We start from the raw sequence: 144,179 nt of genomic DNA, 5'->3' as shown, positions 1-144,179 counted from the left end.
TTTCATTCCATAGTTACTGCATGTATTTAGTCCACTGTTCTCCACCATGTCTTTGTGTGTAATTGTTTATTGTTATGTGGATTTTGTCAGGCGCTATACTTTTTGCAATGTTCTGTGTTTTTGGCACGTTATTGTTCTTATGTGCTGTCATTTTTGGACCAGAATAAAAGTGTGCCTGCTTATTACACTCTGCTCTCCTGTACCTGATTTCGCCTCCCGTACACCCCTGACAGACATATTTATTATTTCAAATCAAATCAAATTTTATTTGTCACATACACGTGGTTAGCAGATGTTAATGCGAGTGTAGAGAAATGCTTGTGCTTCTAGTTCCGACAATGCAGTAATAACCAACGCATAATCTAACCTAACAATTTCACAACAACTACCTTATACACATAAGTGTAAAGGGATGAGGAATATGTACATACACATATGTGAATGAGTGATGGTACAAAACGGCATAGGCAAGATGCAGTAGATGGTATCGATTACAGTATATACATATGAGATGAGTAATGTAGGGTATGTAAACATATAGAAGTGGCATTGTTTAAAGTGGCAAGTGATACATGTATTACATAAAGATGGCAAGATACAGTAGATGGTATAGAGTAGAGTATATACATATGAGATGATATATATAGGGTATGTAAATATTATATTAAGTGGCATTGTCTTAAGGTATAGGGGGCAGCATTTTCACTTTTGGATAAATAGCGTGCCCAATTTCAATTTCCTGCTCTCCATGCCAGGAATATAAGATATGCATATTTTTAGTAGATGTGGGTAGAAAACACTCTGAAGTTTCTACAACTGTTTGAATCATGTCTGTGAGTATAACAGAACTTATGTAGCAGGCAAAACCCAGAGGACTAACTGTTCAGAATATTATAATTTTTTTTGCCTCTGACTGCTCCCTCAGGTGTCTTTGCCAAGGGATATTTGACAGGAACCATTTTTCAGTTCCTACCACTTCCACTGGATGTCACCAGTCTTTGGAATTTTGTTGAGGTTATTCATTTGTGCAACAAAGAAGAAGCACATCCTGGAACAACGTTACACTACTGAGAGTTGCGCAAGATGTAAAAAGGAGCATGGCTTGTTTACTTGCTCTATTGAATACAGATTGCCCCGTCTACAATTTGATCGATTATTAACATTTAAAAATGCCTAAAGTTGTATTACAAAAGTAGTTTGAAATATTTTGGCAAAGTTTATAGGCAACTTTTGAAATGTTTTGTAGATAGTGTTTTTGCAAGCTGTTTTTTTTCTTGATCAAATGCGCTTTATCACTGGATATTTTGGGTCTATATGGACGGAATTAATCGGAAAAAAAGGACCAATTGTGATGTTTATGGGACATATTGGAGTGCCAACAAAATACGTTTTGTTTAGTTTTGTGTAGCGCCTGCAGGTTTGAAATATGCTACCCTATTTATTGACATTGTGCTATCATCAGATAATAGCTTCTTAATGCTTTCGCCAAAAAGCTTTTTAAAATCGGACAACTTGGCTGGATTCACAACGAGTGTAGCTTTAATTGAGTATCTTACATGTGTGATTTAATGAATGCTTGAATTTATATCATTATTTGAATTTGCCGCACTGCATTTTCCCATTTTTTTTTCGAAGTGGGAAGCAAACGTCCCCTATACCATAAGAAGTTAAAGTGGCTAGGGATACATTTTTTACATCAATTTTTCCATTATTAAAGTGTCTGGAGTTGAGTCAGTATGTTGGCAGCAGCCACTCAATGTTAGTGGTGGCTGTTTAACAGTCTGGTGGCCTTGAGATAGAAGCTGTTTATCAATCTCTTGGTCCCCGCTTTGATGCACCTGTACTGACCTCGCCTTCTGGATGATAGCGGTGTGAACAGGCAGTGGCTCGGGTGGTTGTTGTCCTTGATGATCTTTATGGCCATCCTGTAACATTGGGGGTGTAGGTGTCCTGGAGGGCAGGTGTTTGTCCCTGGTGATGCGTTGTGCAGACCTCACTACCCTCTGGAGAGCCTTACGGTTGTGGGCGGGGCAGTTGCAGTACCAGGCGGTGATACAGCCCGACAGGATGCTCTCGATTGTGCAACTGTAAAAGTTTGTGAGTGCTTTTGGTGGCAAGCGAAATTTCTTCAGCCTCCTGAGGTTGAAGAGGCGCTGCTGCGCCTTCTTCACCACACTGTCTGTGTGGGTGGACCAATTCAGTTTGTCCGTGTACACCGAGGAACTTAAAACGTACTACCCTTTCCACTACTGTCCCGTCGATGTGGATTGGGGGGTGCTCCCTCTGTTGTTTCCTGAAGTCCACGATCATCTCCTTTGTTTTGTTGACGTTGAGTGTGAGGTTATTTTCCTGACACCACACTCTGAGGGTCCTCACCTCCTCCCTGTCTGCTGTCTCGTCGTTGTTGGTAATCAAGCCTACCACTGTAGTGTCGTCTGCAAACTTGATGATTGAGTTGGAGGCGTGGATTGCCACTCAGTCGTGGGTGAACAGGGAGTACAGGAGAGGGCTCAGAACGCAGCCTTGTGGGGCCCCAGTGTTGAGGATCAGCGGGGTGATTTTGTTACCTACCCTCACCACCTGGGGGCGGCCCGTCAGGAAGTCCAGTACCCAGTTATACAGGGCGGGGTCGAGACCCAGGGTCTCGAGCCTGATGACGAGTTTGGAGGGTACAGTGGTAAATAGAAAGCTACGAAAGAAATTGATGAAAACTGTCTTGGTAAATAGTATGGTCTACAATTTACTATGAGGTATTAGCCTCGAAAGGAGATCGTCCAGTTTGTTCTCCAGTGATTGCAGATTCACCAATAAAACGGAGGGCAGAGGCTGTTTATCCACTCTCCGACATAGTCTGTTCAGTTATCCCACACACTGGCGTCCTCCTTCTCCTAGTATTGGGGATTTGGGTCTGGTCTGGGATAATCAGTATGTCTTTTGCCTCCAACTCATTAAAGTAGAAGTGATTCTGGTATCCAGAAAATCTTTTTGGTCAAAGGAAACAAAGGTTGAAACGTTATGTACTAATAAAGTTGCGTTTGGTGAGAAAACACAAACAGCACAATTGTTCAGGACGGAGCCTGTCATAAGGCTGCTATCCCCTCCAGCACTACTCTTTTCCATCATCCTCAGGGGAAAACATTGACCTTATTTTATAACAAACTGAAGTTGTTGCTGTGAATGTTGCAACACTATATTAGCACAGCGCCCGTGAAAACGTGTAAGGAGTGTAGCATTAGTGGTATGGTGTGCCAGTGTTCATGTTTCTGTGTATAAAGTGTACCTGTGAGTATCTCTAAGGATTTCGGGTGTGAAATTGAGTTAGCGTCTGCTGTTGTGCATCACTAGGGTGGCAAAGAAATAAGGACTTGCCAAACCTACCTAGCCTGTCACTTTTCATGGAAGTCAGATTTGGGAAAATGGAGGAGAGTGAAACAGAGGGTATTACGGTGCCACTCTCAGCTTCTTCTGACAACTGCTGTGGACTTCCCTGTGTGAGGATTGAAAACAGGAGTAGCCACTAGGAGTGAAGTCAATTACAACAGCGTCAGTATGAGGTTGTTGCTAGTTGCTGGCCTCTAGACTCTAACTATATTTATCAGTACTCTATATCTCTCCAGTTCAGTGAATGGAAATGTGGTTAAGATATTGGCAGCATTACAGCCATGTCATTCAGTAGGTCCAAGATTGCATCTCAAATGGATTGTTCACATCCAAAGTAAGGGCTTGCATTGGCCTCTCATTGCTCTTATTTCCCATGGTGTTGACTCCTAGAGGTAAGATGTTACCTTGTTTCTCTACTTTCAATCTGCATCTTCCACTTATTTTGTACTCACAGCAAAAGTACAATGAAGCTGTTATGATAGGAGGATTCTCATGTTTTTAGATCTCCCCCCTCCTTCCTTCACTGTCAGACCTCCCTCTCTGGTCATCACTTCATCTCCACAAACATCCTCTGACAGCACCTCAGCATGGGTTCTCTCTCTCTCTCTCTCTCTCTCTCTCTCTCTCTCTCTCTCTCTCTCTCTCAATTCAATGTAAGGGCTTTATTGGCATGGGAAACACATGTTTACATTGTCAAAGCAAGTGAAGTAGATAATAAATAAACCATTTACAGTAAACATTACACTTACAAAAGTTCCAAAATAATAAAAACTTTTCAAATGTTATATTATGTGGAAATAGTTAAAGAACAAAAGGGAAAATTTAAAAACACAAATATGGGTTGTATTTATATTGGTGTTTATTCTTCACTGGTTGCCCCTTTCTTGTGGCAACAGGTCACAAATCTTGCTGCTGTGATGGCACACTGTGGAATTTCACCAAGTAGGGAGTTAATCAAAATTGGGTGTGTTTTCTAATTCTTTGTGGATCTGTGTAATCTGGGGAAATGTGTGTCTCTAATATATATAATACATTTGGCAGGAGGTTAGGAAGTGAAGATCAGTTTCCACCTCATTTTGTGGGCAGTGTGCACATAGTCTTCTCTTGAGAGCCAGGACTGCCTACGATGGCCTTTCTCAATAGCAAGGCTATGCTCACTGAGTCTTTACATAGTCAAAGCTCTCCTTAAGATTGGGTCAGTCACAGTGGTCAGGTATTCTGCTACTGTGTACTCTCTGTTTAGGGCCAAATAGCATTGTAGTTTGCTCAGTTTTTTTGTAAATTCTTTCCAATGTGTTAAGGAATTATCTTTGTATTTTCACATGATTTGGTCTCTCTCTCTCTCTGCTGCTCTCTCTTGTCAAATCAAATTGTATTGGTCACTTACACGTGTTTAACAGATGTTATTGTGGGTGTAGCGAAACGCTTGTATACAGTGGGGTCTAGGGTCATTCCATGCAATTTCAGCTATTGATTTTCTACCCAACGTTGCTAGGGAAACGTTGTGATCCATTTAATAAGCACGATACCAGCTAAGCACATAAAGGGATTGGTGGCAATTGCAGGACCAGTGGCATCTAGTGGGCAAAATGTAGGACTTTCATGCTAATGTATGGTAAATAATGAAAGTAATGCAACAAGTAATGCAACTACAATTACTAATTTCTCATAACAGAAATAAAACTAAAACATCACCAGATTCCCAGGGAATATATTACAAAGGATGAAGTAACAATACTCCAAGCAGCAGCTCCATACGTCTTGTCAAACATAGAGGACTGATTATGTATACTGGTTTTTGGGTTGGGATTGGAGTGGGGTGGGGTGTTGGGGAGGTGTGGGTGGCTATTGATCATTTTATTTGATTCCTCATGTCTTACTCATTGTTAGGAAGATATACGGTCCAAGTCAGATGTTAGGTACTATATTGATTGAATATTGAATGAAATCCATACATTATAACAGCCAATTTGTGTTCAATCAATTAGCTTAATTTAACAGAGATCAAATTATATTTCAGCAAAATAATGTTCCAGGAATGCATACATGATCTGTTTTCAACTACAGAAATTATTTCTGTACAATCTGAGATGTTGGGTGTGGAAATCCTCTTTATTGTGTTTTTTTGAGGTGGAATGACTCTCTCTGTTTCCCTCACTCTACTCTCTCCTCATCTCTAACAGCTTCTCTCCTGAGGAGCGCTGGGGGAGTCAGAGAAAACAAAGCTTTGGTTCGGCGGATCCGATCTTGATTTTCTGCAGATTGGATTGGAAGACTAGGAGGTTTTATTCAAACGCCACACAGACGCTTCCTCTGCAACATGCCAGCCATGACACCATAACACAGAGGTTTTCACAGTTGGCTGACTATGCCATCTGGGATGTTGAGTCTACCCTGCATTGTCCCTTAGGGGACTTACTGTTGGTTGTAGTTGAAGTGGTAAGGGCAGCAGTAGTAATAGTAGTAGCAGTAGTAGTAGCAGTGGTAGTTGTAGTACTAGTAGTAGCAGCAGCAGCAACAACAGCAGTAGCAGCAACATCAGTGTTAGTAGTGGTGGTAATGGTAATAGTAGTAGTGGGGGTAGTATAAGTAGTAGCAGCAGCAGTAGTACTGGTAATGGTGGTAGTAGTAGTAGTGGTGGTGGTAGTGGTAGTGGTAGTAGTAGTAGAAGTAGTAGTTGTGGCAGAGGTAATGTTACTGATAGTGGTAGTAGTAGTAGTAGTAGCAGTGAAGGTAGTAGTATTAGTGGAAGTAGTAGTAGTGGTAGTGGTAGTAGTAGTAGTAGTGGTAGTAGTAGTAGTAGTAGTAGTAGTGGTAGTAGTAGTAGTAGTAGTAGTAGTATTAGTGGCAGTACTAGAAGAAGTAGAAGTGGTAGTAGCAGTGAAAGTAGTAGTAGTAGTAGTGGTATTAGCAGAGATAGTGGTAGTAGTAGTAATAGTAGTTGCAGTAGCAGTAGTAGTAGCAGTAGTTGTAGAAGCAGTAGTAGTAGTAGTAGTAGTAGTAGTAGTAGTAGCAGTAGTAGTAGTAGCAGCAGCAACAGCAGTATCTGCAACAGCAGCAGTAGGAGTGGTGGTAATGGTAGTAGTAGTGGTGGTGATGGTTGTAGTAGTGGTGGTAATGGTAGTCGTAGTAGTAGTAGTAGTAGCAGTAGTGGTGGTGGTAGCATTAGTGGTGGTGGTGGTGGTAGTGGTAGTGGTAGTAGTAGTAGTAGTAGTAGTAGTAGTAGCAGAGGTAGTGGTACTGGTAGTGGTATTAGTAGTAGTAGTAGTAATAGCAGTACTACTAGTAGTAATAGCAGTAGAAGTATTAGCAGAGGTACTGGTGGTAGTAGTAGTGGAAGTAATGGTAGTCGTAGTAGTAGTAGTAGTAGTAGTAGTGGTGGTGGTAGCATTAGTGGTGGTGGTGGTGGTAGTGGTAGTAGTAGTAGTAGTAGTAGTAGTAGCAGTAGTAGCAGAGGTAGTGGTACTGGTAGTGGTATTAGTAGTAGTAGTACTAGTAGCATTACTAGTAGTAGTAATAGCAGTAGAAGTATTAGCAGAGGTAGTGGTGGTAGTAGTAGTGGAAGTAGTAGTAGTAGCAGTACTAGTAGTAGAAATATTAGTAGTAGTAATAGTAGTAGGAGTAGTAGTAGCAGTAGTAGTAGTAGAAGTAGTAGTAGTAGTTGTAGTAGTAGTAATAGTAGCAGTACTAGTAGAAGAAGAAGTAGTAGTAGCAGTATTTGCAGAGGTAGTGGTAGTGGTAGTAGCAGTAGTGGTGGTAGTAGTAGTGGTAGTACTAGTAGTAGCGGTGGAAGTGGTAGTAGTAGTGGAAGTATTATTAGTGGTAGTGGTAGTGAAGTTGTAGTAGTGATAGTAGCAGTAAAAGTAGTGGTCGTAGTGGTAGTAGTAGTAGTGGTAGTAGTAGTAGTGCTAGTAATAGTGCTAGTAGTAGTAGTAGTAGTAGTGCTGGAAGTAGAAGTAGTGGCAGTACTAGTAGTAGTAGAATAAGCGGTAGTAGGAGTGAAAGTTGTAGAAGTAGTGGTAGTGTTAGTAGTGGTAGTAGTAGTAGTAATGGTTGTAGTAGTAGTAGTGGTAGTATTAGTAGTACTACTAGCTGTAGCAGCAGCAGCAGTAGTGGTAGTAGTGGTAGTTGTAGTAGTAGTAGTAGTAGTAGTATTACCAGTAGTAGTGGTAGTAGTAGTGAAATTGGTAGTAGTAGTATTAGTAGGAGTAGTAGTTGTAGTAGTTGTAGTGTTAGTAGTGGTAGTAGTGGTAGTAGTATAGGTAGTGAATGTAGTAGTAGTAAAATGAGTAGTAGTAGTAGTAGTTTTAGCATTAGCGGTAGTTAGTAGCAGTGAAAGTAGTAGTAGTAGTGGTAGCGGTGAAAGTGGTAGTAGTAGTTGTAGTAGTAGTAGTAGTGAAATTAGACGTAGTGGTAGCAGTGGTAGCAGTGGTAGTGGTAGTAGTAGTAGTACTAGTAGTAGTAGTAGTATTAGTAGTAGTAGTGGTAGTAGTAGTAGCACTGGTAGTAGTAGTTGTAGTAGTAGTGAAAGTGGTAGTAGTAGTGGTAGCAGTAGTAGTAGTGATGGTAGTGGTAGTAGCACTATTAGTGGCTGTTGTAGTAGTGGTAGTAGTAGCGAAAGTGGTAGTAGTGGTAGTGGTAGTGGTGGTAGTGGTAGTGGTAGTAGTGGTAGTGGTAGTGGTGGTAGTGGTAGTGGTAGTAGTGGTAGTGGTAGTGGTGGTAGTGGTAGTGGTAGTAGTGGTAGTGGTAGTGGTAGTAGTGGTAGTGGTAGTGGTAGTGGTGGTAGTGGTAGTGGTAGTAGTGGTAGTGGTAGTGGTGGTAGTGGTAGTGGTAGTAGTAGTAGTAGTTGTAGTGAAAGTAGTATTAGTGAAAGTTGTGGTAGTAGCAGTAGTAGTGGTAGAAGTAGTGAGAATAACAGTATTAGTAGTAGTAGCGGTAGTAGCAGTAGTAGTAGCCGTAGTAGTAGTAGTAGTAGTAGTAGTAGCGGTAGTAGTCGTAGTAGTAGTAGTAGTGGTAGTAGCAGTAGCAGTAGCCGTAGCAGTAGCCGTAGTAGTAGTAGTAGTAGTAGTAGTAGTAGCGGTAGTAGCAGTGGTTGTCCATCTGTCAGATTTCAACTATCTGGCGGTTTTGGTGGTTGTAGTGGTCGTCTTTGAGAACTTTCATTGGAGAATATCCTTTGAACATTCTTCTTGTTTCAATACTTCATCTGTTTCTGTGAAACCTGTCCGAGTTTTTAGGGTTTGAACGACAGGGTATATTGAGTTTTTAGGGTTTGATCGACAGGGTATATTGAGTTTTTAGGGTTTGATCGACAGGGTATATGTTTTTAGGGTTTGATCGACAGGGTATATGTTTTTAGGGTTTGAACAACAGGGTATATTGAGTTTTTAGGGTTTGATCGACAGGGTATATGTTTTTAGGGTTTGAACAACAGGGTATATTGAGTTTTTAGGGTTTGAACGACAGGGTATATTGAATTAGATGGAGAAAATGGCAAGTAGAAGCACCACAAATGTTCTTTGTTTTTTTAATGTTTGAAATGTTGATGTGTTCTTGGTATTGGGGATGGTGTTTTAGATGTAGGGGAGGTCAGGTGATTGTGACACAGTGTGCATGATCATTATTTGTTAAGTAGATTATGCTTTTTGTGAAAAAGTATTTGTTCATAACTGACATGCCTAGTTAAAGGTAAAACTTTTTTTTTTTAAAGCAATGCCAAGGGGAGGCTGAGCAGGCCATCGTTGGGAAAACCATGAGACAGAAATAAACACATTTCTCTGAAAAACCTTCAACGTTGGGTTCACTTATGGTTTACCTCGTTGTTAGTTCTATACTAGAAGGCGTATGATGCACCGGTGTTAGTTCTATACTAGAAGGCATATGATGCACCGGTGTTAGTTCTATACTAGAAGGCATATGATGCACCGGTGTTAGTTCTATACTAGAAGGCATATGATGCACCGGTGTTAGTTCTATACTAGAAGGCATATGATGCACCGGTGTTAGTTCTATACTAGAAGGCATATGATGCACCGGTGTTAGTTCTATACTAGAAGGCATATGATGCACCGGTGTTAGTTCTAAGTTAGAAGACGCAGCTGGTTTGAAAATCACTCAGAAACTGATTGTTCAGTAGTTGTCTGCTGTGTGAGAACACCACTTCTACAGAGAGATTGACCGTAGGAAGACGAACTGAAGAAAAGTGGTGGCTTTACAATCCAGTCTGCTCCTCTGTGAAGGTTTCAACTCCCTGCTGTATCACAAGGGTCTATGATGCGTATCTCTTAAATTAGATGCCAAGGTTGCTGCACCTCTTCCCGCCAAGACGCAGCACCTCTCTCTGGCATGGAAAGAAGGATTGTTGGGGGTCACAGCGGGTGCAAAACTGCCAACCCGGCAGGGTGGTGAGGGTCCTCAAAGAGGGCAGTTTCAATTAGGCGCTCTGTGACGCCGGCCAATGTGGCGTCCATTGATCATCTCCCAGCACCGGGCCTTGTTAACGCTCCACACTCTGCGGAGGAATGTAAAGAAGCTTTACTTTAATACTTTAAAATCTGGCAAAAATCACAGCGTGACAATGTTTCTGTCTTTTCAGGAAGAAAAAAAATGTTGAAACGAAAAGAAAGAAGAAGCCAGGCAGAGTTGTCAGGCAGGCGGGGATTTCAGCCCTTTTCCCTTTCATCTTGCTGGTTCTTTCCTGCTTTGATTATAGAAGAACACCCTACTCACATTCTCAAGGGCTGAAGAGTCCTTTCTTTGCCATGGTGGTCGATGTTAGAGCTGTGAAATCGGGAGTCTTGTTTATTAAGACACAAATAATAACTCCCCGCTCGTCTACAAAACAAGCATTTATTTGCCCAAGAGAGGAACTCTTAAGTCGTGAGTATGAAAAGTCGTTTTTGACATGAGGGGATTGAACTAGTGACCATCTGAACTGAGGCCAAAGGGGAGCTGTTACAGACATTTCAAATATACTTTATACTTTTTCTGTGCCAGAGAGCAGAGTTACAGTATGTGGGTTGTTCGACTGATGAATGTCATCTGGAACTTCAATCAATAACCTTTAGTCTCCATATGCTTAGACTTTTATAGGCAAGTCAAGTATATCACGCACTTAACTGTTAATCGTATTTCTTTAAACAGTTGATGATGTAAAACATGGTTCTGTAGGTTTAGGTTCTAAATGTTTGACACTGTACATTCTGGCTTCAACTTGGTTACTAAAGGGATTGCTTGTAGTTTGCTAAGAGGCCACGGATTGATTCACTATGAGAGCTTTTAAGTTTCTAAAGCCGCTGAGTGTAGTGTATTAAATGGGAACCCACCAATGGTGTGGCAAATACAGAATGTGCCATAATCTTAATGGTTTGTTACAGGAAATGGACAAACTGCCACAGATCTAGACGAGGATATTTAGAAGGGGGAAACATCCAGATAGTCAGGAAACACAGATGGAATTAAAATCCAATGGACATTGTGCTTACTGGAACATTATTTTCCCCTGCTTGGTGTGGACTGTCTGACATATCTGCAAGTTGGTTGGTTGTACTTTTTACATCTCGGCTTGGGGTTTTACAATTTTATTTCATTCACTGCCTGGGACTCCAGACTTCACAGCCGCCACTTCGGTATGCACATCAAATATTAAATCCAACCCGTACTTCTAATGTACTTGAATCCACTACGATGTGACCTTCACAATACAATACAATTGACTTTGGAAATCAAATTACATATATGCCTCTGACATAAATATAAATTCACATCAGCGCCTGGTTGAAGGGATGGAATCCTGCGCATTTACATTCCCGCTACTGATTTCAATGAGGTGTGCTCTGGCAGAATATCAACTTGCGCCTCTCCTAGGCAACCCTCTTTCCACTGCTTAGCAAACTCAGGGAGAGGAGGAGGCCGTTTTCTTTTTCACATGTTCTTTCATTCTACTTTGAAATCAGCAGGAATGTGAAAAGGGGATATTCTATGGTTTGGGAGTAAATAATTGATCCCCCCCCCTGTAGGTCATCCCCCTCTGCCTCTCTACATTGGAGTAATTGCGTCTCGAAGCTAATAGGCGCTTAGATTAGCAAGCTAATGCATAAATCATGGAACTTTTTGGAATTCATTGTACACACTTTCGTAAACTCTGACTAGCAACATATGCCTCCAATTGCAACTGTCTCTGATTAACAGATGGCTCGGGCCAGGAACGGCTAAAACTTATGCTACCTGTCAACATATAAATAATCAATAGCAAATTAATAAATTGAATTTATCGCAGAGCCGCTGAACCATATACACCTCAGATAACCCTGTGAAGCAACAAGCCTAGCAACACACTTCATAAAGCCTTTAGAACAAAATAAAATAAAATAGAAAATATATTTTTTCTTGCCCAGCTGGGTTTGCATGGGTGGCATATGTACTGTAGCAGGGAACAGGTTTACCCTGTTCTTAGACACCATCTCACCTGTTATGACCCAAAAGGACTTCTTGAAACATAAAAATGCATCAATAACGTAAACATGTACACGCAACCACAAAATAGACGACATGTCACACCCTGATCTGTTTCACCTGTCTTTGTGATTGTCTCCACCCACCTCCAGGTGTCACCCGTTTTCCCCATTAGTCCCTGGGTATTTATTGCAGTGTTCCCTGTTTGTCTCTTTCCAATTTGTCTTGTCATGTCAAGTCAACAGTGTGTTTTTCTGTGCTCCTACTTTTTCTTATCTCTTTTGCTAGTCCTCCCATTTTGACCCTTGCCTGCCTTGACTCTGAACCTGCCTGCCTTACCATACTGCCTGCCCTGACCTCAAGCCTGCCTGCCACTCTGTACCTCCTGGGCTCTGACCTTGTTTATGAACGTTTGCTTATCCACGACCATTCTCTTGCCTGCACCTTGGATTATAATAAATATCAGAGACTCGAACCATCTGCCTCCCATGTCTGCACCTGGGTCTCGCCCTGTGCCATTATACTGCATGAGGAATGAAAGCTTAGGAAGACAAAGTTAGAAACAAATGCACGTTTTAAATGTAAGAAATAATAAGATCAACGACATCTAAAAACTAAAACGATGCATACACAACATCATTATACACACCTGTGAATCTGATGTTCCAACTCCAAACTCCAGTAAGCCAATCTATCCGGGCTGAGTAACTTCCTTTTCCCCTGCCAATACGCAGCACAGTACAGTGTGTCCTGTCGGCCTGACCTCTGGCTTCCTCTGGACTTGGCACGGACACGAAAACCATTGCTAATCATAAAGCACCATTCTCTGCCCCTGCAGACTCTGGCTCGGCCATCCCGCCTCCCCGTTTCACTCTATGTCTCCCCTCAGAGGCCCAGCAGCTAAACATCAACACATGCTTCCGTCAATAGGGTTTAATGCCAATTACATGGTCTTTACTAGCAATTAATCATGTCATTGACTGGAGCTTTTCCTACCACGTCCGCCCGTGACAGAGATGTACTCTGCAGTTTCTTTGCAATGAACATACACTGTAAGAATACCTTGTGGTGGGAAAAGTACTTGATTTTCATACCTGAGTAAAAGTACAGATACCTTAATAGAAAATGACTCAAGTGAAAGTGAAAGTCACCCAGTAACTTAATAGAGTAAAAGTCTAAAATTAACTGGTTTTAAATATACTTAAGTATCAAAAGTAAATGTAGTTGCAAAAATATACTTAAGAATCAAAAGTAATAATATTTTTTTTTAAGTATTATGCAAACCAGACGGCACAATTGTCTTGTTTCTTTTATTTACGGATAACCAGGGTCACACTCAACACTCAGACATCATTTAAAAACAATGCATTTGTGTTTAGCGAGTCCTCCAGAGCAGAAGCATTAGGGATGACCAGGGATGTTCTCCTGATTAGTGTGCGAATTGGACCCTTTTCTGTCCTGGTAAGCATTCAAGATGTAATGAATACTTTTAAGTGTCAGGGAAAATGTGTGAAGTAAAAGTAGAAGTAGTCAATAATATAAAATAGTAAAGTGAAGATACCCCCAAAAAACTACTTTAGTAGTACTTTAAAGTACTTGAACACTGTACACAAAATGCACATATACTTGGGTAACTATGGCAACTGCTCAGCGAGGCCTACTGTTGCAAAACTACTACTGCCTTAGTAGTGGATTTACTGCTATCAACTACAACAGGAAATAGTCATTACAACAAGTATGTTCTATTGGACAAATTATGAAAATGTCAAGAATGGTAAAAATGACTGTCGATATAGTCCATGTAAAGTGTCAGGAGGCTCTACTACATTTCTCCATCCTGCCCTCTACTGTCGACTCAAGGCTATGTGAAGCTCTTGGTTTTCTCCTCAACAAAGCAATCATCGGGAGATTGATCTGATTCCGGTGTAACTGCTGGCAATGCAACTGTATGACAGCTCATTTCCCCTCATCTTCCACCACAGGGTCCACAGGTCTGAAGCAGCATCCTCTGATAGGAGCTAGAGGTAATTGGCTGATTAGTCGATTTGATAGAATTCACAAATGTACATTCACGTTGATCGAGAAAAAAATCAATAGATATAAATATTTAACCAGGCAAGTCAGTTAAGAAAAAAATAGTATTTACAATGACGGCCTACACCGGCCAAACTCAGATGACGCTGGGCCAGTTGTGCGCCAACCTATGGGAATCCTATGGGACAATAACAGCCGGTTGTGATACAGCCTGGATTCAAAGCAGATTGTCTGTAGTGACACCTCTAGCTGAGATGCAGTGCCTTAGACCACTGCACCACTTGGGAGCCCAACCTTGTAGGAAGTGGAAAAGAGTGGACACAGTCAATGTTCCTTGAGGGTAAAATTTGGTTATTCTGACCCCTTGACTTTTCCACATTTTGTTAAGTTACGGCCTTATTCTAAAATGTATTGTTTTGAAATCCCTCATCAATCTACCCCATAATACACCATATTAAAGATTTACATAAGTATTCAGACTTTTTACTCAGTACTTTATTAAAGCGCCTTTGGCAGTGATTACAGCCTTGACTCTTCTTGGGTATGACACTACAAGTTTGGCACACCTGTATTTGGGGAGTTTCTCCCATTTTTGTTGTTGCAGATCCTCTCAAGCTCTGTCAGGTTGGATTGGGACTGCACAGCTATTTTCATGTCTCTTCAGAGATGTTCGATCAGGTTCACGTCCGGGCTCCAAGAGGGCCACTCAAGGACATTCAGAGACATGTCCCGAAGCCACTCCTGCGTTGTCTTAGCTGTGTGCTTAGGGTCGTTGTCCTATTGGAAGGTCAGGTGATGCCAGGCTTCCTCCAGATGTGAACCTTGGCATTCAGGCCAAAGAGTTAAATCTTGGTTTCATAGAACCAGAGAATCTTGTTTCTCATGGTCTGTGTCCTTTAGGTGCCTTTTTGCAAGCTCCAAGCGGGCTGTCATGTGTCTTTTACTGAGGAGTGGCTTTCGTCTGGCCACTCTAACATAGAGGCCTGATTGGTGGAGTGCTGCGTAGATGGTTGTCCTTCTGGAATGTTCCTAGCCACTGTGCTTCTACACCTGCATTGCTTGCTGTTTGGGGTTTTAGGCTGGGTTTCTGTATAGCACTTTGATATATCAGCTGATTTAAGAAGGGCTATATAAATACATTTGATTTGATTCTCCCGTCGCCACAGAGGAACTCTGGGGCTCTGTTAGAGTGACCATCGGGTTCTTGGTCACCTCCCTGACCAAGTCCCTTCCCCCCCGATTGCTCAGTTTGGCCATGCGGACAGCTCTTGGAGTCTTGGTGGTTCCAAACTTCTTCCATTTAAGAATTATGGAGGCCACTGTGTTCTTGCAGACCTTCAGTAATGCAGAAATGTTTTGGTACCCTTCCCCAGATCTGTCCCTCGACACAATCCTGTCTCGGAGCTCTACGGACAATTCCTTTGACCTCATGGCTTGGTTTCAACTCTGGGACCTTATATAGACAAGTGTGTGCCTTTCCAAATCATGCCCAATCAATTGAATGAACCATAGGTGGACACCAATCAAGTTGTAGATCAATGGAAAGATCATGTATATCAATGCACATGAGCTCAATTTCGTCTCATAACAAAGGGTCTGACATTTTCCTAAACCTGTCAATAGGGGATATTGTGTGTAGATTCATGAGGAATAAAGCTGTAATGTAACAAAATGTGAAATAGTCAAGAGGTCTGTATACTTCCCGAAGTCACTGTTCCATCACTAAGATATATATATATATATATTCATATTATTTGCAGACTTTCTTCTCCAGAGCAATTAGGGTTAAGTGCCTTGTTCAAGGGCACATCGACAGATGTTTTCACCTAGTCGGCTCAGGGATTCAAACCAGTGACCTTTCGGATACTGGCCCAACTCTCTTAACCGCTAGGCTACCTGCCACCCTGGTTTTATCTTCTTGTCAGGCCATATAGATATCTCACTTTGCATCAATGCAAACATGCAGTATCTGCTCATGGCTGAACGTTTAGTTTAAGTTACTGAGTAGCTTTAGGAATATCATAGCCTTTTTTTACAGTAAAAGCTGTTTGCTGTGGAGTTGTGCCAAATGTGATGGCCCAATTCCGTGGTTCTAAGCACTCCTAACGCCACAGATTAGTCATGACACAGTGATCGTGTCTGCAGCAGTGGACTTCTTTAGTGGCACACCCAGTCACCCCCAGTGACTCTCAGCGACCCCCAGTGACCCCCAGCCAATCAGAGCCCAGCATGACCAGAGCTCAAAGTCAAACTAGGGATGGAGGAGAAAATGTAACAAAATCACTTTTCTGAAAGCTGCTTTGCCTCTACACATCCTGGGTTATTTTGGATCCCACATTGCTCTGCGGCAGAGGGTCATGTAGGGGGGACCTTCCGCTGCGTTCTCTCAAATGGTACATCAATATGACGTTCCCAACGTTCCGCTGGGCTGAAGGTACACTACCAGGGTACCTGGGTGTCAGGCCTGTAGTATATGTTATTAGGAACCCAATCTTCAGATATCTAGTGATCCCATTGCCTTCATAAAGATGGCCCATGTGGGCTTCAGTGTGTCATTTCTAGAATAGACATTGTATTATTCTGTACTGTACAATATATACCACCGGTCAGAATCTTGGGGTCACTTAGAAATGTCCTTGTTTTTGAAAGAAAAGCATATTTTTGTCCATTAAAATAACATCAAATTGATCAGAAATACAATGTAGTCATTGTTAATGTTCTAAATGACTATTGCAGCTGGAAACGGATGATTTTTATGGAATATCTACATAGGTGTACAGAGGCCCATTATCAGCAACCATCACTCCTGTGTTCCAATGGCACGTTGTGTTAGCTAATCTAAGTTTATAATTTTAAAAGGCTAATTGATCATTAGTAAACTCTTTCGCAATTATGTTAGCAAAGCTGAAAACTGTTGTCCTGATTAAAGAAGCAATGAAACTGGCCTTCATTAGATTAGTTGAGTATCTGGAGCATCAGCATTTGTGGGTTCGATTACAGGCTCAAAATGGCCAGAAACAAAGCACTTTCTTCTGAAACACATGTCAGTCTATTCTTGTTCTGAGAAATGAAGGCTATTCCATGTGAGAAATTGCCAAGAAACTGAATATCTCATATAACGCTGTGTACGACTCCCTTCACAGAACAGAGCAAACTGTCTCTAACCAGAATAGAAAGAGGAGTGGGAGGCCCCGGTGCACAACTGAGCAAGAGTACAAGCACATTAGAGTGCCTAGTTTGAGAAACAGACGTCTCACAAGTCCTCAACTGGCAGCTTCATTAAATAATACCAGCAAAACACCAGTCTCAACGTCAACAGTGAAGAGGTGACTCCAGGATGCTGGCCTTCTAGGCAGAGTTCCTCTGTCCAGTCTCAACGTCAACAGTGAAGAGGCGACTCCAGGATGCTGGCCTTCTAGGCAGAGTTCCTCTGTCCAGTCTCAACGTCAACAGTGAAGAGGAGACTCCAGGATGCTGGCCTTCTAGGCAGAGTTCCTCTGTCCAGTCTCAACGTCAACAGTGAAGAGGCGACTCCAGGATGCTGGCCTTCTAGGCAGAGTTCCTCTGTCCAGTCTCAACGTCAACAGTGAAGAGGCGACTCCAGGATGCTGGCCTTCTAGGCAGAGTTCCTCTGTCCAGTCTCAACGTCAACAGTGAAGAGGTGACTCCGGGATGCTGGCCTTCTAGGCAGAGTTCCTCTGTCCAGTCTCAACGTCAACAGTGAAGAGGTGACTCCGGGATGCTGGCCTTCTAGGCAGAGTTCCTCTGTCCAGTCTCAACATCAACAGTGAAGAGGTGACTCCGGGATGCTGGCCTTCTAGGCAGAGTTCCTCTGTCCAGTCTCAACGTCAACAGTGAAGAGGCGATTCCAGGATGCTGGCCTTCTAGGCAGAGTTCCTCTGTCCAGTGTCTGTGTTCTTTTTCCCATTTTAATATTTTATTTTTATTGGCCAGCCTGAGATATGGCGTTTTGTTTGCAACTCTGCCTGGATTGTATTTATACACTGTATTTCTGATCAATTTGATGTTATTTTAATGAACAAAAAAATTGTGCTTTTCTTTCAAAAACAAGGACATTTCTAGGTGACCCCAAACTTTTGATTGGTAGTGTATGTTATGTGTAATACATTCTCTGTTTTCAGCTTGATAGCCTCCTCCATCAAATCACTGTCATCAGACGTATTTGCACATGTATGGCGCGAGTCACCTCGGTGCACAGAACCCACTTGGCAGGTTATAAACAGGGCCATCCAGTCAGTTCCTTTGAGTGTGTTACAGTCAAGGTGAGAAATATGGGGATAAATCAGCGTCCCCTATTAAGGACTGAATACATGAATTCTAAAAGTGTTGCGGCACCAAATAAAAACATCCCACAACACAGAGGACCACATGGTAACATCATTCAAATTCCCTCCAACTCTAAATTGCAAATTTTACAGCTTCCGAGCTCTCGTTGACATACACCTCAGCGCTCCCGACATTCCAGAGACAACAATGAAGGGGGGGGGAACAAGATAGGGACAAGGAGTTACGAACGTGAATCCAGGATTGTGCTTTTTCCACTCGGTGAGGGTAAATTATGGAGAATCAGCTTAAGGTAATCCGGTGACTCGCTCCTTGAGGAGGGATCATCCTTGGTGACTTGACACCATTGTTGCACTTTTTTTTTTAAAGTATGTGCTTGTTAGTTAGGAGTCAGAAAACAAGCGTGTCCCTGAGTCTGTGGCTAATAGTGTTTCGCCGGGCCCATGTCTTTCCCTTTTGTGACTCATTGCATGTCTTTGTTGTGTAGGAGGTCTGACCTATTATAAATAACGTTACTTAGCATGAGTTACTGTAGGCTTCATAGCATGATAATGATGGTATCACACCACTTGTATGTATAATACGGAGAAGTATTATCTCTTTATATAATGATTTATCTTTTTACACAGCTACCAAATTTTGATGCTACCGGTTTCAATGCCTCTGTTGACACATACCAGTTCAATAGACTAATAACGAGGCCTCGTTGGATATGGAAAGGATGACTGTGTGTTATTATGACTATCTGTGGTTATTGTAACAGCAAAGTAATAAAACGTGATGATTAATCATTTGTTTTTAATCAAGGTGTGCGTTTGCCTACCGAGTTAACAAAATAATATATAATCTGTGAATAATATGGCAGTGGAATTATTCATCATTTCCGGTGTTTAACATTTAATGCCGACATTAAATTGTAATTATCTTAATTACACTTTGATCAATGTAAGTATGTCGGCATGCCAACGGTGTAGCCGTCCCTGCAGATCCACCAACCATTTACTCTCACGTTGGCTTCTGTGACGTTACTGTGTTTTATTTGAGTGATTTCATCTGTCAATTTTTTTTTAATACTTTGTGGGTTGTGCCAATTATGGTCTAATTTGCTAATTGCATCACTGCTTTCTCCCTCCTCGTCTTTGTTGACATGTACATGACCCTTTGACCTCACACCTGCCTCACATTGCCCCTAAGGAACCTCTCTGAAAGGCTACATTCTGGTATCTGGGTGGCAGGTAGCCTAGTGTTTAGAGCGTTGGACTAGTAACCAAAAGGTTGCAAGATCAAATCCCTGAGCTGACAAGGTAAAAAAAATTGGTTCTTCTGCCCCAGAACAAGGCAGTTAACCCACTGTTCCTAGGCCGTCGTTGAAATTAATAACTTTATCTAAACTGACATGCCTAGTTAAATAACGTTTAAAAAAATAATTATAACATTAAGCATACAGCTTAGAATGTATCCCCAGTGCAATGCTATGTTCTAAAGAGGTGGTATGCTAGTATGCTAATTTGAAAATAGTCTGGATTCAGTGTAGCATATTTCACAAACTTGACACCAGCCATTTGCCACAGAGCTTCTATTAACTTCTGCTAGGCTGCAGCCAGAGATATTATATATGTATTATTTTATAGTTCTTTTTTTTGTTTTTTTTATGTTAACTCATAAATACATTCTGTCATTTTTCCTCCTCAAAGGTATCCGTCGATTCATCAAAACATGAAGGAAAAGGGGGATAACTCTCAAAAGCAAATCAGTGAACAATTGTTCCCTCTTTCTCCCAGATAAAGAGAACGGTTTTCCATCCTCTATCCTCTCCTTTCCCCTCCAAGAATGAGTTCAATCAAGAAAAAGCCTTCTAGTAATTATGCCGATAAACAACAACATAACAACAGCCGGTCTCAATGAATGGCCCATAATTAATAATGTCTACTCTACCCTGAAAGGTGGGAGGGACATTTGTCCAATCACAAAAGAGGAATGGTCCCAGAACCCATCTTAGCATGCCAATGCAGAATGCACTTAAAGTGAAAAGATAGAAGAACAAAGTAACACTGTGGCATTTTCAGCCTTTCTCTCCCTTCCCTTCCCCTCCTCCTCCTTCAAGAAAGAAACTCTCCAAATGTTAATTAAATGCAATTATTAACAAAGGGAGGGGAACAAATTAATAAAAAATAAACAAATGTCCTAAAATAGTGACAAATGAGCAAAAACAACAAGTCACAGTAACAATTCCCTATGTGGCTAAAATGGCATGTAGCTCTCCAACATCGCCATGGGCAACATAGAGTGTAGCTCTCCAACATCGCTGTGGCTAACATGGCGTGTAGCTCTCCAACATCGCCATGGGCAACATAGAGTGTAGCTCTCCAACATCGCTGTGGCTAACATGGCGTGTAGCTCTCCAACATCGCTGTGGCTAACATGGCGTGTAGCTCTCCAACATCGCCGTGGGCAACATGGCGTGTAGCTCTCCAACATCACTGTGGGCAACATGGCGTGTAGCTCTCCAACATCTCCGTGGGCAACATGGCGTGTAGCTCTCCAACATCGCCGTGGGCAACATGGTGTGTAGCTCTCCAACATCGCCAATGGAGTACGGCTAATAACATCAGGCTCAGCTGGGTGAGGAGAAGATTGGGGAGATGAGTGTTGGGCTTTGCAGGTTGATAATAATTTGTTCGTGTTAATGAATTCGACAGGGTTTACACAAGGGGTTGGAACCGGTTCAGGGAACAGAATCGAAAAGCAGAATATAACAATATTTTTGGAGGAAAATAATCAGAACCGGGAACGAAAGTGATCTATACTGTTCCTGGACAGAACCGTTATTTTAAAAGCATTGGAACCAATTAATAACTTTATTTTAAAAGCATTGGAACCAATTAATAACGTTAATTTAAAAGAATTGGAACCAATTAATAACGTTAAAAAACGCAACAAAAGAGCCTATGCAGAGCTCTCACTCTGTCACTCAGAAAACGTTATTCCAGTGTCTGCCTGCCTGCCGAAAATACTTTTGCCAGTGTGTGTGTATGCATAAACTACCTGCCCATCCCTCTCCGAAGTATGGTAGCCTACTGATGTCACAAGCGTGATTTAGAGAAGAATGGATTAACCTTTTCAACAATCACTACATCTTACACATTGGATTCATTATATTGATTTATTATAGGTTTACATTGCCACTCTGCACACAAATCAAATCAAATCAAATGTATTTATATAGCCCACACAAGCTTGTTAGGGGACACCTAGTCAGGTGCACAACTGAATGCAATCAACCAAAGTGTGTCGTCAGCATTTAACCCAACTCCTCTTAATCAGACAGGTGTGGGTGGCTGTCGTAATCGATGTTGTCTTTTGGTGTTAGCTGCCTAGCTCAAGGGAAGCACGGTAGATAATTCCAACTTGCAGGCTCGGGGAACCGAACCAGTGCCTTTTCAGTTACTGGCCCAATGTGCTTAACCGCTAAGTTACCTGCCACCTATAGCTAGCTAGCTGGTCCAACGTTAAGCCAACTCTCTAAAGATCAAAGACATTCAAAGTTCTTTCATAGAAGACAATCCTCCTTAAGTATAATTCTTTGGGCCTAATTCAGATAATGCATGTTGTATAATTCTCTGGGCCTAATTCAGATAATGCATGTTGTATAATTCTCTGGGCCTAATTCAGATAATGCATGTCATAACAACAAGATGTCAAGCCTCCTCCGCTACCCTCTCTCGCTTTCTCCACACCCGTAAAATTTCAGCTACCTCTCGTCTGTCCAATGCATGTAAATAACTTGCCCGCTCCATATCAAGCTGCTCTATCCGCACTGATTGATGAAGTCATTTCATGTCCAGGTAAATATTTTGTCCTGCTCGATTTCTGAGTTTTAAAAAGGAACAAAAAGGAACGGTATTGACCGTTTATATTTTTGGGGGGTTAGAACCGGTCCAGAACTTTATTTTGCTGGTCGGAACAGCGGAATGGAACAAAAAAAAATGGTTTTGATTGGAAAAAATAACCCATGGTTTACACCAATAAACCTCCCCATATCCCCGCAGGTGTTACGGAACGAGAGCAAACCCACCAGGGATGTTTGGTGGCAGCTTAATGAAAAGTACGTACCAGAATGCATCACTTTTTTCTATGTTAAACTAATTAAAAGACAAGTGGGGAAAAAGTCAGCTTCCCTGAGTCTTTCTCTGGGATCGTAGAGCAGAGAGGTCCCTGCCTTGGTAGGAATTCAACATTATGGTGTCAGAGAGGGTTTCTAGTGATTTCTAGTGTGTTCTGCAGTCTGTGAGGCCCTGGAGTCTGGGTTGGCATTGTGGTGGCAACCTTGGTATCTATGACGAAGCAGAGCAGTCTGTCTCTTCCTCCTACCTCCACCTCGTTACCACAATCGGTTAGGCTAACTTGGCTAAAAAGTTTGTGAATGCTGCACACACACACACACACACACACACACAAACACACACTCATGGTCCATTCCATTACACATCCCAATAATTCCCCCTCTCCAGCTCTGGCAGCTGTTCTATCCCTGTTTGGTGATGGACTCAGTCCAGAACATCTTTCAGTGAAAAGAGAAGCAACCATGCTGAGGTTTCATCCACATCCGTAATCCCCCCTCCATTCTCCACCCTCTCAGCTCTACAGTGATGGGCCTGTGTCCAGAAACTACCATCCAGCACAGTGCGGGCCGGGGGGACAGACATACAGGAAACAGGCAGAGCGAACCAGGGTCTGAAGGATTGCCTCTCAGTGGCTGGGAAGACCTGAAACGCCTAGAGGTGCAGAAGGATTAGGCGCCTACGTCTGTCAGCTGACTGTGCTGAGATCTTCCCAGCCAACTCCAGCTGTATCCATCACTCCCCACAAGGGGCTGCCATGGGAACTAGGCAGGGGAGGGGGGTTAACAATGAATTAGAGAGAGGGGGAGAGAGGGGGAGAGTCAGAGAAGGGAGAGGGAGGGAGGGAGGGAGAGAGAGAGAGAGAGAGAAAGAGAGAGAGAGAGAGAAAGAGAGAGGGAAGAGAGAGGGAGAGAGGGAGGGGAGAGAGAGAGAGAGAGAGAGAGAGAGAGAGAGAGGAGAAAGAGAGAGAGAGAGAGAGAGAGAGAGAGAGAGAGAGAGAGAGAGGGAGGGGGAGGGAGAGAGAGGGAGAGAGGGAGAGAGAGAGAGAGAGAGAGAGAGAGAGAGAGAGAGAGAAAGAGAGGGAGAGAGAGACAAAGAGAGAGAGAGAGAGAGAGAGAGAGAGAGAGAGAGAGAGAGAGAGAGAGGGAGAGGGAGAGGGAGAGGGAGAGAGTGTGTGTGTGTTAAAAATCACTAAGCCTCTGAGTACTTGGATTTACGGAGGTAATTAAACTAGAAAGAGTCGAGGGCCAAGCGAGCGTACTCCTGGTACTTACATTTTTTGATTTTATGGATGTTGTTGTTTTTCTTAGTGTGAGGGGGGTAAGAAGGCTGTAATCTCCTCCTAGGGACCCTTATAGCACTTTCACATTAGGTGAAAGTATTGTTTCTTATTAAAAACGTTGTGTGTGTTTACCTCTGGACCTCCAACATCTAATTTCGAGTGCTACAGAAACTCGTTTAGCCATGAAAATGTACTTTTTACGACTTAAACTGCAACCTAGGAAAACTAATGTAAGTAGAATAGTGAAATGAAATGATGCACTTCAGTAGTACTACTTCTACTTGCAAGAGGGAGATGTTTTGGGGTTGGGGTGATATCAACGGGGTTGGGTGGGAGGGTGGTGGAGGGGGGGGGGGGGGGGGGGGGGGTGCAGGGGAGTGTTTTTTCCATTCTGTTGACGATTATTTTTACTCCGCTAGTACAGGAATAACAAAGGTGCACTACTCATGTTTTGATATATCAGGCAGGGGGTGCACCCACACTTCCTGCCGCTATGGAGACACCTGAAGGTCAAAAACAATGTTTTTAAGTTAAGTCCCATTTTGTCTCATTTCTCCCAGTAGAATGTAAGCACCTTTTCAGATATGCTATTTTAATTTGCCCATATGTCAATTTTCCATCTACTCTGAAACATGGAGCGTTTTGCCACAGACCTGACAGATGTATACAAGTTACTCAAAGCATATATATGGTATATTCATAGTCTATCCTCTTAAAGCAGGTATATTCATTCAGTCTATCCGATACGTGACCCAATTCAGGAAACTAGGTGTTTGTCGCAAATCACGACTTCATAGGAGAGCTGCTTGAACGTAAAAAAAAAGTAGTTTTTTATAAAAATGTGTTTTGGGGCAGAAATGCCTTCTCGAACAAGTGAACTTTCATGTGCCTTAATATCAAACTTGTATGCCGTCTGTAAATATTAATAAAAGTGTTAAATTACGAGCCTAGTTGGTTTAGCCACAGAAAAAGGGAGCAAACTTCCCTCTAACAATTGAATTACGCTTTGTTGCCAACGTTTACTGACACTGAACATATTCAACAGGTGTTGAGCGTTCAAAAACACTTGGCTGAGATAATGAGTGGGCTGGACATGCTGAGAGATGAGTTTGGATTGGTCTATCATATAGACACCATCTGTCTATTGGAGCTGGTCAGTACGTTTAGGTAATCATGTCGAATGCTGCTATATACATGTTTTATTGCATAGTAAAACTGCATAAACCTAATATCAAGATAAAGTGTACTGTTAGCTAGCTAACTATATGTGTATGCTCTCCACTTTCTGGAGGACCGAGTTTTGAAATCAGTGGAATGGAGAAAAAAAAACAGTCTGGATTACATTGTCAAACTAAGGCAACCATGCATGGCATCAGACAGGATACTTGTATACTGGTAAGATTTTCAGATATCACATATTTTAAATTTTGACAGAAAGTGGTTACATTTCAAATGTACTGTTAGCTAGCTAACATTAGCTGGCTGGGTCGCTAGCTAACGTTATGTGTATGATCTTATTCTTCGTATCTCAGACACATTTGCTTGACTAGTTATAGTCATATAACCTGGTTGGTTAGCTACCTGCAAATTCATGCAGGGTAGTAACGTCATGAGTTGTGATTATGGTTAGCTACATGTCTTAACAAAAGACTCCACTCTAATTTTGACAAAGTATTTTCCTTTCAAGTTAAAGTGTACTGTTAGCTGGCTGGCTCGCTAACTAACTTTATGTCATGCGTTGGGATTCATTGTTTATCTAGCTAGCTATCTAGCTACATTTCTTAACAAAAGACTCTCGTCTTAGTACGCCAGGGCACAGAATAACTGATGTGTTTTTGAACGCTTAACACCTGTTGAATATGTTCAGTGTCAGTAAACATTGGCAACAAAGTGTAATTCAATTGTTGCCAGCAGCAAAGTTACAGTCACCAACGCTCTGGATAACATGAAAAAAAGCCCAACCAGCTTTGCTAGGGCAAGTAGAATGGTCAGAGTGGGGTGTTCTTTCATTATGTGTCTGGAAGTAGATAACCAATGTTAGCCAGTTAGCTTGGGTGCTTGACTGTATTTGCGAGGTCAGAGCTTTCGGAACAACCCATCTTATTAGCCAGAGCATCCAGTGTGCGCTCTGAACGCGAAACCACAGATAGGGCGAGTAATGTTCAGTTAGCGGGTTCTCTCTCTCTCTTAGATGTCTGGAAGTAGCTGGCAAGTTAGTACATAACGGTTGGCTCAACCCTTAATTAAAGAGATGGGTGGGGGCTAAGGCTTAAGAGGGTGTGAACTATGCTGAATGGGTATAGACAAAGAAGGGCTCTCAAATAGTAGTACACATTGAAAGACGGTTTTCTCAGAAGTGAGTTTACAAGTTGATCATATTTCAAGCAGAATCACTTTCCCATTGTTTCCTCAAATGCAGTGTATGATATACCATTTTGTTGCTCCGAGTCTCTACTTTCATCCAATGTAAAAAACAGAAATTCAAATGTGGCTACATAACACCGAATCCAGGTGGTGAGTCACGTACAATCTATCCTCTTAATTTAAGGATCAACACTAAATTGAAATACCCAAATCTAACTTGTTGAAATACCCACATTGAAATACCCAAATCTAACTTGTCTGTAGCTCAGGACCTGAAGCAAGGATATGCATATTCTCTATACCATTTGAAAGGAAACACTTTGAAGTTTGTGGAAATGTGAAATGATTGTAGGAGAATATAACACAATAGATCTGGTAAAAGTCAATACAGAGAAGAAAAAATGTTTTTTTTTTAAATGCAAGAGAAAGGCCATAATGTATTATTCCAGCCAAGGCACAATTTAGATGTTGGCCACTAGATGGCAACAGTATATGTGCAACATTTCAGACTGTTCCAATGAACCATTACATATACTGTATGTTCAAAATATTGTATCAAGATGTCCCACATGTGCCTATTTGGTTAACTAATACATTTTAAAGTTCATAATTGTGCACTCTCCTCAAACAATAGCATGGTATTATTTCACTGTAATAGCTACTAAATTGGACAGTGAAATGTTCTTGTTACTTACAACCTCATGCTAATCGCATTAGTCTACATTAGCTTAACTATCCCTTGGGGGAGGGGGGGGTTGATCCTATAGAGGTTTTAAAGCAGGTATACTCATACAGTCTATCTTCTTAAAGCAGGTATACTTATACAGTCTATCCTCTAGAAAACATTGTTTGCACAGTTACTGTAGGCATGACATTCTGTTGAACTTGTTGATGGATTTGGTGTTTTTAAAAACCACTCCAGCTATTTATATCTAGCATTTTAAACTACTAACGTTCCCTCACAGCAAGTAGAACTCCACAGCATCCAACGGTAAATGGAGTGGGTGAATAAAACAAACAGAGACTAAAACCCTACAGGATAAATGCTTGCTTTTAGTTTTTATTTTCAGAGTACTCGACCCTACTCCCCACATCTCTGTGGCAGTTGAAGTATCCCCTCTCTCTAGGCTGCTGATCTTAAGATCCAGTGACAGCCAAAGTTCCTTAGCTCTCAGATGAAAGCCTGGCTTAGAGAATGGCCCTTGCTTCCTCTACCTGACGCTGCAAGGCACTAACACAGGTGAGCTAAAGCCTTTGTGACTGTGGCAAATAAAAAATATGGAGGGAACGAAAAAAAAAGGTTAGTTGACAGAAAAGCAGAGAGTCGCAGAGAACCTTCCGTCCAGGGCTCATGCAGCCTGACAGAGATTTAGGTTGCAATATCAAAGAGAAAAATAAAGGAGAAACACTCCCACATTAGAATACAAGAAAGGATAGGAAAGGACAAGTAAAACTCCATAGCCTTATGTCAATGACAGTGTGTGACTCCGGGCTTAGCCAGAGCTCAGGGACTGTCTAGCAACCACATACAGGCAACTAGAGTTACTGCATACAGGCAACTAGAGTTACTGCATACAGGCAACTAGAGTTACTGCATACAGGCAACTAGAGTTACTGCATACAGGCAACTAGAGTTACTGCATACAGACAACTAGAGTTACTGAAAACAGGCAACTAGAGTTACTGCATACAGGCAACTAGAGTTACTGCATACAGGCAACTAGAGGTACTGAAAACAGGCAACTAGAGTTACTGAAAACAGGCAGTAGATGACTTTACTTGCAATAGCCTCATCAGTGTCATCAATGAGCAGGGATCCCTACTGCAGCTGAATGTAAAATGTATGTGTTTTTCCTTGATTGGGCGTGTTTGTTGAGGTGATATTATTTTCAGGAGTTATTGTGACGATGCACAAATCCTTCAAACTGCTGTTGCTGCACCCTTGTATTCTGGAGCCCTCGGGTGAGTTTAACACTTTTCTATGTCCTCTTCTGACCCACGTTGGACATTTTTCACTATAGTCTTGTCCACCCAGGGCCCAGGCCCAACCTTATAACAGCCTCTACAGCTCTAACCTCATCGCTGTACAAAAAGCCCTGACAAACGAATGATCATCACTCCACAATGGTAAGGCAATCATGTCTGCACAAGACAGATTGTGCTGTTAAGGTGCTCCATAATTTAATATCCCATTCTTTCTTCATTTCTCTTCTCTCTCTCCCTCTTTCTCTTTCTCTCGCTCCCCTCACTCACTCACTCTCACCCTCCCTACTCCTCTCCTCCTACTCTCCTCCCCCGCCCTCGGGCCGACGAAGTCAAACCAATTTTTTTTTTTTATCTATTAAATGACGTCATAAAACTAATTCTCCCTGGGGAACATGAATCAAATGACAGATCCTTCCCTCGGCCTACCTTTGACACGTGTATGCACATCTCAGGATGATAGATTTAAATTAGCCTCTGTGTGCCTTAAATTATTGACCCTGTCTCGGTTTTTCAGCTCCTTCCTGCAATCCGTTTAGCCGTGGAGTAGAGGGGTGGACCAAAGACGAAAAGAGGAGGGATGCTTTTTTTTTTTCTTCGGGAGCTGTCTAACTCACCGACTCTTCTATGAAACTTGAGTTAAGAGAGAAGGAGGGAGAAGGAGAGTGAAAAAGGGAGAAGGGGAGAGAGAGAGAGGGTTTCTCTATTCTAGAAGGCTAAATGCATGAAATAGCTTGTTGGTGCTCTCTTAATAATGAAATAATAACAGTAGCTTGTTGGTGCTATCTTAATAATGTACCATACATTTAAAAAAATATGATTAGCATTTTTAATAACTACATGTATTGTTATGCTAATGTAGGCTAATTCAGCGGAATATTTCACATTCAAATCGTATTAAAAATATAGGGTATTATGGATGTGTTTGTCTTTATCCAGCATATACTGAAAAATGTATGTTTATCCACGATAAACCCATTCAGGGAGATGCATACTTTAATTCAATTTAACACAATTAAAAAGATGAGTATGCATAACAATTCAGCTATGCCAAATGTGTGTAATTGCTCAACTGAAGTTGCCACTTCTTTCAGTTGTCTTGAATTGTGTTTGTTACTGTCACCCTGTACCTTTCTGCGGTCACATGACCTAACGCCCGGTGTATCCCACATATCAGGTCTGTTTCAGCAGGAGTTGTCACTGTGTCTCAGTGTCTCTAATGAACTCGTGGTTAAGACTGACAGGTGGGTTATGGACCGCTGTGTGTAAAGAGTATACAAAACCGAGACTGTATGTGTGTGTGTGTGTGTGTGTGTGTGTGTGTGTGTGTGACTGATTGGAGACAGGCTTAATGAAGAGTGCACACACATCACCGGGAGATTAACCGATCTGTTTCACGGTGAAAGGATCAGGTCTGGGATTCAGTAGAAGAGTGTGTATGTGTGGTACGGAGTGTGTGTGTGTGTGTATGTGTGGTACGGAGTGTGTGTGTGTGTGTGTGTGTGTGTGTTTGAGTGCCGCCCCTGTCCAGTAGTCTACCAGCATACGTTGTACCACAGAGCTCAGATGTTTGTACAACAGACCACATCATCTGTGAGATTGTTTCACCACGGAATCCAACCCCCAGGTAACATAACGTACGTTCAGGAACGAAACGTCGATGTCGGCCGTGGAGTCAGGGTAATCAAAAACAATTCAACCGACGACGTCCTGTCCCTTTTACAATGGTTCAGTGTTTTTCTTAATGACGCATAACTCAACCTGTTTTGTTGTCTTTGTCAGTGTCATGTTTCTTTACAGTGACGTTCTATTTCTACCATGACAGTCCCGTATCATTATTTCACGCGTTAGGGATTTCCGCAGTCGGTTTTCATCCCAACTGCTGTGACACGTTTAGGAGGGGGGAAAAAAGGAAATGATGTAGCAGTGATCCTTTTCAGTCTTGTCCCTCACACTAATTAGTGATTGTTGGCGTAAGTTCCACATGACACATCCATGTTGTAAACACTGTTTGACAATGACAAGGGGACAACTCATGCCTTTTTATTGTCGAATGAGTGACGTTGTGATACTGTGTATCAGTTTCCTAATTTGCCATCTGCTTTAGGCTTGTTTATGCTCTCTATCTCCAAAATGGCCACCATCCGCTTTAGGCTTGTTCATGCTTTTAATCCCCAAAACGGCCGCCATCTACTTTGGTCTTGTTTATGCTCTCTATCAATGATCTCTATCCTCAAAATGGCCACCATCCGCTTTAGGCTTGTTTTTGCTCTCTATCCCCAAAATGGCCACCATCCGCTTTAGGCTTGTTTTTGCTCTCTATCCCCAAAATGGCCACCATCCGCTTTAGGCTTGTTTATTCACTCAATCCCAAAAATGTCCGCCAGCTGCTCTAGTCGCCACAGTGCGTTGTTGCAAGAGTATTTATTCCTTGTGCCACTATTTATATTTGTATTAAATATTTTTTGTATCTTTATCTTAACTCTTCATTGTTGGAAAATGAACCATAAGTAAGCCTTTCACTGTTAGTCTACACCTGTTGTTTACGAAGCATGTGACAAATACAATTTGATTTGATTTGATGTACAGGCCTATTGAGAGGAAGCCAGGCCTTTTTTTGACAGAGACACAGTGTTCAACACTGCTCCAGCTTTGTGAACAGTCAGCTTCCAATTTGATATAATCCTGTTCATTGCAGGGATGTGAGAGCTAAAATAGAGGCAGAGATGGGTAGGCTTATCGCTGTGTGTGTGTGTGTGTGTGTGAGTGTGCATGCGCTGGCTCTGTTTGCAATATCAGCAACGGAGATCCTGTGCTCTGGCAGCCTGATTTAACATATTTTGTCGACAGAGATGGGGTCCTGTCACACTGAACACATCACCTCAGCTGCTGGCCTGTTAAGATGCTGCCGCCTCTGCATCACATCCCTCCATTCTTCCATCTTCCTCTTCTCTTCTCCACATCTAATCAGGATTTTTAGAAGTCTGGTAGGGGAACAATTGAGTGAATAGATATTGCGTACATTCTTATATCTGTTTGCGAATCCATTTCTGGGAATGTCTGTGTGTATGTGTACTGATCACAACTGCACAAAACATCAGTCTGTATTAAAAAAAAAGAGAGATAGAGATCTAACAAAACAGAAACATTACCCTAGCCATGCTCAAGATGATGGTCTCTCGAATTAAAAAGGTAATATGTGTTGTCATGGTAACCGCTTCCCGCAGGCAAAGGGAGAGGGATTAGGTGTAAGTAGTGTCTGTAGAAGAAGTGGGGGTCTGTAGAGGAAGTGAGGGTATGTAGAGGAAGTGGGGGTATGTAGAGGAAGTGGGGGTATGTAGAGGAAGCGGGGGTCTGTAGAGGAAGTGGGGGTCTGTAGAGGAAGTGAGGGTATGTAGAGGAAGTGGGGGTATGTAGAGGAAGCGGGGGTCTGTAGAGGAAGTGGGGGTCTGTAGAGGAAGTGGGGGTCTGTAGAAGAAGTGGGGGTGTGTAGAGGACGTGAGGGTATGTAAAGGAAGTAGGGGTATGTAGAGGAAGTGAGGGCCTGTAGAGGAAGTGAGGGCCTGTAGAGGAAGTGAGGGTCTGTAGAGGAAGTGAGGGCCTGTAGAGGAAGTGGGGGTCTGTAAAGGAAGTGGGGGTCTGTAGAGGAAGTGGGGGTAAGTAGAGGAAGCGGTGGTCTGTAGAGGAAGCGGTGGTATGTAGAGGGAGTGGGGGTAAGTAGAGGAAGCGTGGGTCTGTAGAGGAAGTGGGGGTCTGTAGAGGAAGTGGGGGTAAGTAGAGGAAGCGGGGGTCTGTAGAGGAAGTGGGGGTCTGTAGAGGAAGTGGGGGTCTGTAGAGGAAGTGGGGGTCTGTAGAGGAAGTGAGGGTCTGTAGAGAAAGTGGGGGTCTGTAGAAGAAGTGGGGGTCTGTAGAGGAAGTGAGGGTATGTAGAGGAAGTGGGTGTATGTAGAGGAAGTGAGGGTATGTAGAGGAAGTGGGGGTATGTAGAGGAAGTGAGGGCCTGTAGAGGAAGTGAGGGTCTGTAGAGGAAGTGGGGGTAAGTAGAGGAAGAGGTGGTCTGTAGAGGAAGTGGGGGTATGTAGAGGAAGTGGGGCTCTGTAGAGGAAGTGAGGGTCTGTAGAGGAAGTGGGGGTATGTAGAGGAAGTGAGGGTTTGTAGAGGAAGTGAGGGTCTGTAGAGGAAGTGGGGGTATGTAGAGGAAGTGAGGGTCTGTAGAGGAAGTGAGGGTCTGTAGAGGAAGTGAGGGTCTGTATAGGAAGTGGGGTTATGTAGAGGAAGCGGGGGTCTGTAGAGGAAGTGGGGGTCTGTAGATGAAGCGGGACGCCGCAGAGGACCCAAATAGACCTGAAACATGGCGAGTAGAAAAGGATGACATTATGTGAGAAGATATGTTTCTCCGTCAGGATCACTTGAAACCAGGACAATTCAATAGGAATTAATGCATGATATTACACCTAATGGTAATCGCAGTTCAGGCATGGCCTTTAGCAAGCATATGATATTTAAAGTCATACCACCCACAATTACTGCACCGGCTTATGACACAAATTAATGAGGGTGTTTTGCAAACGTTTTGATAATAATGATTCCCGTTGCCTTGTTTGTGATCAAACAGACTGGAGTGCAGGAGGTCAGAGAGGGGATTGGTTCAAACGGGTTCCAAAAGGCACAGACTCTTCATCCACTCAGGCAGGGAATCAAAGATGATGAGCTCAAGACTGAAGTGCATCTGTATGTCTTATGCAAATACAGAAGACAATCACACACACACACACACACACACACACACACACACACACACACACACACACACACACACACACACAGCCGAATGAAGTGTTGAGGCTCATTTCGCTTCAGACTTTTATCTCTTTGACAAATTCCCTCACCCGGATATATCTAATTTAAAACAAAGCACCTCAGAATCCCTGGTTGTTTTCAGTAAAGTCTGACTCTCTCATTCTCACTACCTGTCGCATGGAAGAAATGTCTGACAAACACACACACACACACATTCTCTCTCACACACACACACGCACACAGCCACACTAACACACACACACATTGTGTATCGGACGTGTCACAACAGATTCCCCTCATCACTGACATATTGTAGGAAGGTAAGTATAATAATATTATGTCATGTAATATTCAAGGTCAAGTAGAAGTAACATTATTGCATAGATTTGAATAGAAGACATCACTAATTACTCATATTTTAAGAAGATATGCAAATGGTTAAAACAGGGATCTTGACACAGCCTTCACATTTAATTAAAAAGTAGATCCTCTCCCTCTACCCTCTCATTCTACCCTCTCCATCTATCGTCTCCTTCTATCGTCTCCTTCTACCCTCTCCATCTATTCTCTCCATCTATCCTCTCCTTCTACCCTCTCCTTCTACGTCTCGTTCTACTCTCTTCTTCTATCCTCTCCTTCTATCCACTCCTTCTATCCTCTCCTTCTACCCTCTCCTTCTACCCTCTCATTTTACCCTCTCCTTCTCCCCTCTCCTTCTACTCTCTTCTTCTACCCTCTCCTTCTATCCACTCCTTCTACCCTCTCCTTCTACCCTCTCCTTCTATCCTCTCCTTCTACCCTCTCATTTTACCCTCTCCCTCTACCCTCTCATTCTACCCTCTCCATCTATCGTCTCCTTCTACCCTCTCCATCTATCGTCTCCTTCTATCGTCTCCTTCTACCCTCTCCATCTATTCTCTCCATCTATCCTCTCCTTCTACCCTCTCCTTCTACGTCTCGTTCTACTCTCTTCTTCTATCCTCTCCTTCTACCCTCTCCTTCTGTGTCTCGTTCTACTCTCTTCTTCTACCCTCTCCTTCTATCCACTCCTTCTACCCTCTCCTTCTACCCTCTCCTTCTATCCTCTCCTTCTACCCTCTCCTTTTACCCTCTCCTTCTACCCTCTCTTTCTACCCTCTCCTTCTACTCTCTCCTTCTACCCTCTCCTTCTATCCTCTCCTTCTATCCTCTCCTTCTATCCTCTCCTTCTACCCTCTCCTTCTATCCTCTCTTTCTATCCTCTCCTTCTATCCTCTCCTTCTACCCTCTCCTTCTACCCTCTCCTCCTACCCTCTCCTTCTACCCTCTCTTTCTATCCTCTCCTTCTAACCTCTCATTTTACCCTCTCCTTCTATCCTCTCCTTCTATCCTCTCCTTCTATCGTCTCCTTCTATCCTCTCCTGCTCTCATCCCCCTCTCATGGTCATGGATGGTGGCCATCCCTCTCTCTTTTCCTCTCCTCCTCCTCTCCTCCCCCTCTCATGGTCATGGATGGTGGCCATCCCTCTCTCTTAACCTCTCCTCCTCCTCTCATCCCCCTCTCTCTCTTGATCAGGGGGGATGATAGGGGGAGGGGGTCTCTAGGCATTTACCAGCAGGGAGGTATGCATTGGCCTCCAGTGTCCCAGCATGCTCCACTGTATCCAAAGATTACATTCACAACCGTCCCAGTCGGCCCCTCTTCCTCTATGTTAGGTGGTGACAGTGACAAATCTCCCTCACGCTGCTAAAGAGCTCTTCTCTCTCTTCTCTCTCTTCTCTCTCTTTCTCCAGGCACTCCTTTTCCTGCCTCCCTCAGCGGGGTGCATATTTCATCCTTTCGACTTCTTAACTTATCTGGGTCAGTAACATGCATGCAGGAAGGTGCCTGATGAACTGTCTGTGTGTGGGTGTGTGTGTGCGTGTTTTTTTATGTGTGTGTGTGTGTGATGAACTGGGTGCGTCTGAGCCACTTATGCAGAAAACATATCACCTGCAATTACCATACACACAGAGCTAGTCTCTTGTGTTCCGTGGCAGCCGTTGTGGCTAGTTCAACCAAACACGTTAGAGTGCATCCAATACGGTTTCTTACTCCGTTACTATGTAATGAGATACAAGGGAATCTATTGTAGGAATAAGAGTGAATAATTATTCAAGCATCCAGTCATGTTCAATGGCCATGCTAATGACATGTCTTCGGCTCGAGGAATGAGTTGGTCGAAATCCAGACACCGCCGTCTTCTAGTTTGTTACGACATCTATTGTTCCGTTTGCTCCCACCCAAAGCTCTGCTCACCTTTCAAAAACACGAGCAACTGTTTGTGTCTTTGTGAAAACAGAAGAGAGAGATTTCTTGAAGTCGTGAGGGGTTTACATCTGACAAGTCAAACCCCATCTTAACCGTTGAATGTTTCATGAATTGGTACTGGCAGATGGCAAACATCACAACCTCTGTTTATCCTCTTGTCGACTTTGAGTTGAGAGGGAAATAGAACCTCCAGGTTCACCTTTGAACTGTCGTGAAGACGTTTGATACCTGAAGCCTTTACGCATTTGTCTCCCTGTAAATATTAGAACTTAGGTGAGAAAGTGATCTGATTTGGGTGAGCCTGCGAGGAACAGAGCCGAAGGGGAAACATGCTAACCTTGATGATCTCGTCTTAGGGCCTGTGGTCGTTTTGTGGAAATACATTTGTTCTGCTACTACTTTCTACTGTCGGTGGCTGTGGCGGGATGACTAAGGTGATTTCTGTGTTTTTGTTTTTTCTGCACATCTTCACGGTTGTGATTGGTGAAGATGAGGGTAAGCTTGCGAAACAGTGAATATTCTGTACTATAAAACCCCTTGGAGTTCATTTGAGTTGAAAATGTAGTGTGTGTGTGTGTGTGTGTGTGCGTGTGTGTGTGTGTGTGTGTGTGTGTACTATTGTATACTATTTACTCTGTTCTTATGGTCAATAGCCCTCCAAAATAATGGAGATCAGCCATTTTTCTGTGCGTGAGATGGAGATGCTTTCTAGTATAACAACAGAAGGCGTAAGGAGCAGACCTATCAGCGGCCACGTCACAACAAGGCTTATGATACGGGACTGTGGGAAGAAGAGCAGCTCTGGAATAATTTCCCTCTTTACATGTATCTCTTTAATGGAACACTTAACACTGCGTTTGATCCTTAAAGATCAAATGCTGCCTATATCGCTGCTGACCAGTCTCACTATACAAGAGGGAGAGAGACAGGTTGAAAGAGAGAGAGAGAGAGAGAGAGAGAGAGAGAGAGAGAGAGAGAGACAGAGACAGAGACAGAGACAGAGAGAGAGAGAGAGAGAGAGAAAGAAGAAGGGTGAGAGAAAGGTGGGGAAAATATACCCTAGTGTGATAGAGGGGGCTTGGCTCCTATTGGCTGTTACAAATGAGAGTGTTTGTGTGTAGTCGGGACGCTCAAGACATGCAGCACACAATCATGAAACACACCATACTGCCTCAGTGCATGTTCCTGGCATTACTAGTCCCGAAGATATCAAAGAGCCTGGCATATCCACATATGTTCTCTCTCCATACAGCCAACAAGCAGCCAAGATAAACTGGCGCACAGGCAGAAAGAGACAGGAATCAAGAAATCAATGTAATAACATGCGATAGTATTTGGAGAACGTATGGTTCCCATTATCTGATGTCAGTTCCTCTTCGGGAGGGTTTGCATCCACAGTTGTGACTAGTAAAACACAACTTGTAAATCCTTGTGTTTGTGGAGGTTGATGTTTGTTGTCCATTTTAATTGTTCACAAAATGTCATCTGAAAACGATTAACAGTAATGTTATATTACTAAAAACATAATTTAAGTAGTGCCCCCCCCCAACAAACATAGAATTTAAGTAGACACAAAGACACACACTCACACACACAGAGACACAGACACACACACACACACACACACACACACAGACACAAAGAGACACAGACAAACACACACCCAGAGACACACACAAAGAGACACACAAACCCAGAGACACACACACACACACAAACACACACACAGACACACACACACACACAGAGACACACACACACACAGTGACAGACACACACACAGACACACACGCACGCACACACACACAAAAACACAAACACAAAAAAAACACACACACAAACACACACTCACACAGAGACACAAACACACACAAAGACACACAAACACACAAACACACACACAGAGACACACACTCACTCATACACACAAAGACACATCCACACACACACAGAGACACACACATGTACATAACACAGAGACACAGAGAAACACACACACACACAAAGACACCCATACAGAGACACACTCACTCCCAAACCGACAAAGCCAGACTTCACGGCAACTAGGTTCTTAGAGCCCTGTCACTAGCCACTTAACGTGACTCTATCACAGTGTCACACCGACACAGAGAGAAGGTGTTTTTGTAATCGGCATTGTCAAAATCTGAAATAAATGTCATGGCTAGATGTTAATGGAAAATGAGACCTCTGGCCAAAATGTTTATTTTCTATTGCTGTGTTACGTATTCCATTTGAAAGCCATGCCAGTGGTTTGTGATTCAAACAAAGAGGCACAAAGCTTGTGGGTTTATAGGTGTGAAAGGAAAACAAGCTATTATGTTAACATAAATAATACAGTGCCACTCATCCTCTCACACACACACACACACACACACACACACACACACACACACACACACACACACACACACACACACACACACACACACACACACACACACACACTCTCTCTAATACACACACACACAAAGTTGTAGACACTCACACACTCTCTCTCCCTCTAATACACATACACACACAAAGTTGTACACACACATACACACTCACACACTCTCTCTCTAATACACACACACACTCTCTCTCTAATACACACACACACACACACACACACACACACACACACACACAAAGTTGTACACACACACACACACAAAGTTGTACCCTCACACACTCGCTCTCTCTCTAGCACATACACACACACTCTCTCTAACACACACACACACACAAAGTTGTACACACACACACACACACACAAAGTTGAAGCCTCATACACTCTCTATAACACATACACACACACTCTCTCTAGTACACTCCCACAACTCCCACACACAGAAAGTTGTACACATACACACACACAAATGTGTACACGCACACAGTTGTACACATACACACACACAAAGTTGTACACACACACACACATACACACACACACACACACACACACACACACTCTCTAACACATACGGACACACACACACACACGTACTGGCTACACACACACACATCACATATAACATGTACACCCAACTCATAAAAAGTGAGAAAAACACAGCGCTAGTAATTAGGGTCTGGTCTCAAACAATGGTCCCTCATTTGGAGTTTCTGTTCCATTATGAAAAATGGATTCACAATTGAAATCCACAGACTCTCTTCACCACGGGAGACATAATACCTGTGGCTGTTAATTATGAGTTAATGAAATATAAACTCGCCCTGGGTGATATTTCACTGGCAGCCAGTCGTACAAGAGAGGAAAGTCCTCTTCCATGTATATATGGCTCACACTGCAATGAATGACACTCTAAATGCCAATTGACCAGTGACTCAATAGTCAGGATAGGCTGTCTGTCCACAACGTCGCCATTAAATGTCCCTGAACGTTTTATTTTTATTTTTTTACCTCCGTGATTCATTTCTTTAAAGGGCCAACCTTTTAAAAAAAAGAATGAGGCTTGCAAATCAAGTGCTGTGCTTTTTAAAAGGGGTAAAGTGCTGGTCTTTGAGTTTTCTGAAAAGGGCTTCTGAGAGGAAGTGAGTGCGAGCAAAGGTGGGGGGGGGTGCTTCTGTTTGAGTCGCCGCCGCTGAAAGTAGAAATCAGTCAAGGCGTTGGGCTCAGACCGCCATTTCACACACGCTGGTCCGGTCACCTTTTAGTGATGAGCTCCAAGTCACCTTTTAGTGATGAGCTCCGAGTCACCTTTTAGTCATGAGCTCCGAGTCACCGGGTAGATTTGTTCGTCGGGGGCATTTATATTTACATTGGCTGAATTTAGCCCATAATGTTTATGATTTATACATTGGTCCACTCTGTTCTGACCCGTTCCTGTTCCCTCTATTACTGTGGTGAAGGGATAATGTGTGTCATCTCTATAGAAGGAAGAGTAGGTCTGAGATCAGTTAGAGAGGGTTTCCCAAACTCGGTCCTCGGGACCCCCAGGGGGTGCAAGTTTTGGTTTTTGACCCTAACAATGGAGGAACAAATGTTCTTATTTTTCAATTTCCTCATTATTCCAGGCCTAGAACCCCAGTCAGCCTCCTCATATCACGTCTACAAACCTTAGTAATCAGAGATTCTGTGGAGACAGAGGCAACAAAAGGTCCTGCCATAGAGAGAGAGAAACCAGACAGACGCTCTCTACACTACAGTTGTTTACCTAAAGCAGAAAAACTTTTTAAAAAGTACCAGTCTTACACGTACAGTAATTAACAGAGATGCAGACGAGTGACTCATAATATACCAATACGTTTTTCCAGCAATGGGCGAGGGGAGTCAGTCTGCTTAATAAGTTTAATTGTCCCCCCCCCCCCCTTCTTCTCCCTCCCTCACATAGAGTCATTAATGTCGACATAAAAAATGTTTCTCTCATTTAAATTGATAAATAATGGAAGTGATGTGACAGTTGGGGGGGGGGGGGGGGGGGGGGTTAGGCGAGTCACAACTTTAATGCTCCTGGAAGGGTGAAAGTAACAGGATCTGACAAGCCGAGGGTACACACACAAACACACACACACCTATACAAAATAACAAATACACACACCGAAACACACAGACACGCAAATACACACCCTACACACACTAATTGCTACTATGTCACCCTCGCTTTAGCTCACGGTGGAGAAAAAACAAAAAGTTTTTTTCTTGAGTTAAGACATGGATGGTTTAACACAAGGTGTGAGCTTTAACAACTCAAGCCCCGTAAAAAAAAAAAATGGCCCCACTGTTGGTGTCTATACTTAGCTAGTTTGTCAAGTTCTGAGTTTTAATGCTTTTGGGGAGCGCGTTTGTCTACTTTCTGCCCATAAAAATCAATGTCCACCCTGGTGGTCGAATTGTTCAGAGTTTGCAAATGAGGGGTCTAATTGTTTGGAAGCCCCCCCCCCCCCCCCCCAACCCCCCCCAACTGAAACACTGATAATTAATCAAAGTGAATAATGCAGCTCAAAAGATTCCTCCACCCAGGACATCCATCAACATTGAGGAATATACATCGTCAGTCACAGGCTTCATTAGGAAATGTGTTGATGACATTGTACCCACAATAACAATCTGAACATGCACCAACCAAAAACCTTGGAAACATTCAGAAAGTATTCAGACCTTTTCTGATTTGTTACGTTACATCCTTATTCTAAAATGTATTAAATATTTGTTTTTAATTCTCAGGAATCTACACAAAATATATCATAATGACAAAGTGAAAACAGGTTTTTAGAACCTTTCGCAAAATTGAAATACCTTATTTACATAAGTATTCAGACAATTTGCCATGAGACTCGAAATTGAGCTTATGTGCATCCTGTTTCCATTGATCATCCTTGAGATGTTTCTACAACTTGATTAGAGTCGACCCGTGGTAAATTCATTTGATTGGACATGATTTGGAAAGGCACACAACTGTCAATATAAGGTCCCATAGTTGACAGTGTATTTCAGAGCAAAAACCAAGCCATGAGTTCAAAGGAAGACAGGATTGTGTCGAGGCACAGATCTGGGGAAAGGTACCAACAGACAATACCGGTCAAAAGTTTGGGGTCACTTAGAAATGTCCTAACATCAACTTGATCAGAAATACAGTGTAGACATTGTTAATGTTGTAAATGACTGTTGTAGCTGGAAACGTCAGATTTTTCTACATAGCCGTAAAGAGGCCCATTATCAGCAACCATCACTCCTGTGTTCCAATGGCACGTTGTGTTAGCTAACCCAAGTTTATCATTTTAAAAGTGTAATTGATCATATAAAAAAACCCTTTTGCAATTATGTTAGCACAGCTGAAAACTGTTGTTCTGATTAAAGACGCAATAAAAGTGGCCTTCTTTAGACTAGTTGAGTATATGGAGTATCAGCATTTGGGGGTTCAAAATGGCCAGAAACAAATAACTTTCTTCAGAAACTCGTCAGTCTCTCCTTGTTCTGGGAAATGAAGGCTATTCCACGTGAGAAATTGCCAAGAAACTGAAGATATCGTACAACACTGTGTACTACTGCCTTCACAGAACAGCGCAAACTGTCTCTAACCAGAATAGAAAGAGGAGTGGGAGGCCCCGGTGCACAACTGAGCAAGAGTACAAGTACATTAGAGTGTCTAGTTTGAGAAACAGACCCCTCACAAGTTCTCAACTGGCAGCTTCATTAAATAGTACCCGCAAAACACCAGTCTCAAAGTCAAAATTGAAGAGGTGACTCCGGGATGCTGGCCTTCTAGGCAGAGTTGCAAAGAAAAAGCCCAACTGGCAAATAAAAAAAAAAGATTAAGATGGGCAAAAGAACATATGCAAAAAAAAGGAACTCTGCCTAGAAGGCCAGCATCCCGGAGTCCCCGGAGTCGCCTCTTCACTGTTGACGTTGAGAGAACTCAGGATCGCAGACTTGGCCGAAGGTTCACCTTGCAACAGGACAACGACCCTAATCACACAGCCAAGGATTGGCTTCGGGACAAGTCTCTGCATGTCCTTGAGAGCCGGACTTGAACCCAATCTAACAGTTCTGGAGAGACCTGAAAATAGCTGTTCACCAACGCTCCCCATCCAACCTGACAGAGTTTGAGAGGATTCGCGGAGAAGAATGGGAGTAACTCCACAAACACAGGTGTGCCAAGATTGCAGCGTCATACTCAAGAAGACTCAAGGCTGTAATCACTGCCAAACGTGCTTCAACAAAGTACTGGGTGAAGGGTCTGAATATTTATGTAAATGTGTTTTCATATATATAAATGAGCAAAAAATATGTTTTTGCTTTGTTATTATGGGGTATTGTGTGTAGACTGATGAGGGGAAAGAACAAACGTCATCATTTTTAGAATAAGGCTGTGTCGTGTCTTTGGCTATGCCAGATTAAGTGACATGATATGCTATTCTATAAAATAATTTCTCCATAATTAATATTACCTGATTGAGCGAATCATGTAAATGTAATTAACTAGAGAGTCGAGCACCACAAAATAATATTTATACAGCTGTTATCTTCCGAATAAACTCTTAAAGACCTAGTCATATTTTACATCAATAGCAGTCAATATTAATCGTCATCTTAATTCAGTCTCATCTGAAAGTTGTAAATTCTTGGTTATCTGCACGAACCCTGGCTAACAATTTGAATCAGCAATACAAAATTGGGTTTAATAATGTATTTACTAAATACCTAACTAATCACACAGAATTACACATACACATAATTAAATCATACCTTTACTACAAATGACGTCATAAAGGAAAACGTCCCTAGCGGGCGGAACAGATATGACAGCTGGTTACACAAAAGAAAAGGGGCTGTGTTTGAGTGAAAGATTGAGAAGACTGAGGAATAAAGGGAAGAAGCTGTGCTATCGTAAATGCAGTATCTTATGCATTCTAAATTACCGCCCATTTGGAAAAGGAAAATGCAATAAATATTTACTCTGAGCTGCGCTTCGGTAGGTTGGTGGTAGATGGAAGGCCGTGTTATCCAACCGAGTCCTTTGAAGAATGTCTCTGGTGGTCAATTGGCTACGTTGTAGTAACATTGTTGTGTGATAGACGGGATACTCTGTCTGTTCCTTCCTAACCCTCGTTTGCAGCTGCTGTTGCTAACTCAACGGATAGGAGCTATCACTTCTGTAGTGAATAAGAGTTCAAAGTTCATACCATTCACAACCAAAGCTCACGCTGATATTGGCTTCGTTCTGTAGTTATTATCTGAACCATTCTGACATCGAACCGTCGTCCTACATCCTCGGAACAGGAGGTTATATTGTCATCAAGGGCTTATATAGGAAGGGAGAGGAGGGCGTGTTTGAAAAGTTTTATAGCCCATGTCCCTTCACAGGGGCGGGCCACTGATTGAGCAGAGTCATATCTTATGAAAACCCAAATCTCACATTTTAGAAGCTAAAATCACATTTCATCCCATCACGAATAATTTCATTTTCAAACATTTAAATTTAACAATTGAATCCGATAACTCTGATGTGTAGACTTTCCACTGTAGTGTTTGTCATCTTATCATTGATGAGAATGTCTCAGATGACAACCGAACTGACATCATATTCATGAAGTACCACCGCGTATGTTCAATTGATAGGATTACCAGAATATAGTTAATTTCCCCCCACCTACAGATGTTCCCAGAATCTCTATGTTAACCAAGGGTTTTGCAAATGTAACCTCAGTAGGATAGAGAGAGGAAAAGGGGGGGAAGAGATATTTATGACTGTCATAAACCTCCCCCACAGGCCAACGTCATGACAGCTGTAACCCAACTAAATGTGGAAAAAGTCAAGGGGTCTGAATATTTTCCGAAGGCGCTGTATATAGACAGTTGTGTGCCTTTCCAAATCATGTCCAATCAATTGAATTTATCACAGGTGGACTACAAACATCATTGAGATGTTTCTACAACTTGATCAATGGAAACAGGATGCACGTGAGCTCAATTTCGAGGCTCATAGCAAAAGGTCTGAATAATTATGTAAGTAAGATATTTCTGTTTTTCTTTTTTAATACATTTGCAAACATTTCAAAAAAAACGTTTTCGTTTCGTCATTACGGCGTATTGTGTGTAGATTCCTGAGAATTGTTTTTCCTGAATCCATTTTAGAATAAGGCTGTAACAAAATGTGGACAACTAAAGTGGTCTGAATACTTTCCGAAGGCACTGTACATGCTATCAGACTGCTGAACACTTGAACTGGACTGACCACCTGCTTTGATTATCCGCTTAGTACACATACAGTTGAAGTCAGAAGTTTACATACACTTATGTTGGAGTTATTAAAATTTGTTTTTCACTCCACAAATTTCTTGTAAACAAACTATAGTTTTGGCAAGTCGGACATCTTTTTGTGCATTTGTGCATGACAAGTCATTTTTCTAACATTTTTTTTCAGACAGATTATTTAACTTTAAATTCACTTTTTCACAATTCCAGTGGGTCAGAAGTTCACATACATTAATTTGACTGTGCTTTTAAACAACTTGGAAAATTCCAGAAAATTATGTAATGGCTTTAGAAGCTTCTGATAGGCTAATGTACATCATTTGAGTCAATTGGAGGTGTACCTGTGGATGTATTTCAAGGCCTACCTTCAAACTCGGTGCCTCTCTGCTTGACATCATGGGAAAATCTAAAGAAATCAGCCAAGACCTCAGAAAGCAATGGTCGACCTCCACAAGTCTGGTTCATCCCTGGGAGCAATTTCCAAACGCCTGAAGATACCACATTCATATGTACAAACAATAGTACGCAAGTATAAACACCATGGGATCTGGCAGCCGTCATACCGCTCAGGAAGGAGATGCGTTTTGTCTCCTAGAGATGAACGCACTTTGGTGTGAAAAGTGCAAATCAATCCCAGAACAACAGCAAAGGACCTGAAGATGCTGGAGGAAACAGGTATAAAAGTATCCATATCCACAGTTAAAGGTGTCCTATATCGACATAACCTGAAAAGCCGCTCAGCAAGAAAGAAGACACTTCTCCAAAATCGCCATAAAAAATGCCAGACTAAGGTTTGCAACTGCACATGGGGACAAAGATTGTACTTTTTGGAGAAATGTCCTCTTGTCTGATGAAACAGAAATAAAACTGTTTGGTCATAATGACCATCGTTATGTTTGGAGGAAGAAGGGGGATGCTTGCACGCTGTAGGACACCATCCCAACCATAAAGCACGGGGGTGGCAGCATCATGTTGTGGGGTTGCTTTGCTGCAGGAGGGTCTGGTGCACTTCACAAAATAGATGGCATCACAATTATGTGGTTATATCGGAGCAACATCTCAAGACATCAGTCAGGAAGTTAAAGCTTGGTCGCAAATGGGTCTTCCAAATGGACAATGACTCCAAGCATATTTTCAAAGTTGTGGCAAACTGGCTTAAGGACAACAAAGTCAAGGTATTAGAGTGGTCATCATAAAGCCCTGACCTCAATCCCATAGAAAATGTGTGGGCAGAACTGAAAATGTGTGTGCGAGCAAGGAGGCCTACAAACCTGACTCAATTACACCAGCTCTGTCAGGAGGAATGGCCAAAATTCACTCAACTTTTTGTGGGAAGCTTGTGTAAGGCTCCCCGAAACATTTTACCCTCGTTAAACAATTTAAAGGCAATGCTACCAAATACTAATTGAGTGTATGTAAACTTCAGACCCACTGGGAATTTGACAAAAGAAATAAAGCTGAAATAAATTATTCTCTCTACTTTTATTCTGACATTTCACATTCTTAAAATAAAGTTTTGATCCTAACTGACCTAAGACAGGGAATTTTATTAGGATTAACTGTCAGGAATTGTGAAAAACTGAGTTCAAATGTATTTGGCTCAGGTGTACTGTATGTAAACTTCCAACTTCAACTGTACGCTCACTCATGCACACACCCACACAGAAACATATGTATAGCATACAGTCTTACTTAACACGCACATCACAACTGCTACTACCAGACTCGTATTATACTGCTTAGTTTATACACTGTCCCCCATCCTCTTTCCCCTATACACATTTAAATATTTGCCGATAAGTTGTGCCTTCCTGTATTATACTTACGGTGGTGTAAAATGTTTTTCTATTCTACTATGCCAAATACTTTGTTTGTGCTGTTCTCTTTTCTCGCTGTTGCATTGTCTAGAAGGAACCTGCAAGTTAGCATTTTGTTGGTTGATGTGTATCCTGTACATACGACTGGGAAAAAAAATTGAAACTCAGATAGATTAACCATTGGAGAGTTGAATAAACAATTCATTACAAAAACAAAATAAACAACTTATCTGAATTAATACTGAGTGTCTGAACCAGACAGATTTGAAAAGTTTTTACTTTCCTCCTCAACATCCATCAGAAGAAACCCAATGTTATTTATAACGAGCATCTGCCCTCGATTTTCTTCCAAACCTTCATTACGATAAGGCTGATTACTTTTGTTGATTACAAAAAGTACTTTCTCACACCAAGTTATTAATAGAAGTGAAAATGTGTGCTATTGCTTGTATAGCTAGATTCAAAGCCAATCTTATTTAGTTTAGTTTTTCTTCCCAAACACACTGAATAAAAATAATTTTGCCGTCATTGACCTCATTCTAGCCTCATTTTGTGATTGGCTGGTGTGCAGATAAGACTTTGTTTTGGTCAGCAATATCCAACCTAAATTAACTTTGGTTTATCTTAATATTGTCCCTTATTATTCAATCAATTTTGTAAAGTTATAAACTAAGTCATTAAAAACAACTGAAAAGCGATGTCACCAAAATATTTAATCACACTCCCTATTATGCCCTGTAATTGGAAGTGGTGGCTGCTTCTAGCATTAAATTATTGACGTAATAGAATTGGTACTCCACAACACCAGACATGTGAACTTGGCTAGCGTTAACCACAATGCAACACGTCACCCTTATTTTTATCCAGGTGTAACATTAAATTCACCAAAAAAAATACATTCACCAAAAATAATTATGTTTGTAGTAAAAGACCTGTGAGAACTTTGGAGGAACTTTAAAGAGGACACACTTACACACTGTATTTCAGTAATGTTAAATCAGAATTCACTTTGACTTCCAGGGGAGTTTCAAGGGAGTTTTCGGGGGGAGGGAGGGTGTCTATCAGGATGAGTTTGATCCGTCTAGTGTAGGAGAGAAGGCAGAAGGAAGAGGAAAATGGAGGAAAAGAGGTGAGATGACCGTGACAGTCATTTTTGATGAATTAGTAATAACTTTCTTTCAGAGAGACGTTCTTTCTCAAAATATCAAAAACTTAAAACAACTGGGAAGGGCGAGCGCATATCGTAATCGAAGTATTACGTCTCTAATTAATCCGTTACATTTAATCTTGATCAGGATGGAATCTAATTCAGTAGCTCGTGGTAGTTATTAGATTCATCGGTTTCGGGAAGCAAAAAAAAAGGAGTGACATTTTAACATTATAATAGAATCATAACTGTATGAAGAATCTTGACTGAGAGAGGAATAATATTAGTATAATTAATGAAGTTAGCATTTTGAAATCACCGAAAGCATCTCTGTGCTGTAAAAGCCAATTTGGCAGAAAGCCATTGCATTGACGGTCCATTAACGGTATGCGTAGGAGGAAAAAGACTAAACACAACAACATATTTGTGTTAGTTCGGTGTACAGAATTGTTTTCTGTCTTAACACAGGATGTTTATGCTACGGCAAACCGTATGGTAAATTAAACATAACTCACAGATATGATCTTAAGGAAAAGCTTGTTCTATGCATAATTACCAGGAAGAACTCTGATCCAGCTGCTCTGATCCCTTATTGATGAATGTGGAGACTCCTAATTGGATTCTAATTGGAACTGAGAATATGTCCCCAACAGCAGTCGTACTTATTAAAGTATATCCGATGTTTTCATATGTTTGCCGCACATTATATTTCTCAGTATAATTGGTTAATAAAGCAAACTATTATGATGTACGAGACTTTATTTAACCTTAGAGTTATGCTTGGCTTATCAAGCATAGCAACTGCTAGACTAGTGCAGAGATCCTTCAGAGAGAGAGAGAGAGAGAGAGAGAGAGAGAGAGAGAGAGAGAGAGAGAGAGAGAGAGAGAGAGAGAGAGAGAGAGACAGAGAGAGAGAGAGAGACAGACAGACAGACAGACAGACAGACAGACAGACAGACAGACAGACAGACAGACAGACAGGCAGACAGAGAGAGAGAGAGAGAGAGAGGTGGCTGGTAGAGGGAAGGAACTGAAAAGAGACTGAGGGGGGAGATAAAAATGGAAAAGTAGATAGACCCTGATTGGAAAATGGATCGGTGACAAAACGGCACAGCTTGGAGCTAAGATTAGGTATCCATCCGTCTTCAATGAAATATTCAAATACACACTCACTGCCGAGTGGTGCATATTACTAAATGGATGGATGTGTGTGAAATATAACAATGACGGGTACTTTGGATCCAGAAATGTGCTTCCCAGTCCCCACTGAAGGCCCAGCTATACATGACTGTGGATTACTGTAAGAAGTGCATATAGCCCACAGGCTGACAGACTGGAGTGTGTACTAAAACACTACTCATGTGTATAGATGCTGCTGTAAGCACATGTCTTTATACTGTTATGTTATTGGAAAAGTATGCAGCATCAAGGAAGCGTGTAACATGTATGGATGTAATCAATATCAAAGATTTACCTGGCTAAGTAAAAGTTGGATGGAGTAGATTCTTAGTACTTCTCAATACTTTTTAAACCCTAAGCGTTTCACTTTTTTAAAGTCAAAGTACACTCTTTTCTGCTACACCTTCAGGGAATGACTCATTGTCAAGAAGACAACGTACTTTTGCTGCTCTAAGACAGTCTGAGTTCCCTGCTGAGAAAGAAAGCCCTTGCTTATCTTTGGAAGTCTACTTCGCTCTTTCTACTCAGGCAACGTTAAGGCAAGACATAGTACTTTGCATGCTTTAAAGTAATTCAATACTGACCTTCAAAGTAAAGGCAAAGTGTGCCAAACAAATAAGAAGACGGGAATGTCAAGATGATAATGTGAAATGGACCCTCGGCGGCACACGTACCATGGCATATCCACTATAATTAAAAAAGGGGGATCTTTTTGAATGAATCACGCGCTTCATTATTGGCAAATCAGCAGAGATGCGTCTTTTGCAATTTCTGAAGAAGCCGCTGCATGGAAAAACTTCCGCTTAAGAATTTGTTTTTAATTATCGGTAAAAAAAAAAAAAAAAGAAGATTTGAATGTCAGCGAGTTGTTTTTCTTAAATATGCTTTTTAAAAGGGCTGTCCGTGAACTCAGGAGATGAGGTTTGCTGGACGCAGCCTGGTCTCATACACTAGACGTAAAATAGTAAATGTAAATCTGGAACACTTAAATGAGTACGATATGTAAGTTTGTTACGGTTACATGAGACAAAAGGTTACTTAAGGCAATAACAAAAGGATAGTGGTTGGTCAGGGTGGATGGGTGTGTGTCAGAGGAGGCTGGTGGAAGGAGTTATAGTAGGACAGGCTCATTGTAATGGCTGGAATGGAATAAATGTAATGGTTTCAAACACATTAAAGGATCGGACCCTTTATTTAAATTTCGCCTAAAATTACACACCCAAATCTAACTGCCTGTAGCTCAGGACCTGAAGCAGGGACATGCCTATTCTTGATACCATTTGAAAGGAAACATGTTGAACTTTGTGTAAATGTGACATTAATGTAGATGTCGAGAGCAAATTAAATCTGCTAAAAGTTCATACAAAGTAAAAAACATGATTATTTTTGTGTTCATCATCTTTGAAATGCATGATAAAGGCCACAATGTATTATTCCATTTTAGGCGCAATTTAAATGTTGGCCACTAGATGGCAGCATTGGATTTGCATAGTGTTAGGCTGATCCAATGAACCATTGCATTTCTGTTCAAAATGTTGTATCAAGTCTGCCCAAATGTGCCTTATTGGTTTATTAATACATTTTCAAGTTCATAACTGTGCACTTTCCTCAAACAGTTGCATGCATACTGTAATACCTACTGTAAATTGGACAGTGCAGTTAAATTAACAAGAATTTAAGCTTTCTGCCCATATCAGATATGTTTCTTACTTACAACCTCATTCTAATCTAATTAGCGCACGTTAGCTCAACCGTGCCACGGAGGGGACATCAATCCCGTAGAGGTTTTAAACATATCGTAACCATATGGCAATTATTATGATGAGCCTGTCCTCCTATAGTTCCTCCCCCCAGCCTCCACTGGTGGGCGTATAATGCCTATCAATCCAAAGGTTGTATGTTCGAGTATCCTCACAGACCACTTTAGCATTATAGCTAATTAGAAACTTTGCAACAACTTACTACTTTTTAGCTACTTTGCATGTTAGCTAAGGCTTACCCTAACTCTAAGCTTAACCCTTTAACCTTACTCCTAACCTTAAATTTAGCCCTAGCCTTAACCTTCACCCTAACCTTAACCACTAGCCTAGCTAATGTTCACCACCTAGCTAATGTTAATGTTAGCCACCTAGCTAACATTAGCTACAACAAATTGGAATTTGTAAAATATGATATGAATTGTAATTCGTAACATTTCATACGCAATGGATTACGTACATACCATACAAATTGTAACACATCATACTAAATAGAGGGAGATAGAGTCCCTGAGTCCAGGCTGGACGAATTCCTCCAAGGTAGAATGTCAAACTCAAGACATGAATTGGTAGCCATTGTCAGTTTGTCAGCATATATGAGTAGTGGAATTTCAGATATGAACATCAGGACGGGAGGGGGAAGCACAATAAGGAAAGCCCATTGGGGACATTATCTACAGTTACCCATTGGCAATAAACACCTTTCAAGTAGCTTTTGGGAACCTTGGAATAACAAGGTGAACATGTAGCAAAGATGTTCTTTTCTATTACATGAGTAATGTACAATTTTGGTGTGGATGTCTCCCCCTGCTGGTGGTTTTGTAGAAGCAATTTCTTCATTTTATGACCTTGACCTTACCTGTCATGTGACCTTGACCTTACGTGTAATGTGATCTCAGTAAATAGGACTTTGTCTGCATTCCAAACACGTAAAAAAACACACCCTCTCCCCTCATCCACACTTCTGATGACGTATGATGAGTTGACACTTTCAGGGCAAATCAAATCAAATGCTATTTGTCACATACAAATGGTTAGCAGATGTTATTGTGAGTGTAGCGAAATGCTTGTAGCGAGGGAAGAATTCATTAATTTTAAATTGACTGCCCTTCCCCAGAAATGTGTCACTTGTTTGTCCCACAGTTGTGTTTTCAGTCATCGTGGAACCACAGGTAGCTGTTGTGTGTGCTTTGTATGCGTTACAGTAAAATATGAATGCATTTCATATCTTGTAAACTCACAAACTCGAGTTGTAAACTCACAATCTCGATCACAAATGAGGGCTGAGACGCTTACGTTGACAAATTCCCTTGCTTGGCTAATTGTTTGGACCGATGGCTAAGATAGCCACGGGGATTCTCCCAAGGGCATAAGGCGAAGGTAAGGGTGTGTCTTTTTACGTGTTTGAAAAGCAACCTTAGTTTCTCTAATGGTGAAATACCTTGGTGAGATTTTTAATTGGGAAAAGTCTGTCCTCTCCTCAACTCCTCCGTCCTCTCTTGTGACCCTGAAACCATTAAGTGCTTGACAGTTTTAGGAGAGTGTAAATTTGTTAGTCGGTGTACAGTGGTTCGTCCTTTAAAAGTAGCAGCCTACTGCGGTGCCGCAGAATTCTATGGTTCGTTATGAACCACTGGTACCATTAATGCTAGTTAATGCTAGTTAATGCTAGTTTTGCCACAAGAGGACATCTATGAGAAGCATTTGATAGCCTTCAATAGAGTCTATATACATTGTGTGGAAAAGGCATGAGGAGGTAGGCGAATAATTACAATTTAGCAGATTAACACTGGAGTGATAAATGATTCAGATGGCCATGTGCAGGTAGAGATACTGGTGTGCAAAAGAGCAGAAAAGTAAATAAATCAAAACAGTATGGGGACGAGGTAGGTAAATTGGGTGGTCTATTTACCGATGGACTATGTACAGCTGCAGCGATCGGTTAGCTGCTCAGATAGCAGATGTTTAAAGTTGGTGAAGGAGTTAAAAGTCTCCAACTTCAGCGATTTTTGCAATTCGTTCCAGTCACAGGCAGCAGAGAACTGGAAGGAAAGGCGGCCAAATGAGGTGTTGGCTTTAGGGAAGATCAGTGAGATACACCTTCTGGAGTGCGTGCTACAGGTGGGTGTTGCCAGCGTGACCAGTGAACTGAGATAAGGCGGAGCATAACCTAGCATGGACTTGTAGATGACCTGGAGCCAGTGGGTCTGGCGAGGAACATGTAGCGAGGGCCAGCCGACTAGAGCATACAGGTCGCAGTGGTGGGTGGTATAAGCTGCTTTAGTAACAAAACGGATGGCACTGTGATAAACTGCATCCAGTTTGCTGAGTAGAGTGTTGGAAGTTATTTTGTAGATGACATCGCCGAAGTCGAGGATCGGTAGGATAGTCAGTTTTACTAGGGTAAGTTTGGTGGCATTAGTGAAGGAGGCTTTGTTGCGAAATAGAAAGCCGATTCTAGATTTGATTTTAGATTGGAGATGTTTGATATGAGTCTGGAAGGAGAGCTTACAGTCTAGCCAGACACCTAGGTACTTATAGATGTCCACATATTCTAGGTCGGAACCATCCAGGTTGGTGATGCTAGTTGGGCGTGCGGGTGCAGCCAGCGAACGGTTGAAAAGCATGCATTTGGTTTTACTAGTATTTAAGAGCAGTTGGAGGCCACGGAAGGAGTGCTGTATGGCATTGAAGCTCGTTTGGAGCTTAGATAGCACAGTGTCCAAGGAAGGGCCAGAAGTATACAGAATGGTGTCGTCTGCGTAGAGGTGGATCAGGGAATCATCCGCAGCAAGAGCAACATCATTGATATATACAGAGAAAAGATTCGGCCCGAGAATTGAACCCTATGGCACCCCCATAGAGACTTCCAGAGGACCGGACAACATGCCCTCCGATTTGACACACTGAATTCTGTCTGCAAAGTAGTTGGTGAACCAGGCAAAGCAGTCAATCGAAAAACCGAGGCTACTGAGTCTGAGTTAGAGACACAGTCAGACCCTAAAACATAATCAGTGTTCTAACGCCCCCTTTCGCTGGTCTGGAGCAATGAAGTGGTGACGCAGGGTAGCGTACTAAACCACACAAGTCCTGCAGCATAATCGCAAAACTTTTAGTGGATCATCCACTGGACAGAGGAATATCTTCCTCGATTACCTACTACAGCAGAGGACGCACAAGAGTATCCTCCCGACGGCTAGTGCGTAAGTTATTTAAAATCCGCCACATCCCCATTGAATCCACTGTTGTTTTTTCAAAGTAAAAATGCATATTGCACATTTAAAAAATGAAATGCTATTTATCCTTTTATCTATATATTTTTTACAAAAGGGAAACGCACACATTTGAAAAATAATAGATAAAAGAATAAATAACATTGTTTTTCCTTCAAAAAAAAAATATTAAAGGATACAAGATAGATACAGAAGATAGCCCTGTTTTGTAAAAGACCAAGTCCATATTATGGGAAGAACAGTTCAAATAAGCAAAGAGAAACAAAAGTCCATCATTACTGCACCTCAGATTGCAGCCCAAATAAATGCTTTACAGAGTTCAAGCAACAGACACATGTCAACATCAACTGTTCAGAGGAGACTGTGTGAATCAGGCCTTCATGGTTGAAATGCTGCAAGGAAACCACTACTAAAATACACCAATAATAAGAAGAGACTTGTTTGGGCCAAGAAACATGAGCAATGGACAATAGACCGGTGGAAATCTGTTATTTCGTCCAAATTTGAGATTTTTGGTTCCAAGGGCTGTCTTTGTGAGAAGCAGAGTAGGTGAACAGATGATCTCTGAATGTGTAGTTCCCACTGTGAAGCATGGAGGAGGAGGTTTGATGGTGTGGGCGTGCAACTAGCTACATTGTTTTCATCAAATTTATTTAATATTTCCACCCCTGTAAACATTATTGCCTGAGGACGTGCTAGTGGAGAAGGCGAGACTAATTTCATACAAGCACATTTGTTTCTGCGTTTCCTCTCCTCACTACCGCTTAATTACCTCTGAAGCGAGGATAATCATGTTAAGGGTATAACACAACTCAGGACAAGACCCAGATGCAGACACAGGAGGCAGAAAGTTTGATATTTATTACAAAACAGGGGGCAAATGGCAGGTCCAGGGCAGGCAGAGGTCAGTAATCCAAGGCAGCGTCAATAAGGGACAGAAAACAGGCAGGCTCAGGGTCAGTGCAGGCTGAATGGTCAGAACCCGGGAGGACTAGAAAACAGAAACTAGAGATACTGGAAAACAGAAAAACACACTGGTAAGACTTGACAAGACAAGATGAATTGGCAACAGACCAACAGAAAACGCAGGTTGAAGTATACAGGGGATAATGGGAGAAAATTGGAGATTGTGGAGACAAGCACAAGACAGGTGAAAAGACCAGGGTGTGACATGGTATGCTTGTCACTGGCAGGGACTGGGGAGTTTGTCCAAATCAAATAAATATGAAAGGAGCAAAGTCAAAGAAACATTTAGAGGAAATTGCCTCAGTTTTGTAAATACCTAACCCTGGGGGAGAGTTTTATTTTTCAGTAGGACAATTACACACATTTTAATGCCAAAGACACATCAGAATTGCTTGCCAATACATGTTGAGTGTTCAAGAATGGTCCAGTCTTAGTCCTGACTTAAATCTGCTTGAAAAATCAAAGAGACGTTTTGAATTTTGCTATCCATCAATGACACCCAATTAAATTTAACTTGAGACATTTTGATAAAATCAATGGATATATGGGACCGACCGGCTCAAACTGGTCTTATGTAGCAAAATGTTAAATTGTGTTTATTAGATTGGATAAAAGTAGAGTCTCATAGCTACAAAATGGTATATAGTGAACTGTATTTTTGAGGAACAATGGGAAAGTAAATATGTTTTGAAAGTTGATGAACTTGTAATCTCACTTTTGAGAAAATGTCCTTTGAATGTTTTGGTACATAGTGAAGAGCTGCCCTGGGGCATTGGGATATTTCTGTAGACTTTTCCTCTGGTCTAAAAAAAGAAATATCCCAATGCCCCAGGGCAGCTCTTCACTATGTACCAAAACATTCAAAGGCCTCCTACTGGCCCTCTTCCAGCAGCATCTGGTCTCCCATCCAGGTACTGACCAGGACCAACCCTGCTTAGCTTCAGAAGCAAACCAGCAGTGGTATGCAGGGTGGTATGCTGCTGGCTGCTACCCCGTGAAGTAGTGACCCGAGACATATGTCTAGTTTCCTGAAACGGGTCACATATGTTGACCTAATAGTTGATAGAATCAAAATATTTCACAACTATAATGGCTGCCAAAAATGCCTCCACCAAGTATGGGTAGGAATAAAATCAAATGTCATGTTATATTAATTTAATTTTTAAGGCAGAAAAATGGAAAGACTGTAGACTTTCACTAGGTACCGTATCTAGCTGCTATTCTGTTACATGTTTATATCACACTGTTTGATGTTACTCAGAACAAGCATATGTATAGTTTTAAGGCAATTTGAATGATTGTGTTTTGTTCTTAGTTTCACCCATTCACAGTCAAGAAACCTGAGGACAAACGAATATCCTGTCTCCAGATCAATGATGAGGGACAGGTGTTTAGCTGCCTTAGGAATTATACTCAGCAATGTATATGAAGGAAATAACAGGTTCCTTCTAAGGTTATATTCACATAATACTTGACAATACACTCTGATAATGAGTGTAATGATGACTCATAATCAGAAGCTAGTCATCCCCTGACACAGGGCAAAGCTAATCTTCAATTGGATGGCTCATCTATTGAAGGCAACAAAATCCATCACTGGAAACCCAAACTTTTCCTTTCCCCAATCACTTTCTGGTTGTAAAAGGTTCTTTGGTTTGATTTGTTTTTGTAGAGAGGTTAGATCTTTTCTCTTCCTCTCCCAGTTAATGCAATTAGTTGAATTTGCAGTAATGGATCAGAGATAGTTGAGTTATGTCAAGGTGAACAATTATCATTTTGAGATGAATAATTAGTGGAATGTAATTAACAGTCTGTATTGAATAGGCGAAGGCACCAACTCTGGCATTTTCAAAGGTGGAGATTTAATCACGGGTGTGTGGTTTTGAGAGACTGTGTATCTCATTGGTTGTGACAACTGTGGGTACTGGGTACTAGGAGTTGGGACGGGCTTGGGAGGGAGTGAAAGGGAGCGATGGAGGTTTGGGTGCTGAGTTACAAAGCACTTCCTGTTACCTGGCAGAGCCTGAAATAGCCCAGACGGCAATCACTCATGAATGTCCTGACCAAGGTGAGATAACGGCAGGCCCCCGCCAGGTCTCAGGGTTTCAGTAGAATTGGAGGACAGGGAATGGAGGAACTTCCATTACGACATGCATCACCCGGAGATAGAGGCTTCCGATGGGGAAACTACACTTCTTTGTTCATTGTTTTGGTTTCCTCTGAACTTTCATAGTGGCATGTGGAAAATAGCTACCGACCATGTTTCCCTCTCTCGCTCACTATTCTATAAGCCTCAAATTTGTAATCCTTAGGAGTCTATTGACGCACCCATGAGTGTCAGTTTAAGCTAGAAATATCTGTTTTTTTGCCTGGTCTGAGTCTCAATCCACTGCAAGCACCTATGTCGGCCTTCTGCATTTGCGGTGGAAGGTGGCCGAGCTACAACAGCGTTTGTCAGACCACGAGACATCCCGAAAATCGGTCTTCTCGTGAAAACGTTTGTAGCGTCCATTAATATGACCACTCTATGGAACGATGAGACTCTCACAGATACGATGGTGTTCTCTGTATGGGACTCGGTCTGAAGGGAACCCATAGAAATGAATGGAAGTATGGAGGTAGTTTTGTGCCAATAAAAATAAAGGGTTAAGTATGTGTCAACAAAAAAAAAAACGACAATATTTTGTGATCTTTCTTATTATCTTAAAGATATAGAACAGACACTTCAAAACCTTATTCCCAATTAGTTATTTTACTGATCTATTTTGGCGTTTTGAATGTATTGTTAGTCAATGAGTTTCTATGGGTTATAGCTGTAAAGGCCGGATTCAATATTTTATCAAATCATTTTAAAATATATATTTTTTTTGATACCTAAAGGTGTCCTTAAATTCTTAATGAAATAGATAAATGATCCATGGTATGACCATCTTAAAACAATTCCATATGTTAGCTTAGTATAACCCCCCCCCCCCCCCCCCACCCCAACGGCTTTGACCTTTAGAGATTTTAACAGTGGATAGAGATCTTAAAGAAGGAAACAGTACAGTATGCATTTGTTTTACAGCAGCTGTTATGTCATCGTTGAGAGAATTTTCAACATGATGAAATGTGGAAGAAGTTCTCTCTCTGGGAGTTTTGTCCTTGGAATAACACATCGGCAAAAGTGTCGGAATAAGTACAGAACACAGAGGAGGAAAGGGCTCCTAAACGTCCTCTCTGGTCTACAGGGCCCTATTGAGCACTTCCAGCAGCTCATATTCATAAATCCAGATCCATCACCATATGAAGTAGCACTGTGAGTCTACAGCTTAGAGCAGAATTCTCTCATCCTTCTCCCGTCACGCTTTGTCTGTTCTCCCTTTTTCTACCCCCCCTGTACCCCCCCCCCCCCCCCCCCCCCCCCCCCCCCCCCCCCCCCCCCCCCCCCTTTGAAAAGCAAAAATGTGTCCTACATATCTGAGATGGAGATATGGGAAGGGGGAAGGAGCGATTCACAGCCAACTCAAAAGGATGTTGATCACTTGAGTCTTATCGCGGTCTGAGCCAGACCACCCCTTGTGAATTAAAGGAGAAATAGCATCTCGCTCCCTCATTTTTCATCGGGCCCAGAGATGGCCGTCTGGTCGTCTGCTTCCTTTCTTCTGGCTCCTGCGCCGGAGAGATAATCCCGGGAACCATTCCGGCTGGCGGAATCCATCTTTCTCTCCGGTCGTAGTGTGGACAGGCCACCACAGTCCTTGGCGTAGGCCAGGTCATCGTCTTGTCAAGTGAACTGAGGCTCACCGACGGAGGAGCCTCTTATTCTTTTGAGTTTGTTTGGTTACTGTTTGTGTTCACCTTGAGTGATCTTGCAACGAAAGGTGTACAAGGCTGGGATTTTTAATTAAATTGTGTGGATTTACTGTAATTGCAAAGGGTTAAAGAAATAGTGTCCATGTCCCTTTATTAGGGTACAACTGTCTTACACAGCATGGCAATTTTTTTTTTTTCAATCACACATTGTCTTACCTTCACATACATTTCATTAAGATCTACTCCCACATCAGTGGAGGCTGGTGACTTGACACATTTAGGAGGATGGGAGACTCACGGTATAGGCTGAACGCACGGAGATGTCAAAGTGTGTTTCAAAAATAGACAGAGTCTAATTATTTTAACTTAAAGCATTTAATAAAGACATTTATAGTACAATATTATGGGGAATAGGAATGATAGGGCTACTTACGCAGTGTTTGGAAGGGACCACAGCAGTGATTGAATGAGGGTATGGCCGGAGTGGCAGGACACAATGCAAATAGTCCGGGGTTGCGATTTCATTACCTGTTCAGGAGTCTTAAGGCTTGGGGGTAAAAACTGCTGAGACATCTGACATCTGTCATCACTATTATGTTGATTAATTAAGTCATTATGGATTGAAAACGTTTAGGCAGCCTAGCAAGCCCAATTTTGAATATAAACCAAATTTGATCACGTCACATTTTTTTCCTGACTCACAAATGGACCATAAATATATAACGTTACCAATGAGTTTACCCTGACCAAATGGACAGCGAACATAGGGTGTATGCATCTGCACTTATTAGTAGCCTATAGTTGATCAGACTGAAAAATGGTCTAGTTTTCATCCCATACAGGATGTCAGATTTCTAATGTTGAGGTGTAGCCTAGGCTGCTGCAACAATTATATCATGAGTTTTTGCTTGTGTCTGTCCGGAGTGATTATGTGTTATCCTCTTTGCTAAATAAATACCGGAGGAGAGTGGATAGCCTACTTGAGTGCACACAAAAAAATGCGCTGCGTCAAGCTCCCTCTGTAATCTAACGTTTAATGGATGATGCGATGGAAGCTATCAAATCATTCGGAATTGTTTTCGACATCCCGGGAAAAAACAGTTGAAAGTTTGATATGTTCAGCAAGTAAAGCATCGTGCAATTACCTCTGCAACCTCATTGTAGTTTCCCTTGACGGTGGAACATTCCCTCTCGTAGTGTCCTCTAAAAGCAAATGCTTGCATGCCCAAAACGCAGTGGGGTTGATAAGCCGCTTGAAAACATCCCTGTTCCTGTTTCTTCTAACTTTCTTGTTGTGTCGCGCGCGCTGTTTGACCTTTGACATGATCGATGTAGCTTTTTTCCAAAAGCTTGAATCTGATTTGGGCATTTATATGCTGTCTGCTGAACGATCAATGTTGTTCAGGTCCCCGTACCCATCTTTCGCCCCCCAGGCTCAGACTTTCCAAACGCAGGCAAGGCCAGCAATACATGGCGGCTTGATGAAAGGCTCCCTGTTAACCAGCTATACTATTGATACCAGTTGGTATTGAACGCCTTCACCTTTTCATCTTCTTCATGAAACTGATTTCAGGCAGAGGTCGACCCTCACGTTTAATTCTCACCAGGTACCCCAGAGAATGAATGGGGTTCAACAAAAAAGTTAGACCCCCCATAATTCTCTGTGGCACAATCCCAATGCAACTCACTAGGGTCATTCTCTGATCCTAATTATATGATTGGATGGACAACATGTCACTTCATACTGCAAAAGTGTTGATTGGTTGGAGGACGTCTTTCGGAAGTGGTCATAATTACCATGTATGACTATGGAAGGGGGAGAGACCTACAAGCCTCCTAAGTTTGTATTGAAGTCAATGTAGCCAGAGGAGGATGGAAGCTAGCTGTCCTCTGGCTGCACCATGGTGCTACCGTGCTGTTGAAGTTACTGTAGACGATTTGCAAAACAGTGTATTTGAATCAATTATTGGGTGACATACGGATATATTTAATACAGTTTTATCTAAAAAGGATAACTTTTTTCATGTTTGACTGTTTTTATTTTAACCTCTCTGATCTCCCCATCCCGGATCCGGTATCAGGAATACAGACTCAAGCTCATTACCATAACGCAACGTTAACTATTCATGAAAATCGCAAATGAAATGAAATAAATATGCCATCTCTCAAGCTTAGCCTTTTGTAAACAACACTGTCATCTCAGATTTTCAAAATATGCTTCTCAACCATAGGAAAACAATAATTTGTGTAAAAGTAGCTAGCTAGCGTAGCATTTAGCGTTAGCATTAGCGTTAGCATCCAGCACGCAACATTTCAACAAAAACATAAAAGCCTTCAAATAAAATCATTTACCTTTGAAGAACTTCTGATGTTTTCAATGAGGATACTCTCAGTTAGCCTGTTGAGGACATGGCAGATTTACGCCCCCTTTGGAGAAATTGGGTACCCCTAGTAAACTGAAAAAAAAATCTGTCAAAAATTGCTAATATATGCATATAATAATTATTATTGGATAGAAAACACTCTAAAGCTTCTAAAACCGTTGGAATTATGTCTGTAAGTATAGCAGAACTCACAGGGCATGCATTCTTCCAAACTAGTTTTGTGGTCATGAAAGTTGGAGCAACTTTGACGTCATCGCCCCCACCCTTCCCAACCACTGGATCTGGGGACACTTTCCATCTCTTCCACTAGATGTCCTCATTCTGTAGAGCGTTTAATCGTTCAAATCGCGCGAGAATTGACCCTATGGGAGTGATTTGAGTAAGTGCCGCGAGAAAAAACCTGTGCGTTAGGGCGCGAATTGGTCACAGCCATTCCTTTTGTTCCAGCACTCCTGGGAAGAGCAAACGATGCCCGGTTGAATTGAAATTTGTTTTGTGTGTTAAAAACATCATAAAGCTTGCTTCTGCACTTAGTTTGACCTGTTTAGTCGACATATAATATGTAATTTTGAAGTTTTGATGCGCAACTTTTCCGGACCAGAGGACATTTTGGGTGCATTTCAGCTGACTTGAAACCAAACAATGTATTGGGTAAGTATGAACCCTTCCAGAACATTCTGAACGAAGACCATCGAAGGTAAGGGAATATTTATGCTTAAATCTGTGTTTCTGTTGACTCCAACATTACGGAGAAATGTAGCTTATATCTGAGCGCCGTCTCAGCATATTGAATAGTGTGCGATTTCTGTAATGTTAAAAAGAAATGTAACAAAGCGGTTGCATAAAGAAGCAGTGTATCTTTCTAAATAGAAGATGCTCAGTTTTTCCAAAAAGATTATTTGTGTATTAGAAATAGCTCCGTTTTATACATCACATTTGGCTACCAAAAAAAAACGAAAATTCAGTCCTCAAAACGCAAACTTCTTTCCAAATTAACTCCATAATATCGACTGAAAACATGGCAAACGTTGCTTAGAATCAATCCTCAAGGTGTTTTTCACATATCTCTTCAATGATATATCGTTCGTGGAAGCATGGTTTCTCCCCTCAATCAAATGGAAAAGTACAAGCAGCTGGCAATTGCACACCGAATTCCACGCAGGACACCAGGCGGACACTTGGAAAATGTAGTCTCTTATGGTCAATCTTCCAATGATATGCCTACAAATACATCACAATGCTGCTAACACCTTGGGGGAACGACAGAAAGTGTAGGCTCATTCCTTGCGCAATCACAGCCATATAAGGAGACAATGGAAAACAGAGCTTCAGAAATTCTGCTCATCTCCTGGTTGACGCATCATCTTGGTTTCGCCTGTAGAATGAGTTCTGGGGCACTTACAGACAATATCTTTGCAGATTCTGAAACTTCAGAGTGTTTTCTTTCAAAAAGAATATGCATAGTCGAGCATCTTTTCGTGACAAAATATCGCGCTTAAAACGGGAACGTTTTTTATCCAAAAATGAAATAGCGCCCCTAGAGATCAAAGAGGTTAATGACATTTCATTGAGGTGGATGGTCCTCCTCTGAGGAGCCTCCACTGTCCCACATGTTGTCTTACCTTCAGGTACGTTTCGTCCCCTAAAATACATACTCCTCTAAATTTACTCCACTACGCTGGTGTCATAGTGTATGTCGAAGTAGTGTGTTTTTATTTTATAATACGGCATCTTAAAATAACGCAGTCTAGGGATAGCCTGAGATTCACCAGGATAGCAGTGTGCATGCTTACCCTCTCCACTCAGCTACTCTCTGTCCCTTCCTCCTTCTGACAGCAAATACAACAGTGACATCCTGAGATCTTCGATGTCATCAACTATAAAGAAGATGAAAGGTAGGGGAATTTGAGGGTGTGGGAAAGGAGAGTAAAGAGGTATGATTTTATTTTTCATCTTAGAGAAGCTGTATATTTCCTTTGTGAAGGAGCATCTGTCTTGAGGGGGTTTAAAGATTTATGAGATATGCATGGCGGGACTGTGCATTCACTGTGAGTGAGTGAGTGAGTGAGTGAGTGAGTGAGTGAGTGAGTGAGTGAGTGAGTGAGTGAGTGAGTGAGTGAGTGAGTGAGAATGACTGTATGAGTGTGAATGAGTGTGAGTGAGTGTGAGAGTTAATGAGTGAGTGAGTGTAATGAGTGAGTGAGTGTGTCCATGTGCAAGAGACAAAGATGATGTTTGTTTTGCAGTGAGAATACCCAGTTTCACATCATTAAGTGGACTCTCTTCACTCTCAAAGAGGGTTGTCTTCTAGCAGATGAAGACCTCTCTAAATTGACGTATGACAGACACAATTGCCATAATAGCTATCAACTCAAGACACAGACGACTCATTCTCTCTTGGTATCTGTATATAAAACAAATTAGTCTGTATGGTTACGTATGTTTTGCTACTTCTCCATGCTTGGTTTCAGACGAGTGGCTCCAGTCTCCTAATTGGCATATGTTTCACACACTAATGACCCACACCTCGACAAGCTCAGTGTAGAGAGAGGAGACGTTCATAACAACCTGTTCACATCCAAGGTTTTGGTTATGCTCCTCCTCCTACGTATTCCTTAGCACATGTTGGGCTGTTTTCAGCAGAAAGCGAACGTAAGAGAAGGTTTTGGTTATGCTCCTCCTCCTACGTATTCCTTAGCACATGTTGGGCTGTTTTCAGCAGAAAGCGAACGTAAGAGAAGGTTTTGAAATGGAACACACAGAAGAGTTGTTTAATTGGGCAAGTTCTGGTGGGTCTTGCATCATTGGTTACAAAAGGGTGCTCCTGTTTCCTGATACTGAAAACAAACCAGAAGTCATGGTTTATCATTTTTCTTTTCAAACAGGTTATAGATCCAAAACAGTAACATACAGCTAGCTAAGAATCAATTCATGAAGTAACTCACATTTCAGAGAAGTGGCACTTTCTCCTTATAATCAAAGTCTGGCTATATTCCTGAAGGTCGTCTATGAAGCGCCCACGGACGTGGGCTTCAGAAAATGAAGAATTTGAAAAAGAGAACGAGAGAGAGAGATTTCTGAAAGGAAGAAAGACCAGAAAACTCTTTCAGTCAGGCAGGGCTGACTTGAGGATAAGAAAAGGAGTCTTTAGTTGATGCTGGAGATAATGAGTTCTCTATTAGTCCAGTCAAAGACACTTTGTAATCGTCTCATTTGGCTTCTCATTTGGCTTCAAAAGGCCGGTGAAGGACTGGAGAATGTTAATGCAGGTGAGGGTCAAATTGCAGTAGGGCAGAAAGAGAAATGAACAGCCAACTGCATATTGAGCGCTCTTAGAGGTCAGTGTATGATCTAACGTAAAGTAGGACTTTTATTTTAATTCTCCTCCGATTCAAAGGTTTATGCTTTGTCTAACTTTTTCATACTAAAGTTTTATTTTTTTATTTTTTTATCAGCAAATACTCGAGTCGTAGACTTCATACAGACTACTGCTTCCTACTGACACAAATACACACACAAACATAACAAAATCCATCCCATGTAGCTACTGACTGTAAATTCCCTCACCGTATCTCGGTATCACCGGGTGGGATAATAGCTAAAATAGATTACTAATGCGTCAGGTGTAATCTGGGCGGCAGATTTAAAGGTATATGGCTGTCAAACTGTTGACAGTGTTATGTTTGTGATTCGTTACCGGGGTGAGGGTGAAAGAGGGGCAACGTTGTTTCTGTCCTCCCCCAGCTGGTGGCACTTCCCTAAAATCAGATAGCAAATGCCAGACATGGTAGAGAGTGGTGAACCTGAAGAGATAGGAAGCTGGCGGGAGCGCACGTCACTGACAGAACGAGGTGATGGCGGAATCCTAATGCGATGCGGTTCGCTGGCGACGTCGACATCCCACATCCCTCCTCCTCCCCACAGCCACCGCCTCCCCACCGGCACACACAAAAAACAATCCTCAGAAGAACTGGAAGACTAGGCATACCTCATCTTGTCGAGTTGAGGAGAACGAATATACAAAAAGTAGGATGAAACGACAGAATGTGGATCGGGTCGGTCGCTCGCTCCCCTCTTCCGTCTCCTCCCCTCCCTCTCTCGACCCTGCGTGGCTCTCGGGTCTCAGAACTCAGATCCATCTCTGTCATCGATGGCTGACAAATCAGTCTGTTTCCACAGACCCGAGGGACAAACGGACACTCTCAAGGCCCTTGAAGATGTGTACATGTAAACATATAGCTTGCACACACACACACACACACACACACACACACACACACACACACACACACACACACACACACACACGCATGTGCACATATACTAACACACAATTCATCTCATCCACATACTGACACACACAGACACTAATACGGTACACAAACCCACAAACACATATTCAATCAATCTTCTCTAGTACAGTCGTGGCCAACAGTTTTGAGAATTACACAAATATAAATTTTCACAAAGTCTGCTGCCTCAGTTTGTATGATGGCAATTTGCATATACTCCAGAATGTTATGAAGAGTGATCAGATGAATTGCAATTAATTGCAAAGTCCCTCTTTGCAAATTAACTGAATCCCCCCAAAAACATTTTCACTGCATTTCAGCCCTGCCACAAAAGGACCAGCTGACATCCTGTCAGTGAGTCTCTCATTAACACAGGTGTGAGTGTTGACAAGGACAAGGCTGGAGATCACTCTGTCATGCTGATTGAGTTCGAATAACAGACTGGAAGCTTCAAAAGGAGGGTGGTGCTTGGTTTCATTGTTCTTCCTCTGTCAAGCATGGTTACCTGCAAGGAAACACGTGCCGTCATCATTACTTTGCACAAAAATGGCTTCACAGGCAAGGATATTGCTGCCAGTAAGATTGCATCTAAATCAACCATTTATCGGATCATCAAGAACTTCAAGGAGAGTGGTTCAATTGTTGTGAAGAAGGCTTCAGGGCGCACAAAAAGCACCAGGACCGTCTCCTAAAGTTGATTCAGCTGCGGGATCGGGGCACCACCAGTACATAGCTTGCTCAGGGATGGCAGCAGGCAGGTGTGACTGCATCTGCATGCACAGTGAGGCGAAGACTTTTGGAGGATGGCTTGGTGTCAAGAAGGGCAGCAAGAAGCCACTTCTCTCCAGGAAAAACATCAGGGACAGACTGATATTCTGCAAAAGGTACAGCGATTGGACTGCTGAGGACTGGGGTAAAGTCATTTTCTCTGATGAATCCCCTTTCCGATTGTTTGGGGCATCCGGAAAAAGGCTTGACCGGAGAAGACTGGGTGAGCGCTACCATCATGTCACGTCCTGACCTTAGTTCATTTTTTATGTCTCTGTTTTAGTTTGGTCAGGGCGTGAGTTGGGGTGGGCATTCTATGTTTTGTGTTCTACGTTTTCCATTTCTATGTGTTTGGCCTGGTATGGTTCCCAATCAGAGGCAGCTGGCAATCGTTGTCTCTGATTGAGAACCATACTTAGGCAGCCTGTTTTTCCCACAGTGGTGGGTAGTTATTTTCTGTTGAGTGTTTGTATTCTGCACCAGGCAGTACTGTTTCAGTTTCATTTAGTTATTTTTGTTGTTTTATTCTTTAGTGTTCCGAGTTATAATAAGTATCATGAACACTTACCACGCCGCGCTTTGGTCCTCCGATCCTTCCTACTACTCCTTGTCCTCCGATCCTTCCTACTACTCCTCGTCAGAGGAAGACCATTATACACGCCAGTTCTGTGTCATCCCAACAGTAAAGCATCCTGAGACCATTCATGTGGGGGGTTGCTTCTCAGCCAAGGGAGTGGGCTCACTCACAATTTTGTCTAAGAACATAGCCATGAATAAAGAATGGTACCAACACATCCTCCAAGAGCAACTTCTCCCAACCATCCAGGAACAGTTTGGTGATGAACAATGCCTTTTCCAGCATGATGGAGCACCTTGCCATAAGGCAATCTCAGTGGATCGGGGAACAAAACATAGATATTTTGGGTCCATGGCCAGGAAACTCCCCAGACCTTAATCCCATTGAGAACTTGTGGTCAATCCTCAAGAACCGGGTGGACAATTAAAAAAAAAAAATCATCTGACAAACTCCAAGCATTGATTATGCAAGAATGGGCTGCCATCAGTCCACACCATGTGGCCTAGAGGATAATTGACAGCATGCCAGGGCGGATTGCAGAGGTCTTGAAAAAGAAGGGTCAAGACTGCAAATATTGACTCTTTGCATCAACTTCATGTAATTGTCAATAAAAGCCTTTGACACTTATGAAATGCTTGTAATTATACTTCAATAGTCCATAGTAACACCTGACAAAAATATCTAAAGACACTGAGGCAGCAGACTTTGTGGAAATTCATATTTGTGTCATTCTCAAAACTTTTGGCCACGACTGTACACACGTGCTATAAACACATTTATATGGCTGACAATGACTGCTGTCATGTTTTGGAGAACGTTGCATGATTGACATCCTGCTTACCAATCACTGCTGTATGTATTTAAATCACCAACATCGCCCCTGCCTCTTCCCTTTCTCCCTCACTCTTCTCTCATTCTCCCCATCCTTTACACTGTCTCTATCCCGGTCTCTGTAGCTTTTTATTGATGGCCATGTTTTTAACTTGGGGACTGCCTTTGCTTTTCTAGCATCAAAATAACCCTGCATTCATCTTCATTCAATTTGAGCCTGAGATTCACCCTCCAAGACGTGCTAATGTCCCACTAGGGAGACTCAACATTTGCAATTCTGATTAGGGAGACGCACATCTCGCCATCTGCAATCCTGCACGACGAAGCCGACCACTATCTAAATACCCCCGGCAGATTGAAACTATAGAAATAAATAATACAAATGAAAACGCGTGGCTGTGGATTTTTTTTAATGTCTGAAGATTAATTTTGGAGACCTGTCTTCCCAATGGAGTCCTGTTTTTAGAGAAAAAGGACTCCAGCCACATTGATTGTGCTGTCGTTGGTGTTTTGTGGCCCTTGTCTTCATTTTGTTATTGGGCCCTTCTCCTTTTTCATTCTTCACCTCCTGTTCTTTTCTTCCCCCTCGATGCCGGTTGGATTTGGCAAAACATTTATTGTAGATATAGGGAAGGATGATAGCTGGAAGACTCTCTTAACAGATTGTGTCAGTCATAAAACCACAGGGGGAAGAGAGAACTACATTCAGACAAAAGCTTGTGGGAGTTATTTATTGCTTGTATTAGTAAGAACTTGCTTTGAAGTCCTTTTCTTCTACAAGGGGTGGAGGGGGAGAATGAAACAACAACAAATGAAATAAAACAAAAGTTTCATTTCCCCTGTGCCTAGTTATAATTTAGATCACCCAGAGGAACTTCCTGCCGTCGACTCCAAATGCCTTGGAAGGCGAAACATCCTTCCATCGCTCCTCTTTCTAGCAGGGATCTCAATCGAGCCTGATTGACAGATCCTAGCTATGGAAAGTTTGTGTGTGTGTGTGTGTGTGTGTGTGTGTGTGTGTGTGTGTGTGTGTGTGTGTGTGCATGAGTTTTACAGAACAGACCAAAGTGTTTGAAGTGTGTGTCAGCGCTGGAGAAAATGGCCAAAGTTGTAATAAATGAAAGTGCCAACCAATACTCCAGAATGAAAAGGGGCATCACTGAATGTTGGTGGGTTAGGCTTTAAATCACAGGTTGGTCATCTTCTGCAAGGACATCCATGAGCTGGTATCAAATCATTTGGACGGTATGTCAATCAAACACACATCTCCAGCCACCGAGTGTGTACGGCTGTCTGTCAAAACAGAGATTGAAGAAATACTGTAACATGCATATGTTTACATAACGTTGAGTTTGGAATGACCTTGACAAACGTAGACATGCATTATGTTATACACCTCCAAAAAATACTTCATCAAACAACAAGGTTTCAATCCATTTATACTGTCTAAAGGAACAATTCAAACGAACAGTATTAGCCTATAGATGATCTCGGTTTGCTTCATGAGGAGCACCATCGTTACTATTAATATCATGTTCCATTTTTAATTTGACAGGTATAGACCTATCTCTCTCTCTCTCTCCTCCTTTTTCTCTCCGGCTTTTCTGGATCCCATGGCTGGTTGTCTTGAGGCATTGTTTTATTACCTTCATAACTCTACCGGGAAGATCTTAAGAGGGGGGTTGCCTAGCAACAAGGAGCCAGATGATCAGCCTAAGAGTGAAGAGAGGGTTAGAGAAGGAGGAAGCCCAAAGTGAAAGGGAGGAAACCCACATATAAACAGCAGGAATTTTCCACACCAGGACCTATCAGCTATAGGGACACTCTGAAACAATGACAGTTACAAGGTTGCCACCTCCCCTTTGTCTAAGAAACAGTCTAATTGACATGTCGACCTATGAGGTTGAAGACATCTGATTATGTCTATGTGCCAGTGGGTAATTGATTATAAAAGGTCTATTCATTATGTTCCAGCTTGTGGTGTTTTAAATGAAATAATAATGTGGGAGAATAAAGGTGAATAATACACTGGGAGAATACAGCTGAATAATACAGCTGAATAATACAGCTGAATAATACAGCTGAATAATACGGCTGAATAATACAGCTGAATAATACAGTGGGAGAATTTAGCTGAATAGTACAGCTGAATAATACACTGGGAGAATACAGCTGAATAATACAGCTGAATAATACACTGGGAGAATACAGCTGAATAGTACAGCTGAATAATACAGCTGAATAATACAGCTGAATAATACAGCTGAATAATACAGCTGAATAATACACTGGGAGAATACAGCTGAATAGTACAGCTGAATAATACACTGGGAGAATACAGCTGAATAGTACAGCTGAATAGTACAGCTGAATAGTACAGCTGAATAATACAGCTGGATAATACACTGGGAGAATACAGCTGAATAGTACAGCTGAATAAAACAGCGGGATAATACAGCTGAATAATACACAGGGAGAATACAGCTAAATAATACAGCTCAATAATACAGTGGGAGAATACAGCTGAATAATACAGTGGGAGAAAACAGCTGAATAATACAGCTGAATAATGCAGCTGAATAATACACTGGAAGAATACAGCTGAATAATACACTGGGAGGATACAGCTGAATAATACAGCTGAATAATACAGCTGAATAATATGGCTGAATAATACAGCTGAATAATACAGTGGGAGAATTTAGCTGAATAGTACAGCTGAATAATACACTGGGAGAATACAGCTGAATAATACAGCTGAATAATACACTGGGAGAATACAGCTGAATAGTACAGCTGAAAAATACAGCTGAATAATACAGCTGAATAATACACTGGGAGAATACAGCTGAATAGTACAGCTGAATAATACACTGGGAGAATACAGCTGAATAGTACAGCTGAATAGTACAGCTGAATAATACAGCTGAATAATACAGCTGGATAATACACTGGGAGAATACAGCTGAATAGTACAGCTGAATAATACAGTGGGATAATACAGCTGAATAATACACAGGGAGAATACAGCTAAATAATACAGCTGAATAATACAGTGGGAGAAAACAGCTGAATAATACAGCTGAATAATGCAGCTGAATAATACACTGGAAGAATACAGCTGAATAATACACTGGGAGAATACAGCTGAATAATACGGCTGAATAATACAGCTGAATAATACAGCTGAATAATACACTGGGAGAATACAGCTGAATAATACACTGGGAGAATACAGCTAAATAGTACAGCTGAATAATACACTGGGAGAATACAGCTGAATAATACACTGGGAGAATACAGCTGAATAATACAGCTGAATAATACACTGGGAGAATGCAGCTGAATAATACAGTGAGAGAATTTAGCTGAATAGTACAGCTGAATAATAGAGCTGAATGATACAGTGGGAGAATGCAGCTTAATAATAGAGCTGAATAATACAGTGGTAGAATACAGCTGAATAATACACTGGTAGAATACAGCTGAATAATACACTGGGAGAATACAGTTGAATAATACAGTGGGATAATGCAGCTGAATAATTTAGTTCTAGAATACAGCTGTATAATACAGTGGGAGAATACAGCTGAATAATATAGTTCCAGAATACAGCTGTATAATACAGTGGGAGAATACAGCTGAATAATGTAGTTCCAGAATACAGCTGTATAATAGAGTGGGAGAATACTGTGGATAATACAGCTCAATATTACAGCTGAATGATACAGTTGGAGAATGCAGTAGGGGAATGCAGCTGAATAATACATCGGGATAATACAGATGAATAATACAGTTGAACAATACAGTGGGAGAATACAGCTCAATAATACAGTGGGATAATGCAGCTGAATGTTATAGTGGGAGAATTCAGCTCAGTAATACATCTGAATATTCCCAGTGGGAGAATACAGCTGAATAATACAGTGAGAAAATCCAGCTGAATAATACAGTGAGAAAATACAGTTGAATAATACAGTGGAAGAATACATTTGGATAATACATTTGGAGAATACAGTGGGAGGAACAGTTATATATGAGTTATGAGATAACTGTCATTGTTATGACATTCAAATGAATGGGGCACAATCACTCACCAGAAAATAGAATGTTCTAGGCCTATTTATCGTGCTCACCGTGTTTTACCTCCAGATACCGCCCTCACAAAGGTCAATGGCAACAGAGCTGTCTATAGAAACGACCTGACAAGATATTTAGCCATGAGCTTTTCTCTCTCTCAAACGGTGGAATTTGCAACTCCACTCGATGTGCCCTTCTCTTCACCTGACATTGTTCACTTGGGCAAGCAGTCCCCTCAGCATCAGCACAGGCAGGCTTGATAAGCAAAAGGCTGCAGGCCAATCAAAATCACAGCTCTAGTTACAAATTGAGGTCATGGTTGGGAAAGGGATGGAGGGGGGTGTGTGTGTGTGTGTGTGTGTGTGTGTTCTTGTAAAGATGGCGCCGACAGAGAAGGGCACCATCTTACGATTCCAACCAAACTTTGCTATTTTGTGATTTTATCATGTTTATTTTAACTCTTTTTGTACAGAAGGTTAATACTATCAATCAATCAGTCAAATGTATTTATGAAGCCCTTCTTACATCAGCTTATGTCACAAAGTGTTGTACAGAAACCCAGCCTAAAACCTCAAACAGCAAGCAATGCAGGTGTAGAAGCACTACACTATTATTACATATGACCGACAAGCACTTCTGGACATCAGATCGACCATTACTAACCTCTATTTCGACTTGAAATATGACTTCAACTACGATTCAGCTGTTTCCCTCTTCAAACTGGCCCCATTATGGCACCATTTTGGTCATAAACAAACAAGAGACGCTCACCCAGAGGCAGCGTTTCTGGTGGGCGGAGACTTAAAACAGTTTCACCTCTCTTCTAACAGCACATCTCCTGCCCCACTAGGGGCGCTAAAACTCTAGACCACTCTTATTCTACCCACGGAGATACACACAAGGCCGTCCCTCATTCCTTTCAACAAATCTCACCATGACTCCATTCTCCTGCTTCATGTTTACAAACAAAAACTGAAACAGGAAGTACAGTGGTTGCTCCACTAAAAGTTTTGCGATTATGCTGCGGGATTCATAGGTAATTTGTGGTTTAGTGCGCTACCCTGCGTCACCACTTCATCACTCCAGACCAGCGAAAGGGGGAGTTAGAGCACTGATTATGGTTTAGGGTCCTACTGTGTCTCTAACTGACAATGAATGGGCGACATAAACCTAAATAGAAACTGATAATTGTGCACAACTTCAGTATTACTTACTAAAACTGTTGTTACACTAAAGTTTTTATTATTTTATTTTGTTAGGATTATTTTGGTCTTAGTGTAGTTCTGTAGCCCACTCCCAACCTGTCACGTTGTACAGTGCCTGAGTGGTGCAACGGTCTAAGACACTGCATAGCAGTGCAAGCTGTGTGGTTACAGATGCTGGTTCAATACCCTGGGAGACCCATTGTTAGTTTTTGGTTTCTCTCCCTCTAAAAACAGAAATAAATGCCTTTTTTTCCCAAATTTGTAACAATGTCTCACTCCATGTTCAAGAATGGCCTTTTTCTCGGTCATTTTACATTATTTGAAAAACGAACTCATTTCCAAAATATTGTTATTTTTTAAACAAAGCGATTGTTATTATCATTAATTTACAATTACATAAAAGCCTGTTGGATATTCTCACAGATATATTATTAACCCTGTTATTAGCAGGACAATATATTTTGGTCATATTGGTGATGGCTCCTGAGTGGCGCACAATGGGATTGCCATGCAGTTCTCCAGCTGTATCCACTGAAGCGCCCGAGGTTCAAGGCACGAGGGTAGGGGATGGGCCGTAGAGCCGCACACAGAAGACCGACCAAGCCCATGGGGAGGGAGGAGGAGGAAGCGAGAAGGGGGGTGGTCCCCCATCCCTCCACACTGGCAACACTTTTAGGGGCAATGCACTAATAATGGCGCTGACTAGGGAAACAATACCGCTGAACTGTTCTTAGTGCCAGTCTGCACGTTAAAACTAAAACAATATAACTAATATTGGCATCGTTATGCTTTCGTTAGAAAAAGGATGATAAAAATACTCTTTCAAAATGCAGATGTTCATTTAGTTAAGGATCCATAACAAATAACTATGGGAATAAATATAACTGCATTTTCAGAAATATCCAATCTTCCAATTCTCTATTTGTAATTATTGGCGGAGAGTCACGTCATATTTTTCTATGTAGTGTAGGCCTCCTTTAGGCGACATGAGTGTCACAAGTGTTGAGTAATATGCTGTTAAAAGTGGTGTAGGTCTTATTTATTTAAAGAGCATATTGAAGTTAGAAGCAATAGGATTTGAAGCAATAATCTACTATTGTTTTTGCACCGTTTTGCGCTGACTTGTCTTGATAAATCAATTGTTATTATCACTGAATCTCCGTTTGGGTATTGGTTCGACTATAATTAGAAAATGAGTGTGTAGAAATACTATGCTCCCAGTGTAACCTTTATTGAACTAGGCAAGTCAAATTCTTATAAGGATAACCTATTCCTTCCTTGCCATTGGGGAATTGAACCCCGGTCTCAATCATGCCCACCAAACCGAGCCATATTTTCCATTCCAACCTAATGGAAACCCAGAGGGTTTTTCGTTGTTTCATAGATTAGAAACACCACAATATTATTAATCAAATTAATCCCAAACTCTAAAATTATTTGGAAAGGTAGATACAAATTATTTGTGACATTGTGGTTACAATAAAAAATGTAAACATGCTGTGTTTTAATTTATAGTAGTGTTGTCGGACAGCTGGTGGCATTTTGAAAACAGGTTTTCAAATACTTGTTGCTTGATGTCGTGTCTTTGGTTATGCCGGATTAAGTTATATGACATTCTATTCTACAAAATAATTCCTCCATAATTAATATTACCTGATTGAGCTTATCATGCAAATGTAGTTAACTAGAGAGTCTGGCACCACAAAAAAATACTTATACAGCTGTTATGTTCCGAATAAACTCTGAAAGACCTAGTCATATTGGCGGAGAGTCACGTCATATTAAAGTCCACCTGTGTGCAATCTAAGTGTCATATGATCTGTCACATGATCTCAGTATATATTAACTTGTTCTGAAAGGCCCCAGAGTCTGCAACATCACTAAGCAAGGGGCACCACCAAGCAAGTGGCACCATGAAGACCAAGGAGCTCTCCAAACAGGTCATGGACAAAGTCGTGAAGAAGTTCAGATCACGGTTGGGTTATAAAAAATATCCTACATTTTGGACATCTCACAGTGCACCATTAAATCCAATATAAAAAATGGAATTCATATGGCACCACAACAAACCTGCAAAGAGAGGGCGCCCACCAAAACTCATGGACCAGGCAAGGAGGGCATTAATCAGAGGCATCAATGAGACCAAAGGTATCCCTGAAAGAGCTGCAAAAATCCACAGCTGAGAATGGAGTATCTGTCCTTAGGACAACTTTAAGCCGTACACTCAACAGAGATGGGCTTTACGGAAGAGTGGCCAGAAAGAAGCCATTGCTTATTAAAGAACAAAATAAGCAATCACACTTGATGTTCGCCAAAAGGCATGTGGGAGACTCCCCAAATATATGTAAGAAGGTACTCTGGTAAGATGAGACTAAAATGTAGCTTTTTGGCCAATTGGAAAACACTATGTCTAACACAAACCCAACACCTCTCATCACCCCGAGAACACCATCCCCACAGTGAAGCATGGTGTTGACAGCATCATGCTGTGGGGATGTTTTTCATCAGTAGGGACTGGGAAACTGGTCAGAATTGAAGGAATGATGGATGGCGCTAAATACATGCAAATTCTTGAGGGAAACCTGTTTCACTCTTCCAGAGATTTGAGACTGGGACGGAGGTTTACCTTCCAGCAGGACAATGACCATAAGCATACTTCTAAAGCAACACTCGGGTGGTTTAAGGGGAAACATTTAAATGTCTTGGAAAGGCCTAGTCAAGTCCAGACCTCAATCCAATTGATAATATGTGGTATGATTTAAAGATTGTTGTACACCAGCAGGAACCCATCCAACTTGAAGGAGCTGGAGCAGTTTTACCTTGAAGAATGGGCAAGAATCCCAGTAGCTAGATGTGCCAAGCTTAATAGAGACATACCCCAACAGACTTGCAGCTGTAATTGCTGTGAAAGGTGGCTCTACAAAGTATTTTTATTTTCATTGACAGCCTAGGAACAGTGGGTTAACTGCCTTGTTCAGGGTCAGAACCACACATTTATTTTATTTTTTTACCTTGTCAGCTCAGTGATTTTTCTTGCAACCTTTCAGTGACAAGTCCAACGCTCTAACCACCAGGCTACCTGCAGCCCCGGATTGGTGTGTCTCCCGCTGGACGGTTGAGCTAACATAGGCTAATGTGATTAGCATGAGGTTGTAAGTAACAAGAACATTTCCCAGGACATAGACATATCTGGTATTGGCAGAATGATTAAAATCTTGGTATTTTAACTGCACTGTCCAATATACTGTAGCTATTACAGTGAAAGAATACCATGCTATTGTTTGAGGAGAGTGCACAGTTATGAACTTGAAAGTTAATAATAAACAAATTAGACATATTTGGGCATTCTTGATATAAAATCTGTAACAGAAATGCAATTGTGCATTGGATCAGTCTAAAACTTTGCACATACACTGCTGCCATCTAATTGCCAAATTATACATTGTGTCTGGTCTTTTTCTTGCATTTCAAAGATGATGGTAAAAGAAAATACCAAAAAACAAGTTTTTTCTATGTTTTATATTTCCTGAGATCTAATGTGTTATATTCTCCTACATTCATTTCACATTTCCACAAACTTCAAAGTGTTTCCTTTCAAATGGTATAGAGAATATGCATATCCTTGCTATTGGTGTTGAGCTACAGGCAGTTAGATGTGGGTATGTCATTTTAGGTGAAAATTGAAAAAAGGGTTGCATGGAATCACTGTGTGCAATAATAGTGTTTAACATGATTGTTGAATGACTACCTCATCTCAGTAGCCCACATATACAATTATCTGTAAGGTCCCTCAGTCGAGCAGTGAATTTTAAGCACAGAATCAACCACACAAACCAGGGAGGTAGATGGGTAAAAAAAAGCAGACATTGAATATCCCTTTGAGTATGGTTGTGTTACTTACTATGTTATTTATTTTTATTTTTAAACTCTGCATCATTGCGAAGGGCTCGTAAGCAAGCATTTCACGATAAATACTACATCAGTTGTATTTGGTGCATGTGACTAATAACATTTGATTTGATCTGTGCGTGTGTGTATGTATACACATAGTATATAACAAATAATTAAAGCTGTGGTAGCCTCCAACCCCATCTCACCTCTTATTTGGAAATTAAGATGCAAAACTTGCACAGGAGAGTGGTTCGCTGGCGTCGTACCAAATATTTTATCATAATTACCCAAACAATTACAACCTAATTGTAATTGGTGAGATGGGAACACTGGAGAGAGAAATGTCAGGTGGCAAGAGACTTCTCTTTCTCTCTTCCGCCCTCCTCTTCCCTGTAGAGTGGTTTTATTCTGCCATTTTTAACCCCTGGACTCTGTGAAGCTTTCTGTTGCACCGTGACTTGCCTGTCTGCAAACTCCATCATCCCCTCTTACTTCCCTCCATCATCCCCTCTTACTTTCCTCCATCATCCCCTCTTACTTCCCTCCATCATCCCCTCTTACTTCCCTCCATCATCCCCTCTTACTTCCCTCCATCATCCTCTCCTACTTCCCTCCATCATCCCCTCTTACTTCCCTCCATCATTCCCTCTTACTTCCCTCCATCATTCCCCTCTTACTTCCCTCCATCATCCCCTCTTACTTCCCTCCATCATCCCCTCTTACTTCCCTCCATCATCCCCTCTTACTTTCCTCCATCATCCCCTCTTACTTCCCTCCATCATTCCCTCTTACTTCCCTCCATTCCCTCTTACTTCCCTCCATCATTACTTCCCTCCATCATCCCCTCTTACTTCCCTCCATCATCCCCTCTTACTTCCCTCCATCATCCCCTCTTACTTCCCTCCATCATCCCCCTTACATCCCCTCTTACATCCCTCCATCATCCCATCTTACTTCCCTCCATCATCCCCTCTTACTTCCCTCCATCATCCCCTCTTACATCCCTCCATCATCCCCTCTTACTTCCCTCCATCATCCCCTCTTACTTCCCTCCATCATTCCCTCTTACTTCCCTCCATCATCCCCTCTTACTTCCCTCCATCATCCCCTCTTACATCCCCTCTTACATCCCTCCATCATCCCATCTTACTTCCCTCCATCATCCCCTCTTACATCCCTCCATCATCCCCTCTTACTTCCCTCCATCATCCCCTACTCCCTCCATCATCCCTCCATCATCCCCTCTTACTTCCCTCCATCATCCCATCTTACTTCCCTCCATCATCCCATCTTACTTCCCCCCATCATCCCCTCTTACTTCCCTCCATCATCCCCTCTTACTTCCCCCCATCATCCCATCTTACTTCCCTCCATCATCCCCTCTTACTTCCCTCCATCATCCCCTCTTACTTCCCTCCATCATCCCCTCTTACTTCCCTCCATCATCCCCTCGCACTTCCCTCCATCATCCCCTCTTACTTCCCTCCATCATCCCCTCTTACTTCCCTCCATCATCCCCTCTTACTTCTCTCCATCATCCCCTCGCACTTCCCTCCATCATTCCCTCTTACTTCCCTCCATCACTACAACCTCTCTACATGGCCCACTACAACCTCTCTACATGGCAACCTCTACACTGCAACCTCCCTCCCTCCCGAGCAGGCGTCACTACAGACCAGGATTCAATCCCGGACTGTATCACAACCGGCCGTGAACAGGAGTCCCATAGGCCGGCGCACAATTAGCCCAGTATCGTCCTGGTTAGGGGAGGGTTTGGCAGGGGGGGCTTTAAAAGTAGGCCTTCATTGTTATAATAAGAATTTGTTCTTAATTGACTTGCCTATTTAAATAAAGGAAACTCTCAGCACTGCAGCCTCTCCACACTGCAGCCTCTCCACACTGCAGCCTCTCCACACTGCAGCCTCTCCACACTGCAGCCCCTCCACACTGCAGCCCCTCCACACTGCAGCCCCTCCACACTGCAGCCCCTCCACACTGCAGCCCCTCCACACTGCAGCCTCTCCTCACTGCAGCCTCTCCAAGCTGCAGCCTCTCCAAGCTGCAGCCTCTTCACACTGCAGCTTCTCCACGCTACAGCCTCTCCACACTGCAGCCTCTCCACACTGCAGCCTCTCCACAATGCAGCCTCTCCACAATGCAGCCTCTCCACAATGCAGCCTCTCCACACTGCAGCCTCTCCACACTGCAGCCTCTCCACACTGCAGCCTCTCCACACTGCAGCCCCTCCACACTGCAGCCTCTCCACACTGCAGCCTCTCCACAATGCATCCTCTCCACACTGCAGCCTCTCCACACTGCAGCCTCTCCACACTGCAGCCAAATAGACACTTCAATTCAGATTTAAACTGGAGAGAGCAAGAGAGAGAGAGAGAGAGACAGACAGAGAGAAAGAGAAAGAGAGAGAGAGAGAGAGAGAAGGGGAGAGAGAGAGAGAGAGAGAGAGAAGGGGGGAGAGAGAGAGAGAGAGAGAGAAAAAGCCTGCATGTGAACATAAGGCAGAGGAGGATAAAGAGAGATAAAGATAGGTCAGAGCCATGTATAAGTACAGTCTTAGTATACTGCATAATCTTGGCCATATTTCATTTTTGGCACTGATACACCGTTAACATATGTGATTAATTTTAAAAGTTGGATATCATCAAAAAGTCATCCACCCACAGCAGTAAGTTGACTCACACAATGAGTTGTTTCCAACTGGTAAGACATTCTGCCAGCTTGCCAACTTTTGGCGATTATTCCGGCCTCTGGAGCACTTGTCCAATCACAGCTAAAGCAGAACACAAACGATGGTTGTGGCACAGACTATGTCAGTACCATAGAGTTGGGCAGACTGTGTCTATGCCCTGGAGTTGGGCAGACTGTGTCCGTACCATAGAGTTGGGCAGACTGAATCTATGCCCTGGAGTTGGGCAGACTGTGTCAGTATCATAGAGTTGGGCAGACTATGTCTATGCCCTGGAGTTGGGCAGACTGTGTCAGTATCATAGAGTTGGGCAGACTGAATCTATGCCCTGGAGTTGGGCAGACTGTGTCAGTACCATAGAGTTGGGCAGACTGTGTCTATGCCCTGGAGTTGGGCATACTGTGTCAGTACATTAGAGTTGGGCAGACTGTGTCTATGCCCTGGAGTTGGGCAGACTGTCAGTACCATAGAGTTGGGCAGACTGTGTCAGTACCATAGAGTTGGGCAGACTGTGTCAGTACCATAGAGTTGGGCAGACTGTGTCAGTACCATAGAGTTGGGCAGACTGTGTCAGTACCATAGAGTTGGGCAGACTGTGTCTATGCCCTGGAGTTGGGCAGACTGTGTCAGTACCATAGAGTTGGGCAGACTGTGTCTATGCCCTGGAGTTGGGCAGACTGTGTCAGTACCATAGAGTTGGGCAGACTGTGTCTATGCCTGGAGTTGGGCAGACTGTGTCAGTACCATAGAGTTGGGCAGACTGTGTCTATGCAATGGAGTTGGGCAGACTGTGTCAGTACCATAGATTTGGACAGACTGTGTCAGTATCATAGAGTTGGGCAGACTGTGTCAGTATCATAGAGTTGGGCAGACTGTGTCAGTATCATAGAGTTGGGCAGACTGTGTCAGTACCATAGAGTTGGGCAGACTGTGTCAGTACCATAGAGTTGGGCAGACTGTGTCAGTACCATAGAGTTGGGCAGACTGTGTCAGTACCATAGAGTTGGGCAGACTGTGTCAGTACCATAGAGTTGGCCAGACTGTGTCTGTATCATAGAGTTGGCCAGACTGTGTCTGTGCCCTGGAGTTGAGCAGACTGTGTCTGTGCCCTGGAGTTGAGCAGACTGTGTCTGTGCCCTGGAGTTGAGCAGACTGTGTCTGTGCCCTGGAATTGGGCAGACTGTGTCAGTACCATAGAGTTGGGCAGACTGTGTCAGTACCATAGAGTTGGGCAGACTGTGTCAGTACCATAGAGTTGGGCAGACTGTGTCAGTACCATAGAGTTGGGCAGACTGTGTCTGTATCATAGAGTTGGGCAGACTGTTTCTGTATCATAGAGTTGGGCAGACTGTGTCAGTACCATAGAGTTGGGCAGACTGTGTCAGTACCATAGAGTTGGGCAGACTGTGTCTATGCCATGGAGTTGGGCAGACTGTTTCCGTACCATAGAGTTGGGCAGACTGTGTCAGTACCATAGAGTTGGGCAGACTGTGTCTATGCCCTGGAGTGGGCAGACTGTGTCTGTGCCCTGGAATTGGGCAGACTGTGTCAGTACCATAGAGTTGGGCAGACTGTGTCAGTACCATAGAGTTGGGCAGACTGTGTCATAGAGTTGGGCAGACTGTGTCAGTACCCAGACTGTGTCTGTATCATAGAGTTGGGCAGACTGTTTCTGTAGAGTTGGGCAGACTGTGTCAGTACCATAGAGTTGGGCAGACTGTGTCAGTACCATGTGGGCAGACTGTGTCTATGCCATAGAGTTGGGCAGACTGTGTCTATGCCTGGAGTTGGGCAGACTGTGTCAGTACCATAGAGTTGGGCAGACTGTGTCAGTGCCATAGAGTTGGGCAGACTGTTTCTGTATCATAGAGTTGGGCAGACTGTGTCTGTACCATAGAGTTGGGCAGACTGTTTCTGTATCATAGAGTTGGGCAGACTGTGTCAGTATCATAGAGTTGGGCAGACTGTGTCAGTGTGATAGAGTTGTGCAGACTGTGTCTATGCCCTGGGGTTGGGCAGACTGTTTCCGTACTATAGAGTTGGGCAGACTGTGTCAGTGGCATAGAGTTGGGCAGACTGTGTCTGTACCATAGAGTTGGGCAGACTGTGTCTGTATCATAGAGTTGGGCAGACTGTGTCAGTACCATAGAGTTGGGAAGACTGTGTCTGTGCCCTGGAGTTGAGCAGACTGTGTCTGTGCCCTGGAGTTGAGCAGACTGTGTCTGTATCATAGAGTTGGGCAGAATGTGTCTGTATCATAGAGTTGGTTAAGACTGTGTCTGTGCCCTGGAGTTGAGCAGACTGTGTCTGTGCCCTGGAGTTGAGCAGACTGTGTCTGTATCATAGAGTTGGTCAGACTGTGTCTGTACCATAGATTTGGGCAGACTGTGTCAGTACCATAGAGTTGGGCAGACTGTGTCTGTATCATAGAGTTGGGCAAACTTTGTCAGTGTCCTGGAGTTGGGCAAACTGTGTCAGTTTCCTGGAGTTGGGCAAACTGTGTCAGTGTCCTGGAGTTGGGCAAACTTTGTCAGTGTCCTGGAGTTGGGCAAACTGTGTCAGTGTCCTGGAGTTGGGCAAACTGTGTCAGTGTCCTGGAGTTGGGCAAACTGTTTCAGTGTCCTGGAGTTGGGCAGACTGTGTCAGTGTCCTGGAGTTGGGCAGACTGTGTCAGTATCATAGAGTTGGACAGACTGTGTCAGTACCATAGAGGTGGGAATCATTATACCACACTGTCCCTGATCCTCTCTGCACCAGATGTGTGCCCTGCAGCAAGGAAGAAATGCCATTACGAAGAAAATAAGAGAAAAAGGGTGAAGGAGAGAATGAAAGACGGTTCTGTACGGTCGTGATGAATGCTATATAGCACAGAAAGGGGATTAGCTGAAAAACAGAGGTTTCACAGGACCAGTCCTTGAGACCAGCTGCCCTTTAGATAGTGTGGACAGTGTATTGCTGCTTGTACTTCTCAAGGGGAAAGAGGGATTTTATGTTTGTTTCAGACTCTTTTTCCCTATCCCTTTTGATAACTTCAACTTTCTGGTTTATCTTTATTTCACTGGTAATGGATATATACTCGTACTTTCAACTGTAAAAAGTGATGATTAAAAAAAAAAAAACGATTAATGAGGTAGGTGAAAACAACACCTGCCAGGGTGCTTTAAGGGGAACAAAAAAGACTGGGAACAAAAAAGAGTGTTACCTCAAATTATCTCCCCCCCAAACATCCTTCACTTCTCTTTCCTGTAAATTCACCAGCTCTACTGAAGTAATACACGAGGTTCTGATGATCCGTCAGAAATATCAAGTCTATTTCTTTCCATGTCTGTTTCTCCTCCACTCCTTTGGCTCAGTTGAGTCGCAGCTCAAGAAGAAGAGACGTTGAAGTCGCCTGCAAAGGCCAAGGTGAAACGAGAGGCCTTTTGTGTCCAGACATTGTGTTACAAGCGGATGAGAGGGAGAGTACAATCACTCAGCAGGGCTGATATGACTTGAAATTATATATTTCAAAGATCTTACCCCCCCGGTTACTGGTTCCTGTGATAGTGAGAGGCTTTTGTCTACAGATAGGCTTAACTCTACAAATCTGATGCTAAGGCCAACTCAATGTTAAGATCTTCAAACTTTCAAAAGTGTTGAGATTAACTATTGTGTAGATTGGGGCAATATAAACAACTACTGGTGTTCAATTCAACACTTTGAGAGTTGAATTAACTCCATCTTTGTCAACACAAACCTTTATCAATCCCTCTCCTGATATAATTAAACACCTATGTTGTGTTATTCAATGCTTGAAAGAGATTGGAGAATAGGAGAAGATGTTTACATGACCACGTAGTCTAATGTAAACAGTCTGAGCACGTAGCCTAATGTCAACAGTCTGAGAACAGCCTAATGTAAACAGTCTGAGTACAGCCTAATGTAAACAGTCTGAGTACAGCCTAATGTAAACAGTCTGAGTACGTAGTCTAATGTAAACAGTCTGAGCATGTAGCCTAATGTAAACAGTCTGAGCACAGTCTAATGTAAACAGTCTTAGCACAGTCTAATGTAAACAGTCTGAGTACGTAGTCTAATGTAAACAGTCTGAGCACAGTCTAATGTAAACAGTCTGAGCATGTAGCCTAATGTAAACAGTCTGAGTACATAGTCCAATGTAAACAGTCTGAGCACAGTCTAATGTAAACAGTCTGAGAGCGTAGCCTAATGTCAACAGTCTGAGCACGTAGCCTAATGTAAACAGTCTGAGTACAGAGTCTAATGTAAACAGTCTGAGAACGTAGTCTAATGTAAACAGTCTGAGCATGTAGCCTAATGTAAACAGTCTTAGCACAGTCTAATGTAAACAGTCAGTCTAGTCTAATGTAAACAGTCTGAGCACAGTCTAATGTAAACAGTCTGAGCATGTAGCCTAATGTAAACAGTCTGAGTACGTAGTCCAATGTAAACAGTCTGAGCACAGTCTAATGTAAACAGTCTGAGAGTGTAGCCTAATGTCAACAGTCTGAGCACATAGCCTAATGTAAACAGTCTGAGCACGTAGCCTAATGTAAACAGTCTGAGAACGTAGCCTAATGTAAACAGTCTGAGAACGTAGCCTAATATAAACAGTCTGAGCACAGTCTAATGTAAACAGTCTGAGCACAGTCTAATGTAAACAGTCTGAGTACATTCTAATGTAAACAGTCTGAGCACAGCCTAATTTAAACAGTCTGAGCACAGCCTAATGTAAACAGTCTGAGCACAGTCTAATGTAAACAGTCTGAGCACAGTCTAATGTAAACAGTCAGAGCATGTAGCCTAATGTAAACAGTCTTAACACATTTTTATGTAAACAGTCTGAGCATGTAGCCTAATGTAAACAGTCTGAGTACGTAGTCTAATGTAAACAGTCTGAGCACGTAGCTTAATGTAAACAGTCTTAGCAGTTAGCCTAATGTTAATAGTCTGAGCACGTAGCCTAATGTAAACAGTCTGAGCAGGTAGCCTAATATAAACAGTCTGAGCAGTTCGCCTAATGTAAACAGTCTGAGCACATAGCCTAATGTAAACAGTCTGAGCACGTAGCCTAATGTAAACAGTCTGAGCACGTAGCCTAATGTAAACAGTCTGAACACGTTGCCTAATGTCAGCAGTCTGAGCACTTAGCCTACTGTAAACAGTCTGAGCATGTAGCCTAATGTAAACAGTGGTAATTACATACTGTGGCCATTGTGATATAACCCTGAGATTAAAAAGAGATTAAACCCATCAGTGTGGTGGTTTATGACTCACAGCTGCTGCACTAGTTTATAGGATTAGCAATGGACTGTAGTTTACAACCACGTGAACTTCAAGTGAACTATGTGGAAACCTTGAAGGCTAGGATCATTCTGTTGATTCAGACCTATGTACCTGTGCTGTAGTGTAACCCTCCAGTGCTGCTTTGGTTAAGGTGGGGGTTAGGGATAGGGATAGGTCAGGGATCAGGACAGGGTGACTGGGTTAGGGTGACTGGGTTAGGGGTAGGTCAGGGATCAGGACAGGGTGACTGGGTTAGGGTGACTGGGTTAGGGGTAGGTCAGGGATCAGGACAGGGTGACTGGGTTAGGGTGACTGGGTTAGGGTGACTGGGATAGGGGTAGGTCAGGGATCAGGACAGGGTGACTGGGTTAGGGTGACTGGGTTAGGGTGACTGGGATAGGGGTAGGTCAGGGATCAGGACAGGGTGACTGGGTTAGGGTGACTGGGTTAGGGATAGGTTTAGGGATCAGGACAGGGTGACTAGGTTAGGGTGACTGGGTTAGGGATAGGTCAGGGATCAGGACAGGGTGACTGGGTTAGGGATAGGTCAGGGATCAGGACAGGGTGACCGAGTTAGGGATAGGTCAGGGATCAGGACAGGGTGACCGAGTTAGGGATAGGGATAGGTCAGGGATCAGGACAGGGTGACTGGGTTAGGGTGACTGGGTTAGGGTGACTGGGATAGGGGTAGGTCAGGGATCAGGACAGGGTGACTGGGTTAGGGATAGGGGTAGGTCAGGGATCAGGACAGGGTGACTGGGTTAGGGATAGGGGTAGGTCAGGGATCAGGACAGGGTGACTGGGTTAGGGTGACTGGGTTAGGGATAGGTTTAGGGATCAGGACAGGGTGACTGGGTTAGGGATAGGTTTAGGGATCAGGACAGGGTGACTGGGTTAGGGTGACTGGGTTAGGGATAGGTCAGGGATCAGGACAGGGTGACTGGGTTAGGGTGACTGGGTTAGGGTGACTGGGATAGGGGTAGGTCAGGGATCAGGACAGGGTGACTGGGTTAGGGTGACTGGGTTAGGGATAGGTTTAGGGATCAGGACAGGGTGACTGGGTTAGGGATAGGTTTAGGGATCAGGACAGGGTGACTGGGTTAGGGTGACTGGGTTAGGGATAGGTCAGGGATCAGGACAGGGTGACTGGGTTAGGGTGACTGGGTTAGGGTGACTGGGATAGGGGTAGGTCAGGGATCAGGACAGGGTGACTGGGTTAGGGTGACTGGGTTAGGGATAGGTTTAGGGATCAGGACAGGGTGACTGGGTTAGGGTGACTGGGTTAGGGATAGGTCAGGGATCAGGACAGGGTGACTGGGTTAGGGTGACTGGGTTAGGGTGACTGGCATAGGGGTAGGTCAGGGATCAGGACAGGGTGACTGGGTTAGGGTGACTGGGTTAGGGATAGGTTTAGGGATCAGGACAGGGTGACTGGGTTAGGGTGACTGGGTTAGGGATAGGTCAGGGATCAGGACAGGGTGACTGGGTTAGGGTGACTGGGTTAGGGTGACTGGGATAGGGGTAGGTCAGGGATCAGGACAGGGTGACTGGGTTAGGGTGACTGGGTTAGGGTGACTGGGATAGGGGTAGGTCAGGGATCAGGACAGGGTGACTGGGTTAGGGTGACTGGGTTAGGGATAGGTTTAGGGATCAGGACAGGGTGACTAGGTTAGGGTGACTGGGTTAGGGATAGGCCAGGGATCAGGACAGGGTGACTGGGTTAGGGTGACTGGGTTAGGGTGACTGGGATAGGGGTAGGTCAGGGATCAGGACAGGGTGACTGGGTTAGGATGACTGGGTTAGGGATAGGTTTAGGGATCAGGACAGGGTGACTGGGTTAGGGTGACTGGGTTAGGGATAGGTTTAGGGATCAGGACAGGGTGACTGGGTTAGGGATAGGTTTAGGGATCAGGACAGGGTGACCGGGTTAGGGATAGGTTTAGGGTGACTGGGTTAGGGATAGGTTTAGGGATCAGGACAGGGTGACTGGGTTAGGAATAGGTTTAGGACAGGGTGAAGGTGACGGGTAAGCCATGTGTGAATCTCACAGCAACGAGGTGGGAAAGGGGGATACCTAGTCAGTTGTACAACTGAATGCGTTCATCTGAAATGTGTCTTTGCATTTTACACAATCCTTCCGAATCAGAGAGGTGCAGGGGGCTGCCTTAATCCACATCCACGTCTTTGGCGCCCAGGGAACAGTGGGTTAACTTGAAAAGAAAAGAGAGCCGCACACTCTAAGACAGGGGTGTCAAAGTCAAATGGACGGAGGGCCAAATAAAAAAATCAGCTACAAGACGAGGGCCGGACTGTTCGAATGTTCATTGAAAAATTTTTAAATGACGCATATAGTCTAGTGAACCTAATTGAACCTACTGAAAACCTAACAAATATATTACAATATGATCAGATAAATAAAGCAATATTTTCTTATGGCTCTGTCAGTAATCTTTAATTTTCAACAGACACAAAAGACAAATTTCCTTTATATAAATATCCCCATAACATGAACATTAAATGAAAGAAACCGGTATTCAAGGCACCATCAGTAGACTATATTTTCTATTTTAGCAAAAGTGGGCTAAATTTACTTCAAAGAAAAAACAATAATAGCAATTTTCTATCATCCACTCAACTGAAATATTTTTAAAATATAATTGGATTGAAATACAAAAAAATAAAGTGCAAAAATCTATTAATCAAAAACAACACTTTGTTTAAGGAGAAGTAACATGCAGTGAAAACAAATATTAAATTTTAACTTTTAAACTTGAACTGAGTAAAAACTCTAAATATGTGATTGCACAGTAATGTTCACTTGTTTGAGGTTGAGGGTGATACTTGGTGGTGTCCCATCTTTTCCACAAGTTCATCAATGTTCGGGGTAAGGCTCTGAGCTGAAGAAATCCTCAGAATTGAGTGGAGGTGTTCAGCAGTAAGTCGACTTCTGTGTGATGTTTTGTTCAGGTTCATCAAAGAAAACAGTTGTTCACACAGGTATGTGCTGCCAAACATAGACAACGTTTGAGCAGCCTGGATGCGCAGCTGGGGCATTGTGCCGGGGAGGAAACGGGCGAACTCCGCAGCACCCACTGCCGCATATTTTGCCCTCAGTGCATCATTGCATTGGAGGTCAATCAACTCCATTTGGAGGTTTGGTGGTGAGCTTTCCACGTCAACAGCAAATGGGTTACCGAGCAGTTCCAACCTGCTTTTTTGTGCTTCAAAGTCAGCAAATCGGCGTCGAAAGTCAGCGGCAAGCATACCTATTTTATCAGCCAACTGTGTGCTCGGGAACGCACTGGTAGAGAGCTTCTCTTTCATGGTCTGGCAGCTGGGAAAGTGGCTCAAATTTTCTTTCCGCATCTGCGTCTCCCACAGAGTCAGTTTGGTTTTAAATGCCTTCACTGTACTGTACATATCAGAGATGACACGATCCCGACCCTGCAGCTGCAAGTTTATTGCATTCAGATGACTCGTAATGTCACACAGAAAAGCCATTTCACACAGAAACATTTCGTCTCGGAGTTGTGTTGTGTCTTTCCCTTTGCTGTCCAAGAACAGACAAATCTCCTCACGAAGCTCGAAACATCTTTGAAGCACCTTTCCCTGGCTTAGCCATCGCACCTCTGTGTGATAAGGCAAATCACCATGCTCCGTTTCTAACTCCGTCAGAAATGCCTTGAACTGGCGGTGATTCAAACCTTTGGCTCTGATAAAGTTAACTGTGCGCGTGATGATGCTCATTACATGCTCCATTTTCAAGGCTTTACCGCACAACGCTTCCTGGTGTATGATACAATGATAAGCTGTCAGCTCACCTGTCGCGTTTTCCTCTTGCATCTTTTCCCGTATCTTCGCCACCAGTCCGCTCCTGTGTCCACACATCGCAGGTGCTCCGTCGGTTGTCAAACCCACGAGTTTTTCCCAAGGCAGCTCCATCTCATTTACACATCTTGACACCTCTTCATACAAATCATGCCCCGTAGTTGTGCCATGCATAGGACGTAAAGCCAAAAACTCCTCTGTCACGCTTAGGTTGGAGTCCACTCCGCGGATGAAAATTGACAACTGGGCAATGTCAGAAATGTCGGTGCTCTCATCCACAGCCAAGGAATATGCAATAAAATCTTTTCCCTTTTTCACAAGCTGCTCTTTTAGATTGATGGACAACTGGTCTACTCTCTCGGCAATGGTGTTTCTGCTCAGACTCACATTTAAAAAGAGTTGCCTTTTTTCTGGGCAAACTTCGTCACAAACTTTAATCATGCAGTTTTTGATGAAATCCCCCTCCGTAAATGGCCGGGCTGATTTAGCGATCTCTTCTGCCAAAATAAAACTGGCCTTGACAGCAGCCTGGCCTTGTGATTTGGCTTTTTTGAACAGAGCCTGTCGAGATTTGAGGCCTCGTTTTAATTCCTCTGCCTTTTGTAGCCTTTGTTCCATGTCCATATTCTTGTTTTTGTCCGCGTGTTTCGTTTCATAATGTCGTCTCAGATTATACTCTTTCAGTACCGCCACACTTTCTCCACACAGAAGACACACAGGTTTTCCAGCTACCTTCGTGAACATATACTCCGACTCCCACCTTGTTTGAAACCCCCGGTTCTCAGTATCCACCTTCCGTTTTGCCATTTTTGATGGGTATCTGAAAGTTAATTTTACTGTGATGCTGACGACTGCTGTGCCAATAAATATTGAAATGAAGCAGCCTACTGCTCGGTGCGTCACCTTTGCATTGTGGGAAATGTAGTATTGGTGCGTGTAAAAGATCTGCGGGCTGCCGGCTTGCTGCGGGCCGGTTCTAATAATAAATCAAGATCATCCCAGGGGCCGTAAAAAACCTTCTTGCGGGCCGGATGTGGCCCGCGGGCCTTGACTCTGACATATGTGCTCTAAGAGCTCAGATGCAAAAATTTTAATACCAACGTTTCGACAGCCAAGCTGTCTTCATCAGGGTATAATCACAAACACTGCGGGATGACTCGTTTATATAGTGTCAAAAGACACAGGTGTCTGTAATCATGGCCAAGAGTGGCCTAATATCATTGGTTAATAATCAAATATTTAAATGTCATACAAAAAGCAACATACAAACAACAAATGGACAGCATACGATCATAGATTCATTTGACTACACAAGTTTACAAACAATTACAATGGCAAAGTCACAATAGTCACAAGAATGGCTTCAGATCAAAGTCTATGTTGAGACAGTGGGTTAACTGCCACTGGGTTAACTGCCTTGCTTAGGGTCAGAACGACAGAATTTTACCTTGTCAGCTCAGGGATTCGATCCAGCAACCCTTCGGTTATTGGCCCAACGCTCCTACCCGCCAGGCCCACCTGCCGACCTGAGTTGTGCATTATCACCTGGTCAAAGTTTGTAACCATACAATTGCACTCATGGGGGAGCAGCTAATTGTTTGTCAGCCTTGGAGTAAGAAGACGTGAAGAAAGGAAATAGGATAAAGGTTCTATTCGAGGCTGATAGTCATGTCAGGGTTTTCTCTATCATAATGACTCTGGTTCTGTTGTTTTTCTTCTGACTGAGGTACAACGACTATGTTGTACTAATCACAGTTTGCAGCTAGAGTTGTTTCCCCTTCCATCTGGCATTCCCCTGGAACCTGTGATTAGTCCTCCATTAATTTTGTTAACAATCTCTTTTTCACAATGTTGCTGGAAAAAAAAAACATCCTATCACTGAGAAACAATTTGCTGCGCTAAGAATCAACAAGAGAGAGATTTAAACATATGATTAATCCATTCAGTGTTGTTTCGCTGCCTCATGTGGAATGTTAACTATAGTTATTGACAGTTTGCTGATAAACATGCTGATTAGTTTAGTTTTCTCCCGTTAGTTTGTAATTAGTGGATCCTACTTTCAACAGATTTCCGAGCACTACGCATCGACCACATTTCAGAGCCAATGTATAGTATGCCCATTTCCCTCAATACACTTTAGAGGGTTTGTGTGGACATGAGGGGGTAGGAGGGCTGATAAAGAGAACACGTCTTACTGAGAAATGTGGGATTTCATCTTGATTATGAGTTAATGCACCATATGCTCGTCGCAATTAAGCTGACCATGGATAACCTTCCACTAATTTGTTAGGAGTTCAATGAAGCATAAAATCTGGGGCAGGTCAATCCCTTGTGTTTAATCTGCTCTTCAGAAAAAGACAGGGCTCCCCATGCAGGCTAAGTAGCCAGGCCGTGGATGAGTGAGTATGCTTGATAACACCTTCATCTTTTCAACCTGGTCCCTCCCCATTCAGACACTTACAATTGTAATCTTACCCAGTACTCATAGCTTTTCTCATCTTCTTGCTTGCCTAAACACAGGAGTGTTTAATGAACTGCTAAATGCAATACATTTACTTCTGAGTTCTATTGAGGAGTGTGTGCTGGAAAGTCTACGTACACTGAACAAAAATATGAATGCAACATGCAACAATTTCAAAGATTTTACTGAGTTACAGTTCATATAAGGAAATGAGTCAATTGAAATAAATAAATTAGGCCCCAATCTAAGGATTTCTCATGACTGGTACATCCATGGGTGGACCTTGGAGGTCATAGGCCCACCCACTTGAGAGCCAGCCCCAGCCAATCAGAATGAGTCTTTCCCCACAAAAGGCCTTTATTATGGACAGAAATACTCCTCCCTCAAAACTTTAGACATTTGTAGCATTCTGGTATGTGACAAAACTGCAAATTTTAAAGTGGCCATTTTATTGTCCCCAGCAGAAGGTGCACCTATGTAATGATCATGATGTTTAATCAGCTTCTTGTTATGCCAGACCTGTCAGGTGGATGGTGTCACGCCCTGGTCTTAGTATTTTGTGTTTTCTTTATTATTTTGGTCAGGCCAGGGTGTGACAGGGGTTATTTATGTGGTGTGTTTTGTCTTGGGGTTTTTGTAGGTAATGGGATTGTGGTATAGTAGAGTTGTCTAGGTAAGTCTATGGTTGCCTAGACTGGTTCTCAATCAGAGGCAGGTGTTTATCGTTGTCTCTGATTGGGAACCATATTTAGGCAGCCATATTCTTTGAGTGTTTCGTGGGTGATTGTTCCTGTCTTTGTGTTTTTTTTTTGCTTTTTTTGCACCAGAGAAGGCTGTTTAGGTTTTTCATGTTTATTGTTTTTGTATACTGTTTGTGTTTTCATCTTTATTAAAGATGTATGCAAATAACCACGCTGCATTTTGGTCCTCCTCTCCTTCGACGGAAGAAACCCTTAACACATGGATTATCTTGGTAAAGGAGAACTTCTCAACAACAGGGATGTAAACATCTGTGCGCAAAAGTTGAGAGAAATAAGCTTTATGTACATTTGGAACATTCTTGGGATACTCTGTCATTTGATCCAGCAGCACTGATTGTAACAACCACCTTTGAGTGTGGTACACACTGGCTGAAGTTCCTCTCGCCATTATAAAAATTCAGACTGACATTTGGCATGACAAATTGAGCTGGCAGATAATATGTGGCTATAACAGGCTTTCTAAAGTGTCCAAAGAGCTTGACACGAGGAAGGAGTTTTCCCCTTTAATCAAGGTTATGAGTTACATTTGGTAGTTTGAATAACAAGAACCACCGCTGTAGTTTTTACCGTGATTACAATGATAGTGGAGAAAAATGTTAGATCTCAAAATCTATTTACGTTAAAGATACAATTTTGTACCTGCAAGACTGGTGCGACCGCGCACCAACATAGATTAATCTAATGCAGCTGTTGTATTTTTTTCTTCCCAATTAAATTATCCAAAAATTTGGCATACAATATAATAATCCGTATAAACCTTTACAATATAATCATTTTCCACAGAGTTAAATACCATGTCACAAAACATAACCACCTCTATGATAGGAACATTAACCTGTTGTTATACTCCAACCACTATCATAAGTCTTCCCAAGCTGGGAAAGGGATAGTTATTGGGAAGGAACGTCATGGGAGACAAATCAATGGTGAAAGGTGGAGATGGAGCTCAGACCTGGACAGTACACACACCACAGGCTCATACACTACATCAAGAACTTACACTAAATGTACACCTCCAGGGGGAAATATCTGTTTTAGAGAAGTCTCAATGACTTATCGATTCGGGAATGAAATTACGCAAGTCACCCGCCTCCAGCTACTAAAACACTCTACACCAGACCTCTCCAACCCTGCTCCTGAAGAACTATCCTCCTGTAGGTTTTAACTCCAACCCTGTTCCTGGAGAACTACCCTCCTGTGGGTTTTCACTCCAACCCTGCTCCTGAAGAACCACCCTCCTGTAGGTTTTAACTCCAACCCTGTACCTGGAGAACTACCATCCTGTAGGTTTTCACTCCAACCCTGTTCCTGGAGAACTACCATCCTGTAGTTTTTAACTCCAATCCTGTTGCTGGAGAGCTACCCTCCTGTAGGTTTTAACTCCAACCCTGTTCCTGGAGAACTACACTCCTGTAGGTTTTAATTTGGACTGAAAACCTACAGGAGGGTGGCTCTGATGGTACCTCTCCAGGAACACGATTGGAGTTAAATCTACAGGAGGGTAACTCTCCAGGAACAGGGTTGGAGTTAAATCTACAGGAGGTTCTCTCTCCAGGAACAGGGTTGGAGTTAAACCTACAGGAGGGTACCTCTCCAGGAACAGGGTTGGAGTTAAATCTACAGGAGGGTCTCTCTCCAGGAACAGGGTTGGAGTTAAAACCTACAGGAGGGTAACTCTCCAGGAACAGGGTTGGAGTTAAAACCTACAGGAGGGTAACTCTCCAGGAATAGTTGTAGTTTTTGTTGTTGTTTTCTATTAAACTCCGTCTCAGGGGAAACAGCCCATGTTGTTGTTAGATTCGTTATTCGTCATTGGTTTATGTGTATTACTTAACAAATAATTACAAACTGTGTTATTACAAACTGTGTTCATGTGAGATTCAATTGCGCTGTTATGTTGGTTTCTGCTGATTGTAAGCCCGTTCTGAATTAGTTGGGACCAGGCTGCTGTTGAAGTTGTTTGGGATCCATTAGGAAGAAAATGTGATCCCGTAGCTTTTATGCAAGGGAACCCGCTGAAGCTTTACTATCAGGTTTCAGTAGCACAGACAGTGAAGCAATGTCATTTCTCCAACACAACAAATCAGAAACGTTTGGTTTATCAATAACATAATTCATGAAATCCATCAAACGTTATTGTTAGTTTGATCCCCGGTGTGAATAAAGCTGCAGGAATTACAGCAATACCTTGCCATCTGTTTCAATGTTGTGCAATCAAATTAATATTCCAAGTGTTAGTCACGCCCAAAGCAACTAGTAATGAACCTTCAAATGACAAAATATTCAATTTCCTCCCAGATGTCACCACAGTTGAAGGAATAGATCAACATTTTGTCAATCGAGTCCTTCTTTCGACCCAGAGTAAGTTGAACTCAAAGATGGCTGCTCCCATAGACTTCATTGCTCTAATGCCAGTTAGCAGACGCTTCAGAAACTACCTTCAACTTCCTTTAAACTGCAAACAGAGACATACAAATGGTATCCATGAGTTGGTCTGACTCTGGGGAAGTAGAAAGAATTACTTAACATTGCCACAATGTTAAGCACGTACTATGACACATAAAAACACAAAACAGTCACCTTACTGACGATGGATAAGTATTACTTTCGATACCTTCTGAAGTCCTGTTGTGTATCCCCACTAGGCGAGACAGAATAAATGACTGATTGAATCCATGGAACAAGTGCGCCACACAGAAGCCACGCTGCACATTGATGTATTGAGGAGAGGATCATCGAACTTAAAATAGGCCACTCGGAATATGAATGGAATTATTATCATCCAATATAGCTATGGGGAAATGAAATGCCGTGAGTCTTATTTAAAGGCCTAATTGAAATGAGCAAAGCCGTCTTGAGTGTAGGAGTCTTAGAAATGTTAATTGCTATGTTTAGAAAATTAATACAGTAATTAGAAGATGATGAAAATACATTTAAGCAAGTTAAATTGGGTGTTTGATTATGTTCTAAATGTAGCAGATTTTAGTATTTTATTAGGATCCCCATTAGCTGATGCAAAAGCAGCAGCTACTCTTCCTGGGGTCCACACAAAACATGAAACATAATACAGAATGGTATAATACAGAACATCAATAGACAAGAACAGCTCAAGGACAGAACTATCTACATTTTTTTTTTTTTAAAGGCACATGTAGCCTACATATCAATGCATACTCACAAACTATCTAGGCCTTGTGCAAATCTTACTAATGTGCTGTCATGTGCTCTATGTGTGCCAGGCGAGAGCGTTAGGAGGATATATTTGGTGGTACCATATACACCTGCTGTAGGATTAGGCATCAAGTCTAATTCGTATGAATGCCTTTGCACCCTTATGTACTGTACAAACAGCTTGGCTTCCATCCAAGAGGATCATTCAAAAACATATATGGTGCCTTGTTAAATCTGCTCTTAAAGTGTTAGATTTAACAATTCAGAAACATCCACCACCAACCCTACGGGAAATCAGCTTGATCAAACTATCTGTCACACACACGCACACACACACACACACGCACGCACGCACGCAGGCACGCACACACACGCACACACACAACACACTATTTTCTTTCTGCTGACATGGACAATCAGAGGGATTTCAGTAAAGGGAGACTGCTGACGTAACTCGAAGGATTGGAGGAGGAGGAGGAGGAGGATGATGGTGTTTACCGTATATGTGTCTGCCAGAATCAATACATACATCAAAGCCATGGAGGATGTTTCACTCTCCTTTTCACTGTTTTATTTATTCATCCCTTGTTTATCTCTAAGAAGCCTTTGGCTTAGACTGCCAGAAAATGGGGGGGGGGAACGCTGACAGACAAAATTTGTCGGAGCAATTCAATGCTGCAATGTCTTTATTTGCTTTGAATCAAAATGGCTGCCCGCCACGAAGGTCCAAAAATGTACAGTCGCTGCAGTGACCTCTGTCATTTGACGTACCTGGGTTTTGACCCACAGCATGAACCTGTCCACATCAGGGAACACCACTGATTTCAGGACCTTGTTCTGTTGGACCCAATGTAGTGAAACATTTTGCCACAGAACATTTTAATAAACATTTCTTAGTTTACATTTTCATGTACTACCTTTCAATTTCAAAACGTCATCACATTTCAATTGTCTCTGGCCAGGGAGACGGTGAGGAAAGGCCCACCTAAGAGTGGCCAGTGGTGAGATGGTTCAGGCCAGAGAGACGGTCAGGTAAGGAGGTGAGAGAGCGAGAGGGGGGAGAGAGAGAGAATGAGAGGAGGGACAGAGAGGGGGGAAGAGAGAGAGAGAGAGAGAGAGAGAGAGAACGAGAGAGCGAGAGAGAGAGAGAGAGGGGAAGAGGGAGAGAGCGAGAGAGAGAAAGGGGGTGTGAGGCTCATATTGTTTGACTTATTATGTCATGGTTATATACTGTACATCACTGATTGGTGAAAGCTGTTTTTCTGAGTCAATAGATAGTCATTGTTTTCTATGTCTTGTGTATGACTAAGTCAAGGTCTGGTAGCATATGGATATTCCTTATCTCTCCTTAAAGGCAGAGCCATCGATGTTGTATGACCAATAAGATTAGAGCATTAGCCATCAATTGAGTTAAAGATCAGAATTGGGCTACCTGTGTAAACGCAGCCACTAGGTAGAATTTATTGAAAGGGAGTACTCATTTTATTTCGAGACCTTGGGACTATATGGTTCTATCCAAATCTGAAAAATGAGTTATTCACATAATTAATCTTAAAATGGGTATTCATGTCTCTGTGAAGTTAGATTTTTTTTTAAGTACATTTTAGGTTAAAAAAAAAATCTGCTTAAAACCAGTTTGAACTTGGCGCTATAAGATTCTATCTGCAATCCAATCACAAGCCTGAACAAATACGGACATCTACCTCTAAGTAGTATCTAGGGTAGTCTAGCCAGCAATAATGGCTCCCAAGCAACAAAACAACACTGTCAGAAATCTTAAAGTACATTATGTTGCCACTCTTCTTAAAAACTGAACATGTCTAATTCAGTAGTGTCCTTATGGCTGAACCCAGATTGACATTTCAGTGCCATAAGGGTCATAAGGTTTATAAGGTTCGTAAGGTTCGTAAGGTTCATAAGGTTCACACCCCCTGTACTTGCGTAAGTACCTTTAAGGTAAGAACTTTAATGGGTTATGAAAGAGGAATTCACAACAAAACATTTCGGATATCTGTGATGTGAAAGCTTTAATGCTCGATATCTCAGAACTATGCTTTGCGCAGATAGAACCTTCTGGTCCGAAGGTTATGATTTGCTATAATAATAATGATAAGACAAATGTAATAAGAGTTCTCAACCTATACCACTGTTTCCTCTGTTTTTAGCTGTCCATTGAATGTCCTTGTTTTTCCTTGCCATTACAGCTGAAATCAGAGCAGGCAAAATCAGCCTCCATTGACATGTAATTAGAGGGACATTTGAAATCCACTTCTCTCTCTATCTGGTTTTGGGCTCATCTAAAATGACCCCCCTTGATCCATCCCTCCCTATTTCTCCCCCATCCCTCCCTCTCTTTCGCCCAGCTGAAAACTCTACCGTTTCCCCTACGGTTATCAATAACATTGAGAACAGGGCTGGTCAAAAGCTAATTAAGCTCCAGTCAGCAGTTGTTTCGCTTCCCTTTTAACTGTTATTCTATTCTGGCAAAGGGAAAGATTACCATTCTGGCTGGTAAAAAAAAAAAGAGTCATTTTAGTTTAATAATCCAACCAGAAATATGCATCAAAAGAAATTCTTGTCTACCAATCTAACAATCCCAAAAGCAAAAACCGACTTCTTCATTATAACTTGCCTTCGAGGGGAGAAATCAGACATCAAAGCGATTGTTAATTTAGTGGAGAGATATTTTAGAATTCTAGATCCAACATTGTAGTTGGGGGTTTGAGTGGAGAGTGATATTGATGGTATCTTGTCTAATGTGTCCAGATCTATCTCTTTTACCATCATCTTCAACCTAAAATCATTGAGATCTTCCAATAGATTTGAAGAATAAAGAATAGTATCGTGGCACTTAACCAGATTGGCTCTAACAAGCTAGTATTGTCTAATCGTGCACTATATATAGCAATAATTACATACCCAACTCAGGTCATATACTGTAACAAAGTATCTCATTAAAATGTACCCTGGATTTACTTTATGGGCTAAAATGCCAAGGGAATTCAGAAAATTATTATGTGATTTATAATATCACAAAGTTATATTATGTCAGCTATTGATGTTAGAATTTTACTGAAATGTACAAAAAGTATCTTTAGAACTTTCAGTCGAGTAATATTTGCTTTTCATCATTTGCATGACTCTTATTAGTGTCCCCCCCCCCCCCCCCCCCCTTCTAGATGTTTATTTGGCAGTACCTTATGGCACAACGAGGTGGCACAACTTTCCTCTATTTTTTTTTTTTACGATTTTTCTTTTCATGTCACATGAATTTGCATTTCACAGAGGCCTCGGCATCCCGGCTCTCAGATCTGCTTTTCCTGTAAAAGAAACAAAATGATTTGGTCGGATCAGATGTTAATCGACTTGCATCGCAATTTACTTGTGTTTTGAGCTTTTCCTTTGAACCACATTTTTAGCCTTTGATTTTTTTTTGCTGTAGGAATAAAACTAGGGAAAAAAGAAGTCCTCCATGAAAGTCGGTCAGGAGGCAGTGAGGGAAACAGATCAAGCTAAAGGAGAGAGGGAAGTAGTAATTGCAACGGTTTATGAAACTAAATAAAAAATGAACGATTTTATCAGATCTTTTATCAGATTAGGTATAGAAGCTGTTTTTGAGACTGACCAAATTCCTTTCAACACATAAACTATATAAAATGTGAATGTGAAGAAGTGTTTGAATGTGATGTATTGTATCTACTCCATTGACTGTAAGGAGAATAAACTTTCTTTCTGTGTGTGCTCTCTGTGCACTCTCTCTCTCTCTCTCTCAATTCAATTCAAAAGGCTTTATTGGCTTGGAAAAAATATGTTGACATTGCCAAAGCAAGTTAAATATACAATAAACATGTGAAATAAACAATAAAACATGTGAAATAAACAATAAAAACATGTGAAATAGATAATAAAAACATGTGAAATAAACAATAAAAACATGTGAAATAAACAATAAAAACATGAAATAAACAATAAAAACATGTGAAATAAACAATAAAACATGTGAAATAAACAATAAAACATGTGAAATAAACAATAAAAACGTGAAATAAACAATAAAAACATGAAATAAACAATAAAAACATGTGAAATAAACAATAAAAACATGTGAAATAAACAATAAAAACGTGAAATAAACAATAAAAACATGTGAAATAAACAATAAAACATGTGAAATAAACAATAAAAACATGAAATAAACAATAAAAACATGAAATAAACAATAAAAACATGTGAAATAAACAATAAAAACATGTGAAATAAACAATAAAAACATGAAATAAACAATAAAAACATGTGAAATAAACAATAAAAACATGTGAAATAAACAATAAAACATGTGAAATAAACAATAAAACGTGAAATAAACAATAAAAACATGTGAAATAAACAATAAAAACGTTAAATAAACAATAAAAACGTGAAATAAACAATAAAACATGTGAAATAAACAATAAAACGTGAAATAAACAATAAAACATGTGAAATAAACAATAAAAACGTGAAATAAACAATAAAACATGTGAAATAAACAATAAAAACTTGAAATAAACAATAAAACATGTGAAATAAACAATAAAAACATGTGAAATAAACAATAAAAACGTGAAATAAACAATAAAACATGTGAAATAAACAATAAAAACATGTGAAATAAACAATAAAACGTTGTACTGTATATTTTATAACTCTCCCTCTCTGCCCCTGAGTGGCTCCGAATGTGGCTAAGCAGTCTAAGACACTGCATCTCAGTGCAAGATGTGTCACTACAGTCCCTGGTTCGACTCCAGGCTGTATCTCATCCGGCAGTGATTGGGAGTCCCATAGGGCTGTGCAAAATTGGCTCAGCATTGTCCGGGTTTGGCCGGGGTAGGCCATCATTGTAAGTAAGAATTTGTTCTTAACTGATATTCCTAGTTAAATAAAAATGTAATAAAAAAAAATACAATTGGTGTACAGCGAACTGTGAAAGCATGTTCTGACCTGTGGAGCTCTCAACCTCTTTTTCTGTCTTTTACATAACATAGACAAGTGTGCCCCCTTAGACTGAGCTTTGGCTCCGCTACTCAGTTTGTGGGCCAAACCTGCCAGTGGACCGGAGATGCCAGGGTGGTCGAGGTTGACCCATAATGGGTTTGCTCCTGTCACAAAAAAACTGACAGGATCCCATGTTTGGGGCGCCATGACAACCAAACCCCTGCCATGCCAATAACCTTGCCCCCATCCATGGGAGATAGGGCTGTCTCTGCTCGGAGCTGTCTGTTTGACGCTTCCCCCTCTGGTCTGAAGTACCAAAGAGGCATATGCCCTCTGCAAGGCAGACGTCACGATGTAAACAAACCAACAGTAGAAACACATTTTGTGTTTTTACATCATTAGCATATTTCCTATCTAATGCCTGTTTACTTCTGACCATGATGGAATAGGATTAAATGGACGCTGTTTCACCTCTGCTGAATCATTTTTTAGAGGTCAAAGGTTCACAGTGGAGTCGTACAACAGCCTCTGTCTCCTCATTGGCAGAGCTATAGGTAGAAATATACTTCAGCTGTTACAGTGGCCTACACTGTCCGTCTTTGTCAGTAGCTTTAGGACAATAACTGTGGGTTAAAATCTGTGACAGTTGAAATGCCTACTGCCATTAAACCACAAAACCAGTGCAGCATCATGTCTCCATATAAATCTAGTCCCTGTCAATATACTGTACGCTGGCACCTCTGCCAAATCCCTCCATTTAAGGGCAAGTCTGTCTGCTTGAATGAGAGGGAAAAAGAGCACTATTTTCTGACGAATATTACCTTATGACAGGAATCTAGAAAAAATCTGAGTTTTGTGTGTGCTCGCTTGTGTGTGTGGGAGGGGGGGGGGTGCAGCAGTAGAAAAATGTTTTAACCTCTTGGAGCTGCTGTGGTGTGCGGTGTCAGATTTTTCACCCAGGGACTGTGGAGCACTTAACTCGGTGCTGTCGTGATTCCTCCAATTACGGGTGACAGCTTCCCTTCGGCGTAGGAGGTGGATCACCCCTGTAAGTGACAGGCAGAATACGAAGCCACCACAACATTAATAATTCAATGGAGGTGCATTCATATTCAGCCCTTACCTCCACACTTTGGGCCCCATTAGAGATCTGAGGTAACAGTGGCTTGGCGCTCGATACTTTCCCGACTTGATGTTTTATCGCTACGAATTGGAACGCCTTTAATATTTTATCTTTTTTACGACATCTGTCGAATGCATTTCAGTTCACTGATTTTGAGGATGGGGGATGGGCTACTTATGACGGTATTTTTGGTTTTCAGAGGTCTGAGCCAGTCATCGAGGTTTGAAGTGTTTTGTTTAGCTATTTTTCCTTCGGTTGACGTAGGTGTTGTGGTAGTAGGCATTGTCATGATTACCACTACTCACATGTTCTCATATAAGTGTGTTTTTTGGGGAGCAGCCTGCCACGCATGACTAATGGCATAATTTAGGCCGCCAGAACAACATAGGATCTCAAACAAAGAGTGAGTAATGAGGAAAACAGGAACAGAAACAGAGAGAATTGGATGTGGAAATATAAGGACATGAAGAGAGAAAGAGAGACAACGTTTGCGTTTACACAGGCAGCCCAATTCTGATATTTTTTTCAGTAATTGGTCTTTTGGTCAATTGGTCAGATCAGCTCTGAAAAATATCTGATGTGAAAAGATCTGATGTGATTGGTCAAAAGACCAATACGTGTAAAAAAAAAAAAAAAAAAAAAAAGAAGAAAAAAAAAGATCAGAATTGGGCTGCCTGTGTAAACGCAGCCAGCGAAACAAAGAAACAGAGGGAGGAACTCACAAGTAGCCAGAGCAAAAACCATTGCTAGAGATAATTACAGTCGACCATGCCAGGCAATGAAAGAGCTCACCAAGCACAACGTGTACCCAGCCAACCAACCGCCCAAGAGCCCAGCAGCCTCAGGCAAGCGCTGCTTTCTGTGAAACCACCCAAAATGAAATACAACAGTGCAATCAAATTATGTATAGCCGCCACATGAAAAAATGAATTGGACTTTGTAAGAGAAAAGTCCATGATGATAATGCTAGCGATCGGAAGGACAATGATCTGATGTGAATCAATAGTTTGAGAAGTTATATTATGACAGGAGTCAATTTAAGTGAGAGAGTGAGGCCATTGGATTGGACACTGCATGGTGAGAGAGTGAGGTCATTGGATTGGACACTGCATGGTGAGAGGGTGAGATCATTGGATTGGACACTGCATGGTGAGAGAGTGAGGTCATTGGATTGGACACTGCATGGTGAGAGAGTGAGGTCATTGGATTGGACACTGCATGGTGAGAGGGTGAGGTCATTGGATTGGACACTGCATGGTGAGAGGGTGAGGTCATTGGATTGGACACTGCATGGTGAGAGAGTGAGGTCATTGGATTGGACACTGCATGGTGAGAGGGTGAGGTCATTGGATTGGACACTGCATGGTGAGAGGGTGAGGTCATTGGATTGGACACTGCATGGTGAGACAAATCGTAAGAGAGTAAGAAAAGGTGTCTTCTCGCCCTCACAGTATCCACTTATCCTGCTACCGATTTGACTTGAGTACCTTGAATGTGTGTACAAGTAAGGTAGCTAAAAATCTCACAGCACCTGGGTGAGAGAACATTCGTCTAACTATTAGTCATGACTCTTTCCAAAGACGTCACCAAGAAAACCCTTTGTCTTCTGCGAAAATGTCAGACCTGAGAAAGAGAATGTCTAAGCACACTAGAGTAGGAGGAGAGAGAGAGAGAGAAAGAGACAGAGACAGAGACAGAGACAGAGACAGAGACAGAGACAGAGACAGACGGAGAGGGAGAGGGAGAGGGAGAGGGAGAGGGAGAGGGAGAGAGTGACATAGAGAGAGAGAGTGACATAGAGAGAGTGACAGAGAGAGAGTGGGAGAGAGAGAGGGAGAGGGAGAGACCAGGTGCTGAATTTGTCTTTTTACAAATGCGCTGCTTCTCTATTTGTCATCCCCTACCACTGTCATCATACAACAACAGTCTACTAACTGGATAATAAGATGCTACGTAATCGTAAGACTGTTCGGCATGTTGCAGAAGTCAAAGACAAACACGTTATCACACATGTTGTAAAGGAGTTATGATTGGGTGTGGGTTTTTTTGTGCTCTGACATGCACTGTCAACTGTGGGACCTTATATAGATAGATGTGTGCCTTTCAAAATCATGTCCAATAAATTGAATTTACCACAGGTGGACTCCAATGAAGTTGTAGAAACGTCTAAAGGATGTGGAAACAGGATGCACCTGAGCTCAATTTCGAGTCTCATAGCAAAGGGTCTGAATTTCTGTTTTTTTATTTCTAGTAAAAGCGCGATAAATTATAAAAACCTGTATTCTCTTTGTCATTTTGGGGTATTGTGTGTAGATTGCTGAGGATTTTTATTTGTATTTAATTCATTTTAGAATAAAGTGGTAACATAACAAAATGTGGAAAAAGTTAAGTGGTCTGGATACTTTCCGAAGGTGCAGTACATATAAACATATTTTTAAAATATATTTTCTTTCATTATTTTCCACTAACCAGCCCTTCCTAATTGGAGTACGTGCCGCTTGGTGTTCGGGACCAACTGATTCGGTGGGCTCACGTCCTACCCTCCTCGGGTCACCCTGGGGTGAGGAGGACAATAGGAAGCCTTCGGGGGAGGTATTGGTGGCCTACCTTGGCTAGGGACGTTAAGGTTTATGTCTCCTCCTGTTCAGTATGCGCCCAGAGTAAGGCTCCTAGGCACCTTCCTAGAGGGAAGTTACAACCCCTCCCCGTTCCACAACGGCCATGGTCACATCTATCCGTAGACTTCCTGACCGATCTTCCCCCGTCTCAGGGGAACACCACGGTTCTGGTGATTGTGGATCGGTTCTCTAAGTCCTGCCGTCTCCTCCCGTTGCCCGGTATCCCTACAGCCCTACAGACTGCGGAGCCATTATTCACCCACGTCTTCCGGCACTACGGGGTGCCGGAGGACATCGTTTCTGATCGGGGCCCCCAGTTCACGTCCCGAGTATGGAGGGCGTTCATGGAGCGTCTGGGGGTCTCGGTCAGCCTGACCTCCGGTTATCACCCCGAAAGTAATGGGCAGGTGGAGAGAGTAAACCAGGAGGTGGGTAGGTTTCTGCGGTCGTACTGCCAGGACCGGCCAGGGGAGTGGGCGAGGTACATCCCCTGGGCCGAAATGGCCCAGAACTCACTACGCCACTCCTCTACTAATGTGTCCCCTTTTCAGTGTGTGTTGGGGTACCAGCCGGTCCTGGCACCGTGGCATCCGAGCCAGACCGAGGCTCCTGCGGTGGAGGAATTGGTACAGCGCTCCAAAGAGACCTGGAGGGCCGTCCGGGAATCCCTTCAACAAGCTAGTGGACGGCAGAAAAGGAGTGCTGACCGCCACCGCAGTGAGGCCCCCGTGTTTGTACCGGGGGACAGGGTCTGGCTCTCGACCCGAAACCTGCCCCTCCGCTTGCCCTGCCGGAAGCTTGGGCCGCAGTGTGTAGGGCCTTTCAAAGTCCTGAGGAGAATAAACGAGGTGTGTTATCGATTACAACTCCCTTCCTATTATCGTATTAACCCCTCGTTTCATGTGTCTCTCCTCAGGCCGGTGGTAGCTGGTCCCCTACAGGACGGTGAGGTGCCGGAGGTCCCTCCTCCCCCTCTGGACATCGAGGGGTCCCCGGCGTATACGATACGGGCCATTCTGGACTCGAGACGCCGGGTGAGGGGCCTGCAGTACCTCGTGGACTGGGAGGGGTACGGTCCGGAGGAGAGGTGCTGGGTACCGGTGGGGGACATTTTGGATCCGTCAATGTTGAGGGATTTCCATCGCCTCCATCCGGAGCGCCCTGCGCCTCGTCCTCCGGGTCGACCTCGAGGCCGGTGTCGGCGCGCTGCGGGAGCCGCGCGTCAAGGGGGGGGTACTGTCACGACTCCGACCGAAAGCCCTCCCCTCCCCTAATTGGAGTAAACTGTGTTACCCAATTCTTATTTCTCATTTGCCATCCCATTTATTTATCTCTTTTGAGTGAGGGGCTTTTACAACTGCAGCTAGTTTAATTCATTCTACGAATCAGATATTTGTCTGTGTTGCTCGTGGCATTATTAATTATGAATATAAACAGATTAGCATATTGTGAGCTTGGGACCAATGTTGTGATCTGATGTTGCCCCGGTTACCTCCACCTCTCCATCCCGAACAGCACAATGAAGTCTCATCTGATCTGCTTGGTAGAAGTGAGTCCCTGATACTACGAGGTTAGAAATTTGCAGCAAGGGTTCTTGGAGGTATTTGCTCAAAAAGACTAAACACCAGTGGTGGTCGGTGCCCTTTATCCCTCTTGTTGTGTTCGTTCCATGTTAATTAATTATGTGTTCTCGTGACAAAATGGCCGCCCCATTATAGCTGATTTTAAATCCATAATAATACTTATATTATCACCTAATGTCGTGTTAGATCTTTTCATCAACTTAAGTTTTTGTGAACATTACAAGTTTTTAATTAACTTCTATTTGCTATTTATGGCCTGCAGGCCTCATTGACCTGAGCTCATACAACATGTTTTTTAATTTTTTTAAAAGCACAATGTATGGATTATTTTGAGTAGAACAAATTCACAGATGAAACATTTTTTATTTTTTATTTTACCTTTATTTAACTGGGCAAGTCAGTTAAGAACAAGTTCTTATTTTCAATGACGGCCTAGTGGGTTAAGTGGGTTAACTGCCTGTTCAGGGGCAGAACGACAGATTTGTACCTTATCAGCTCGGGGATTGTCCAACGCTCTAACCACTAGGCTTCCCTGCCGCCCCACATATTGTAATATTTATCACAGACTATTTTGTGTCAAAGTTTAACATGCACTCTCTCCTCCTCAACAGTGTCATGATCAAAGATATGGTCAAGAGCTTCACATACATTATATTCTTTGGTCATTGTGCTGCCACAGAATGAACTGTGAACAAGTTCTCAAAAAAGCTTTACATACCAGAGCTGCGATGAAAATTAGATATATTATTGAAACAATGTTGCAATTATTTGTTAGAACAACAGTTGTGTTTCCCGTGGGGGAAAGATTCTATTGTGGAAAGGTTCCAATGGGGGTTGCCATGGAGGCCAAGAAGGGGAGTGAGGTGTGTGTTTGTGCCTGAACTCAATTTTATATACTAATTGTAGTCTCACCCATTCATTTCTAATGACCGGTCATTTTTGACCGGGAGCACCACAAGTGTACAAATGACTAGTGACTTAGGGCTAGGCGTCAACTTCCGGTGAAACTGGAGGGAGTGCAATAATCATACAAATGATGAATATTAAACATTTAGGTACATATAAGTGTCTTATATCGGTTGAAAGCTTAAATTCTTGTTAATCTAACTGCATTGTCCAATTTACAGTAGCTATTATTGTGAAAGCATGCCATGCGATTGTTTGAGGACGGCGCCCCACATCAAAATACTTTTTCCACCGGCACAAGTTCACAAAAAGCAATGAAATATTCACTTACTGTTTGAAAATCTTCCTCTGATTTGTCATCCAAAGGGTCCCAGATATAACATGTAGTTTTGTTTGGATAGATAAAATCCTTCTATATATCCCAAAAAGTCTGTTAAATTGGCACCATCGATTTTGAGTAATCTACTCGTTCAACTAAGGAATCTAAAAATCTACCCCTTAGCTTTGTTTCAACAAGTCAAAATACGTTTCTATTTACACCTCAGATACCCTAAAATGTAATCTAACTATAATATTTCTTACGGAAAGAAGTATGTTCAATAGGAAACCGATTTTAGCAGGTGCGTCTTGTCTTCGTAGCGTGCTCAAACACGAATTTCCAAGACTGTGTCCCTGTACTAAAATTGATATTTCTTATTCATTTTGGAAGTTTCAAGCCTAAAACTTTGAACACAGACTGCTGACACCTTGTGGAAGCCATAGGAACTGCATCCTGGGAGCTAATTTCCAGTATGCCCTTATACATTGCCTTGCGAAAGTATTCGGCCCCCTTGAACTTTGCGACCTTTTGCCACATTTCAGGCTTCAAACATAAAGATATAAAACTGTATTTTTTTGTGAAGAATCAACAACAAGTGGGACACAATCATGAAGTGGAACGACATTTATTGGATATTTTAAACTTTTTTAGCAAATCAAAAACTGAAAAATTGGCCGTGCAAAATTATTCAGCCCCTTTACTTTCAGTGCAGCAAACTCTCTCCAGAAGTTCAGTGAGGATCTCTGAATGATCCAATGTTGACCTAAATGGCTAATGATGATAAATACAATCCACCTGTGTGTAATCAAGTCTCCGTATAAATGCACCTGCACTGTGATAGTCTCAGAGGTCCGTTAAAAGTGCAGAGAGCATCATGAAGAACAAGGAACACACCAGGCAGGTCCGAGATACTGTTGTGAAGAAGTTTAAAGCCGGATTTGGATACAAAAAGATTTCCCAAGCTTTAAACATCCCAAGGAGCACTGTGCAAGCGATAATATTGAAATGGAAGGAGTATCAGACCACTGCAAATCTACCAAGACCTGGCCGTCCCTCTAAACTTTCAGCTCATACAAGGAGAAGACTGATCAGAGATGCAGCCAAGAGGCCCATGATCACTCTGGATGAACTGCAGAGATCTACAGCTGAGGTGGGAGACTCTGTCCATAGGACAACAATCAGTCGTATATTGCACAAATCTGGCCTTTATGGAAGAGTGGCAAGAAGAAAGCCATTTCTTAAAGATATCCATAAAAAGTGTTGTTTAAAGTTTGCCACAAGCCACCTGGGAGACACACCAAACATGTGGAAGAAGGTGCTCTGGTCAGATGAAACCAAAATTGAACTTTTTGGCAACAATGCAAAACGTTATGTTTGGCGTAAAAGCAACACACCATCCCCACTGTCAAACATGGTGGTGGCAGCATCATGGTTTGGGCCTGCTTTTCTTCAGCAGGGACAGGGAAGATGGTTAAAATTGATGGGAAGATGGATGGAGCCAAATACAGGACCATTCTGGAAGAAAACCTGATGGAGTCTGCAAAAGACCTGAGACTGGGACGGAGATTTGTCTTCCAACAAGACAATGATCCAAAACATAAAGCAAAATCTACAATGGAATGGTTCAAAAATAAACATATCCAGGTGTTAGAATGGCCAAGTCAAAGTCCAGACCTGAATCCAATCGAGAATCTGTGGAAAGAACTGAAAACTTCTGTTCACAAATGCTCTCCATCCAACCTCACTGAGCTCGAGCTGTTTTGCAAGGAGGAATGGGAAAAAATTTCAGTCTCTCGATGTGCAAAACTGATAGAGACATACCCCAAGCGACTTACAGCTGTAATCGCAGCAAAAGGTGGCGCTACAAAGTATTAACTTAAGGGGGCTGAATAATTTTGCACGCCCAATTTTTCAGTTTTTGATTTGTTAATTAAGTCTACCCCCTCCTTTTTCAAACATTCTGTTAAAAATCGCGCAACTTTTCAGCGTCCTGCTACTCATGCCAGGAATATAGTATATGCATATGATTAGTATGTGTGGATAGAAAACACTCTGAAGTTTCTAAAACTGGTTAAATCACGGCTGTGACTATAACAGATTGTGTGTTTCATCGAAAAGCGCAAGAAAAACTGCTCTCTGAAAGCTAAAAATAATTTCCATGCGTCATTTTCATGGGTTGTTAAAAGGGCACAAAATTAATTATGGACCTGCATGCAATTCCTACAGATTCCACACGATGTCGCCATTGTCGTCATTTTCCAGGGACTTTTTTGTTGGTAAATCCAACTAACTGGATACAATTTCTTCCGGTCTCCGCCAGGATGTTGTGAGGTGCACATTTTCAGCCATTGATTTGAAGACGAGGAGCTATTGAATACACATCGCCCTGTAATCATTTTGATAGATTATAAACGTTTACTAATACCTAAAGTTGGATTACAAAAGTATTTAGAAGTGTTTTGTGAAAGTTTATCGTCGACTTTTTTAATTTTAAAAAATGACGCTGCGTTTTAAAACAATGTTTTTTTCTGAATCACACAGCTTCCATAGAAAGCTATTTTGGGTATATATGGACCGATTTAAACGGAAAAAAAAAACCAATAGTGATGTTTATGGGGCATATAGGAGTGCCAAGAAAGAAGCTTGTCAAAGGTAATGAATGTTTTATATTTTATTTCTGCGTTTTGTGTAGCGCCGGCTAAGCTAAATCTTTGTTTACGTCGCATTCAGGCATTTTGGGGTGTTGCATGCTATCAGATAATAGCTTCTCATGCTTTCGCCGAAAAGCATTTTAAAAATCTGACTTGTTGGCTAGGTTCACAACGAGTGTAGCTTTAATTCAATACCCTGCATGTGCATTTTGATGAACGTTTGAGTTTTAACGAGTACATTTAGCATTTAGCGTAGCGCATTTGCATTTCCAGGTGTCTACTTGAGACATTTGCGTCTCAAGTAGGAGCAAGAAGTTAAAAAAGTTTGAAATATCCAATAAATGTCGTTCCACTTCATGATTGTGTCCCACTTGTTGTTGATTCTTCACAAAAAAATACAGTTTTATATCTTTATGTTTGAAGCCTGAAATGTGGCAAATGGTCGCAAAGTTCAAGGGGGCCAAATACTTTCGCAAGGCACTGTACCTGCCATTGAAAGAGCATGGTCTCTCAAAAAAAACAATTCTGGTTGTTTTTTCTTTGGATTTTCTCCTACCATATCCATTGTGTTATATTCTCCTACATTCTTTTTTACATTTTCACACATTACATTTTTTTTCCAATTATATGCATATCCTGGCTTCAGGGCCTGAGCAACAGGCAGTTTACTTTGGGCACGTTTTCAGGTGGAAATTAAGAAAAAAGGGGCCTAGCCCTGAGAAGTTTTTAAAAATAAAACACCCGAAATTGTTTGAAAATCATCAAAATGTATTATGTTTGTTCAGATGCCCTGTGTGAACAAAGTCATTGAACCTTATGACAATCAGATTGAATGAAATACATTTTTCAGAGAGAAAACTTGTAAATCTATCCAATTCGAACGGAACACAGCAGGAGAGTTAAGATTAGGAAGGAAGCACATATTTGGCCTTATGTCTATTACAGCATATTGGATGGCTGTCATTCATATTCCCTTCACCCAGCTCAATGTAACATCAATAGGTTTAGTTTACCACGTGATACTCGTATTTGCCCTGTAGCATTCACGAGGTTGCTACAACTAGCCTATGAATGACATTTTAAATTGTAGGTCGAGAGAAATTTGAGTTATCAAGGTTACAGACAGTGACACATTCAATACTGACTTGCACACTCTTGCCTGCATCTGTCTGATCTAGGGTGTAATCATTAGTTCAACAGTTGCAAATTTGATTTTTTATTGGACAAATTCAAGTATGTTTAAGTGTAAGCCTATGAAATGGGGTGAGAACCATGAGCCTCCTATGTTTTGTATTGAAGTCAATGTACCAAGAGGAGGACGGAAGCTAGCTACCCTACAGAGTGCTGTTGAGGCTACTGTAGACCTTCCTTGCAAAACAGTGTATTTTAATACATTATTTGGTGACATATGAATATAGTTATCACACTTTTATCTAAAAATTCTAATATTTCATTATTTTCATTATTACAAAATTCACTGAGGAGGATGGTCCTCCCCTTCCTCCTCTGAGGAGACTCCACTGCTAAACACAATATGTACTTGTCACGATTGTCGTATTGAGTAGACCAAAACACTGTGCTAACATGCAACGTAACATAGACAATAACCCACGAACCACAATACAAAACAGGCTACCCAAATATGGTTCCCAATCAGAGACAACGACAAACACCTGCCACTGATTGAGAACCATATCAGGCCAAAACACATAGAAATAGACAAACTAGACATACAACATAGAATGCCCACTCATATCACTTCCTGACCAAACAAAACATAGAAACAAACAGCGCAAATCATGGCCAGAGTGTGACAGTACTGTAGGTTAAAAATGATTATAGTTATACTGTTTTTTTGGCTCACCCAGAATTGCAAAAGCTCCCTCTAAAGCTGGCTGCATTTATATAAAAAAATGTCCCCTGATATCTTTATGTCCTCAGTAAGTCTTTATTTGTGATGGGAAAAGAATGGCATTTCTCCTTCAAAGTAAAGCCTGTGAAAATGATTGATAGGATGAATCGTAATGGAGTGTGTGTGTGTGTGTATTTTTTTTGCGTGCGTGTGTGCGCTTGTGCGTGTGTGGGCATGTGGGCGTGTGGGCGTGTGCGCGTGTGGGCGTGTGGGCGTGTGGGCGTGTGGGCGTGTGCATGCATGTGCTCGTAAGTTGATATGTGTGTTTAAGTAGCAATGATATCCGCCTGTCACTGGGCAAGTATGAGCATGATGAGAACACACTGACCTTTTCACACTAAACCCCACGACCGACAGACAGTCAGAGACGGAGGAAAAGGGAGGAAAAATACTCCCCATTTAAAGAATAGAAAGTCTGTATCAATGGTCGCCTCATCCAATGCCAACACTGGATTCCTAATAACATGATTTCTTCAAATGTGCAAGCTGAGTGCATTTACATTTTAAAAGGATAGAGATTGCCTTCATTTCAAATGTTTTCTCAACTAAAGGGGACTTTTTATTTTTTCAATGGTTTGTCATTGTGTGATGTCACTTCAGCATATGTTTGGGTATTTTTGAATGTCCTTGGGTGTCATTGGGAAACATTTACATCAAATGCGTTTGTTTGCTTCCATCACCACTCAAATATTTTGTAGGTGCAAAGCATGTCAGATTTAAGCTTTCAACACATCAGGGTGAGCTTTCAACACATCAGGGTGGGTTTTCAACAAATCAGGGTGGGCTTTCAACACATCAGGGTGGGCTATCAACACATCAGGGTGGGCTTTCAACACATCAGGGTGGGCTTTCAACACATCAGGGTGGGTTTTCAACACATGAGTGTGGGCTTTCAACACATCAGGGTAAGATTTCACCAATTTGAGGAGGGCTTTCAACACATCAGGGTGAGCTTTCAACACATGAGTGTGGGCTTTCAACACATCAGGGTGGGATTTCAACACATCAGGGTGGAATTTCAATACATCGGGGTGATTTTCAAAGAAAGGCAAAAAAGGGGAGTAGGTAGATCTACCTGACTTATCTTGTGGTAGCTATTATCATAGTTTCTCATTACCATAGTATCATATTATCAAATAACATATCATATTATCATATTACCATATTTTCATATCATATGATTGTATTATCATATTTTCTTATTATAATGTTATCATACTATAAAATTATCATAGTCTCCTATTATCATATTATCATATTACCATATTGTCATAGCTTATTATCATGTTATCAAATTATCATGTTATCATATTTTCTTATTATAATGTTATCACATTATCTTATTATCATAATATCTTATTATCATATTATCTTGCATGCTTTGGCACAGTTTACCTTCATTATTTGGTTGTGGGCGAAGCTGATTTCCATCCATCACATGGTTGTTCACAACATGTTTGGTAATTAAACGACTTTGTTTGTTCCTTTCACGTTTACGGTCCTAACTTGTCACCATAACCACGTCTATTCCAGAGTGCACGATGACGTCTCAACAGATCTTCACAGATACTTTGAACAAGTTAGCAGCATGTCGAAATAAACAGCAGGGTCTTGAACACACCCCGCCAGGAATAAACAGCACCACCGTGTCTTGAACGCACCTCCACCAGGAATAAACAGCACCACCGGGTCTTGAACACACCGCCACCAGGAATAAACAGCACCACCGGGTCTTGAATGCACCTCCACCAGGAATAAACAGCACCACCGGGTCTTGAATGCACCTCCACCAGGAATAAACAGCACCACTCATCTTCTTCAATGAGTTGGACGCAAGGGATATACTACAGACACTCGACCAGGACCAGATCCCCATGATTCGCTGAAAAAGGAAATGTAGGTTTTTTTCGGAAACAGATCAGGATGCCTTGTGAGCTGGCACTAAAACCGCACTCAATGAGCTGTATTCCGACATAAGCAAACAGGAAAAGTTTCATCCAGAGGAAGGGCTCCTAGTGGCTAGGGACTTTAATGCAGGGAAACTTAAATCAGTTTTACCTCATTTCTATCAGCATGTAAAATGTGCAACCAGAGGGAAAACAATTCTATATCACCTATTCACCACACACAGAGATTCGTGAAAGCTCTCTCTCGCCCTCCGTTTGGCAAATCTGACCATAATTCTTTACTCCTGATTCCTGCTTACAAGCTCAAATTTAAGCAGGAAGCTCCAGTGACCTGGTCTATAAAAAAGTGGTCAGACGAAGCAGATGCTAAACTACACTACCATTTTTCTAGCATGGACTAGAATATGTTCCGGGATTCTTCCGATGGCATTCAGAAGTACACCACATCAGTCACTGGCTTTATCAATAAGTGCATCGAGGACGTCGTCCCACAGTGACTGACGTACCTACACCCAACCAGAAGCTATGGATTACAGGCAAAATTCACACTGAGCTAAAGGCTAGAGCTGCCGCTTTCAAGGAGCGGGACTCTAACCCGGAAGCTTATAACCTCTCTAGGCTAGGGGGAGGTATTTTCACATCCGGATGAAAAGCGTGCCCAAAGTAAACTGCCTGCTACTCAGGCCCAGAAGCTAAGATATGCATATTATTAGTAGATTTCGATAGAAAACACTCTGAAGTTTCTATAACTGTTTGAATAATGTCTGTGAGTATAACATAACTTATTTGGCAGGCGAAAGCCCGGGGACAAACCATCCAGGAATTTTGTTTTTGAGGTCACTCTCTTTCAAATGAGATTTCTATAGGGATCTAGATTTTCTATGAGGATCTATCACTTCCACTGAATGTCAACAGTCTTTAGAAATTGGTTGCTGTTTTTCCATTGAGAAATGAAGAAGTAGGGCAGTTTAGAACGAGGGTCGAGTGAAGTGTACTGTTGTGGTTGGGGCGCGCGACCTGAAAGCTCGCTCCACTTAGTTTTTATCCGCTATTGAAAGCAGTTTAACCTGTCTTAAATTTTAGCGATTATTTACGTAAAAAAATACCTAAAGTTGTATCAGGAAAGTTGTTTGAAATGTTTGGACAAGGATTAGATATTTTGTAGTCATCGAGTCGAGTTGGAACCAGTTTTTTCTGGATCAAACGCGCCAAATAAATTGACATTTTGGATATGTAACGACGGAATTAATCGAACAAAAGGACCATTTGTGATGTTTATGGGAGGTATTGGAGTGCCAACAGAAGAAGCTCTACAAAGGTAAGGCATGAATTATATAGTTATTTCTGCATTTTGTGTTGCGCCTGGAGGGATGAAATATGATTGTCTGTGTTTATTTGATGGGGTGCTGTCCTCAGATAAAAGCATGGTTTGCTTTCACCGTAAAGCCTTTTTGAAATCTGACACGGTGGCTTGATTAACAAGAAGTAAAGCTTTAATTTGGTGTATTGCCTTGTGATTGTATGAAAGTTAAATATTTATAATAATTTAATTTGAATTTGGCGCTCTGCCATTTCACCGGATGTTGTCAAATTGATCCCGTTAACGGGATTTGATCCCTAAGAAGTAATCCAGCTATGCCCTCCGACGAACCATCAAACAGGCAAAGTGTCAATACAGGACTAAGATCGAATCATACTACTGCTCTGACGCTCGTCGGTGTCACACCCTGACCATAGTATGCTTTGTATGTTTCTATGTTTTGTTTGGTCAGGGTGTGATCTGAGTGGGCATTCTATGTTACATGTCTAGTGTGTCTATTTCTATGTTTGGCCTGATATGGTTCTCAATCAGAGGCAGGTGTTAGTCATTGTCTCTGATTGGGAACCATATTTAGGTAGCCTGTTTGGTGTTGGGTTTTGTGGGTGATTGTTCCTGTCTCTGTGTTTGCACCAGATAGGGCTGTTTAGGTTTTCTCACATTTTATTGTTTTGTTAGTCTATTCATGTATAGTTTTCTTCATTAAAGAACCATGAATAGAAACCACGCTGCATTTTGGTCCACCTCTCCTTCAACTCAAGAAAACCGTTACAGTCGGTTGTGGCAGGGCTATTACAGACTACAAAGGGAAGCACAGCGGAGAGCTACCCAGTGACACGAGCCTACCAGACGAGCTAAATAAATTGTATGCTCGCTTTGAGGCAAGTAACAGTGAAACATGCATGAGAGCATCAGCTGTTCCAGATGACTGTGATCACGTTCTCTGCAGCCGATGTGAGTAAGACCTTTAAACAGGTTAACATTCAAAAGCTCGCTGGGCCAGACAGATTACCAGGACGTCTACTCCAAGCATGCGTTGACCAACTGGCAAGTGTCTTCACTGACATTTTCAACCTCTCCCTCTCCCTGTCTGAGTCTGTAATACCAACATGTTTCAAATAGACCACAATAGTCCCTGTGCACAAGGACACTAATGTACCCTACCTAAATGACTACCAACCCGTAGCACTCACGTCTGTAGCCATGAAATGTTTTGAAAGGCTGGTCATGGCTCACATCAACACCATTATCCCAGAAAACCTAGACCCAACTCCAATTTGCAAACCGCACCAACTAATCCATAGATGATGAAATCTCTACTGCAGTCCACACTGCCCTTTCCCACCTGGACAAAAGGAACACTTTTGCGAGAATGCTATTCATTGACTACAACTTAGCATTCAACATCATAGTGCACTCAAAGCACATCACTAAGGTAAGGACCCTGGGACTAAATGCATCTCTCTGAAACTGGGTCCTGGACTTCCTGATGGGCCGCCCCCCAGGTTGTAAGCGTAGGTAACACCACATCCGCCACGCTGGCCCCTCAAGGGTGCGTGATCAGTCCCCTCCTGTACTCCCTTTTCACTCATGACTGCACGGCCAGGCACGATTCCAACACCATAATTAAGTTTGCTGATGACACAATAGTGTCACCGACAACGATAAGACAGCCTATAGGGAGGAGGTCAGAGACCTGACCATGTAGCGCAAGGACAACAACCTCTCCCTCAATGTGATCAAGACAAAGGAGATGATTGTTGACTACAGGAAAAGGAGGACCAAGCACCCCCACATTCTCATCGGCGGGGCTGCAGTGGAGCAGGTTGTGTTGCTGCTAGTCTATCTTATTATCTATGCATAGCCACTTTAATAACTCTACCTACATGTACATAATACCTAGCACCCCCGCTAGGAATAAACAGCACCACAGGGTCTTGAACGTACCTACACCAGGAATAAACAGCACCGCAGGGTCTTGAACGTACCTACACCAGGAATAAACAGCACCACAGGGTCTTGAACGCACCTCCGCTAGGAATAAACAGCACCACAGGGTCTTGAACGCACCCCCGCTAGGAATAAACAGCACCACAGGGTCTTGAACGTACCTACACCAGGAATAAACAGCACCACAGGGTCTTGAACGTACCTACACCAGGAATAAACAGCACCGCAGGGTCTTGAACGCACCCCCGCTAGGAATAAACAGCACCGCAGGGTCTTGAACGTACCTACACCAGGAATAAACAGCACCACAGGGTCTTGAACGTACCTACACCAGGAATAAACAGCACCGCAGGGTCTTGAACGTACCTACACCAGGAATAAACAGCACCGCAGGGTCTTGAACGCACCCCTGCTAGGAATAAACAGCACCGCAGGGTCTTGAACGTACCTACACCAGGAATAAACAGCACCACAGGGTCTTGAACGCACCCCTGCTAGGAATAAACAGCACCACAGGGTCTTGAACGCACCCCCGCTAGGAATAAACAGCACCACAGGGTCTTGAACGCACCCCCGCTAGGAATAAACAGCACCACAGGGTCTTGAACGCACCCCTGCTAGGAATAAACAGAACCACAGGGTCTTGAACGTACCTACACCAGGAATAAACAGCACCGCAGGGTCTTGAACGCACCTACACCAGGAATAAACAGCACCGCAGGGTCTTGAACGTACCTACACCAGGAATAAACAGCACCGCAGGGTCTTGAACGTACCTACACCAGGAATAAACAGCACCACAGGGTCTTGAACGTACCTACACCAGGAATAAACAGCACCACAGGGTCTTGAACGTACCTACACCAGGAATAAACAGCACCGCAGGGTCTTGAACGTACCTACACCAGGAATAAACAGCACCACAGGGTCTTGAACGCACCCCCGCAAGGAATAAACAGCACCACAGGGTCTTGAACGCACCCCCGCTAGGAATAAACAGCACCACAGGGTCTTGAACGCACCCCCGCAAGGAATGAATACCATTATGATCACTTTTAGGTTGGAGAAGTTGTTTGGCGAAAAAAAGAAAATGACAGAATAAATTAAGACTAATGAATCAGTGTAATCACATCACTCCAGTGTCCCACTTCACCATTTACTTCCCATGCTGAGGGCTGTTCATCAAACTCAGCCAAGGAGTTAGTTAGTTCCTCTGACAGCCTCCGCCCCTTCTTCATTAGCATTTAGATCACAAGCTGATCAGAAAGTAGAAAACGATTCATACTGTGACCCAATGACCAAGGTTCTGGGTCGACAGGTTTGCAGACCTGGGTTCAAATGGTATATGTTTTCTTTCAGAGACATTAGCTGTGAATGACTGAGTTTCTGGCACAATGGAAGCAATGGAATAGTCCCAAAAGCACAAACCCCGTCCACCTGGTACTCCAGGCAGGCTCAATACAAATGCTCAAAGTATTTTAAACAAAAATAAATACTATTTGAACCCATGTAGAGAAAGAGAGGTTAACAAAGATAAATTCTGAGTGCAGAGTGGGAGGGGTGAGAATAAAAATGTAAGGCAGAACATAGGTTGTTGAACTGAACGGGGGGCGAGAGAGCACCGCAAACAAATAAATAAATATTAGGAGCATTCGGTACAAAAAGAGGCAAGCAGCTGCTAAGAGGGTGCAGACGTCAGGGAAATCACCACGTTTCATTTCATCTCCTCCAGTTAAACATGTTCCCCCTCTCTGGCACTCGCCGCTCCCTGTTTCTCTGCTTTCCTCCTCAGGAGTGCTTTTGAAGAAACAATTATAAACCTAAACGCACACACATTATACACTTGCAAACACAAATTGCAAACAGACACAAACACTTGAGGAATATTTTTTGTTCACAATACACACACAAGCATGGACGCACGCACACACACACACACACACACACAAGGGATAGATTCTTCTTTAAACTGTAGCAGAGGTTAGCCAGGGTCAGGAGTGGCTTTAGGCCAGTCTAAATGATAATCCAATAAACTGCTCCTGTGAGAATCGCATTAATGTGAACTAATCATCATATCCCCCCACATGTTAGCCCTGCATAATATCACAGTTTCAAAGAGCAAAGAACATAAACTCTTGCCAGCACAATTAAGACATATCCCAAAAATCCATCCCAATTTACAGTAATATATTTATTTATTCTCAACCGCAAGTTCAATATAAAGTACTTCAGTCCTCAGTAGAATATCTAGTGTGATCACATTTTAAATACCAACATGTGGGAAATTAACGGGACAGTGTAGCCTACATTAATACAAAAAAATGTTGGCAGCACCTCGATACACAAAACTCTCCCTCCTACTGCACACAAAACTCTCCCTCCTACTGCACACAAAACGCTCCCTCCTACTGCACACAAAACGCTCCCTCCTACTGCACACAAAACTCTCCCTCCTACTGCACACAAAACTCTCCCTCCTACTGCACACAAAACTCTCCCTTCTACTAAACACAAAACTCTCCCTTCTACTGCACAAAAAACGCTCCTTCCTACTGCACACAAACATCTCCTTCCTACAGCACCGAGTGAGCTAATTGAAGCACACCTAGTACTATTTTAAGTGAGCAACTACTGAGCATGGAGCGCCTCACAAGTTTGACGAAATTACCTTGTATCTTTTGGCCTAACATAGCTATGTAGGCCTACTTACTTGTATAGCTCTTCGTTAGAAGCACAGTTTTAGTTATCTGTCCACACCAAATTTTGCTGGGATTAAGCCTGAAAGGATTTGACAAATGCCTATGTCTCATTTCGCTCTGTGCAGAATATCAGATCTCAACAACGATTGGAGAATTGTTCAACAGTACCGGTATCACATTCTTATGATATCCAGTTGAAGTCGGAAGTTTACATACAGTTTAGCCAAATACATTTAAACTCAGTTTTTCACAATTCCTGACATTTAATCCTAGTAAAAATTCCCTGTTTTAGGTCAGTTAGGATCGCCACTTTGTTTTAAGAATGTGAAATGTCAGAATAATAGTAGTTAGAATAATTTATTTCAGAATGATTTCTTTCATCACATTCCCATTGGGTCAGAAATGTACATACACTCAATTAGTATTTGGTAGTATTGCCTTTAAATTGTTTAACTTGGGTAAAACGTTTCGGGGAGCCTTCCACAAGCTTCCCACAATGTTGGGTGAATTTTGGCCCAATCCTCCTGACACAGCTGGTGTAACCGAGTCAGGTTTGTCGGCCTCCTTGCTCGCTTTTTCATTTCTGACCACAAATGTTCTATAGGATTGAGGTCAGGGCTTTGTGATGGCCACTACAAACCAGTTTGCCACAACTTTGGAAGTATGCTTGGGGTCATTGTTGATTTGTCCATTTTTCTTACCTTACGCAGCAATCTATTTTGTGAAGTGTACCAGTCCCTCCTGCAGCAAAGCACCTCCACAACATAATGCTGCCACACCCGTGCTTCACGGTTGGGATGGTATTCTTCGGCTTGAAAGCATACCCTTTTAACGACAAACATAACGATGGTCATTATAGCCAAACAGTCTATTTTTGTTTCATCATACCAAAAAGTACGATCTTTGTCCCTATGTGCTGTTGCAAACCGTAGTCTGGCTTTTTTATGGCAGTTTTGGAGCAGTGGCATCGTCCCTGCTGAGCGGCCTTTCAGGTTATGTCGATATAGGACTCTTTTACTGTAGATGTAGATACTTTTCTACCCGTTTCCTCCAGCATCTTCACGAGGTCCTTTGCTGTTGTTCTGGAATTGATTTGCACTTTTCGCACCAAAGTATGTTTATCTCTAGGAGACAGAACGCGTCTCCTTCCTGAGCGGTATGGCGGCTGCGTGGTCCCATGATGTTTATACTTGCATACTATTGTGTGTACAGATGAACGTGGTACCTTCAGGCGTTTGGAAATATCTCCCAAGGATGAACCAGACTTGTAGACGTCTACAACTTTTTTCTGAGGTCTTGGCTGATTTCTTTTGATTTTCCCATGATGTCAAGCAAAGAGGCACTGAGTTTGAAGGTAGACCTTGAAATACATGCACAGGTACACCTCCAATTGACTCAAATTATATCAATTAGCCTATCAGAAGCTTCTAAAACCATGACATAATTTTCTGGAATTTTCCAAGCTGTTTAAAGGCACAGTCAACTGAGTGTATGTAAACTTCTGACCCACTGGAATTGTGATACAGTGAATTATAAATTAAATAATCTGTCTGCAAACAATTGTTGGAAAAATGACTTGTGTCATGCACAAAGTAGATGTCCTAACCGACTTACCAAAACTATAGTTTGTTAACAAGAAATTTGTGGAGTGGTTGAAAAACAAGTTTTAATGACTCCAACATAAGTGTATGTAAACTTCTGACTTCAACTATATACAGTATATGTTGTCATAAGCACAATGTGACTGCAAAAAGAGACAGGTTGGATTGTCTGACTGAAATACGTAACAAATCAACCTTTTTTAATTTTAATTTGTGGATTAAAGGCGGGACATGATCCTTTGGTTGCGAGACGCGGGACTTGGGACAAAATGTGGGACAGTCTCATACAATCTGGGACATTTTGTGACCCCATATCCAGTATATAGTTTGCTTGGGAAACAATGGCCACATGAAGGATTGGCGATCATGATGTGAAGTAAAAAAAAACAGACCCAACCTGTTCTTGTTACGGCTGAGTCACTGCGGTCCTCACTGTGGTGGCGTGTTGTAGCCCACTCATTTGCATAGGTTAATTTCAAACAGCACCTCAAATTAGGCTTGAAAGGATAATTACTTACCCTCCCCCTTCTCCCTACTTAAACTCACTCTGTTTTTCTTCCATTCCAGGTTTTGTAAATGTATCTTTCCACCCTTCCTGTTGTCCCGTGTGATGTAGTGTATAGGCCAACAGGAACTTGTCCTCTCTCTCACTGCCTCTCTTGTTCTCTCTCTCTCTCTCACTCTCCCACCTTTTTTTCTTCTCTGTACTAGACATATTGATTTAGAGTTGCTTTAATTCACTCCCACCCATGTGCCTCATAGTAGGAATGAAGGAGAGCAAATTGGTTACAGAACCCAGGTAATTCCTACAATAACAGAAGCCATCATAAGTAATTTAAATGAGCTAGCTAGGGCCCATCCCTATTCCATTATTAACATGATACATCCACACCTCTAGTAGCTAACATGATACATCCACACCTCTAGTAGCTAACATGATACATCCACACCTCTAGTAGCTAACATGATACATCCACATCTCTAGTAGCTAACATGATACATCCACACCTCTAGTAGCTAACATGATACATCCACATCTCTAGTAGCTTACATGATACATCCACATCTCTAGTAGCTAACATGAGACTTCCACACCTCTAGTAGCTAACATGATACATCCACACCTCTAGTAACTAACATGATACATCCACATCTCTAGTAGCTAACATGATACATCCACACCTCTAGTAGCTAACATGATACATCCACACCTCTAGTAACTAACATGATACATCCACATCTCTAGTAGCTAACATGATACATCCACACCTCTAGTAGCTAACATGATACATCCACACCTCTAGTAACTAACATGATACATCCACACCTCTAGTAGCTAACATGATACATCCACATCTCTAGTAACTAACATGATACATCCACACCTCTAGTAGCTAACATGATACATCCACACCTCTAGTAGCTAACATGATACATCCACACCTCTAGTAACTAACATGATACATCCACACCTCTAGTAGCTAACATGATACATCCACACCTCTAGTAGCTAACATGATACATCCACACCTCTAGTAGCTAACATGATACATCCACATCTCTAGTAACTAACATGATACATCCACACCTCTAGTAACTAACATGATACATCCACACCTCTAGTAGCTAACATGATACATCCACACCTCTAGTAGCTAACATGATACATCCACATCTCTAGTGATCACTTAATTGTCATTTCTTTATCCAGCAAACATTCATGCAAAGTTCTCACAAAGCATGTTGAATGTACTTTATATGCATAATAGTATTGCATGTCAGGTGATTTCTGATACGTAACACGTACTAGTATTGTAAGGTGAGATATCACTGGGGTTGTTGAATAACATGTCAATAATAATAGATGAAAAGATAAATCTAATGGTTTGAGTCATGCACAACCAATCATTGCCAAATATCTCTCCCAACACCTACTCCCACTTCAGCTCTCTCTTTTTCTTTGTTCTCCTCTCGATGCTCACGTGCTTTCATGTTGTATGCATTCAGTTGACCCAGGGAAAAGTAAGATAAAAGTAAATACGCACAGTTTTATTCTGTATGTGTGTATGGCCGACATGCACTAGTGTATGGATAGTTGTGCACTGTACCTCTTTATCCACACATTTTATATTGTGTTTAGTCAGCTATTCTAGTGAGGCTGTAGGTAACATGTCATTTGTGTTTGTTTTTATGTCTGTTATTGTTTACATTCCCTATACTGGGTAGGAAGTTTGATACCTTAATAAAATATATATATATTGATCCAGACAGGTTGTTAACAGTGCTTGCTGCGCACACCTTCACATTGGTCTTTTGCAAAGAGAGAATGTGCGTGGCTTTGCTATTCTGCAGGTAAAGCCTATGTTCTGTATCATTCCAGTCAGTGACCCTGTTCTCTGCCCTTCACCACTAACAGCATGTACCCTACCAATCTCTACCGTGCCTCAGTCCATCCACAGAATCCACCAGTCCGGTGGTGTTGCCCTACTGAGGTGGGCAGAAAATCAATGATAAAGCCCTAACATTGAATTTTGTAGGTAGTGCTACAGTTAGCACTGTAGTTACTGGCTACAATGTTATCCACAGTACAGTATATATTGCTATAGCGACATGCACTGAACCTTCATAAAATGATCCAAGTGAAAATAGATATTTGAATAGCCATTATTTATTTTATTTAAATTGTGTGTATCTTTATTGAGATCAGGTCTACAGGTTTGATATATATATATATTTTTTTTTTATTGTTTTATTTCACCTTTATTTAACCAGGTAGGCTAATTGAGAACAGGTTCTCATTTGCAACTGCAACCTGGCCAAGATAAAGCATAGCAATTCGACACATACAACAACACAGAGTTACACATAGAATAAACAAAACATAGTCAATAATACAGTAGAACAAAAGAAAACAAAAGGTCTATATACAGTGAGTGCAAATGAGGTAAGATATGGGAGTTAAGGCAATAAATAGGCCATGGTGGCGAAGTAATTACAATATAGCAATTTAAACACTGGAATGGTAGATGTGCAGAAGATGAATGTGCAAGTAGAGATACAGGGGTGCAAAGGAGCAAGATAAATAAATAAATACTGTATGGGGATGAGGTAGATAGATGGGCTGGCTACAGATGTTTACAGATGGGCTATATCTGTCTGTATATACTGTATATCTATATCAGTCTGTTGATTCCACTCTGTTTTTCTCTTCATTCTGAACTCTGCTCCATTTGGGTAGAGGATCTCTGCTCTGTGGGATTGAGGACATACAGCAGATAAGAAAAACATAATTACACCCACAACAGAGGGTGAACATTGTCTTGTAACTTGGGGCCAAATCCAAATGCTGTGCTAGGACAAATATTACTCCTCATCTCCTGCAGATGTCTGAGCTAACACTGCGATTACAAAGGCAATGTGAACTATCACTTACCATCACTCTCCTTTATCCTGTGCTCCCTGCACTACCTCACAACACAACCTATCCCCGCTAGCTAGCAGCGTTAGGCTAAAAACATCATGTCCTCAATCCAATTTAATCTTCTGGATGTTGTGTAATATTTTAATCTCCTTTCTTTTACCCTTACTCTTATTTGTTTTGCTCACTTTCAGGGGAATCGTGTGTAGCGCATCTTTCGGCATGCCCACTTCCTTCTCTGAGACTTCCCAGGATGCACTGTGTCTTAACCACCACTTATCCCAGCGGGGTGTGGTGCCACTGACTGCAGATATACTCCATCCCCTATAATCAAAGTAGCAGCCTCTTCCTGACTCAGAGCGCAGGTGGTACAAAACCTCTTCATTGTGTTACAGAATGGAAGTGAACAAAGCCAGTGGAAATGCTCATTGTTTGTGACAGTTATTAACAAAATATTGCATACAATGACAAACATGTATTAGAGTTTTTCTCACTATCTTAAAACCCCCTAGAGTCGATTTTTATTATTATTAATCCTGAAGACTCTATTGAGGCACCGGTGCGTCAATCTAAGTAACATAAACTAGAGATATATTTTTTGGCATGGTCTGTGTCTCAATCTATGGCATCCGCCTATTGCGGCCTTCCGCATATGCGGTGAAAGGTGGCCGAGCTACAGAGGTGATTTTATTTCCTCAAAAAAGGATTTGACAAATGCTCTACATCTACTACCACCACAAGAGTCAAGGGACTCATCTGAATGTAACCGGTTTTGGTTTGAAAAATGAATGCAAGTATGGAGGTAGTTTTGCGGCTAAAAAATTGTTATTATATTTTATATAAACTACCATTGAAAAGTTTGATCAGAAATACAGTGTAGACATTGTTAATGTTGTAAATGGCTATTGTAGCTGGAAACGTCAAATTTTTTATGGCCAGAAACAAAAAACTGAAACTCATCAGTCTATTCTTGGTCTGAGAAATGAAGGCAATTCCATGCGAGAAATTGCCAAGAAACTGAAGATCTCGTACAACGCTGTGTACTACTCCCTTCACAGAACAGCGCAAACTGGCTCTAACCAGAATAGAAAGATTAGTGGGAGGCCCTGGTGGACAACTGAGCAAGAGGACAAGTACATTAGAGTGTCTAGTTTGAGAGACAGATGACTCACAAGTCCTCAACTGGCAGCTTAATTAAATAGTATCCGCAAAACACCAGTCTCAACGTCAACAGTGAAGAGGCGACTCCAGGATGCTGGCCTTCTAGGCAGAGTTCTCTGTCCAGTCTCAACGTCAACAGTGAAGAGGCGACTCCAGGATGCTGGCCTTCTAGGCAGAGTTCCTATGTTCAGTGTCTGTGTTCTTTTTCCCATCTTAATATTTTATTTTTATTGGCCAGCCTGAGATATGGCTTTTTGATTGCAACTCTGCCTAGAAGACCAGCATCCTGGAGTCGCCTCTCCACTGTTGACGTTGAGACTGTTGTTTTGCCGGTGCTATTTAATGAAGCTGCCAGTGACCCCAAACTTTTGAGCGGTAGTGTCTATTTCCTGAGCTTTCTTATATCTCCTAGACAGACACTTCAAAAACCTTATTCCTTATGAAAAAGTGTTTTATATCTTTGATTTTGCCATTTATGAATCTGTTATTCAATGCGTTTCTATGGGATTTGGTAGAAAAGGGCAAATTCAATATTTTATCCATAAAAAATGATATGCACATAACACATTTTTTATCAGCTCAAAACATACTGTATCAAAATCAGATAAAGATCACTTTATTGGTCATTGCACACAAGACCCACCCAAAGTTTGACTTCCACTTTTAACCCAACTCCCCCGAAAGACACACATACAAGCACATACAGTGCATTCGGAAAGTATTCAGACCCCTTGACTTTTCACACATTTTGTTACTTTATAGCCTTGTTCTAAAATGTATATAATTATTTTTTCCGCTCATCAATCTACCCAATAATGACAAAGCGAAAACAGGTTTTTAGACAATTTTGCACATTTATAAAAAAATAGAAATATTCAATTTACATAAGTATTCAGACCCTGAAGTATGCAGTACTTTGTTGAAGCACTTTTGGCAGAGATGACAGCCTCGGGTCTTCTTGGGAAAGATTCTACCAGCTTGGCATACATGTATTTTGGGGAGTTTCTCCCATTCTACAGTGCAGATCCTCTCATACTCTGTCAGGTTGGATGGGGAGCGTTGCTGCACAGTTATTTGCAGGTCTCTCCAGAGAGACTGGGCCACTCAAGGACATTCAGAGACTTGTCCCGAAGCCTCTCTTGCATTGTCTTGGCAGTGTGATGAGGGTCATTTTCCTGTTGGAAGGTGAACCTTCGCCCCAGTCTGAGTTCCTGAGCGCTCTGGAGAAGGTTTTCATCAAGGATCTCTCTGTATTTTGCTCCGTTCATCTTTCTCTCGATCCTGAATAGTCTTCCAGTCCCTGCCGCTAAAAAACATCCCCACAGCATGATGCTGCCACCAACCATGCTCCACAGTAGGGATGGTCCCAGCTTTCCCCTAGATGTGATGCTTAGCATTCAGGCCAAAGAGTTCAATCTTGGTTTTATGGTCTGAGTAATTTAGGTGCCTTTTACTGAGGAGTGGCTTCCGTCTGGGCACTCTACCATAAAGGCCTGATTGGTGGAGTGCTGCAGAGATGGTTGTCCGTATGGAAGGTTCTCCCATCTCCACAGAGGAACTCTGGAGCTCTGTCAGTGTGACCATCGGGTCCTTGGTCACCTCCCTGACCAAGGACCTTGTCCCCCGATTGCTCAGATTGGCCAGGAGGCCAGCTCTAGGAAGAGTCTTGGTGGTTCCAAACTACTTCCATTTAATATGGAGGCCACTGTGTTCTTGGGAGACGTTTGTACTCTGCCCCAGATCTGTGCCTCAACACAATCTTGTCTTGGAGTTCTATGGCCAATATCTTCGACCTCATGGCTTGGTTTTTTCTTGGACATGCACTGTCAACTGTAGGACCTTATATAGACAGGTGTGTGCTTTTCCAAATCATGCAATCAATTGAGTCCACAGGTGGACTCCAATCAAGTTGTAGAAACATATCATGGGTTATCAATGGAAACAGGATACACCTGAACTCAATTATGAGTCTCATACAGTAGCAAAGGGCACTCGTTTTACATTTTATTATTCATTTGCAAACATTTTAAATACCTGTTTTCACTTCATCATTATGGGGTATTGTGTGTAGATTGATGAGAATTACCTTGAAACGTAACAAAATGTGGAAGAAATCAAGGGGTCTGAATACTTCCCGAATGTACTCTACATACAGTGCCTTGCGAAAGTATTCGCCCCCCTTGAACTTTGCGACCTTTTGCCACATTTCAGGCTTCAAACATAAAGATATAAAACCTTTTTTTTTTTGTGAAGAATCAACAACAAGTGGGACACAATCATGAAGTGGAACGACATTTATTGGATATTTCAAACTTCTTTAACAAATCAAAAACTGAAAAATTGGGCGTGCAAAATTATTGTGGACACCACTCGCTTATATTACAACACACCTGTCATAATTGTTTTCTTTACTAAAGTAGAGGTTTATTTTTATTATTATTATTGCATAGGTGTAAACATAATTTTTTTTAGCAAGAGATAGTACTTGTATAGCCTAAGAAAGTAGCAGAAATGTGCAGAAAGTTTTGAAAGCATTTAGCTGAAGAGAAACAATAACAGTCTTGAACTTTTTTGGCAACATAGTGATATATTATTATATACGCTACAATGAGGATTTCAACGACAAAATACTAGTCTAATCCCATTGTTGAACCATTGCCCCCATCCACAAGGGTGAATAAATAATAATAAAATAAGATAATATATACAAAACAAAAATGTGAAGAACACGAATCAATCAACTCTGATTAGCACATGTCCGACAGTATTCAAGTGTGTGTGCATGGACTTTACAGATGTATTTTTGCAGCACATAGTATTAGTTTTACAGTCCTTCTGTGGGCCAGAATTAGTATCTCTTCCTCTTGCTGCCCCAGCTGCAGCCTCAGGTGGATCAGGACAAGATTCAGCCCCCTGAACAGCTTTCACAACCGCTGCAGAGGCTACTGTGCGGGGGAGGCGCTCCCTTCTTTGAATGTCTGGGGTTAAATGTGCCTTTCCCAGCTGCTCCAGGAACACCATCCTCTTGTTCCGCTTATCAGGCAACCAGGTAAGGTTGGTCTTGTTCCACATCACAAAGGCATTGTATGAGGACACATCAATGATGTTATTGAAGATGACCAGGGGCCAGCCATCCTCCTGCAGCTGTAAGTTCCAATGACCTTGTCCAGGTTGTCTATGCCTCCTTTGTTGTGGTTGTAGTCCAGGATGATGGCTGGCTTCCGTCCTCATGATCACTGATCTCAGCTGTTTTGTGCAGTGTGCTTAGGAGGACCACATTCTTGTTCCTCGATGGGAGGTAAGAAACTAGAATGGTGGTGGGGGTGAAGGCAAACTTTGATGAGAAGGCCTCTCTCCCCCTTGTTGCGAGGAGTGCAGGCGGGAGCTCAGGCTTGTTCTTTCTAACTTCCTCTTCAGGAGCTGCTGGCTGAGTTCAATCATTAGAACACATAATCTCAACTTCTCATTGTGTGTGTGTGTTTTTCTATTTCTCTATTTCTCTATTTTTCTCTGTTTTTCTCCCTATCTCTCTCTGTCGCTCTCTGTCTCTCTGTCTCTCTCACTCTCCTTCTCTATCTCTATCTCTCTTTCTCCCACTCTCTCGCTGTCTCTTTTTCCCTCTCTCCCTATCTTTCTCTGTCTGTCTCTCTTTCCCCTCACTCATTCTCTCTCTCTCTCTCCCTCTCTCTCTCCCTCTCTCTCTCTCTCTCTCTCTCTCTCTCTTTATCTGATTGTGAGATGTTTGCTCCAGCTTCTTGCCATATGGATTTAATGTCAAACAATGTCTTTTGCATCAGTCACCTGGTATGTGGTCAGCAACATGCTCCCTCTCCACTGATTGCACCACATTTGAATAGGCTCACCCCCTATTTGTGTCCATGCTCTCTCATTAGCAATGTCTTAGCATAAATTGTTTTACTTCAGGGAACACACAGAAGAAAGAGAGAGAAAGGGAGAGCGGGACGCACAACCAGGGATCAATATGTAGCAATCTGCCGCACTAATTTCGATTCAAATAACCATGTCTCCGTTCTGTACTCCCTGTTCACCCATGGCTACATGGCCAAGCACGTCTCCAACTCAATCATTCATTTTGCAGACGACACAACAGTGGTAAGCCTGATTACCAACAACGACGCAACAGCCTACAGGGAGGAGGTAACGGCCCAGGCATTGGTGCCAGGAAAATAACTTCTCCCTAAACGTCAACTTAACCTAGGAGCTGATCGTTGACTTCAGGAGACAGCAGAGGGAGCACACCCCCATCCACGTCGACACGGCCACAGCGTCGAACCCAAGAAGACACAAGGGTGTAATCGCTGACAAAGGTGCTTCAACAAAGTGCTGAGTAAAGGTTCTAAATACCTGGCTATGTAAATGTGATATTTCCATTTTTGTCATTTTCTTTTTTGTAAAAATTTCTTAAAACATGCATTGTGTGTAAATTGATCAGAAAGAAAAAAATGATTTCATTCATTTTAAAAATGAGTCTATAACATAACAAAATGTTTTAAAATAAGTCTGTAACATACCTGTTAAGGAAGCTGCGAATTTTCTCAGCTTTTTGTTAAAAATCGTGCAACATTTCAAAGTCCTGCTACTCATGCCAGGAATATAGTATATGCATATGATAAGTATGTGTGTATAGAAAACACTCTGAAGTCTCTAAAACTGGTAAAATCGTGTCTGTGGCTATAACAGAGCGTGTTTAGGAGTAAAAATCCCAGGGAAAACTGTTCACCAAAAACACACAAAAAAAATTCATCCGCCAATCTTTGTATTGTCTAAGGCGAAAGAAAATAAATCCGGTTCCATTTCTTTGCACATTTATCCTTGGTGGGATGACGTATAGGCACTTCCTGTCTTGGGGCGCACCCAGGAAATTATGAAAGTAAAAAAAAATGGACAATGATTTCAAGACTTGCTGCTATCGAATACAGATCGCCCCGTGATCAATTTGATCGATTATTAACGTTTATTAATACCTAAAGTTGGTTTACAAAAGTCGTTTGAAGTCATTTGTAAAAGTTTATAGGCAACTTTGTTCATTTTAAAAGTGATGTTGCGTCGTGTAAAGCTGCATTTTCCTTGGATCAGACGGACCTTATAGATGGACATTTTGGGCATACTTTGACGGATTTAATCGGAAAAAAGACCCAATTGTGATGTTTATGGGACATATAGTAGTGCCAACAGAGAAGCTCGTCAAAGGTAATGAATGTTTTATATTTTATTTCTGCGTTTTGTGTAGCGCCGGCTACCGCAAAATCTGTTGTTTAGGTGACGTTTTGGTATTTTGAGGGGTGCATGCTATCAGATAATAGCTTCTCATGCTTTCGCCGAAAAGCATTTTACAAATCTGACTTGGTGGCTAGATTCACAACGAGTGTAGCTTTAATTCAGTACCTTGCATGTGTGTTTTGATGAAAGTTTGAGATTTATCGAGTACTATACTATAGTACTATAGGTGGCGCTCTGAAATTTCCGCTGAGGTGTTCCTGTGCAGGAACCACGTCCGTAACAAAAGTACCCCTTGAAAAAGTCAAGGGGTACTTTCCTAATGCACTGTATATATGTATACTGAACAAAAATCTAAACGCAACATGCAACAATTTAAAATATGTTATGGAGTTACAGTTCATATAAGGAAATCAGTCAATTTAATTAAATTAATTAGGCTAGGGAGGCAGGCCCAGCCAATCAGAATGAGTTCTCCCCTACAAAAGGGCTCTATTACAGACATAAATACTCGTCAGTTTCATTTGCTGTCCGGGTGGCTGCTCTCAGATGATCCCGCAGGTGAAGAAGCTAGTTGTGGAGGTCTTAGTCTGGAGTGGTTGCACGCTCCCTCAAAATTTGAGACATTTGTGGAATTGTGTTGTATGACAAAACTGAACCTTTTAGAGTTACCTTTTATTACCCCCAAGATGGGATCAACACTTTACATGTTGCGTATGTATTTTTGTTCAATATATACATATATGTATATCCTTATATGTCTTTATTTCTTAATTTCATTATTTAAGTTTTTAGATTTGTGTGTATTATTGTATTATTGTGTATTATTAGATAGTATTGCACTGTTGGAGCTAGGAACACCAGCATTTTGCTACACCCGCAGTAACGTCTGCTAAATATGTGTATGCAACCAATAAAATGTGATTTGATCTGATTTGAAGGAGAAAGGAGAGACGTGGGATCAAGGCTTTGGAAAAATCAGCAGGTTAGCGTTTTTCATCGTGAATATTGTTCTGGGGGCAGCTGAGTGGTCACTAGATGTCACAGCCACAAAAACATAACATCTTATATTAAACCTACAGTTGAAGTCGGAAGTTTACATACACTCAGGTTGGAGTCATTAAAACTTGTTTTCCAGAAATTTATTGTCATCTACTTTGTGCAGGGTATAAGTATTTTTTCCAAAAGTTGTTTACAGACAGATTATTTCACTGTATAACAACTAAAGTGGGTCAGAATTTACATACGCTAAGTTGAATGTGCCTTTAACTTCTTTGGGACTGAGGGGCAGTATTGAGTAGCTTGGATAAAAGTTGCCCAGAGTAAACTACTACTCAGGCCTAAAAGCTAGAATATGCATATAATTAGTAGATTTGGATAGAAAACACTCTGACGTTTCTAAAACTGTTTGAATGATGTCTGTGAGTATAACAGAACTCATATGGCAGGCTAAAACCTGAGAAAAAATCCAACCAGGAAGTGGGAAATCTGAGGTTTGTAGTTTTTCAAGTCATTGCCTATCGAATATACAGTCTCTCTGCTCTCTGGGGTCATATTGCACTTCCTACGGCTTCCACTAGATGTCAACAGTCTTTAGAACCTTGTTTCAGGCTTCTACTGTGAAGGAGGGGGGAATGAGAGCTGATTGAGTCAGGTGTCTGGCAGAGTGCCATGAGCTCAGTCTCGCGCGCTCCCGTGAGAGTTAGCTGCGTTCCATTGCATTTATAAAGACAAAGGAATTCTCTGGTTGAATCATTATTGAAGATTTATGACAAAAACATCCTAAAGATTGATTCTATACTTCGTTTGACATTTTTCTACGAACTGTAATATGACTTTCGTCTGAACTTTCGCCTGGACCTGAATGCGCCTCCTGAGTTTGGATTTGTGTACTAAATGCGCAAACAAAAAGGAGATATTTTGACATAAATGATGGACTTTATCAAACGAAACAAACATTTATTGTGGAACTGGGATTCCTGGGAGTGCATTCTGATGAAGATCATCAAAGTTAAGTGAATATTTATAATGCAATTTCTGACTTCTGTTGACTCCACAACATGTCGGGTATCTGCATGGCTTGTTTTTGTGTCTGAGAGCCGTACTCAGATTTTTGCATCGTTTGCTTTTTCCGTAATTTTATTTGAAATCTGACACAGCACTAGCATTATTAAAACTTGTATCTTTTAGCAATGTTTATTATGAGTATTTCTGTAAATTGATGTGGCTCTCTGCAAAATCACTGGATGTTTTGGAACTACTGAACATAACACACCAATGTAAACTGAGATTTTTGGATATAAATATGAACTTTATCGAACAAAACATACATGTATTGTGTAACATGAAGTCCTATGAGTGTCATCTGATGACGATCATCAAAGGTTAGTTTTTCATTTTATCTCTATTTCTGCTTTTTGTGACTCCTCTCTTTGTCTGAAAAAATTGTGTTTTTCTGTGACTTGGCTCTGACCTAACATAATCGTCTGGTGTGCTTTTGTCGTAAAACCTTTTTGAAATCGGACACTGTGGCTGGATTTACAAAAAGTGTATCTTTAAAATGGTGTAAAATACTTGTATGTTTGAGGGATTTCTGTTGTTTTGAATTTGGCACCCTGCAATTTCACTGGCTGTTGACGAGGTGGGACGCAACTGTCCCACATATCTCAGAGAGGTTAAACAGCTTGGAAAATTCCAGAAAACGATGTCATGGCATTAGAAGCTTCTGATTGACATCATCATTTGTGTCAATTGGAGGTGTACCTGTGGATGTATTTCAAGACCTACCTTCAAACTCAGTGCCCCTTTGCTTGACTTTATTTTTTCCATTATTTTACCAGGTAAGTTGACTGAGAACACTTTCTCATTTACAGCAATGACCTGGGGAATAGTTACATGGGAGAGGAGAGGGATGAATGAGCCAATTGTAAACTGGAGATTATTAGGTGACCGTGATGGTTTGAGGGCCAGATTGGGAATTTAGCGAGGACACCTGGGTTAACACCCCTACTCTTACGATAAGTGCCATGGGATCTTTAATGACCTCAGAGAGTCTGGACACCCATTTAACATCATCATGGGAAAATCAAAAGAAATAAGCCAGGATCTCAGAAAAATTATTGTAGACCTCCACAAGTCTGGTTCATTCTTGGGAGCAATTCAAATCAATCCCAGACAACAGCAAAGGACCTTGTGAAGATGCTGGAGGAAACAGGTACAAAAGTATCTACATCCACAGTAAAACAAGTCCTATATCGACATAACCTGAAAGGCTGCCCACAAGGAACACTGCTCCAAAACCGCCATAAAAAAGCCAGACTACAGTTTGCAACTGCACATGGGGACAAAGATCATACTTTTTGGAGAAATGTCCTCTGGTATGATGAAACAAAAGTAGAACTGTTTGGCCATAATGATCATCGTTATGTTTGGAGGAAAATGGGGGGAGGGGCTTGCAAGCCGAAGAACACCATCCCAACAGTTCAGCATGGGAGTGGAAGCATCATGGTGTGGGGGTGCTTTGCTGCAGGAGGGACTGGTGCACTTCACAAAATAGATGGCTGCATGAGGTAGGAAAATTATGTGGTTATATTGAAGCAATATCTCAAGACATCAGTCAGGAAGTTAAAGCTTGGTTGCAAATGGGTCTTCCAAATGGACAATGACCCCAACCATACTTCCAAAGTTATGGCAAAATGGATTTTAAGGACAACAAAGTCAAGGTTTTGGAGGGGCCATCATAAAGCCCTGACCTCAATACCATAGAAAATGTGTGGGCAGACCTGAAAAAGCGTGTGCGAGCAAGGAGGTCTCCAAACCTGAGTCAGTTACACCAGCTCTGTCAGGAGGAATGGGCCACAATTCACCCAACATTGTGGGAATCTTGTGGAAGGCTACCCTAAATGTTTGACCCAAGTTAAACATTTTAAAGGCAATGCCAATCAAATACTAATTTAGTGTATGTAAACCTCTGACCCACTGGGAATGTGATGAAAGAATTAAATCTAAAATAAATAATTCTCTCTACTATTGACATATCTGACATGTCACATTCTTAAAATAAAGTGGTGATCCTAACTGACTTAAGGCAGATAATTTTTACTAGGATTAAATGTCAGGAATTGTGAAGAACTGAGTTGAAATGTAATTGCCTAAGGTGTATGTTGTAAACTTCCGACTTCAACTGTAACCCTATGTCACGTTCTGACCTTAGTTCATTTTTTATGTCTTTGTGTTTGGTTGGTCAGGGCGTGAGTTGGTGTGGGTAGTCTATGTTCTTTTTTCTATGTTATATTTCTATGTGTTTGGCCAAGTATGGTTCTCAATCAGAGGCAGGTGTCATTCGTTGTCTCTGATTGAGAATCATACTTAGGTAGCGTGTTTTCCCCATTTTGGTTGTGGGTGTTTGTTTTCTGTTTTGTGCGTATTCCTTACAGAACTGTTTCGTTTTCGTTCTTTATTATTTTTTTCACTTCAGTGTTCAGTTTATTTTGTTTGTTAAAATGAACACTTACCACCTTGCACCTTGGTCCTCTTCTCCTTCCCCAGACAAAAACTGTTACAGAAATACCCACCAACCAAGGACCAAGCAGCGTGGTATCGAGCAGTAGCGTTTTCTGGACTCCTGGACTTGGAAGAAGATATTGGACGGCAAGGGACCCTGGGCACAGGCTGGGGAATGTCGCCATCCAAAGGAAGAACTGGAGGCAGCGAAAGCTGAGCAGCGGCGATATGAGGAGGTAGCACGGCAGCGCGACAGGCACGAGAGGCAGCCCCCCAAAAAAATTGTGGATGGGCACACTGGAGGGTGGCAGAGTAAGGTTGGAGACCTGAGCCCACTCCTCGTGCTTACCGAAGGCAGCGTTGTACTGGTCAGGCACCGTGTTAGGCGGTCAAGCGCACGGTGTCACCAGTATGTGCTCATAGCCCGGTGCGCTATAGGCCAGCCCCCCGCAAGTGCCATGCGAGTGTAGGCATCCAGCCAGGGCGTATTGTGCCGGCCCAGCGTGTTTTGTCTCCTGTACGCCGTACCCACATTCGCCCGGCATGGGCGGAGCGCAGGCATAGGATGCACTGCACCCTCCCAGCGCCCCGGAGACACAGCATGCAGCGCTGGCGCAGGATACCCTGGGCCAGCGCTGCATGCTGTGTCTCCGGGGTGCTGGGAGGGTGCAGTGCATCCTATGCCTGCGCTCCGCCCATGCCGGGCAAATGTGGGTATTGAGACTAAGGGAGAGGTTTCGAGTGGTATGCACCAGATCTCCAGTACTCACCCACAGCCCGGTTCAACCTGTGCCTGCACTCTGGAGGGTCCGGGCTAAAGTGGTCATCCAGCCTGGAGGAGTGGTGCCAAGGCTCCGCACCAGAGCTCCAGTGCTCCCCCACAGCCCGGTCCATCCGGTGCCTCCTCCACGCACCAGGCCTCCTGTAGGTCTCTCCAGCCTGGTGGGTCCTGTGGCAGACCCACGCACCAGGCTGTCTATCCGTCTCCTCCCTCCAGGTTCGCTCGTCTGTCCTGAGCTGCCAGAGCCGCGCGTCTGTTCTGAGCTGCCAGAGCCACCCGTCTGTCCTGAGCTGCCAGAGCCGCCCGTCTGTCCTGAGCTGCCAGAGCCGCCCGTCTGTCCTGAGCTGCCAGAGCCGTCCGTCTGTCCTTAGCTGCCAGAGCCACCCGTCTGTCCTGAGCTGCCAGAGCCGCCCGTCTGTCCTGAGCTGCCAGAGCCACTCGTCAGTCAGGAGCTGCCAGAGCCGCATGTCAGTCAGAAGCTGCCAGAGCCGCCCGTCAGTCGGGAGCTGCCAGAGCCGCCCTTCACTACGGCGCTGCCGGAGTCTGCCGACCTAAATGTTTCAGATGAGTGGTGATGTACTGTATTCCCAACATGAAGGTTTGGAATCAATGCCCCAAGAGTACAAAGAAACCCAGAGGGAGTGTTTCTGACTCATTGCTTGTTGTCAGACTTCCTTCACTCTGCCCCTCTCTTCATCAATAGACATCAAGATTGAGAGAACTTGAGAGGGCCTCGTGTACACACTCGATGGGGACAAAATAGGTTATTTGGCACAGGAAAGAAAATGTTGATGTGAAGATTGTTGAAGTTTCTTTCTGGCGTTCGCTTTCTGGCGTTCACAGACTAGAACAGGATAACTCTATGTCAAATGTACTCGTTATATTTTTCTTTTCCATCTTGATTAATAATCCGTACTGGTAAAGTATTTATAATCTCAAACTAGTTACATTTGTTTTATTAAGTAAATTGTTTAAGTATAAACATTAATTGTGTTTTATCATGAGATGTTTTTCAAGATAATTTCCTTGACTTGGTTGTTTTATTAAGATAGACTTTTCACACATCATGTCTGTAAAGGAATTATCTGTAGTTATATTAATATACAGTGCCTTGCGAAAGTATTCGGCCCCCTTGAACTTTGCGACCTTTTGCCACATTTCAAGCTTCAAACATAAAGATATAAAACTGTATTTTTTTGTGAAGAATCAACAACAAGTGGGACACAATCATGAAGTGGAACGACATTTATTGGATATTTCAAACTTTTTTAACAAATCAAAAACTGAAAAATTGGGCGTGCAAAATTATTCAGCCCCTTTACTTTCAGTGCAGCAAACTCTCTCCAGAAGTTCAGTGAGGATCTCTGAATGATCCAATGTTGACCTAAATTACTAATGATGATAAATACAATCCACCTGTGTGTAATCAAGTCTCCGTATAAATGCACCTGCACTGTGATAGTCTCAGAGGTCCGTTAAAAGCGCAGAGAGCATCATGAAGAACAAGGAACACACCAGGCAGGTCCGAGATACTGTTGTGAAGAAGTTTAAAGCCGGATTTGGATACAAAAAGATTTCCCAAGCTTTAAACATCCCAAGGAGCACTGTGCAAGCGATAATATTGAAATGGAAGGAGTATCAGACCACTGCAAATCTACCAAGACCTGGCCGTCCCTCTAAACTTTCAGCTCATACAAGGAGAAGACTGATCAGAGATGCAGCCAAGAGGCCCATGATCACTCTGGATGAACTGCAGAGATCTACAGCTGAGGTGGGAGACTCTGTCCATAGGACAACAATCAGTCGTATATTGCACAAATCTGGCCTTTATGGAAGAGTGGCAAGAAGAAAGCCATTTCTTAAAGATATCCATAAAAAGTGTCGGTTAAAGTTTGCCACAAGCCACCTGGGAGACACACCAAACGTGGAAGAAGGTGCTCTGGTCAGATGAAACCAAAATTGAACTTTTTGGCAACAATGCAAAACGTTATGTTTGGCGTAAAAGCAACACACCATCCCCACTGTCAAACATGGTGGTGGCAGCATCATGGTTTGGGCCTGCTTTTCTTCAGCAGGGACAGGGAAGATGGTTAAAATTGATGGGAAGATGGATGGAGCCAAATACAGGACCATTCTGGAAGAAAACCTGATGGAGTCTGCAAAAGACCTGAGACTGGGACAGAGATTTGTCTTCCAACAAGACGATGATCCAAAACATAAAGCAAAATCTACAATGGAATGGTTCAAAAATAAACATATCCAGGTGTTAGAATGGCCAAGTCAAAGTCCACACCTGAATCCAATCGAGAATCTGTGGAAAGAACTGAAAACTGCTGTTCACAAATGCTCTCCATCCAACCTCACTGAGCTCGAGCTGTTTTGCAAGGAGGAATGGGAAAAAATGTCAGTCTCTCAATGTGCAAAACTGATAGAGACATACCCCAAGCGACTTACAGCTGTAATCGCAGCAAAAGGTGGCGCTACAAAGTATTAACTTAAGGGGGCTGAATAATTTTGCACGGCCAATTTTTCAGTTTTTGATTTGTTAAAAAAGTTTGAAATATCCAATAAATGTCGTTCCACTTCATGATTGTGTCCCACTTGTTGTTGATTCTTCACAAAAAAATACAGTTTTATATCTTTATGTTTGAAGCCTGAAATGTGGCAAAAGGTCGCAAAGTTCAAGGGGGGCGAATACTTTCGCAAGGCACTGTAAGTATCAATGTTTTTTTCTAATTAGAATGTACGTTTCTTTCATTTAACATGTGGCCCGTACCTTGTCATCTTCTTCGGGTAAAAATCTTCTTTGAAGTTATACCTTTTCTCGAGGAGAGCTTGAAAACAGCAATGTGCTTTTCAGAGTTCACACTACTATTTTCAAGTCCCACACTACCATTTTTTGTAATCTCTCTGACATGAACAAATATAATTATACCCACTGACATTCATTATCGTCTCTTTAGATGTCTGCACAGAAGAAAAAATACACTAAAGGTAAACCTGTCACAGGTTTCTTTCTCTGTCTTTGGCATCATTACACCAAGTGGCACACAAGGCCTCTGCAAAGTCTCTACAAGGCTGTGCACATAAACCTTATTTGAAATTCAGCATTTTTTTCTAGTCACATACAATGAAGGGAAAAAAAACGCATCCTCTACAGACTTCTCTCATATCTTGGTCTCAATACTCCTGAGTTCCCTATCTATGTTTTTTTTTGTTTCCATGTACCTACCTCGCCCCTTTTCCCCCACAGTCTTTCTCTCGCAGCCTTCCCCTACTCCTCCTGTCCTTGTCAGCGGCTCTCATTTCAGCACTAGCAGTCAAAAGACAAGTTTACCGTGGTGTCGAGGCTATTGGCCAATGGGGGGCCCAAGCCAGCGGCACTATCTCCATAAATTTCCTGGGTGACGGGGCACGTAAGCATGCTTGTTAAAATTGTAAATTAAATAAATGGAGGGATGAAGGGAGGGAAGGTGGGATAGATTGTAGGAGAGGAAAGGGGGAAGGGGGAAAGAGGTGGTGGAAGTGGTTGATACCGATACACCAACATGAAGCTGTCCAGGGGATTGGGATCAGATACTCAATTTGAGCGAAGCAACGCTACATCAAAGGCATTCAAATGAAGTAATCTTCTATCACAAATTAAGCTCCAAGTGTGTGTGTGTGTGTGTGTGTGTGTGTGTGTGTGTGGAAATGTGAAGTGTGTACAAGTTGAGGCATTTAAAAGAGACTAGGGCCGTATCCACAAAGCATCTCAGGAAAGGTCCTAGGAATCCTGTTAAAACCTGTTTTAAGACAACAACAAAAACTTCCATCTCAGAGTAGGTTTTAGGATGTTAGGACAAACTGAGCCAGGAGTAAAATCAACTCATACAAGTTTATCACAGCTGACTTTCATGACACTTTGAGGTACAGCAAAGGAGAAATAGTCATTGACATTGTTGCAAGTGATGGGGAATAACCAATTATGATGAGGCATCGCCAGCTGGGAATTCTAGACTTCAGAAAACACTACTGGCTCTGATCTGGAGGATTCACTAAACAGAGAACACCCTGGTCATCCCTCTGCCTCTGATCTGGCAAACTCACTCAACACACATGCTTCGTTTGTAAATTATGTTGGAATGTTGGAGTGTGCCCATGGCTTTCCATAAATAAAATAAAAATACGTAAAATTGTGCCATCTGGTTTGCTTAATTTGAGATTATTTATACTTTTACTTTTAATACTTAAGTACATTTGCGCAGTTACATTTATTTTTGATACTTAAGTACGTATATATTTTAAAGCAAAACTTTTTGACTTTTACTCAAGTAGAAGATTACTGGGTGACGAACTTTTACTTGAGTCATTTTCTGTTAAGGTATCTTTCCTTTTACTCAACTATGACAGGTAGTGTTTCCACCACTGGGCCTACTTAACGCCAAACTAAGTGATTTCAAATTATACCTTTGGAGCACAATATCAAGGGGTTAAAAAAATAGGCCTAAATTGGGAATGCCTATAAATTGGGCAATTGAAGGCATCTAGGGCTTATGTTAACTTTGATTGTTTTCAATTAAAATGATAGAACTTTCAAAAGTTGAATGCAACGTTGTTTGCAACAGTATGGCAAGTGTCTTCATGTCTACTGTTCCAAAGAGATTCAGAGTTGTTAAACGGGAGTGACGAGTGTGTCGATACAACGATAATATTGTCAAAATTCTGCTTTTAACTAACATTAGAATTGGTTGAAAAAAAAGAAGGTTATGGATGTCAACATATTAGGCAAAAATTAAGAGAAGCCAAAGTGATCGTGTCAGATGGAAATGATACCAAACGTTTTACCATTGCAACATGAAGATATACATTCACATTCACTGTTGTTTTGGGATGACCAGGGATGTTCTTTGTTTAGTGAGTCCACCAGATCAGAGGCAGCAGGGAGGACCAGGGATGTTCTCTGTTTAGTAAGTCCACCAGATCAGAGGCAGGACGGGTGACCAGGGATGTTCTCTGTTTAGTGAGTCCACCAGATCAGAGGCTGGAGGGGTGACCAGGGATGTTCTCTGTTTAGTGAGTCCACCAGATCAGAGGCAGTATGGATGACCAGGGATGTTCTCTGTTTAGTGAGTCCACCAGATCAGAGTCGGTAGGGGAGACCGGGGATGTTCTCTGTCTATTGAGTCCACCAGATCAGAGGCAGTAGGGGAGACCGGGGATGTTCGGTGCGTGAATTGGACACATTTCCTCTCCTGCTAAGCATTCAAAATGTAACGAGTACTTTTGGGTGTCGAGGAAAATGTTTGGAGTAAAAAGTAAAATGGAATCTAGTAAGTTAATGTTCTCAAAAATATAAATAGTAAAGTACAGATACCCCCAAAATCGACTTAACTTCTTGATGCACCCAACAGGTTAGCGGGATCATTTTCGTCAACATCCGCTGAATTGCAGAGCGCCAAATTCAAATTAAATTACTAAAAATATTTAATTTTCATGAAATCACAAGTGCAATATAGCAAAACACATAGCTTGTTGTTAATCCACCTGGCGTGTCATATTTCAAGAAAGCTTTACAGCTAAAGCAAACCAAGCGTTTATGTAAGGACATCTCTCTCAGCAGACAAAACATACAAACAGCTAGCAGCAGAGTAGATTGGTCACGAAAGTCAGAAAATCAATAAAATGAATCGCTTACCTTTGATGATCTTCGGATGTTTGCACTCACGAGACTCCCAGTTACACAATAAATGTTCCTTTTGTTCCATAAAGATTATTTTTATATCCAAAATACCTCCATTTGTTTTTCACGTTTTGTTGAGTAATCCACAGGCTCGAGCGGGCATGACGGGACAGACGAAAATTCCAAATAGTATCCGTAAAGTGCGTAGAAACATGTCAAACGTTTTTATAATCAATCCTCATGTTGTTTTTACAATAAATAATCGATAATATTTCAACGGGATCGTAGCTTTTTCAATAGGAGAGAGAGAGAAAATGTCTGCTCCAAGCTGTTGTGCATGCAAAACTGCTGTCACCCAGCCATCCACTGACGCGAAGTGATCGTTCTCGCTCATTTTTCAGAATAAAAGGCTGAAACTATGTGTAAAGACTGTTCACACCACGTGGAAGCCATAGTGAAAGGAATCTGATTGATGTCCTTTTAAATAGAGGGAAGGCATGCAATGTAACAGGGAGCTTTCAAAATAAGAGGCACTTCCTAGTTGGATTTTCCTCAGGTTTTCACCTGCAATATCAGTTCTGTTATACTCACAGACAATATTTTGACCGTTTTGGAAACGTTAGAGTGTTTTCTATCCTAATCTGACAATTATATGCATATTCTAGCTTCTGGGTCTGAGGAATAGGCAGTTTAATTCGGGTACATTTTTCATCCAAACATCAAAATACTGCCCCCTACACTCAACAGGTTTTAAGTAGTACTTTAAAGTATTCTTACTTAGGTACTTTACACCACTGCAAAGGCCTCATGTGAAATCATTGTCAAGAGCACAAGAGATATTGTTACAGGTAGGTCTAGATTATTTATGGCTTGACCATATAGAAATATTATAACATTATTTTAACAACTCCTAAGCAATGTCCTGTCTATACTGACTCGCTGCCTTTACAATTTACCAAGACACCTGCTGACTCTGAACTGGTTAGGACAGATCATGAGGTCTCCGAAACATCTGTCGACTAGGTAGGACTCTTATAACCAGCTAATTAGCTACAAGCTATTTAGTCATTGTTAGCCACTGCTAGCGGCCTTTACTTTCTGCACAGGTACCAGCCCTTTTTTTAGCTTGGATAATACTCGCCAGCCTACCAGTAACGGACTGTCTCTCCACTACAACGCCGTATTCCTGTCGTAATCCCTGGCCCATTCTCCTGATCTTCACAGCTAGCTAGCACCCACCGAGTTACCCAGTACCGAAACTATCCCTGAGGCTCACCTCCCGGCCTACTCAGTTGTTCACCCGGACTCAACCCAAACACGGCTATAATCCACTACTCCACCGGATCCTTGCCGTAAGCTCTGGACCTTGGCACCGGATCACCGCTGCTACCGAGTGACTATAATGGCTAACACCCCTGCCCCGAAGCTAGCACCGGTTAGCCGTGAGCCCGGCGCATCTCCAGGATAGAAAACTAAATTACTACAACTAAAATACCTCATTCGCCATCTGGCTTGGATCCTTAGTCGACACGGCGCACCACCACGACAGGTCTGCCGACTAATACTCCATCCACTGTGCCTTCAACCGGCCTCCGTTGGATGTCGGAGCAGACGCTTCTACTAGCCCTGGGCTACTAACTTTAAACGCTGTGACGCCCGCGTGCTAGCGTAGTAACGACTACACCGCGGCTTCCCTGTTCAATCTATTGCTGCCCCCTGGACCCTATGATCACTTGGCTACATAGCTGATGCCCGCTGGACTGTCCATTAATCACGGTACTCCATTCTGTTTGTTTTATTTTTTGGTTTATCTGTCGGCCCCAGCCGCAAACTCAGGCCCTGTGTGTAGTTAACCAACCCTCTCTGCCAAGTCATTGCCATTTTACCTGTTGTTTTAGCTTATTAGCTGTTGTTGTCTCACCTGTTGCTGTCTTAGTTAGCTCTCCAAATCAACACCTGTGATTGCTTTATGCCTCGCTGTATGTCTCTCTCATATGTCAATATGCCTTGTATACTGTTGTTTAGGTTAGTTATCATTGTTTTAGTTTACAATGGAGCCCCTAGTTCCACTCATTATACCTCTAATACCTCCTTTGTCCCTCCTCCCACACATGCGGTGACCTCACCCAACTTGCCCTCCAAATACACCTCTGCTGTCTTCAATCAGGATCTCAGCGATCACTGCCTCATTGCCTGTATCTGCCATGGGTCCGCGACCAGTCCTTTCTAATTGACCTGGCCCTGGTATCCTGGAAGGATATTGACCTCATCCCATCAGTCGAGGATGCCTGGTCATTCTTTAAAAGTAATTTCCTCACCATCTTAGATAAACATGCCCTTTTCAAAAAAATTCTGAACTAAGAACAGATATAGCCCTTGGTTCACTCCAGACCTGACTGCCCTTAAACCAGCACAAAAACATCCTGTAGCGGACTGCAATAGCATTGAATAGTCCCCACGATATGCAACTGTTCAGGGAAGTCAGGAACCAATACACGCAGTCAGTCAGGAAAGCAAAGGCTAGCTTTTTCAAGCAGAAATTCGCATCCTGTAGCTCTAACTTTGGGACACTGTGGGAAACAGTAAAGTCCATGGAGAACAAGAGCACCTCCTCCCAGCTGCCCACTGCACTGAGACTAGGTAACACAGTCACCACTGATAAATCCATGATAATCGAAAATTTCAATAAGCATTTCTCAACGGCTGGCCATGCCTTCCTCGTGGCTACCCCAACCCCGGACAACTGCTTCGCATCCCCTGCAGCTACTTGACCTGCAGCAACTTGCCCAAGCCTCCCCAGCTTCTCCTTCACCCTTCACCCATATCCAGACAGCAGATGTTCTGAAATCAAATCAAATCAAATTTATTTATATAGCCCGTCGTACATCAGCTGATATCTCAAAGTGCTGTACAGAAACCCAGCCTAAAACCCCAAACAGCAAGCAATGCAGGTGTAGAAGCACGGTGGCTAGGAAAAACTCCCTAGAAAGGCCAAAACCTAGGAAGAAACCTAGAGAGGAACCAGGCTATGTGGGGTGGCCAGTCCTCTTCTGGCTGTGCCGGGTGGAGATTATAACAGAACATGGCCAAGATGTTCAAATGTTCATAAATGACCAGCATGGTCAAATAATATTAAGGCAGAACAGTTGAAACTGGAGCAGCAGCACAGCCAGGTGGACTGGGGACAGCAAGGAGTCATCATGTCAGGTAGTCCTGGGGCATGGTCCTGGGGCTCAGGTCCTCCGAGAGAGAGAAAGAGAGAAGGAGAGAATTAGAGAACGCACACCTAGATTCACACAGGACACCGAATAGGACAGGAGAAGTACTCCAGATATAACAAACTGACCCTAGCCCCCCTACACATAAACTACTACTGCAGCATAAATACTGGAGGCTGAGACAGGAGGGGTCAGGAGACACTGTGGCCCATTCCGAGGACACCCCCGGACAGGGCCAAACAGGAAGGATATAACCCCACCCACTTTGCCAAAGCACAGCCCCCACACCACTAGAGGGATATCTTCAACCACCAACTTACCATCCTGAGACAAGGCTGAGTATAGCCCACAAAGACCTCCGCCACGGCACAACCCAAGGGGGGGGGGGGGGGGCAACCCAGACAGGATGACCACATCAGTGACTCAACCCACTCAGGTGACGCACCCCCTCCAGGGACGGCATGAGAGAGCCCCAGTAAGCCAGTGACTCAGCCCCTGTAATAGGGTTAGAGGCAGAGAATCCCAGTGGAAAGAGGGGAACCGGCCAGGCAGAGACAGCAAGGGCGGTTCGTTGCTCCAGAGCCTTTCCGTTCACCCTCCCACTCCTGGGCCAGACTACACTCAATCATATGACCCACTGAAGAGATGAGTCTTCAGTAGAGACTTAAAGGTTGAGACCGAGTTTGCGTCTCTGACATGGGTAGGCAGACCGTTCCATAAAAATGGAGCTCGAGAAAGCCCTGCCTCCAGGAGAAAGCCCTGCCTCCAGCTGTTTGC

This window comes from Oncorhynchus clarkii, chromosome 21 (assembly GCF_045791955.1).
Source record: "Oncorhynchus clarkii lewisi isolate Uvic-CL-2024 chromosome 21, UVic_Ocla_1.0, whole genome shotgun sequence".
In the NCBI taxonomy this organism is placed as follows: Eukaryota; Metazoa; Chordata; class Actinopteri; order Salmoniformes; family Salmonidae; genus Oncorhynchus; species Oncorhynchus clarkii.
Note: the sequence above shows the minus strand (reverse complement) of the source record.